The sequence below is a fragment of the Lampris incognitus genome, chromosome 11, assembly GCF_029633865.1.
Source record: "Lampris incognitus isolate fLamInc1 chromosome 11, fLamInc1.hap2, whole genome shotgun sequence".
NCBI classification, from domain to species: Eukaryota; Metazoa; Chordata; class Actinopteri; order Lampriformes; family Lampridae; genus Lampris; species Lampris incognitus.
The window spans coordinates 10,682,222-10,810,222 of record NC_079221.1 but is presented as its reverse complement, the minus strand read 5'-3'; the positions used below and the strand labels follow the sequence as shown (position 1 = coordinate 10,810,222).

Below are 128,001 nucleotides of genomic sequence, written 5' to 3'. Positions count from 1 at the left end.
GGGTGACAGGCGGGGAGACACCCTGGACAGGCCGCCAGGCCATCACAGGGCCCCCACAAATATACACACACACACACACACACACACACACACACACACACACACACACACACACACACACACACACACACACACACACACACACACGTTCATTCCTCGGGACAATTTAGTACGGCCAATTCACCTGATTTACATGTCTTTGGACTGTGGGAGGAAACCGGAGCCCCCAGAGGAAACCCACACAGACACGGAGAGAACATGCAAAGTCCACACAGAGGATGACCCGGGATGACCCACCAAGGTTGGACTACCCACCAAGGTTGGAACCCAGGACCTTCTTGCTGTGAGGCGACCGCGCTAACCACTGCACCACCGTGCCGCCACTTTGTACATTTGACCCCAAGAATTTAAACTCATACGCCTTTGTCACCTGTACTCCTTGCAATCCTCACGATTTTGCTGTCCTCCCTCTCATTCATGCATATGTATTCCATCTTGCTACTACTGACTTTCATTCCTTTTCTCTCCAGTGCATACCTCCACCTCTCCAGGCTCTCCTCAACCTATACCCTACTCTCGCTACAGATCACAATGTTATCCGTGAACATCATAGTCTGCAGAGACTCGTGCCTGATCTTGTCCATCAACCTGTCCATCACCACTGCAAACAAGAAAGGGCTCAGAACCAGTCCTTGATGTAATCCCAACCGCACACCTCACAACTGTCACACTGCCCTCATACATATCCTGCACCACTCCTACATACTTCTCTGCCACTCCAGACTTCCTCATGCAATACCACACCTCCTCTCCTGGCATCCTGTTATATGCTTTCTCTAAATTCACAAAGACACAATGTAACTCCTTCTGACTTCGCTATACTTCTCCATCAACATTCTCAAAGCAAACATCACATCTGTGGTGCTCTTTCGCGGCATGAAACCATACTGCTGCTCGCTGATCATCACCTCTCCTCTTAACCTAGCTTCCTCTACTCATTCCCATATCTTCATGCTGTGGCTGATCAACTTTATACCTCTGTATATTTCCATCTCTATCGTTTTTTTTTTCCTCCCCTTTTTCACCCCAATTGTATCCGGCCAATTTCTGAGCCATCCTGGTCGCTGCTCCACCCTCTCTGTCGACCCAGGGAGGGCTGCAGACTACCACATGTCTCCTCCAATACATGTGGGGTTGCCATCCACTTCTTTTCACCTGACAGTGAGGAGTTTTGCTAGGGGGAATAGCGTGTGAGAGGATCACGCTATTCCCCCCAGTTCCCCCACTCCTGAATAGGTGCCCTGACTGACCAGAGGAGGCACTAGTGCAGCGACCAGGACACATACCCACATCTGGCTTCCCACCTGCAGACATGGCCAATTGTGTCTGTAGGGACACCCAACCAAGCCGGAGGTAACACAGGGATTCGGACCAGCAATCCCCGTGTTGGTAGGCAACACGCTACCCGGACACGCCCTTCCATCACTATGCTTGATCGCCCTAACCTGCTACACATCCTTCCCAGCTTGGTCCCTCTGTTTAGCCAATCAGTCTTCTTCTTCTTTCAGCTTTTTCCCTGTTTTTCAGGGGTCGCCACAGCAGATTTTACAGTTTCCATCAAGACCCTGTGAAGGCACAGCACCAATGCTGGCCATTGTTAATGCGGGCCTCGACCAATCCGGTATGGTCTTGTCAATCTGCATACTGATTTGGCAAAATTTTACGTTGGATGCCCTTCCTGACACAACCACTAACCTTGTGGACAGGGACACAGGTAAAGCGCTGGGTGCCATCCCAGTATTCATTTAATATGCCTTTCGCCATATTAAATAGTATGGTGCCGACCACGGTGATTTCAAGTCCTTTTCTCCTTCCTTTGTGTCCAACCTCTCATACAACTCACCAGACACCTTTTCCTTTGCCTTCGCCACCTCTCACTTTGCTTTACGCCACATTTCCTGTCTACCGTCTTCATCTCTCTATCCCACTTCTTCCTTGCCAACCAAGGAACCAACCAGGACCACGGCCCTGCCTGGAGCTGTGCTCTAAGAGGAAACACTGAGGGCAGTCTGACAGGACGCGGAAAGGAGCAGGCTAAGCTAACTGCGAGCCCATGTAGATTGGCAGTTCTGATAACACATAGGACGGTCTGTTGGCAGCCTTGCCTAGCATTGACTGTGTTTTTAGTGTCGTCATCATTTGGAGTGCGGGGAGGTGTGATGAAGGTGTCTGGCTGGGAGAGCTAGAGTTGGATCGACTGGGGGAGGCTGGTCTGCTGCTTCTGATGGGCCCAGGGACCACGGCCCTGCTGGAGCTGCACCCAAGGAGGAAACACTGAGGGTGGTCTGACAGGACGCAGAAGCGGGGCATGCTAAGCTAACTGCTAGCCCATGCAGCCCAGCAGTTCCAACAATTCGTTCTGTTGGGCAGTGGTTTTTTCTGTAGTTTGATATATGTATTCTTGTAATTTTTGGATATGTGTTTTTGTCTTTGTGTCGCACTGCTGTGGGCTGGGGGAAATTTCATTTCATTGCGTTCATGAAATGACAAATAAAGTGTTCCTGATTCCCGATAACTGAATAAATGTTGTGTCCAAATGAACTGATTGAACTTTCTGTGATTTTTTTTACCTGGATTATTGAGCATGCATAAAGACAGTTATGGACATGCACTTTAAATGCCTGCCTGGACTGTTGGACTGTGATGATGTCTATGATGGCTGGCACAGATGATCTTGGACTATTGTTATTTTTGTTTATCTGATGTCATATGTTCTGTGCTGTACCACAAATTGCCTCTTGGAGGACATTAAAGTTTTCTAAGTCTAAACCGTATACCCAGATGTGAGCGGACAACCTGCAGCACGCCATACAGTCCTCTCCACATGACTGACTGTCTACGTCCCACCTTCCCTCCCGAAACCTCTGCTTCCACCTGTGGTGGCACCCAACAGTACTGTTCTGTCCACTGGCTCCCTCCACTGGTCTCATCTGTCATTGACCCTCTCACCGGGAGTTTTCCCCATACAGACTATGATGATGATTTATTTTGAACATGTAAATAGATTTCAATAGTCTTTTTATGTTTATTTTTGAATGAACGGTGGCGCAGTGGTTAGCACGGCCGCCTCACAGCAAGAAGGTTCTGGGTTCGAGCCCCAAGGTAGTCCAACCTTGGGGGTTGTCCTCTGTGTGGAGTTTGCATGTTCTCCCCGTGTCTGCATGGGTTTCCTCCTGCAGTGCAAAGACATGTATAGGTCAGGTGAATCGGCCGTACTAAATTGCCCCTAGGTATGAATATGTGTGTGTGTGTGTTTGTGTGTGTGGGCCCTGAGTGATGGCCTGGTGGCCTGTCCAGGGTGTCTCCCCGCCTGTCGCCCAATGACTGCTGGGATAGGCTCAAGTATCTCCGCGACCCTGAGAGCAGGATAAGCGGTTCATATAATGGATGGAATGGATGGATGTCTTAGAGACACAGTACTGCTGATAACGACGCTGACGGGAGAAAAGAGTGGACTGGTGAAACCTTCTTAAATCACAAAACCATTAACAGGGGCGGCACGGTAGTGCAGTGGTTAGCGTGGTCGCCTCACATTGAGAAGGTCCTGGGTTCGAGCTCCAGGGTAGTCCAACCTTGGGGGTCGTCCTCTGTATAGCTCCCTCCAGTAATCGACATGAGGCACGAGATCATGGTTAAAAAAACGCGGCTTTATTCCTACATTGGACCAACCTGTGAGAACTCGTAGGCTGCTTACTACTTAAGAGGGGCTAAATCTTGCTTGCTTCGCTCAAGATCTTGCCATTGTTATTTTGGCGCTCTTTGCATTTTGCTTGCAAGGTGTTTGCTTTCATTAATTACGTGTGGAACACTGGGGCGTCAGAAATTAGTTCCGCCTCTAGGACTACTATATATTACAGGTAGGAAACCAAAAAATATCCCAAAATGTGCCAAACTAGAAACTTAACTAACAATATGAGGCAGTTACACTCTGTGAGGAGTTTGCATGTTTTCCCCGTGTCTGTGTGGGTTTCCTCCCACAGTCCAAAGACATGCAGGTCCTTATGGCTCTTTCTTGCAGTATACATAATGGTTGTAGGTTGGTTTTATATGTGTTACCCCATACCTCCACAGTTATTCAGATATGGTAAAATAAATGAACAATACAGAATGTGCACTGGTTTATGATCCAGAATGTGACTTGCTTTTCCCATGACTGCAATGCTCCTTGCCAGCTTTGCTCGCACATATGTTATGTGAGGTTTCCAGCAGATTTTGTGGTCTAGTATCACACCTAGGAATTTATTTTTATATACCCTTTCTGGTTTGATATTGTCAATCACTACTTTTACGTTGTTTATTCTATAATTTCCAAGCAACATAAACTTTGTTTTGTCCAGATTTAAGGATAATTTGTTTTTGTCAAACCACTGTTTAAATTTTTCCATTTATATTGTGATCACCTCCAAAAGCTGCTGTAAATTCTCACCAGACCAAAATATATTCATGTATTAACTAACAAATAACCATTTATTAGGTACTGTACCTTTCATCCACATGATGTGTCTAATAATAGAAACAACATCAACTGAATATCTGGAGCAAATATCTGCAATTTACATCCTATTTGCTGTACTCCCGTTGGTTTTAACTCGGCGTTGACACCAAACAATTTTGACCTCCTGAATGTGAGATCTCTTGGTAATAAGTCCTTTATCATTAATGAGTTTATTGTTTCTAATAATCTGGACTTTTTTATGATTACTGAGACATGGCTGTCCCCAGAGGACACTGTTCCCCTGATTGAGGCTCGGCCCCCTGATTTTGCATATTTTCATATTCCCAGTCCCTCTGGTAAATGGGGTTGCCTAGCTGTTTTGTATAAGTTAGGTCTTAAGTGCAATCCTGCTACTTTTGGTAATTTCATCTCCTTTGAGGTTTTTGTTTTTTAATCACTGGCCCTCCCCCTTTACTCTGCATCTTAATTTATAGGCCCCCCTAATTTAGTTAGTTTTATTTCTGAGTTGTCTGACCTTCTATATTGCCATGCCAAAATATGACAGGGTGCTTATTCTTGGTGATTTTAACATTTATGTGTATTGTCCTTCCCATTCCCTGACTTCAATTTTTTTGGATCTTATACACTACTGGGGAGGGGCAGAATGAAGGTGCACTCTTGGGGTCTTGCGGTGTATGGGACATGGGAGCAGCCATTCTAAAGTGCATCTTTTGCCTCTTGCCTCTTCTTTCCCGTCAGTTCTGTTTGGTTCCGATGGACTGTTAAAATTAAAAACCACTCTCGGGGTCGTGCAGTGTATGGGACATGAGAGTTGCCAATAAGAGATCTCTATCTCTCCATTCTTCCATGCCGGCTCCCCACATTTACTTCCCCTTTACTCTGTATCTTAATTTATCCACCCCATCCATTATCCAAACCGCTTATCCTACTCAGGGTTGCGGGGATGCTGGAGCCTATCCCAGCGGTCATTAGGCAGTGGCGGGGAAACAACTTGGACAGGCCGCCAGTCCATCATAGGGCCATCTCAATTTATAGGCCCACTAATTCAGTTAGTTTTATTTCTGAGTTTTCTGACCTTCTATCTACTGTCATGCTAAAATATGACAGGGTGCTTATTCTCGGTGATTTTAATATTCATGTGTATTGTCCCTCCCATTCCCTGACTTCATATTTTTTGGATCTTATAGACTCTTTTAACCTCATTAACCCCCCCCCCTTTTCTCCCCAGTTGCACAATTGCACTTGGCCAGTTACTCCACTCTTCTGAGCTGTCCCGGTCGCTGCTCCACCCCTTCTGCCGATCCGGGGAGGGCTGCAGACTACCACATGCCTCCTCCGATACACTTGGGAGTCGCCAGCCGCTTCTTTTCACCTGACGGTGAGGAGTTCCAACAGGGGGACGTAGCGCATGGGAAGCTCACGCTATTTCCCCCATTTCCCCGTCCTCTGCGAACAGACGCCCCGACCAACCAGAGGGGGCGCCAGTGCAACAACCAGGACACATACCCACATCCGGCTTCCCACCCAGAGAGCCAATTCTGTCTGTAGGGGCGCCCGACCAAGCCGGAGGCAACACGGGGAAATGAACCGGCGATTCTCGTGTTGGTAGGCAATGGAATAGACCACCACGCCACCCAGACGCCATCATTCAATCTGTTAAAGGGGCCACACATTCCAAAGGTCACATTTTAGATCTTGTACTCTCTTCTGGTTTCTCTCTCGAGTGTCTTAATCTGGTGGATATGTAACCTACAAAAAGACTCACTGGTCGATCGACAGTGAATGCTCGGTTACATTGGTGGCAGCGGTGGGATCCGGAAGTGTCCGGAAGCATGCCGATCCTCAAAGGGCGCACTTCCGGGAGAGGGGGACTATTGTAACTTACAAAAAGACTCACTGGCCGACTGCCAGGGGGTCGGCCCCCTTTAAGGAGCCTGAAGACTGTGCGATTTTAGCAATCCTATAAGTTTATTGCAAGCCACACCACGTGATATGGATCTAATAACTTGGGTACGACATCAAGTTTGATGTATGTAGACTGTATGATAACACCTACTAAATCGCAGGCTACAACGCAAGTCCATAAAAACGTCATCAGCGTGCATGCTGCACCAGCGCGCGTAATCAACTACGCCGCTGGTAGAGCAACATGACGCCAAACAGGAATCGAGTCCTTTCAACAGTCGCCGCAGCTCGTTTTGTTGCTCATTTTGTTAGCTCGTTTTAGCGCGTTTTGTTGAATCCATCGCATTTGGGTCACAGATGCTAATAGTCTGTTTGTTTGTGTTTAGTGCCAGCAAGGATTCTGCGTCACATTGATCTGTGCGTCATTTCCTGCTGCGTTTCTATTGGCTGGTTAGTAGACGTCGGTCGTAGCAGCAGTCATATTGTGAGATGGTCATCCTGAATTTCTGAAACTGTCAGACTTTTGTCCCAGGTTATCTTCGGTCGCAAGACCGTAATAACGGCCGTCTCTGAACCTGTCTCACAGTGCGATGCAGGACCACCGTTTTGGAGCCACGACCAAAGATATCGCCATGTTTAGTCATCTTTCGTCTGAGACGCCCAAATCGCGCAGTCTGTTAGCGATGTCGCCTCGTGGTGCAGTACAACTCCGAATCGAATCCCGCAACGGGCGGAAAATATGCTCGATTACAGATATGCTTGTAACTGACCGTAAAGCTGTCGTTTTCTGAGTTTTTACAGCTCGCTATTCCTAGTCACTATCCTAAAACTCGCTCTTGCATTCTCAACGCTGGCTCCGTAGTTAAATTCTGTGACGCTTTTCATTCATCATCCTTTAATCCCTCATCAATCCAGATGCATTGTTAAATTCATTCAATGATCAGTCCTCGACCAAATTGTACCATTTAAAACTAGGAAACAACAATCAAATAACCTCCGCTGGCTGAACGATCACACTCGTGCCACTAGAGCAGTGTTTCTCAACCGGGGGTCCGCGGACCCCTAGTGGTCCGTGGTGTAATTGCAAGGGGTCCGTGAAAATAAAATATCTTGAAAAAAAAGATCCTATGACATTTACAGAAATAGGATTATTTTACTCAAATGTGACTGAGACCTTTATCTACCTGAACTATAAAGGGTAACAGGACTTTTTTCTCTAATTACATCTGTTTCACAAGTGTAATTTATTGTATTTTAATAAGAGATCTCGCTCCCGTTTGCATTGTTAAAAGTTACTGCATAAAAATTCTGTTGTTACATATATCTGAAAGTTACTGAATACATATTCTGTTTTGTTACATATATCTGAAAGTTACTGCATAAGAATTCTGTTTTGTTAACTATATCTAAGTTACAACTGAAAGCTCTTATTTTTGCCCCAAAGAGTGAATAAATGCTATAATGCAATTTAAAATGCAGTTTCTACTGTTTCTACAAATTGCAACCCCCTCCCCCAAGATCAGGTGGAGGGGTCCTCAGGGTAGATCAAAAATACGCAGGGGGTCCAGGACCCCAAAAAGGTTGAGAACCACGGCACTAGAAGACTCTAGATAATCAGAACGACAGTGAAAGGTCAACAGGCACATAACGCCCTTAAAAAACAAACGTTGGAGGAGTTCCAATGTCATGGCGGAGTAAAGACGCGACATCAAGCGCTCCTCACGTATTGCTAATTTAAAAAGACCAAACACTCACGTTTTGTTTATAACAGTTTGGTGTAAAATTTGGCTAACATTTAAGACTGCACGATGACTGGTAAACTACGGTGGCCGACAAGGGCCAAACGCACTGCAGCGGCATAATGCGTCTCAGTTAAGGAAAACAGCTTCAAGTACAGAAACGATTCAAATTCACAAACTCAAACAAAAGTCTAAACGAGGTACAAAAACAGGAACGTGGTGCAAATGAAAAAAACGTGCTGCAAAAAACAAAGACAAATGCAGTGATAAGAGGGCTTTTTAATGCACTATTATAACGGGTGCTTTCTATCGATCTCTAATCATCATCTTATCTTATTAAGCAGGCTAATCTACGTGCAAATATGCAGCCTTGTATCGTCTGGTGTAAAATACAATAAAAAACGTCACGTAATGTGCAGCGTTGTACAGTGATATAAACATAGTATATAAATATAATCAAATAAAAGTCACATTACCGTTCCCGCTGAATGTCGAAACAGTCAGCTGTTGGAGACGGCTGTTCGGTCTCTCTCCATCCCGTGTGTCTTTCCACTGAGCTGTTACGTTGAGAGCGCCCCCTGCAGGTTTGGAGCGTTATGAAGCGTTTTTCTTTTGAAGATCGTTTCTTGGTTTGGATCGTTTCCTTAACTGAGACGCATTATGCCGTTGCAGTGCGTTTGGCCCTTGTCGGCCACCGTAGTAAACCCAGTACGAGAGCAACAAACCCGAGCAAACAAGCGGCCTCGGCTGACGATAACCATACCACACGGCCAGCCACCGACAAAGCTACAAAGCTAATGCTAGCCTGCGCAATTTATCCGTGGCGATGGGAAGGGAATGCTCGACACTATGAGGGGCGAAATCCTTTCTGAGATCCGAAGCACAGTCGCCACATTGCAACCCACAGTCTCCTCTCATGCAGGTTAAATCCAAGAGGTGGGACACGGTTTGAACAATGCCGATAGCAGAGTTGCTACACTGGAGCGCTCCTATGCGGAACCGAAGGCTGAAAACGAGAAGCTTTACGCTCGTTTGGATGATCAGAAAAACAGGTCACGGAGGCAGAATATAAGAGTTGTTGGTCTCAGGGGAAAAAAAACTGAAGGCAGCCATCTCTCCTCCTTTAGGGAATCTTTCCTGGTCTAAGTGTTCGGCACGGACAGCTTCCCTCATAAACCAGAAACTGACCGTGCTCATCACGCCCTCTGACCACCGCAGGCAAACGGGCCCCCGTCCAGCCATGTACACCTGCGTCACTATTGCGCCAAGGAACAGATTCTGCGCCTATCCTGGGAGAGATCGGGGCAGCTGGCAAAGATTAATGCTGCTTTCTTTCAAGTGCATGTCGGATTGATCGGATGATAGTTTTCTCCGAGTGCGGAAGTCGTTCACGCGACTTGCATGCATTCAAGTCGTTTTTGGTCGGAACCCGGGAAGAACAAGACGCCTGCTCTGTTTAGCGTACAGCAAACACATCCAAAGCTGTTCCCAGTACCTTCATGATGTTGAAGAGGACAGGAAACGCATACGGTGATTATTAAACATTTCATCTGGCCAATTATTCCGTTTCTTGATTCTACCACAATTATTTTTTAGCAAACTAACGAAGCTAACTCGTTGACACTGTTGTCACTTTCAGTGGGTTCGGTTCGGTTAACAAGATGCTCCAAACGTTCGTGGTCGAGCGCGGCCAGGTTGAAATAGACAATGACGTCAGAACTCGGCCAGTTCGTGCTGCGTCTAGAATTCCGATGTACCCGACTTGATTATCCGACTTTGTGGGGTGTTCATGTGCTCTTCCAAGTGGGAAGCTCGCATATCCGATAAACCGGACACTACTTTGAAAGCGCCTTAACTTCTACCCGGACCTCAGCACTGACGTAGTGCGGAAGAGAGCTGCGTTCAATCTGGTAAAGAAAACGGCTCGCGAAACCGGCCTGAAATCATCCCTCGCATATCCTGAAACGCTCCGGACAACATTTGAAGCGTCCGAACAAGTCAAGTCGAGTCAATTTTGTTTGTATAGCCCAGTATCACAAATTACAAATTTGCCTCAGTTGGCTTAACAGCAACGTGCGTCTACCTTTGTTGGGGGTAATATCAGCAAGACTCTGGAAACGCCGAGTGGCGCAGGCAGCGAAGCTATGGCCCCGCTGGAGAAATAGCCGGCTGCCTGTCCTTTGAAGTGCAGACGGTCGGTCACAATATGCGCACGGGTAATAATAAAAATCATTTACTCGTGATCATATAGAAAATAATTTATAAATTGTGCCTATTTGCTATGTCAGACTGTCGCCAATAATAGATCCAGTGTCGGCGCTACGGGAGGGGGCATTGGTCGGTCCCCGCCAAATGAAAGTTGTGCCCCCCCCGCCAATTACCCAGTGATGATGTGAAAATTAGTACTTAAACATCATGTAAAAAATAAAATTAATTAATGCACATAGCACATTTAAATGCATAATCAATAATAATAATAATAATCAATTAAAATAAAATGCTTAAATTTCGTGATTGTGGAGGAGCGGGGTTAGCAGGACACCGGATCGGAACATCAGTGTGTGATTTTGTCCATTCAGGTGGTAATTGCGTGACACACAGGAAAAGGATTCTTTAAAAACGTGGCAAAATCGACTGAGCTAGCTAGCTGTAAAATCATGATGGATATAAGAAAATGGCTTTCTCGTGGTCCAAACAACAAGTCTACACCAGCAGAAAGAGAAAGGACAGATGCTGCAACAACACCCGAGAAAACAGTTGGGGCCGAGGCGGTGCAACAAGCGAAGATAGTGCCGTTAACACCTCAGCGGCTACTGTTGGTCAAGTGGAGCCGCTGCCACCGGACCCCCTCCCCCCTCCTCCTCCTCCATTCCCATCGGCTGCTTCTGCTGCTCTGCCGCCGGGACTGTTGCAAGCGCAGGCCCCTGATGATCTTGGCAATGACAAACCAAACCAAGTCATTTCAGAACGTTACCCAGTCCGTTTGTACAAGGGTAAAAGACGCTCGTTTGTTAGTGCACGGTACAAGGACAGAGGCTGGTTGGAGTATAGTGTCAAGGCAGACGCTGCATATTGTTTTCCCTGCCGTCAATTTAGCACTGCCGGGGCATCGGTGGACTCAGCCTTCATGGTCAGGGGTTTTGGAGACTGGAAGCATGCAGTGGAAAAGGTTAAAGGCTTTCACAAACATGCCAACTCTAAGGAGCACCTTAACTGTTACACACTGTGGAAGGAAAGAGAGAGACGAACCAAAAGTAGCAAGGAAATCTCAACACTTTTTAACGCTGACCAGCTTAAAAAAATAGATATTATGTTTCCTCCTTGGTTGATGCTATTGTTTTTCTGGCTTCTTCTTCTGACGGCCCTAATGCTCATGCCCCCCCCCCCCCCCCGTGAAAACCGTAGGCCCGGCCGTCAGATTTGCTCTGGCGCCGACACTGAATAGATCTGTAAGATTTGTTTGAGTCTTTGACAGCCTTTTTCAGTTCACAATTGTAATTCGTGTTTATTATCCATGCCAGACTATTGCCAATGACACGATCCAGTCTTAGATATATGGTTATTCTCAATCGTTCCTATGTTTGGAGGCTGCCACTAAGACCTCGTTTAGACTGGCAGCCCAAATCTGATTTTTGGCAAATCCAGATTGGAATCTGATTTCTTTTATGTAGTCTGAACAGCAAAAATACACATTGGACACTGATCTTTGCAAATCAGATTTGAGCCACATTCGGAGGTGGTTTCATATCTGATTCAAATCTGATTTCTAAAAGTGTGTCTCAGTCTGGACGCTCTAGCCACTCATCGGATTTCCAACTGCCCATTACGTCACTCGCAACACAACACAACACAACACAACACATGCTAACGTCAGATTCTGAGCGCGGAAGTTCAAACCCACATGCAACGAGACGGAAGACGACCTAAAACATGGAGAACAATAGTCCCTGGACAGACGAAGAAAACCCCATCTAGAATAGAATAGAAAGTTTATTTCGCCATATATAACCAGTGCGAATACAGGTACATTGGGATTCTTGTTATCGCTTGTCCTTACATTGTCTTACCAGTTCTACTCAATTCCTTATTTCAGTTCCTAGGTTCACAACTAAACAGTTCATGTTTATGTGACTATGACCGTAATATAGGCGGTGCTAATATTAATATTCAAGTAATATTCACCTTGTTTTAAAGCCACGAATGATGCTTTGCAGGTGTTCGCCCACTGGAAGCCTGAAGTACTCGTTTCGCAGTGCAGACAAAGCGGTACAAACTTCATGCACAATCACGCACACAGTCGCTTTTCCCATGCCATAGAGACGTGCAACGGTTCGGTATCTTGACCCGGTGGCTAGCCAATACAGGGCAACTGCGACCCGCTTCTCCACACATATTGCCCGCCTGAGCCGCATGTCACGTCGTACGAGACTGGGTCGTAAGCGGTCACAGGTCATATCAAATGTTATATCATATCAAATGTTCCCCGGCGCATTCTGAAGTTGGCAAGCCACTTGTCATCGTCAAATGTCCCGAGGACTACATTTTCCCACCAGTCAACACTTTTCGGGTTGCCCCACACCTCGCGCTGCCTAGCGAAGCCTACCGTGACTGCAGCACGGAATATTGTGGTATATACCAGCCTCATCCATCGCTGATATTGTCTGGTGCGACGGAGGAGTTCTGCACCGCGACTTGACAGTGCCTGAAGGGTGAGAGGACATATCTCCATGGTGTTTTGTTGTTGTCTGTCTGCACAGAAGTCGCCAGCATATTACGTCATACAATACACGTACAATACAGCAACCAATCTGATGAGGCAGATTCCTGTTTCTAAGGATTAAATTTACCTACACGTAGAGATAGATAAGTCCAATCTTGATAGCAGTTTGACGGTGGAAGAGGTTCGGGAAGCCATCAAGTGTATGCAGTCAGGGAAAACACCTGGGCCAGACGGGTTCCCAGTGGAATTTTTTTAAGAAGTTCTCAAATGAACTCTCCCCATTACCCCTGAAAATGTATAATCAATCCCTCAGATGGTCAGCTACCACAAACGCTGAGACAAGCTTTAATATATCTCATCCCCCCAAAAGATAGATCCTCTGCGCCATGAATCCTATCATCCAATCAGTCTCCTTAATGCGGATTTTAAAATTCTTGCAAAATGTTTAGCCAAGCGCTTTGAAGGGTTCTCCCAGCCCTTATTTTACCTGATCAATCAGGATTTATTCAGGGTAGGCACTCCTTCAATAATACTCATAGGCTTTTTGATATAATATACACCCAATCGAAATCTGCTTCACCTGAAGTTGTCGTTGCCTTAAACGCGGAGAAGGCTTTTGAATGGGAATGGAGTTTCCTTTTCGACGCACTTTCAAAATTTGGCTTTGGACTCATCTTTATTTCTTGGGTTAAATTATTATATAACAGCCCCTTAGCATCGGTTCGAACTAACAAGGTACAATCAAGATATTTCCCTCTGTATAGGGGAACAAGACAAGGTTGTCCACTCTCCCCATTGCTTTTTGATTTAGTGATCGAGCCACTTGCAGCTTCCTTACGACAGTGTGGGTCCTTTGAAGGGCTAACCCGAGGTGGTAGGGTACACAGGGTGTCATTGTACGCTGATGACCTTCTCTTATATATCACCGGACCAGCACTGTCTCTTCCCTCTATTCTATCTAGGCTGGAACAATTTGGGAATCTCTCCAGATACAAGTTGAACCTGCAAAAAAGTGAAGTCTTCCCACTGAACCCTGCTGCCCTTTGTATCCCTGCCTCTATGTTCCCCTTCAGGAGAGTGACCTCAAATTTCAAATATTTGGGGATTGTGATTCCTCGCTCCTTTCAGCTTTTACACAAACTAAACTTCTCCCCTTTAATTGACAAATGCAAACAAGATATGGAGCGCTGGCGTACATTACCATTATCAATGGCTGGGTGCATTAGCTTGCTTAAAATAAATTTTGCCCCTAAATTCCTGTATCTTTTTCAGAACATTCCTATGTTCATTTCGAAAAGGTTTAGCTTTCTTGAAGGGATGTTCTCTTAACTTTATCAAGGATGGCAGACAGACCTGGATACGTAAGGACTTCCTACAACGTCCCAAAGCACTGGGAGGGATGGCTATGCCCAATCTTCTTTACTACTACTGGGCTAATAATATCCAGAAGGTTGTCATGCATGTTCAAAGCAGCTCGCTTGAGCACACACCTGAGTGGGTGAAGATAGAATCACAGGACCTTTCTATTCATTCCTTAGTCACTTCCCCATTACCAATGGTAATTGACACACCACACAAAAATCCAGTTACATCTCATATAATCAGAATATGGACTCAAGTTAGGAAAACATTTGGTCTGCAAAAAGCATCCTTAATGACACCCATTATGTCAAACCACCTCTTTACCCCTAATAAGTTAGATATGGCGATTCGAGCATGGCATGGGAATGGAATTCGATTTATAACGGATTTATACTTTGATGGCATATTTGCTTCATTCAATCAATTGATAGAACATTGTTGCCTACCCCACTCCCACTTCTACTGCTATTTACAGATTAGGGATTTTGTTCAGAAGGGTTTCCGTCCTTTCCCTGGGATATCTCCACCAACATCAACAGATACACGTTTAGCCGCAGAGTCTAGTCTCAAGGGCACCATCACAGGGATCTATAATAAACTAGCCACTATAAATCCTCAGCCATTGGTTAGCCTTAGAAACCTCTGGGAGCAGGATCTTGGTACTCCTCTCCCTGGTGATCTGTGGGATGCAGTTTTGGCTCAGGTACACTCTTCCTCTTCATGCAGTAGATTTAGGCTTATTCAGTTTAAGACTGTTCACCGTGTCCCCTTACCAAAGCTAAATTGGCCAAAATTTACCCCAGTATCAACCCCACTTGTGACAGATGTAAACGTGCACCAGCTACCTTGTTGCATATGTTTTGGACATGCTCTGATCTACATACATTTTTGTCAGTAATATTTAAATCCTTAAGCGAAATTTTCAGTACAACTATTGATCCGCATCCTTTAATTGCCATACTTGGTGTGAGACCGGAAGAATGTGACTGGCCATCTAACATGTATAAATTGGTGGCCTTTACTACATTACTCGCTTGGCACTTAATACTCTTAAATTGGAAGAGCTCAAGACACCCATCCCATGTCAGCTGGATCAGGGATAATATGTTTCATCTGAAGTTGGAAAAGATAAAATTTACCTTCAGGGGTAACAGGGACAAGTTCAAGAAAGTCTGGATGCCTTTTCAGACTTAGTTTTGACACTTTAACCAGTATAACAAACTTGACTCGAGTAAAGAATGGCCCAACTACTACTGATCGTAAGCCGAGAACCATGCTGATTATTTTTCTTGAACTTTTTTTTTCTTTCTTCGATTTAGTTGTATGTAATGTCATTATTTCTTTAATCTGTATTTCTCCTTGAGGATTTTGGAATGTCGGGAGGTAGGTGGGGGAAGGTGAGGGGTTTACGGTGTTAAATTATTCAATATGTGACTTGTATATATTAAAATTGTAAATGCCAATAAATATATTTTCAAAAAAACAAAACAAAACAAATGTTAATTTACCAGAAGGCAGTCAAGGATGCGAGATCAGCATACTTCTCTGAACTGATATCTAGAAATAACCACAATCCTAAAGTTCACTTTAGAGTAACTGATTCTGTTATTAATGGTCCCTCCACTTCCTTTTTTAAACCAGATGTTGAGTTGTCTGAAACATTTCTCACTCATTTTGTAAATAAAGCGGAGAATATCCAGTCCCAAATCAAGCCTAGCCCTTGCATTCGTTCCATTCCCCATGTTAATTCTGCCTCTTTTACCCAATTTCAACCAATTACAGTATCAGTGTTAGAGAGTACAGTCTCCAATATGAACTCCTCCTCCTGCATCTTAGACATCACTCCCACTAAGCTGCTCAAGGAGGTATTTTCAACTGTTAGCCCCAATTATTCTGCAAATTCTTAATGATTCTCTGGCCTCTTGTTCTTTTCCAGGCAGTTTTAAGCATGCCTTTGTGCACCCATTGCCGAAGAAACCTAATTTAGATCCCCTGTCCTTAAGTAACTACAGGCCAATCTCCAAATTGTCTCTTTTTTTATCTAGGGTTCTGGAGAGAGTAATTTCAACTCAGTTGGCATCTTTTATGAACACTAATAGTATTTATAAGTTTTCAGTGTGGTTTGAGAGCACTCAGTTCTTGGCCCCCTTCTGTTATCTTTAAACATGCTGCCCCTTGGCCAGGTCATTCACAATCACTAAGTGTTTTACCATTTTTATGCTGATGTCACTCAGTTATACATGCCACTAAAACCCACAGATCCTAGTACCCAGGAAAATCTCAAAACTTGTCTCTGACATTAAATCCTGGATGTCTAAAAATGTTTTTAAATTTAATCATAAGTCTGATGTCATTCTGTTCGGTCCCCCAAATTCCATCAGCCCTTTTGGTACTAATCTTGGTGGTCTGTCAGGTAGTCTTAAGCAGGCTGCTAGGAATCTTGGGGTAATATTTGATGCTAACCTCAGTTTTGATAATCAAATCAGACGTGTTGTTCAGTCATGCTTTCTCCAGCTCAAGTTAATCGCCAAAATTAGGTAATTTTTATCAATTGCTGATCTGCAAAAAGTTGTACATGCTTTTATCTATTCTTGGCTTGACAATTGTAATGCACTTTATTTTGGTACTAGCAAGGGCTCCCTCCACCGTCTACAGTTGGTACAAAACGCTGCTGGTCAGCTCATTACCAGGACAAAGACGCATGACCATATCACTCCTGTACTTGCCTCCCTACACTGGCTCCCTGTTATATTTGGAATTGATTCAAAAAATTTATAGCTCACTTCTAAGGCTTTAAATGGTCTTGCTCCTATGTACATTTCTGATTTATTGACTTGGTACATAACTTCTCGACCATTAAGATCTGCAGATAGAGCCCTGCTAGTTATTCCCAGGTCTCGGTTCGTTACAAACGGTGATTGGGCTTTTGTTGTTAGAGCCCCCACACTACGAAACTCTCTTACTATTGAACTAAGACAAACCAAGTCTCTAGCGTCTTTTAAATCTCATCTTAAAACTTTTCTTTTCAGGAAAGCTTTTACATTTTTTTTCGGACCCCCCCTCCCTTTCTCCTCAATTGTACCCGGCCAATTACCCCACTCTTCCGAGCCGTCCCGGTCGCTGCTCCACCCCCTCTGCCGTTCCGGAGAGGGCTGCAGACTACCACATGCTTCCTCCAACACATGTTGAGTCACCAGCTGCTTCTTTTCACCTGACAGTAAGGAGTTTAACCAGGGAGAGTAGCGCATGGGGGGGATCACGCTATTTCCCCTTCCACCTGAACAGGCGCCCCGAGTGACCAGAGGAGGCGCTAGTGCAGCGACCAGGACACATACCCACATCCGGCTTCCCACCCGCAGACAGGCCATTTGTATCTGTAGGGACGCCCGACCAAGCTGGAGGTAACATGGGGATTCGAACCGGCAGTCCCCATGTTGATAAGCAATGAAATAGACTGCTACGCTACCCAAGCGCCCAGCTTTTAAAAATGTTTGATATTTGTTTTTATTTATTTAAAATGTTTGTGTTTATACTTACTTATTTGGTCTTATTCTTATTTTTGCCTTGTCTGGTTTTATTTCTTTGAAAGCACTTTGTAAGATTGTTTTAGAAAAGTGCTACATAAATAAAGTTATTATCATTCTTATTATTTTATATAATCCCCAAATCAAATAACATGCATGTCTATGGACTGTGGGAGGAAACCTGCAAAAACAGGATGGACATACTGTAAAAACACTACACAGAATACTACTACTACTACCTAAAACGTTAATGACAGGGACATGCACAGACATTTTGAGGGGCAGGGTCTCAAGCCAAGAAAAAGCCCCCCCCCCCATCCTGATGTTGGCACACTACATCATGATACCATTAAATAGTACAGTATGTCTAAACACACACTAATTCACACACACTAATTCACACGCACGAGTGCGTCTAGCGGTTAGCGATGCCTCCTGCGGTGCGGGCGACACGGGTTCGCTTCCCGGCCGCGGCAGTTCCTGTGGTTGCGTTGTCCCCTGAATTCGCTACAATATGCAGCTCTAGCTGCTTTAAGAAATGGAAACGGATGATCCGCTGTGGCGACCCCTAACGGGAGCAGCCGAAAGTAGTAGTAGTAGATGCAGCTCTAGCTGTCTTTGCCTGAAAACAATTGCATAATTTAGCATGATTCGGCGGTCAAACTATCTGAACCGAGAAGAACGAGAGAGAACGCACATTTAACTTAAGTTAATGTTAACTAACGTTAGCGTTATGAAATGCTGAGCTGAGGTAATGTGTAACGTTAATGTCAAGCAAACGTGACAAGCTTGTTATTAGCTAACATGGTAGGAGATTTATATACAGATATATCGCTTTAACAATTGTATTTGTCAGAAATAATTTCCTTAATTTAGTTTGATAAGGACTCACCCTTGACCCTTCGCACACTGCTGTCAGTGCAACAACTGCCTTCGCTCGGTTCGCACGCAGCTAGTGTGACATCACTCATGTGACAATTAGCAGCTGCCTGCTGCCCTTCTCTCCTGTTGTCATTGCCCTATCATCATATTATAATGACAATGGCGATTTAATTTTGGTCTAATAACAGTAATTATAACACTAACAGCAGCAGCAACAACAACAACAAAATAATAATAATAATAATAATAATAATAATAATAATAATAAAACAAATTGGTCCAGAGGGGCACTTCAGGCCAATGAGGGCAAAGGGGCAGTGGCTCGAGCTGCTATAGCTATAATGTCTGCACGTCTATGGTTAATGATATGAGTATGGCTGTTGTTAACATACATATTTTGTTTGACATTAAACCGGTTTTAGACTTTACCTTGCTAAGAGATGAGCCACCACAACAACCCACAATGTGTCTATGGAAATTGAACGTACCTGTGGGTCTTACCTGGGCGTGTCTCCAACATCGCAGTAAGGTGAGGAGACATTTGAAACTTAGACGGCCACCTCCTCTGTATTATTTAAATACCACTGAAGAAACTACCTCCGTGCCTCTCAGGGACGATGGATAGCCGAGTGAAAGAAAGTGTTGATCAACCTCTCGTAACCAACGACGCGAACAAAAGGTAAGAATAATGTTGAAACATGTTCTATTTGATGTTCTGGTTCAATTTCGCTTTATGAATCCTAGCTTTTTACAGAACCGGTCTTTATTGCTTGCTACCTGCTATGTAAAAGTATATTTGGAGGTTAGTTAGGTTAGTCAGGATGAGAGTTTACAATATCTCCTATAAGTGTTAGACTTGTGGGCTCACATTGGGTCACTTGCTAAGTTCGCCGCCTCCGGCACCAGTTTTCACACATCCATCCATTATCCAAACCGCTTATCCTGCTTTCAGGGTTGCGGTGATGCTGGAGTCTATCACAATACCTTTTAAACTGTGCAAAACATCCGGTAAAACAACGCAGCTGAATGTGGCTTTTGCTGTCATACAAACAGACGTGTCATACTCCAGCTTGAATTCTATGATCTTTATACTTGTCCCCTTGTGAAAAGTAATCTGATACTGAAGGATTCAGCTGCGTCATTCGATCTCTAGGCCACAGAAAGTCTGCCTGGTTGCAATCATTGTCATGCCAATCATCAGGGAAAAGAGACAGGAAGAACAGATGAAAGAGGAGAATGACCCTGTTGTTATTGTAATCCTTGTTTCCAAGTTTCTGGTCAACACCATTGGCTATCTATGAGCTCTTTCAAGGCCCAATCCGTGATTTATTTGACCATATAAACCGGAGGTATATTAACATACAGAAATGAAGAGTTGAGTAATAGATACGCACTTTATGTTTTTCTCAACTATCATAGCTATAAATATCAGCCTGTTTTACTCCAGTGTTACAAACATCACCGATGTAAAGAAACATCTTTATGTGTGCTCAATAATCCAGGTAAGAAAATCAAAGAAGGTTGAATCACTTCATCTGGACACAACGTTTACTGACATACGTTTCATCACTTAACTAAGTGACATCTATCCATCCATCCATTATCCGAACCGCTTATCCTGCTCTCAGGGTGGCGGGGATGCTGGAGCCTATCCAGCAGCCATTGGGCGGCAGGGAGGGAGACACCCTGGACAGGCCACCAGCCATCACACAGGACTGACATACGCGCGCGCGCGCGCGCGCACACACACACACACACACACACACACACACACACATTCATACTTAGGGGCAATTTAGTACGGCCGATTCACCTGACCTACATGTCTTTGGACTGTGGGAGGAAACCGGAGCACCTCGAGGAAACCCACACAGACACGAGGTGAACATGCAAACTACACACAAAGAACGACCTGAGACGACCCCCAAGGTTGGACTACCATGGGGCTCGAACCCAGGACCTTCTTGCTGTGAGGCGACAGCACTAACCACTGCGCCGCCGTCTTCGGTCTTAACTGACTGCAGGTATCCCCACCCTTATAAACAATACAGTAAAATACAGTTGCATAACGACCGAAACCAACGATCAGTTTCATATGCAAATATGATGGTGACCATTAACTAGAGTTTCAATGGCCATGTGTACTATTCACAGAGGATTTGGGGATGTTTGCAATCACAGTATTGTAAAATGGGGACAGATGGCACCACCTAGCCATTGGTTCAGATTTGTGGGCGACACCTGGGTTAAAATTAAATCTCAGGACATACCACATTTCCGCAACCACATTAACTCTGTGAACAACCACATTAAGTTCAACAGTGAGGATGTGAAAAATTACAGGTTAGCCTTCTTAGACTGTAAAATTGCAATTAGTGATAGGGACATTTGATTGTTGACGTTTACCGTAAACCAACACATACTGAGTCGTACTTAAGTTTTGACTCTCATCATCCACTGGAGCACAAACTAGGAGTCATCAGGACGCGTACCACCCTGGGAACCATCACCCTCCAGCTGCCCCTGGCTAGCAGCCGAAGCAAGTCCAATGAGCACCGCTACCAAGGAGGCGATCAAGCCCGCCAGTCTGCTCTGTAAAGTTATTGAATCTAATTCCAAGGCAGCAATGTAGTGTTTAAATTCCTTTATTAACTTATTCAGCTTCCATGCTTGGCAATCGCAACTATCTAAAACGATTCTACAGTTTCGGGGTTTTTCTTCTTCTTTCTTTCAACCCACAACCATTTACAATAAAATGAACCAAGAGCGCCCCTCAATGGATAAAATAAAACAACAACATATAAACCATAAACATTACATGCTCCTCCTCACGAACTCAAAAGATCCCTCTGAAGGGAAACAGCTAGCTCACAGCGGTTAGCAAGCTTGTCAGGGTCCCGCAGTGCCAACTTGTAGAGTCAGTTAGCCAGTTAGGTACCACCAGTAGCTAGCTAACTAGCATTACTCAAATAAACACTGTGAAACTCAAAATCACGGAACAAGAAAACGCACAAGGAGGAAGGATGATCCCAATGACCAACGCTGTTTTACACTTGTGGACCTCACAAATATACATTATACTTCGTCTCCACAAAACCAGCGGTGACACAGAGCAGCACAAGAAGTAACCTCTCTCTTCAGCGTGTCGACTCAGACCCCCAGATTTCGCCGTGATTTCGCGGCTACAGTGAATTAACAAATTATGATTGGCTCTTTACAAAATTCAAATAAAAACACGTTAAATGATTGGCTCATCACAAAATTTCACCTCAACAGCGGGAATCTCTACACTACAGAGCATCCTGGTAAATGTAGTAACTGCAGAAACAAGATACAGGACATACAGTTGAAAAAAATTTCTATATAGTGTGCATTAATCGTATTTTACAGGTCCTTACACTCTCCCCCCACCAAATATACAGCATGCCCCCATGCGGACGTAAGCAATAAGGTGAAACAAACAAATTAAACAATCAAAACAACAAACATAGTCTAGTACTCAAAAACTAACTATGGGTGTAATGGCATGCATAGTGCATGGCACAAGTAAAGGCCTATGTGTACAGTTGTTACATGGAGCTTGTGAGTTACACCACCAGGCATGAGAACTATTGTAATTATCAAGGAAATGTGAAGTCTATAAAGTTGCTAGGTGAACCCCACAATGTCGTGATGCTACTACACTGTTCCTACTCTGCACTCCCAGTCTGCCATAAGTCAAGTAGGTTCTGTGAATAATGTTGAACTGCAAAAGTTTATGGCGGCTGTTATATGAGAAGGTAAGTGCCCTCTCACAAAACGATTCCCATTCGTTTTCTGCAAAAGAATAATTTAGGTCTTGCTCCCATTTTATCCTATTGTTTAGGGGTTTAGTCTCTGTGAGGGCCAAGATTCTATTATAAGTTAAGGATAAGATGCCTTTGGGTTGTGTGATACCTTGTAGAATATCATCGATTGGGAGGGGCTTTAGTAAAGTGGAGTTTCCTCCCTGACATGTGCTGATATAGTGTGTTTAATCTGCAAGTATTTGAAGAAATTAGTAGTAGGGAGGTGGAAGGCTCTACATTGCTGTTCAAAGGTCATAACAGTTTTATTCTAATAAAGATCCCCAATTTTTTTAATTCCCCAAATGAATCATATCTTGGTTCTGCCATCTCTAAGTGCATGTGATAAATCAGGGTTAATGTGGAAGGGAGTATTACAGTGGAGTGCAAAGACACTATCAAGACGTGTCTGAATGTCAAACCAAATTCTGGCTGTGTGTTTGATAAATGGGTTACCAGTAACATTTTTCAAGAGTATGATATGACTGGATAAAAGGGATGCCGGCCAATGGCACGGCTGATGTATGGCACTGTTCTATTTGTTTCCAAGGTGGGGGGTAAACTAGATCTGTCTGCCAGAGCCATAATGGCCTGAGCTGAGCTGCCCAGTGATAAAATAAGATAAGATAAGATAAAATAAGATACTTTATTGTCATTGTGTAAGATAAGATACTTTATTTTAATTGTGTACACACAACGAAATTTCGTTTGGTGACTCTCAGACCAGCAACACTAGACAAGGTAAATGATTAAAAAAATAATATAATACAGCTGAAAGTCAGGGAATTTCAATCCTCAATACTGGGGGGTATTATAAAGGGTTTTGATTTTGACTCTAGGGAACTTCCTCTTCCAGATGAATGTTGATATTATCCTTTGTAGATTTTTTAAGAATTTCTTATGTACAGGTATGGGGAGGGACTGAAAAAAGTAAAGAAATTTAGGTAGGACGTTCATCTTACTCACAGTTTACTCGCTTGAGAAAAGAAATCTGCAACTGCATCCATCTGTCCAGGTCATTTTCCACCTTTTTAAGTAGCAAGTCATGGTTTAGGGAGAAATTTTTATCTAATTGGTTAGGGATCTTTAAGCTCAAATATGTTATGAAGTGAGTGTTCCACTGAAAGTGAAAGTTGGTCCTAGAGGTCTTTTCAGCTAAAGAACTAAGGGGCATGGCCACACTTTTTGTGCATTAATCTTATATCTGGTAATCACACCATAGTTAAGCAAGAGATCCGTGAGGGCAGGCATGGATGAAGCTAAGTCGGAAAGAAACAAAATTATTTCATCCGCATACAGAGAGATGACATGTTTCTCACCCCCCAATATGACCCCAGGGATAGAGTTGTGCGACCTCACTGCAATAGCAAGAGGTTCCATTGCTAGCGCGACGAGTAGGGGGGAGAGGGGGCAACCCTGTCTGGTGCCGTGTGAGAGGGGGGAAAAGGTGGCGATATAACAGCACTGGTCTGTATTCTGGCAGAAGGGTTAAGATACAGCATGCGTATCAACCTTAGTATATATGGGCCGAAATTCATTCTGCGAAGGACCGCAAAGAGAAAGTGCCACTCTATATGGTCAAAAGCCTTCTCTGCATCTAGTGAGATAGCTATGATCAGTTTTTCCATGGATTTGGCACAGTGCAGTATGTTAAGGAATCTCCTTACGTTGTCTATTAAGGAATGATTCTGTATGAATCCAGTCTGGTCTGTACTCATGAGTGCAGGAATTACTCTCACAAACTGAGTGGCTATAATTTTGGTTAATATTTTTATTCAGATGACACAAAAGTGAGATTGGCCTATATGATTTGCACAGATTAGGGGCCTTCCCTGATTGCGGTAAAACTATAATAAGGGCCTGCTCCAGGGATTCAGGTAACCGGTTATTTACTATGGAATGATTGAACATGTCTAGAAGAGGGTCTATTAATTTATTGGCAAATGTTTTGAAGAAATCTCTATTTAGAATCAATCAGGCCCTGGAGCTTTACCCGAGGGCAATTGCGCCATAGCGTCTAATACCTATTGTTTGGTTATCTCACGATCGAGATCTCCTTTCATTGTTTCTAATAGTTTAGGGATATCTAGATTGTCCAGACATATCCTGTGTCTTCTCACCCTGCGAGGAGTAAAGAGATTTGTAGAAGTCTAAGCTTTGATTTATGAGCATTGGGTTGCGGACCAACTCCCAACCATCACACCGCTTAATGGCCGGAATACATCTAGCCGCTTCCTTCCTTCTTATCTGCCATGCTAATAATTTCCCTGCTTTATTGCCTTGTTCATAATAGTGTTGTTTGAACCAAGCCATCGCGTTCTCCACCTCCCGTGTAGTAACAGCATTGCATTCCGCCTTTTTGATAATCAACTGATCTAAAGTTGCTTGTGATTGTGACTGAAAGTGTTGCTTTTCAAGTTCTTTGATGTCCTCTAAAGAGTTTAGATTGGATTGATATTGGGTTTTTTTGCCAGGAAGAGTAACTAATTATGATACCTCTTATATAAGCTTTGAGGGCCTCCCAAATGATAGACGGAGAAGCAGAATTTTTGTTTGACGTTAAGTACCAGTCCAAGTGTTCATTAATTATTTTGATGAAGGCCCTGTCATTGACTACGTGGTTGGGGAATCTCCAGCGTTTGGAGTTTGTATGGGGGTCCTTAATAGCCATCTGAAGCAAAAGGGGCGCATGGTCTGAGTGTGTTGGCTAAATATTCACAGGATGAGACAAGGTGGATTTTTGCGATGTGAATAAAGAAGGTATCAGTCCTAGAGTAGATGTTGTGCATATGCAAGTAGAAGCTATATTCACGTTGAGATTTATGTCCTTCCCGCCAAATATCGACTAAAGATGGGTCTAAAAGTTATTTTTCCAAGGGCTTTAGCTGCTGAAGTTAAACGTCTAGGAGTGGAGGAGGACCTGTCCATAATGGGGTCTATTACCAGATTGAGATCGCCACCAATTATAAGCTCTGAGGGGGTGCATGATACTTTAAGGAAGAGATTCACATAGAACTTAGGGATCGTCTTGGTTTGGGCCATAGATGTTAAGCAGTGATCAGTTGATCTCCAATATGCCCCCTGACTAAAATATATATGCCCTCCCTATCCTTCTCAACCTGTTCTGCTTGGAAGGGAACCCCCTTTCTTATCAGAATACCCCCCCCTTGCAAGAGAAGTAAAAGAGGGATAAAATATTTGGCCTTGCCATTGTCTCCCCAATTTGCAATGCTCTATGCCATTTAGGGGAGACTCTTGTATATAAACCACATCAATTTTATGCCTTCTAAGGAAGCAGAGGATTTTACGTCGCTTGGTTTAGTCCGTTAGTGTTCCATCTTAAACACTGTTATGGCTGCGCACATGTGGTTGTTATGGATACAGTTGGTAGATCACAGCAACTAAAATTGTAGCATAACTGAAAACATGATTTGGCTGTGCCATGAGGGGTAGCTTGAGTAAAAAAAGAAGGAATGAAAATAAATAAAAAAAACAAATAAGTACAAGAATATTGGTGAGTCAAGTTCGAATAAAAGAACTGCCCTGTCCGCTACCCATCCTCTCCCCCTCAAAACCCACCCACCCCATAAGAACGAAAACTGGCCTGTTTCTTCCCATTGTCATGCGTAGTAACAACATACACTACCCTAGCAGGTGAAACCAAGCTGCCTAAACTAAATCAGAGTATTTATTAACCAAGTAGGGATAACTCAACAACCAAGCAACAACAAAGGAACAGCCAATTAAGAAACACTTACAATGCGTCCATGATGCCCAAAGGACATACACTCACCAGCCACTTTATTAGGCACACCTGTCCAACTGCTCGTTAACGCAAATTTCTAATCAGCCAATCACATGGCAGCAACTCAATGCATTTAGGCATGTAGACATGGTCAAGACGATCTGCTGCAGTTCAAACCGAGCATCAGAATGGGGAAGAAAGGTGATTTAAGTGACTTTGAACATGGCATGGTTGTTGGTGCCAGACGGGCTGGTCTGAGTATTTCAGAAACTGCTGATCTACTGGGATTTTCACGCACAACCATCTCTAGGGTTTACAGAGAATGGTCCGAAAAAGAGAAAATATCCAGTGAGCGGCAGTTCTGTGGGCGAAAATGCCTTGTTGATGCCAGAGGTCAGAGGAGAACGGCCAGACTGGTTCGAGCTGATAGAAAGGCAACAGTAACTCAAATAACCACTCATTACAACCAAGGTATGCAGAAGAGCATCTCTGAACGCACAACACGTCGAACCTTGAGGCAGATGGGCTACAGCAGCAGAAGACCACACCGGGTGCCACTCCTGTCAGCTAAGAACAGGAAACTGAGGCTACAATTCGCACAGGCTCACCAAAATTGGACAATAGAAGATTGGAAAAACGTTGCCTGGTCTGATGAGTCTCGATTTCTGCTGTGACATTCGGATGGTAGGGTCAGAATTTGGCGTCAACAACATGAAAGCATGGATCCATCCTGCCTTGTATCAACGGTTCAGGCTGGTGGTGGTGGTGTAATGGTGTGGGGGATATTTTCTTGGCACACTTAGGGCCCCTTAGTACCAACTGAGCATCGTGTCAACGCCACAGCCTACCTGAGTATTGTTGCTGACCATGTCCATCCATTTATGACCACAGTGTTCCCATCTTCTGATGGCTAATTCCAGCAGGACAACGTGCCACGTCATAAAGCTCGAATCATCTCAGACTGGTTTCTTGAGCATGACAATGAGTTCACTGTACTCAAATGGCCTCCACAGTCACCAGATCTCAATCCAATAGAGCACCTTTGGGATGTGGTGGACCGGGAGACTCGCATCATGGATGTGCAGCCGACAATTTTCCGCAACTGCGTGATGCTATCATGTCAATATGGACCAAACTCTCTGAGGAATGTTTCCAGTACCTGTTGAATCTATGTCACGAAGGATTAAGGCAGCTCTGAAGGCAAAAGGGGGTCCAACCCGGTACTAGCAAGGTGTACCTAATAAAGTGGCCAGTGAGTGTATGTGAACGGTCATTTTCCTGATCACAAGGAGTCAGTGACAATCATGGTATCAAGCCAGCACTTCCAGATGGCGTCTCCCCAAGTAATGCTCTGCCGGCACCGGAGAGGAAAAGGTGCGTCTGCCCTCCGGTAGATCTATGACCAGGTCAGTGGAATGAAGTAGTCTGAAGGAAATGTTCTTGTGCAGTTTTTTCTTCATCCGTGTGAAGGCCTTCCTTTTTTTGTAGAGAACAGTGGACATATCTCTGAATATCATAAGGTATTTTCGTCACGTCTGTAAAGCGAAGCAGACGGATCACTAGGGCCCGAGGTAGGCCGCCTCCATCGGGACGCCGCTGGAGTGGGCGGTGAGCCCGCTCTATCTCAATTGAGTCCCCGGTCTCTAGGCCTAGTATTTTCCGGAGCCATTCTTGTAGGAAGACGACTGCGTTTTCCCCCTCAACTCCTTCTGGAAAGCCAACCAGCCTTAAATTTTGCCTTCTTGCCCTGTTTTCCAAATCATCGAGCATTTCTTTAGCTCGTTAATTTCTCCATCTGTCTTTTTTTTTTTGTAGTCATCGAGGTCTTGGTGTACGAAGTTGAGACTTCCGGTGTAGCTCCTGCTTGTCTTTGATCTCTTCAACACGTTGCCCCTGGGCGCGACTATCGCTGATAAGTGTTTCCACCGACTCCGATATAACATACAACTTGTGGTCCAACAAGGTCTGAATTTTGTTAATCGCTTTGTCCATTTCCTCAAGAAACCACGTCGATGGGGCTTCGGCATTAGCTTTGGTCGGGCTAATGCTAGTGTAAACTACTAATAAGACACGTTAGTCCCTAGCTAACGAATCTGACCCTTTAGCCGAGCGGTTAGCGATGTCGCCTTGTGGTGCAGTACATCCCGTATCGAATCCCGCACGGGGCAAGAAAATAACCGGTTACACTAACGCTAGCCATCCACGGGGTGTTTGTCTTTCTTCCTTTGTCGCTGCTTCAGCTTTTTTTCGGGGACATATCCAATCTAATGGTGTTGAGTTGCGATGAAAGGCGGCAGACGTTGTTTCGGTACTTGCGTTGCACGGAAAGGGGCTCAAATAAAGGAATTAGAATAGGAGCTGGTTTCACTGCGTCCGCCCTCTACGCCGCCATCTTCTTTTCCCCTCCCCCCGCGCAAATCCTTGATAGGGAGGAACTCTGGGTCGAACGGGGAGTCGAAGAGGCCATCTAGTCCATGGGCCAAGACCCAAAATATGACATACCGGTACCATCTTGGTGGGCAAATTCTAGTTGTGATTTTTTTTGTTATCCCCATACATCCCTAGTTTAGGTTTTGATATGATAGACCTCCCAGACTGGTAGCTTTTTAATGGTTCTCACCTCATGAAGTAAACCACCCCCTAAAGTAAGCTGCATGTTTGCCGCTGGTGCATATCCTGGTTTAGGCTCATGGTCAAGACACTTTTCAATGTTTTATAAGATTGTGTTTGGTATCATTTTAAAGGGTGTTTTCTAAGCTTTCATTCAAGCCCACTGGTGAAGCCGTCTGATAAACATATAGGTCACTACAGCTCTTCAAACCATCAAAAACACACATTTTTGTACAATTTTCTCCTAAACTATACAATTTATTTAAGCCCTGTGGTATCAGGGAACATCAGAGACACAAAAGACAGAAGATTACCCACAGCACTCCAAGGATTCAGGAAATGTATACTATACCCATACAATTTCATTGTTAGATGTGATTTCAGGCCTAAAATAAGAGGGATGACTTTGGCCAAAATGAGGTGATAACCACGAAAGAGCTACCAGTCTGAGAGGTCTATCATATCAAAACATAAACTGGGGATGTATAGGTATACAAAAATCACAACTAGAATCTGCCCACCCAGATGGTACCAATATCCGGTCTGGCCCATGGACTAATCTATGTTAAGAGGGAATGAGTTTCCCTGAACCGATTCCCCAACCCTTTGTGAATCGTACACATGGCCATTGTAACTCTAGTTAATGGTCGCGCCCATATTTGTGCATGAAACTGGTCGTTGGTTTCGGTCGTTATGCAACTGTGTTGTTTATAAGGGTGCCTGCAGTCAGTTTAGACTGAAGAGGTCACTTACATGAGTGATGAAACATGTCTGTCAATAAACGTTGTGTCCAGATGAACTGATTCAACCTTCTTTGATGGAAAGAAACCTTTAACATTATGAGAAAGCATTAGAAACACATATTTAATCATTGTTTAGCGTTAGTCCTCATATTAACAGACCTGTCAATCAATTTGGGAGTGACAGCAGCTTCCAATCCTGTGTTTTGTGTTTTGGTAGCAGAGCAACCGGTTAGTTTACATTTGGGTTAAGGATTGTAGCTTTAAGCTCCATGTGGCCTTTTACTGACAGAATTGACCCATATGGATTTGAGAGACCTCATGATTTTGAAAACTACGAGGAGATGATGGATGAGTATGCAGCCGTCCTCAACAGAAGGTCCATGAGATGGTCCAAACTCCTACATGGGCAAACTCATGTGGAAAAGAACTTGAAAGGTTAGAAACACACACACACACACGCACGCACGCACACACACACACACACACACACACACACACACACACACACACACACACACACACAAAGCTAGAAAGAGTACTGAATATCCCTATTAAAGTAAAAGTACTGCTACTTTAGTGATAATTTACTGGAGTACAAGTAACATTGTTAATGAAGAAAATAACTCAAATAAGAGTAAAATGGGTTTCTTAGTGAAAACGTCCTTGAGTAATAACTTTGTGAGGTACTTTTGTTCTTTTCATGTCTATAACCAAAAAAAAAAGAAAAGGAAACGTTCTTTAGATAACATAGCCCTAACCTGGACAAACACACTGGATGAACTGTCGTGGAAATTGCCTGCAAACACTCAAGACTGTTGGAGTAGTGGCTGCCCGGGTGGTGTGGCAGTCTACCCCACTGCCTACCAACACGGGGATTGGCGGTTCGAATCCCCCTGTTACCTCCGGCTTGGTCGGGCGTCCCTACAGACACAATTGGCCATGTCTGCAGGTGGGAAGCCGGATGTGGGTGTGTGTGCTGGTGGCTGCACCAGCGCCTCCTCTGGTCGGTCGGGGCGCCTGTTCAGGGGGGAGGGGGAACTGGGGGGAATAGCGTGATCCTCCCACGTGCTACGTCCCCCTGGTGAAACTCCTCACTGTCAGGTGAAAAGAAGTGGCTGGCGACTCCGCATGTATGGGAGGAGGCACGTGGTAGTCTGCAGCCCTCCCTGGATCAGCAGAGGGGATAGAGCAGCGACCGGGACGGCTCGGAAGAGTGGGGTAATTGGCCGGCTACAGTTGGGGCGAAAAGGGGCTGGGGAGACTCTTGGAATAACACACAAAACATTGACAGGTTGAGGATTAAAATATATCGTATACAGTATGTTGGAGAGAGACCATACATGCGGGTAATGCAGCTGCATAGGGCCTGCATGCATGGACCCCCCTCTTTATCTCACCACTATCGTATCAAAGATCCCGACTTGAGCACTGAGTCTACGGTATATGGTATGTTCAAAAGTGTACAAAGTGTGCCCACGTGTAATTATGCACATGTGCACTACTGGGTAGCAAAAGCCACACAGAAGAGCTGGCTAGCGGGTGAAGTGTCAAGACTTTGCACAGCGAAAAGCCCAGAGAGTGTTCCTATGATGTAAGGGGGACTTATTCATTGTTTTGTTTTTTTGGGGGGGAGGGGGGATTCCCCCCCCTCTTTCTCCCCAGTTGTACCTGTGCAATTACCCCACTCTTCCAAGCCACCCCGGTTGCTGAACAGGCGCCCCGACTGACCAAGTACAATTGGCGAGAAAAAGGGGGAAAACCCCCCCCCGAAACTTCCTCAAACAAATTCCTTATTTAGCCATTAATAATCACTTTCTAATAGATCCCACTTTTTTCCTCTGTATTTAAGTTACCCCCTCTTTGCCCTTTTCGTTAATTATGAAAATGGAAATAGCAAAGTAGAATACTTTATTATACATCAACTCAAATTAAAATCACTATGATTTTACTGTACACAAAAAAGTACCGTTGAGGGGAACAATGTACTCTAGTACTTTAACAAGAGTAGCTGTAATTCGTTTGTTTCCACCTCTACACACACACACACACACACACACAAGGGAGAGACAGACAGACAGACAGACAGACAGACAGACAGACAGACAGACAGACAGACAGACAGGAAGGGGGAGTTTTTGGTGCCTATCTGATGTCATGCTAAAATGTGTTGTGCAAGTGAAGCGGTACGTGCGTAAAGGCGTACCCGGTGAGCATCGAGCCAGGGTCTGGCTGGCCACCAGCGGCGCCCAGGAGCACCTGGAGAGGAACCCAGGTTACTACCAGTCGCTGCTGGCCGTGCAGCATGACGCCACGCTGGAGCGGACCATTCACACAGGTCAGCCCCCCCCCCCCCCCGCTGGCCTCGGCTTTCTCTACTGCAGCCACTCTTCAGTTCACTTGGAATGGAGGAAGGGCCACATAAAGCTGACTAGATCCCAAGCTAAAAAAAAAACCCAAACAAACAAGCACAGCTTTCTCGCCATTACAGCGACCGTCTCAGAAGAATTTAGTACACACACACACACGTATTTCCCTCCATGTGAGCATTATGTAAGCGCCACTTTTGTTCCTGCACATGTGCATGTTTTTAACACATTCCACTGCTGTTATCATTAAACTCTGCTCGCTTGCACTTCTTGCTAATTTGCATAATGTTTGTTGCACATCCTCCCCGGCTGTTATCTCAGTGAAGGGGCGGGGGGGGGGGGGGCGCTGCGTTATTCCTAGGGGACGACACGTTTGCTGAGTTTTCTGTTTGTACTCGTGTTTTGAATGGATCTCTTGGATTCAAACGTCCCCACAACAAGGACACGCGGTGTCATGGCACTACTGCGGATGTGGGCCACTTCAGGCAGTGACGCGGCACTGGCGGCCTTCTTCTGGCCCTGACAAAATGGATGTGAGCCTGAAGTGGCCCACATGTGTAACAGCAAATATGGCCCAAATATGCCAAATCAAACGTGGGCCTTTTTTGGCAAAGATGTGGTGCTCTCAGCAACATGTGATCTGGATGTGACCCTGAAGTGGCCCCGTGTGGTAAATGGAGAGTATGGCCCAAGTATCACAAAACAAATAGGGGCCACCTTTGGTAAATATTTGGCACATGCGGCATTGCTATGGCTCGGTTCTGGCCCAGATCTGGCAAACAGTAGCGGACCTGTATGTGTTCATCAGAGTTGTAAGCAGCTTGTAGTCGGAGGGAAACATGGTATGGTCCATCCGAGGGGGGACTCGCAGGAGGCTGAATCAAACACAGACTTGTTCATTTTTATTTTGTGCTGGAAATTGTTAAATGTTTTGTCCCCATTTTTGTTTTGGATTTCCCTCTGGAGCTTCGCTGAACACATGTTAACTTTACAGGCCTGCTTGATCTGTTTTAGAAACGGACTACTCCGGCGTGAGTGAGTGAATAAGTAAATGAATAGGTGAACAACAGAATGAGGGAGGGATCTAATAGGTGGATAAGTGAGTGACTGGATACACTAATAAAGGAATGAGTGAGGGATCTAATAGGTGGATAAGTGAGTGACTGGATACACTAATAAAGGAATGAGTGAGGGATCTAATAGGTGGATAAGTGAGTGACTGGATACACTAATAAAGGAATGAGTGAGCGGAATAAATGAATGAGTGAATAAGTAAAAAAGAATGAGTGACTGATTTAAGTGAATAAATGAGTGAAAGAATAAATGAATAAGTGAGTGAGTGAGTGAATGAGCAAGTAAGTGAATAAGTGGACAAGTGAGTGAGTGAGTGAATATGCGAGTGAGTGGACAAGTGAGTGGCTGAGCAAGTGAATAAGTGAGTGAGTGGACAAGTGAGTGGCTGAGCGAGTGAATAAGTGAATGAGTGAGTGAGAGAGCGAGTGAACAAATGTCTTTGCAGGTCTGTGAGTTGCTTTGCATCTGAAAAGGTTCCTCCGTCTTTCTTGGCAGACATGCACAGGACCTTCCCTGACAACGTGCTGTTTAAGGACACCACAGAGCCATGCTTACAGAAGCCTCTGTACAACGTGCTGCTGGCCTACGGACACCACAATAAGGCGGTGGGGTATTGTCAGGTAATGAACACATGCCGGACCCCTCTGCATTCAACAAAACCTCTTTCTGTCAGAAGAATGGGGCAAGCTGGGTTCTTTTCATACTTACCAGACCATCTGCGTCCCATTCAGCAAGCTGCCGGCACATTTGGTTTATCCCCGGCTCTGATAAGTCTTCCAGCTACTGAAGCTTAAATGTTTTTTCACTAATCAAACCTCATACGGACCAAATGAGACAGACTGAAAGCAAAAACAAATCAGTTGTATGACTTTGTGTAAGATTATAGATTGGACAAGACGTTTCTAACTTCACATTAGTACACTGGTCAGACAGTTGCCCTTGCCGTATCTTCAGTTAAGCCCTCCCCCCTTTCTGAAAAATATGGTTTAGGTGTAAAGATAGTACGCCCATGAAATCATGTCCCTGTTTGTGTGTCTGTAATTCTGTAGCGTATGTCAGACACCCATCATCTATACCTGCCTTACACAATTCGAGGGTTGCAAGGACATGGGATCTATCCCATAATGCATTGGATAGAAAGCAGAGAGACATGCTGGACAAGGATGTCTCTTCTCTTCCATTGCAGAACCCGCACACACAATCACTCACACATGCAGGCAATTTGTGTCACAGGGAAAAAATGTTGAAGTTTCCGAAGGAGACTTAAAATATAAAGCACTGAAAACACCACACAGAAGAGCTGGGATCAAACCCAGGATCCTGCTGTTAATGAGGCTACAGCGATAGCCACTAAACTACCATTACACCTCTTTGCCAGACACTTTTGAGCTTGTGGAAAAATTACGCATAGCACTGTTTGTGCACACATCCATTCCCTATTTCCTTAGACACACACACAGCCTTCTGCACACCAGCAGCCACTGACAGGTGACGCAGGTGCAGGTCATCCAGACAGGTCACCTGCGTCACTCTCTGATCTCTCTCTAAGGGCATGAACTTCATCGCTGGTTATCTTGTGATCATCACAAAGGATGAAGAGAAAGCCTTCTGGCTGATGGACGCCTTGCTGGGCAGAATACTCTCAGGTAGGCATTGCGTCGCTTTCATTTCCTGCATATTCTCACCAGCTCATGCACTCTTACAAACACAAGGTTGAACTCGTGTGATTGCTGGATGTGGTAGACTACTACAGCCCAGCCATGTTGGGGCTGAAGACCGACCAGGAGGTTCTCAGCGAGCTGGTGAGGGCCAAAGCGCCTGCGGTGGGCCAGCTCATGGACCAGTACCCCGGCATTTGGACCCTGGTGGTTTCACGCTGGTTTATCTGCCTCTACATTGACATACTCCCCGTAGAGGTGAGGAGAAGGGGGAGGTGTTGTCTGATAATCATGCCGGCAATGCTCACAATGATGCTTAAACCTTCGATGCTTAAGTCCACGATGCTCGAATAAATTGTTGCCACACAGCCAAATGTATAACCACACCCGCCTTTCAGACAGTACTACGGCTCTGGGACTGTCTTTTCTACGAGGGCTCCAAGGTCCTTTTCCGTGTGGCTTTAACTTTGATCTGCCACCACCAGCCGGTCATCCTGAGGAGCCGCTCTCTGTCCGATGTCTGTGAGTGTTTCAAGCAGATCAGCCGTGGAGCCTTCACCCTGGACTGCCACTCCTTCATGCAGGTGAGACTGCCAGGTGAAGAGAGAAAATAATGATAATCTGGAAACCTACAGGTCTCCTTTATCAAACCTGCTCAACTTCGGAGAGGGGGGCAAATGTGACAAAACACCATTCAACAAATATAGCCCCCCCCCGCACGCGCGCACACGCACTGTGTTGTGTGTGCTGCATTATAAAATGCAGTGTGTGTGTGAAGTGCAACAATACATACAAACTATTTAGCACTCCACAAACCCCAAAGCCTTAAAAACTCCTGACGTGTGTAAGCTATATAATTGCCTGAACTGCTGAACCTCTCTTTATTTTATTTTGTTTTTTTATTCTTTTCTTTCGTTTTGTATTTTATTTACCTCATAACCCCTGGCATATATGTCTGTATATATTGGTTTTGATTGATTGATGTTGATTAATGTTGCAATTTATAAATAAAATGTGTTAAAACACACACGCACACACACACACACACACACACGCACACACATGCACACACACGCACACACACACACACTGCTCTACTTCCGCTTTCCGTCCCGTAAGCCCCTCCCTCCGGCCCAGCTTTAGGCGTGTGCCCGGGTTTGCGCTGTCAAAATTCGTATGCGTATAAAAAGTGTTTTTTTATCTCTATTTTTTTAATCTTATTTCCTCCATCATCGTTATTGTGAGGGATTGCTTTTCTAACGTGTGACGTGTTTATTAAGATCGCTATTTCCAAAGTGCCGCGCTGTCCTGCGCACGCGCGCGACATGATTGACATTGCGTTAGGGACGCTCCTTAGCGGTGATTGGTTGTTTCATTGGCTTGTTAGCGAATCAAAATACAGCTCCAGCAGCGGCCAGAGGGACATTTATCTGATGGCCACCTGTCGGTATAGCGTGAACATTTCACCAAATTATTACAAAATGGAGTTAAAAAAGAAAGTTACCTCCCACAGCTGTGATTGTTGAACCCTCCTTTGTGTGACGACAATCTCAAAACTTACACAAACTTGTTTTTTTTTTATTAACAGAAAATATTTACGGAACCCGGAAGTCTGTCCATGGCAACTATCGGTAAACTGAGAGAGGCGTGCAGACAACGCATCACGGCAGAGGAGCCTGGCCGACCCTGAGGTCCAGTATTTGCTGTAATACTACTATGCTGTCATAGACTTGTACAAGTACGGACCATCCGTCATAATGAGAGAGTACCGTACCGATGGCAACACGAAACCCTGCCACAGCCCAAAGTACACACTAACAGCCGCTTATACACGTTCGTTGTGTTTCATATCGCATCCTACCAGTTTTATTTCAGAGCTGTCCAGAAGCACCTCTTCACAGTGACCTACTGATCAAACAAGGGCGAATCAGTTCATCTGGATACGACGTTTAGTGACAGATACGTTTCACCACTCAACTATGTGACATCTTCAGTACAAACTGACGGCAGGTATCCCCCACCCTTATCAACAATACCGTTGCATAACGACCGAAACCAGCGACCAGTCTACACCCGTCTACAGGCCAGTGGCCACTCTGTCAAGGATGAGGATGTGCACATCTTTGATAGGGAGGAAGGCTGGTTTGAACGGGGAGTCAAAGAGGCTATCTGCGTTAAGAGGGAACGAACCGGGTGGTTGGGTTGGGTTGGGGGGGCTAAAAGTACATCAGTTGCCATCTTACAATGCTGTGATTGCAAACATTATCAAATCCTCTGTGAACAGTACACATGGCCATTTAACTCTAGTTAATGGTCACACCCACATATGCATATGAAACTGGTCCTTGGTTTTGGTCGTTATGCAGCTGTATCCTTTATAAGGGTGGGGATACCTGCAGTCAGTTTAGACTGAAGAGGTCACATAGATGATGAAACCTATCTGTCAATAAACGTGTATCCAGATGTACCGATTCAACCTTCTTTGTTTTTCTTACCTGGATTACTGAGCACTCAAGTAACCTCCTGAACTTTCTCTGTAGTTTGTGATTGTATTGCACTTTTTGTCACGAGTCACAGTTGGCTTCAAATTTGTTAGTGACCCCATACACAAGTCAGAAAACTTTTCTGAGCCAAGAGATTACAACACATGAAAAGTATTACTATAACTATGTGTGGGGTCTTAGTGGATAAATAAAGTATTGTTCCACAAGGGTAGAGAACAGCTACAACTATGTACAAGTGCACAAGAGTGCATGCCTGCGCTTGTAAAAAAAAGAATGGGAACCATTACCTGAAGAATGGTATAGTAATTTAAAACCTAAATTTGTGCATTAGTTTCCACTACTGCAACCCCAGACTCAAATAGCATCAACTCCCTACCCATGAAACGATTCAGGCCAACCCAAAGGTGAAGTTTGACCACTGACCATTTTCAAATTTGCCTGGTTAAAATATGCAGACTCAACCATTATGGATGAACTGATGATTTGTATTTTATTCAGATACCTGAAGACATTTCAAACACTGAATAAAAAAACAAAAAAAAAGTGTTTCAGTTCAAGAACGTTATTACTCGAACCAACCTCCCACTTTAAGGTGTGTTGCAAACTTCAAACTAACTCCTGTTCCAAACATCAGAGGTCAGATACCTTCAGGAGGGCCGGATCAGAGCACTGCTCACCATCATGAGTAGCCTTGAAGCCCCCCCCCCTACTCTTCTGAGCCGTCCCGGTCACTGCTCCACCCCTCTGCCGATCCGGGGAGGGCTGCAGACTACCACATGCCTCCTCCGATACATGTGGAGTCACCAGCCACTTCTTTTCACCTGCCAGTGAGGAGTTTCACCAGGGGGGGACATAGCGTGTAGGAGGATCACACTATTCCCCCGACCCCCCCCCCCCCAAACAGGGACCTCAGCGAACCAGGGGAGGTGCTAGTGCACTGACCAGGACACATACCCACAGCCGGCTTCCCACCCGGAGACACGGCCAATTGTGTCTGTAGGGACACCCAACCAAGCCAGAGGTATAACGGGGAGTCAAACCGCCGATCCCCGTGTTGGTAGGCAACAAAATAGACCGCTACATTAGCCGGGCGCCCCAGTAGCCTTGAAGTTTGTGTTCACCTACTGAAGCGCTACATTTGTTAAATTCTTCATATTGTGAGATACCCAGAAACCAGAGGCTTCGGGGTGCAGATGAGACATACCATACCGTGTTTGGGGAAAAGATACGCAACGACTTTGTGTCCGATGTATTTTGGACAAAGCATCATATGAAACACTTCATCTGAAATATCCTGAGCCTTGAAGGGTTTCAGGTGAGGGAAAACTGCAAAACAGGTTTAACTGATGGACTCTTCAGACAAACCAAACTCGAACAAAGCCTAGTTCTTCAACTTTTATTGACCTTTCCTTTAGAAAACAATTCAAACATTCCATTAAAACACTATCAATTCGCTATGAGAGTATTAACAATTCTAGATGAGGGAGAAATGGTTAACTTTCTTTTTTTTTTTTTTTTTTTTGCTTTCCCCTTTCGCTTGAAAACAATACATGTTAACATAATTACCACAGTACCGATTGGCTAAGTGAGACAAAACAAAGATAATGTCCCCAACATGGCAGCACGCACAGCGTCAAAGGGTGAATATATATACATAAAAATCCCATCCATGTCACGGCTGAGAAGGCACAGATGCAAACTGGCCCAGGCATTTCAGCCTTCTAAAATAGTTTAAATGGACCTCAATCTTAATCTGTCCGTACCCTTTTCCCTTATGTAGTGAAAATCCCAAGTGGATTCAAACCACCCAGTGAACTGGAATAAAAGTAATTCATTACGTTACTTCTGGAAGGAAGATCACAGCAGACGGGGGGGAACACTGGGAACGTTCACTCCGTTGCGATGACATCCAGAGCAATTTTACGAACCGACAGCAATGTGGTTTTTAGTTTCTACCAACAACTCCCAAATGTGTTTCTATGGCCTCAGCAGTATGCAACAGTGTGACGGGCAAAACACCAATAGTTCAGTTCAGCTCAACTGGTCTGCGGGGGTAAATCACATCGATATTTTTTAATTTGACATTTCAGTCTACAGAGAGGCCAAAACCTGAAGGCCATTTCTGAGGGAAAAGCACGGTATCACTATTCCCACTGGGGAAAAAAAAACAAACATCCAAATCCGTCTGAAGTACTACAGGGACTGCTCCCACCTACTTGATAGCGGCTGAGGGTCAGTGCTCGGCGATTGCTGTGGTATGCTTCCCTGCAGCTCCCTGCACTCAGCCTACACGTAGAGTTGAATTATAAGACGTCAATAAGGTTTGACAGCTTTACTGTCTCAGGGGGGGCTGAGTTGAGCAGCACACTAAGCACATTCCCTTTACACTGAAGTAACAACAGCTCCTTTATGAAAAGACCACTAAAATGGCAAAAAAAAAAAGGATAAAAACAGCTACAGTGACAATTCTTGGACAATCCCTCATTTCCCTTGTCAGAAATCAATAAATAGAACACATGATTCAAGGCTCTTAACACACTGCAGAGCAAGCGAAGATTATGGAGCATGTGACCTATAGGTTTTATCAGTACGCCAGCCAATATCCAATCTCTGCTTTACATGGTGCTTTTTCCTCTCTCCACAACAATCCCTCCAAGTCATTCATACAAAAGAGCAGTTCAATCCAGAAAGCGCATGTCAACCTCAAAAAAAACTCCACAAGGTAGTATTTAACTTTTGAGAGCGTTCATGATAAAGGCAAAGGAAGAAAGGGGTGGGGGTGGGGGGTGGCAGCAAAAAGGATTTTTGTGATTAGGGGGCAGGACTGAGGGATTGGGAGGCGTGGGGGAGTGTGTCAGTCTTGTAAAATAGTGGTTAATTGCATGGGTGGGATAACGCTCTCTGGCATCTGGTGGCCATCTGACAAACCACCTCAGATGGTCTGGTAGCCGGCATGGCTCCTCTTCCTGCCGATGAGGTACGCCACCAGCACGATGAGGACCAGGCCAGCCAAAGCTGCTCCTACTATGATGGGGATCAACATGTCATCTTCATCTAGCTGACATTCCTCAGCTGACAGAGGGAGATGGACAGATGTGAGGGGAGACATAGTGGTCAGGGTACAGGAGGGGGAATGATCCAAAAAAAAGAGAGAGAAAGTCCAATGAGTTAATTAATTCAATGGAAACTGATCATTCACAAAATGTCTCCAAGTCCTGCCTCCCTTAAATACTGCAGGCATGTCAAACAAACTCTCAAGATGCTGCTACGGTAGCACTGACTGCTGGATCGTCATGACTCTGCAAATAGTCCATTACACCCAGTTAACTCACCCGTTATACCAAAAGTCTATACCTGCTCCAAACTGATCTCCGGTGAGGCCGAACGGCTGCACCTGCAGCTGGAAGGTGTTGATGGACAAACTCTCAACCACATCCAGGGTCTGTTCCTCACGACACATGTATGAGCGACCCAGGGTGCCGTGCAGGTATTCCAGACTGTTGTTCTCGGCTAAGAAGGGCTCTGATGGACAGGAAGAAGAAAAAAAAAGGAATGGTGTGTTGACTGAGTAGGACAAATGAGTGCCTTTCAAGAAATAAAATCAGAACAAGAAAGAAGACTGGCAAATTTAGATTTTTTTGATTTACAGAAGATCAGGAAAATAGAGAAGAGGAAGGATGGTGGTAAAAGCGAGGATTACATCGCTGTTTTCCCAACTACAAAAGCTGCACACTTGACAGATTGAGACCATCAAAGAGGTTGGATGCATCATCAAGTTCATTGTTCCTGGGTTACAGAGTAGCTGGCATGACAGGGGATGGGGTTAGGACGTGCACTCACTGCTCATGTCTGGCCAGAGTGCTGACAGAGATACGCCACTCAGGTGGTACTTGTCGGATGTAGAGTTCTGTGGAGAAGGAATTGATAATTACACCCAAATTCAAACACAAGGCAGCCGTGCCAACAACCTATAGCTGTTCCTTTTATGTCCCTTAGCTGCCATCTACTGGTCATTTGAGGTTAATAAAGACAAAAAGGAGAGGCTGACTCCGAGAGTGGTTTGACATGCAACAAATGACCATACAACATACAACCAGGGGTACATCCTTTACATTTCTGATGGGGGTCGGTGTCAGTTACCAGTAAGAAGGAAAAGGTGAGGTTGGTCTTGTCGCCATCTACGGTCAGCAGCAGGGAGGCTTTGTCTGTGTCACAGGATCCGGTGCTTTTAGTAACGTTGGGCTGAAGATTCACAACATCCAGGACAGTCTGTATACACAAAGTGAAACCATTAAACGAGTCAAAGAGATGCATGCATGTACCTTTATTTACAGAACAGCTATTTGGACAATGGGAATGCATTAATTGTGTTTCTCTTTTGGTATTGGGTGAAATGAGCACGCAGTTTTACTATTCATCCATCCATCCATTATCCAAGCTGCTTATCCTGAGTATGGTCACGGGATGCTGGAGCCTATCCCAGCAGCCATTGGGCGGCAGGTGGGGAGACACCCTGGACAGGCTGCCAGTCCATCACAGGGCGGACAGATTCACACCGATGGACAATTTTAGTACAGCCGAGTCACCTGACCTACATGTCTTTGGACTGTGGGAGGAAACCCACGCAGACACGGGGAGACCATGCAAACTCCACAGAGGACGACCCGGGATGACCCCCAAGGTTGGACAACCCAAGGGTTCGATCCCAGGACCTTCTTGCTGTGAGGTGACTGCGCTAACCACAGCGCCACCGCACAATAACAGAGGTTTAACAAACATTCTTCACGAAACTAAAAAGGAACGATTACTCTCTATGAAAGTGTTTGTGTCACTTTTTAAAATCAAAACTGAGGTTTTTGTCTATACAGACAAACTATAGCATGAATATAAATATACAAGTTCCTCACAGTCACTTTCACAACCAACACAACAGAGCTAAAAAGTGCCCGCTGTTCATTCCCGATCGGTGCCAAATCCGCCGCTTGTTTGGCATTTTGTGCCTTCTGAAGACATAGCCGAGTAAAACACAAACACACACAGCCAACAGGGTACACCGTGGCACAGTTCAGCATTTTGCAGAACGGGTTAGGTTAGATTTAGTATTCATGTTTATTAATATTTCTATATTTTTATTAATGCTTGTCATACATGGTATTTTTTTCCTCATCCTGCTGCTTAACGCGGTTGTGTCTTTCCAGGCCCTGCTTAGCCTCAGTCGCACAATACACCATGCCTCTCCGGCACCGTGAATCTACGACTGGTGGTTTTTAACATGGCAAAAATACCAGCAGTATGGACCTATTTCACAGTTTCTGATAAGGGAAACAAACTGAATGTTTTTTGAAAGCTATTTTCACTGAAACGGCTTGACAATGGGGCCAACGCTGACAGTTACACAAAGCTTAAAATGAAAAAGATTTGAAACTTGTCTCTTATCAACAAAGCTCATTGTTGCCGCAGAATCAACCAGCAAAGCTCAAACCATGACAGTAATGTTCAGTACTTCACATTAATCTTTCTTATGCCTATGCCAGTAGATCACTGTAGACGGCTGGCTGGTCTGTCGTGTGCTCTTGGAAACTCTGGGCCCCGTCAGAACCACAGGTCTGCTTTGTGTGTGTGCATGTGTGCGTTGAGCACCTTATTCTGAGAGGCCGAGTTGAAGGAGATGTTGAGCTGTAGGCCCATGCGTGCCATCAGACAGATAGTCCCGTTGTTGTTGACGGTGTAGTTGCCTCTTTCTGGTCTACCCGGAGCCTTGTGAGGTGGGGCAGAGGTTGAGGGGGCACCGGTGGGCGGAGCATCTGCAGCTACACTTTGGTGCAAGGTGACAGCTGTTGGGACATTAGAAAAGACGCTGAGTGAACGGGGTTATGGCTTCACATGGCGGTGCCAAATGTAGCTCCACTGCAAGACGGATGAAGTCTACTCCCAATTCACAATACACTGTAAAAACCCAAAGAGGGAAATCTACATCACATTTACTGGACAGGTTTAAGTTCACATGTTTCAAAGGAGGGCAGGCACCAACACACAAGCTACCATGTACTAGTCCAACTTTTGCATGGACAAACTCGCGCCAAGTCAGGTGTTAAAACTGGATTTAAAACACTTATGACTTGTGGATCACATGAAACTCTCTATAGTGTGTTTTTCAAGCCATAAATCATTTAACTCTCAGCAGAATGAAGGCAATATACTGCTGCCATCTCACAAACAATTATGCCCTTTATCTTCTACAGTTTCAGATTATGATCACTTATCAAGTGTTGGGAGCTTCATGATACATGACACATTTGAAATGTGTCATGAAACTGAATTTCTTTTTTTAATGTCATTCTGGAAACCATCATGAAGCGGCCTCCTTGTTAGCCATTCCCTATACCAGCATACCTCCCAATTAACAGTCTGGTTACACATAACTAATGCCAGACCTAGCCACACATCAACACATTTTTCTGCACCTCATGCTATGCCAGAAATTATGCCAGTCTATGAAAACAGATGAAAAATTAATATATTTCAGATCTGTGAATACTGATCATGAAACTTGTATTTCCAAGGACTTTTTATAGTTCAGAAAAAGTGAAGGTACAGCAAATGAACCAGTTTGACATTTTCTTTAGAAATCATTTGTACCATGACGCAGCACTACTGCCACTGCTCCTATAAGCATCATGACGATGTAAAAGTCTCCAGAGTACGGCATTAAAACTCAGGCCTGATGCTTAATATGATTGTTTTTTCATAAATAAATACTTAAAGCATAAAGTGTGACTGATTTACGCACTTAAGGGCACAGCATCCATCCATAGGCAGTTTCTTGGACCAAATATTAGGCAACTATAAACAGCACAAAGGCTACAGTGTACAACTCTGAAAATCTCGTGTCGAGAGCTTAAGACTGTTTGAGATTGCCCCCGAAGAATCCCTGAATTCTTAACAACACTGACATGGTGAAGTACATCCTCTAATTGTACACAAGACAAATTGTAAAGAAAACACATGCAAGACTCCCACACTTATCCATTTGAGGAACACTATGTGATGTCATGATGTCCTCATGGGACTTGGTCAGTTTTATGTAGCCACAGATCAGGTCACAAGGGGCAAGGTCCTAATACGCACTACTGTCTTGCAAAATCATTTACAATAGATATGTTGCCTTTTTAGGTGACAATTTCAATTACCAACAGGTCGATAAACATCGTAACCATCTTCAGTGATGAGCAGTAAAGTTGGGATTTTAAAAACATGACAGAGCTGCTTGACTACACCAGTAAGATAGCAATTATTTTCATAGCTGGTAAGACGTCCGAGTCCGTCTGCGGGTGGCAATCGTAGTCAGTGTTACTATGCAATGACCAAGTTTTCCTGAGATTAACCATCATGAAAGCGGTTACACGGAATCACAAACACTAAAGCGCCATATACACTGACCAGCCAAACCATTAAACCCCCCCCCGCCTAATATTGTGTTGCTTCCCCTCATGCTGCCATAGCAGCTCTGACCCGTCAAGGCATGGACTCCACAAGACCTTTGAAAGTGTCCTCTGGTATCTGGCACCCAGACGTTAGCAGCAGATCCTTTAAGTCCTGTAAATTGTGAGGTGGGGCCTCCATGGATCGGACTTCTTTTTACAGCACATCCCACACATGCGCGATCAGACTGAGATCTGAGGAATTCGGAGGCCAAGGCAACACCTTGAACTCCTTGTCATGTTCCTCAAACCATTCCTGAACAATGTGTGCAGTGTGGTAGGGTGCATCATCCTGCTGAAAGAGGCCACTGCCATCAGGGAATACCAATACCATAAAGGAGTGTAGCTGGTCTGCAACAATGTTTAGGTAGGTGGTAAATGTCAAAGCAACATCCACATGAATGCCAGGACCCAAGGTTTCCCAGCAGAACATTGCCCAGAGCATCACTGTCACCCCTGGTTTGCCTTCTTTCCATAGTGCATCCTGGTGCCATCTCTTCCCCAGCTAAACAAAGCACACACACCCAACCGTCCACATGATGTAAAAGAAAATGTGGTTCATCAGACCAGGCCACCTTCTTAATAAAGTATATCAAAATCAAGTCAAAATTTTAGAGGTGCTCTGACCCAGTTGTCTAGCCATCACAATTTGGACCTTGTCAAAGTTGCTCAGATCCTTACACTTGCCCATTTTACCTGCTTCCAACATATCAACTTCAAAAACTGACTATTTACTTGCTGCCTTATATATCCCACCCCTTGACAGATGCCACTGTAACGAGATAATGTCATTCACTTACCTGTCAGTGGTTTTAATGTTTTGGCTGATCAGTTTATAACAAAAAGAAACAGTTTTGCAATATGTAATGTATGGGAACAATGGAGTGATCATTTCATGCTCTTGAATAGCTGAGTGCCACACAGTGCTAATGTCAACAGCGACTCTGCTGCCACTCCCCCTTTTTTCTCCCCAATTGTACCCAGCCAATTTCCCCACTCTTCCGAGCCATCCCAGTCGCTGCTCCACCCCCTCTGCCAATCCGGGGAGGGCTGCAGACTACCACATGCCTCCTCCGATACATGTGGAGTCGCCAGCCGCTTCTTTTCACCTGACAGTGAGAAGTTTCGCCAGGGGGACGTAGCGCGTGGTAGGATCACGCTATTCCCCCCAGTTCCCCTTCCCCCCTAAACAGGCGCCCTGACCGACCACAGGAGGTGCTACTGCAGCGACCAGGGGCCTCATGTATCAATTGTTACTATGGGCAAATTTGTGCGTACACACCCATGTAATTTTTTAGCCTTCAATTGTCTGACAGTCAGAAGCAAAGCATGATGGTTATTTGTAATTCCTTTCTCCTAATATCTATTGTCTACCTCTTGCAATGAGCAACCACCCAGGCCTGCAAAGACATCAGTGTTAGCCAATCAGTGTCTAAAATTCAGGGTTTACCCAGGTTCTATACTGGTCTCTGAGACAAACTTCGGGGCTAAAGAATCCCATGGGTGTTTAAGAACAAATTTGCCCATAGTAACGATTGATACATGAGGCCCCAGGACACATACCCACATCCGGCTTCCCACCTGCAGACACAGCCAATTGTGTCTGTAGGGATGCCTGACCATGCCGGAGGCAACACTGGGATTCGAACCGGCGATCCGTATGTTGGTAGGCAACATCTTTCCTTTCTTAAGACCTGCAGTTCATTTAAGCAACGATAATGTGACATTAATCTAACTAGGCAAAGGAATCTTAATTTTAATGTCAATTCCTCTAGTTTGATGAGTATTTAGCTACAATTATATGTTCTCATTTGCCAGATGCTTTAATCCAAAATTGAATGTTTACGGGCATTATACAGCACAACATGGAGACCATATTATAGTAGTGCTCTATGTAGTTGTACTACCCTGCTGTATAGTAATCATATAGATTATGAAATAGTAGTAGTAGTGCAATTGCTAAATAGTGATCATATAGTAATTCTCTTTGTAGTAATACATTTGCTCGATAGTAATCATGTCATAGTTGTAATATATCTAGTACATTTGCAACATAATACTATATGAAATAGTAATAGTAGTGCATTTTCTAAATATTAAAGTATTATGAAGACATAGTTGCAGTACAAGAGTACATACAAGTAATGCTGAATGCAATTAAAGCAAGTTTGCATTAGAGCAAGAGGTGAACAGGAGAATCAAATTACAAAGAAGATTTCAACATATCAGCACAACAGAATCAAATGAGCATAAAATGTCATGTGCGGGTAGGAAGAGGGCATACAAATGCACATATATTCAAAGTGTTTAAGTATGGGCACAATGGTAATGCCCAACAGCCATTGTAATACTGGATGATTCATATTTTGCTCAGAGGCAATTTGAGGATTAAGGTAGGCCTGGAATTAGAACATTTTAGGCCGTCCTTGAATAGAGTAATCGGGTCTGCAGCTGTGACGGAGACCGGGAGCGATTCCACCATTTTGGGGCCAGATGAGAGAAAAGTGTAAATTCATGAGCTTGTGAGTTTTGATGAGTGAACATATAATAGCCTACCAGAGATAAAACAAAGATGATCAGCAGGAGTGTACACGTAGTACGTGGTTGGAGATAACGTTAAGTCTGTACAGTTACTCGAATTAAAAAAACAACAGCAAGGTTCTGAACTTTACATGTGTCAGCAATAGGGAGCCAATGCAGCGCAAGCTAGCCGACTGTAAACTAGCTAGCCGAGGGAAAAGGCACTACGTAACGCTGATTGATAAGTAATAAAGTAGGACACCTGCTAGTAACATAAATCGATAACTAATACAAAACTAAGCTGACAGCTAACGCTTACACACTAACCTAGCTTAAATTATATCGTATGCTAATACACTCGCTACCGAGCTAACGTTAACTGTGGTTGCGTTGGGTGAGGCTAGCCGAGGTAGCTAGCGCTAGCTCGTACGCGACCTCTGATTAGACATTTTTTTAAAAAAAATGTTTGGTCATCTGCGAACGACGTTGAAACCATACTAACCCGATAGCACAACGAGTAGTAATCCGAGGGACCAGGACCGGATACCGCCGTACAGGGTCATGTTTGTTTTCAGCCTCCTTGGATTTTTTTAAATTGCGTTGCGAGTCAACGCAACACAGCCCGAGTCGAGTTAGCTAGCTGTTGTTATGCTAGGCTACTGCAGCATCAGCCAAACCAAGCGCGCACTTAGGTAGCACGAGACTCCCCAGCTGTCATCCAACCGAACGGTCCCTCCGGTGGCGAAGACAACGGAACGCGTGAGTATTGTTCTCCTCAACGGCAGCAGCTGCTCCACATCACCCGCGGCGAGCTCCGTCCGCGGCACAACACCCTTCACCGACACCGCGCGGCGAGAAAAGACCACTCGCAAATCATGTGACCGAGGCTTTAAAACGCCCAGATGAGTCACGTGGTTCGTTACGGCTGCACTTTCCCCTCATGGCCTGAATGATGATTTCCCCGAGGGCTCCCTTTTGATTATATGTTAAACGCGAACGCTGAATGGGGGTTTTATATTAAACATTTGACGTCGATTCCCACCGAAGAAAACGGATTCGTTTGCAGAGGTGGCCGAGTCACGAGCCCCAGAGAACATCTGCCTGGCCAGATGTGTCTGTATGGTTGTCTTGTTGCTGTTTTTTTTTCTTCTTCGTTTATCATTATCTGCTTTTTTATCTCTGCACTTTCACGCCACGTAAAGCGCACCGCATCGCATTTCAGTGCACATACAGTTGTAATTTGTGTGAGTAAAGTTGGATTGGTACGGTTTATTTTTTTGCTGACGAGCCAAAACACGAAGATAGAAAATGAACATGCCATGCGTGCCATGTTAGTATTAAACAAGGAGGGGGGGGGGTGCAAGGCTGCATGACAGCTCTTACTGGCTGCAGAGTAACTGCCAGGTTAGTATTGGAAGTCTAATTAGGAAGGTCTTATTAAGGCCATGCCCCTGTGCAGCTTCGCACAGATGACACTGCATACTTCACACGTCAGTGTCAAAAATGCATGCTGCTGTACAGCAGCCGTCTTTGGAACATGCTGAACACAGAGATACTGGACGACCACCCCCAGACACGAGTCAAATCAGCCCCAGGCTACACTATTGGAAGACTATTCACACGTCACTGATTAACCGGCTGAAAACAAGGACACAAGCACAAACGTTTTACCCCTTACCCCCCCCCCACCCCACCCCCACGTAATCTCCGAGTTATTCAGTATTTACAGACTGCTTGAAGACTTTTGTCATCGTTTTGTTTACATTCGCAGCTTGTTTTTCAAATTACAGAGGCTGTATTTTGTAGATTTGTGTGAAAACAAGTTCACGTTTTGTTATTTTTTTTACCTTCGTACGAGGAGGTAAATAAAGTATATTCTTACCAGATGACTTCATCTAAAATCTAAAAGCATCTTGAATGCAAAATGTGAGTCATAGTAGTTAACCTGGTGCCTGGTTTTACTGCCACATTACTGTTTTAAGTCTTTTTTTTAAATCATTTTATAAAGCCATTGTAAATGCAGGACATTATAATCACCAGTTTATGTTATTGTATTGCATTGTTGTGTACTGTATGTTGTGTATATAATGTATGAATTCACGTGTACTCTGTAGTCTATGTAGGTCTGTAGTGGGGGGGTTTGGGGGGGGCAGTGTGTCCTTGTGTCAAGGCCGAGAGAGCCAGAGCACCAGAATTTCATGGTATTCTAAATATATATGAAGAACACAGAAGGAAAATCAGCAGCCAGGCTACAGGTGGGGTGTTTCAACACACATTTTATACTAAACGTCAGTGAGACACCCGCATGGCAGGTTGCAGACTGCTCTGAAGGATGGAAAGAGATGAACCACGAGAGTCAGTCCATTGGCAGGCAGTGCATCGGTGTTGACTGCAGCCACTTCCTGTGATCAGAGAGAAGGGGGGCACGGCAGAATAAGTTAAAGAGAGGGAACGTTGAGATAAGCCTGGTGTTCAGCTCGAGACAAAGAGAGGAACCTTGCTTCTTGACAAAAAGGAGAGACAAGAGATGGCAATATCGAGAGGTGAGTGTCTTCTCTATCTGTTCTGTCGCTTCTGTCTTCTTCAGGTAAGTGCAGCAGAGCCAAAAAAGTCTTCTTTAACAAAATAGAAAACAAAACAAAAAGGTGATGTGTTTCTATTCAAGCAAATAATTACAATAATAAGATAATTTGAACCATCATATTGCAGTGAAGGCCTTTTTAATTGAAGGTTAAGCTTGATTTTGTAGTGGTTTGCCATGTTTAATTGGTCTACATCGTATAGGATGTATTTGTTTTTTCAATGGTTATCTGCTTGATATAATTCCACCATGTGTTGCCCAAATCACCATTGTGAAAAACACTTTTGAATCACTGTCATTGTTAGATGCAATCAACAGTGTACAGAATTAACAATCTACATCTCATTTTTTATAGTGGTTTTTTTTGCATGATGGGTTGCTGACTTCCCCGTTACTGTAAATATGTGTGGCTGTGCTGCAAAAAAAAAAAGATTTGTACATGGTTATTTTTTTTAATCTTTAATTAATGTTCAATTTCACATTTGTGTCTTTAACAACAAGTCACTCTGTCCTCGACACTGACTTGTTTAACTGCTGTACATTTGGATATCATACGTGGCTCAAATTCAAACCACATCTGCATTTTACTTTTCCAGAGTACAGGAAACGTACAGATGATATGCAATCAATTAAAAAAAAAAAAACTTTTTTCTTCTGCAAAAAAAGAAAAGAAACAACACAGTATTTACTTGGGGTGTTGTGTCACAAGTCTGTTCTATCTAACTGAAAGGGAAGGTGTCAGACACTGAAAGTGCAGCATTTATAGCACGCAGAGACAAATGATCCAGGAAGGAGGCCGAACCCTTTATCTCCTTTTCGCATGAATATTTCATTTTACCACCAACCTCGTGTATTTTTAGATTGCAGGTTAAACATTTGAACGATCTTTTCAAATTTCAGCAAAAATCAACATCAAATCTGTTTTTCAGCTGCATTCGTGATGAAAAATTTTAAGAAAAAGATCAATAAAATGACTTCACGGGCCGAACGCTGAGGGAAGGCTTCAAGCAACGCGTCACAAATAAGATAAAAAGGAAAAAACGGATTGCGTCACAAATAAGATTAAAATAAATAAATAGATTGCACCTCTGAGTAAAGTTATCCGGTAAACTAAATGGCTGTTTATATATATATATATATATATATATATATATATATATATATATATATATTATTTTTTTTACACATAAATAGGAATAAAATTGTCGATGAATATGCTTTGTCAGAATAACCAATGAATGACACATGTTTCTGTAATTTGCATGAACTGTTTACAAAAGATAACAAGTCTGACAACACGTTTTTTCTTTTCCTTTCTGAGTTTGGGCTGACTTGCCCAGCGCGGGCCGGCTGGAGTTTTCCCTCAACTCCTTGTCGATGACTGTGTGTTGATCGTGGTGATGAATAGAGTTCCTACATGCACATCACATGAAGAGATGTGTGTGTGTTTCTGGCTTGCTGAGAACAGGGTTGAGGGGGTTTATTCTTTCAGCTATGCTTACACCAATCAATGTCTGACATGTCTGTCTGGTGCACATGCGGCGCGCACAAATGTCGACGTTCTTCGCAATGCTCACTAAGGAAAACTACCATTTCCATTAGTTAAAGGGGAAAAAAGTCTACAAACGCAATTGTAGACCTTCACAAATACGAGCTCTCTATGACGGCTTCTGGTAGAACGATGACCTGACAGGCGGCAACCAAGGCCTGAGAGAATAAAGTGGGTAAAAAAGACACGACCCCTGGCCACCATGGACGCTGGCATGAAATCTGATGTACTAATGGCGTCTAGTTTGGTTGAAACTTGGTTTTTACATCCCCGTCTTCTCTAAGAGGAGCCTCGGTATGGACGGACACTCTGCTTCTGTTTAGATGTGAACCTGCTGGCGACGACGGTCGTTCAGACGGCACACAACATGAAAACGCTGCTCCGCTTTTAACGAGGGGCCTCGATGCGTGCCATCAAAATACGCACCCAGTACACACTGTAACTGTGGATCCTGCCATCAAAATACACACCGTGTACACGCGGAAACTGTGGATCCTGCTGTCAAAATACGCACCCAGTACACACTGAAACTGTGGATCCTGCCATCAACATACACACCGTGTACACGCGGAAACTGTGGATCCTGCTGTCAAAATACGCACCCAGTACACACTGAAACTGTGGATCCTGCCATCAACATACACACCGTGTACACGCGGAAACTGTGGATCCTGCCATCAAAATACACACCGTGTACACGCGGAAACTGTGGATCCTGCTGTCAAAATACGCACCCAGTACACACTGAAACTGTGGATCCTGCCATCAAAATACACACCGTGTACACGCGGAAACTGTGGATCCTGCTGTCAAAATACGCACCCAGTACACACTGAAACTGTGGATCCTGCCATCAAAATACACACCGTGTACACGCTGAAACCGTGGATCCAAGTCTTTTTCTCTGGCCTTTCCCTCTGCACCCACGTTATTATCTTAACCATCATGACGCTTATTTAAGCCGCCTGCTCCTCTTCAGCAACAAGCGAGCGTGCAACAGGTGAAATCAAGTTAAAGTTGTTGCCTCTCATTCACCTAGTCAGCCTAAAGCAAGGAGAGGTCTAAATGTGCGGTATACATGACATGTGCGGTATACATGTGTGGTATGCATGTGTGGTATATATGTATGGTATACATGTGTGGTATACATGTGTAGTATACATGTTTAGTATATATGTATGGTATACATGTGTAGTATATATGTGCGGTATACATGTGTAGTATACATGTGCGGTATACATGTGTGGTATACATGTGTAGTATGTATGTATGGTATACATGTGCGGAGCCGGGTTTAACTTGTGACCATGTGCCGACCTGTAAATGTTACTGAAAGAGTTTCTGAAATCTTTCTGTGAGGACGAACCGCCGAGTGGCCATGTTGTCACACCACGGCTTCCGGTCCAACCGTAGACGGGTGAACGGAAGCACACCTAAATGTCACAAAGCCCCCCCTCCTCTGTGACAGGAAGACATTTGTCTAAGAGCAGGAGGCTCGGGTTGACATTTCCTGTTTAGTTCGGACTCTTTTAAGCCTCGACTGTGGGGTCTTAAAACGCTTTTTCCGTTGTGCGATGGCGACAGGTGTACTCTTAGCTCCGCCCCTTCCGGTTCTAAGAGTACACCGGTCGCCATCTTACAAAGCTGTGATTGCAACTGTTCCCAAATCCTCGGTGAATAGTACACATGGCCATTGTAACTCTAGTTAATGGTTACGGCAATCTGCATATGAAACCGGTCGTTGGTTTCGGTCATAGGGGTGGGCATACCTGCAGTCAGCGGAGACTGAAGAGGTCACTTAGATCAGTGTTTCTCAACCGGGGGTCCGCGGACCCCTAGTGGTCCGTGGTGTAATTGCAAGGGGTCCGTGAAAATAAAATATCTTTAAAAAAAAGATCCTATGACATTTATAGAAATAGGATTATTTTACGCAAATGTGACTGAGACCTTTATCTACCTGAACTATAAAGGGTAACAGGACTTTTTTCTCTAATTACATCTGTTTCACAAGTGTAATTTATTGTATTTTAATAAGAGATCTCGCTCCCGTTTGCATTGTTAAAAGTTACTGCATAAAAATTTTGTTGTTACATATATCTGAAAGTTACTGAATACATATTCTGTTTTGTTACATATATCTGAAAGTTACTGAATACATATTCTGTTTTGTTACATATATCTGAAAGTTACTGCATAAGAATTCTGTTTTGTTAACTATATCTAAGTTACAACTGAAAGCTCGCATGTTTGCCCCAAAGAGTGAATAAATGCTATAATGCAACTTAAAATGCAGTTTCTACTGTTTCTATCAAATTGCAACCCCCCTCCCCCAAGATCAGGTGGAGGGGTCCTCAGGGTAGATCAAAAATACGCAGGGGGTCCAGGACCCCAAAAAGGTTGAGAACCACTGACTTAGATGAGTGATGAAACATATCTGTCAATAAACGTTGTGTCCAGATGAACTGATTCAACTTTCTGGGATTTCCTTACCTGGATTATTGAGCATGCATAAAGACATATTACCAGAACCACAATCCCAAAACACATCTGGCCTCATATCGCCACGTCCATATTAGGTCCATGTGTACTTATTCTGACGTAGCTCAACAAATGGGCGTACACAGGTCGATATGAACATGCCACCTAGCCCCTCTGTATCCTTCTGTGTATGTGCAGAAACCCTTTTCCATTGTTCCGCCTGCTACATCCTGGACGGGATCCTGACCCTTTACTGCATCATGGCCACTATGTTGTACTTCAGACTGCGGGTGAGTTATCGTAAATAAAGGTTATTATATATCTTGGCAAGAAACGAAATGTAGAGCGTGTTTGTTAAAAAGAAAGCCACATTTTCTCTCCCGTTTTGCACTGCTTACGTCTTTCTTTCTCTGTATGCAGTTCTCCCGTTTGGCGGCCCAGCCAGCTGAGTGTTACTCCACAAGTGCAGTAAGTCTGCGTCTCACATCCGACACCGTGTTGGGCTGCATCTGATTCTACTGACACACACTCGGTTAATCCTGCAGATAGATGTGTTTTCTCACTGATGGTCCGGGCTAAGGACTGGGCCAGACAGATAAATCAAGGTGTATGATCGTGTATTGTGCGAGCGTGTGTGTGTGTGTGTGTGTGTGTGTGTGTGTGTGTGTGTGTGTGTGTGTGTGTGTGTGTGTGTGTGTGTGTGTACATTACAGTTGCAAACACGTGACCTCATCTCTGTTTGTGCCTTTCTCATATAGAACAACACTCAGGGAGCTGGTCAGGACATCCAGTACCAGGTGAGATGGACCACAGCCGAGGCTTGGTGTCAGCAACAAGTCATTCCCACACAAGGGCGTAGGGGAGAGTTTTATATTGGGGGGGGGGACAACACCCTGTAGGGGGGCCCGGGGGCATGCCCCCCTGGAATTTTTTTTAAAAAACGGTTTCAAACTGCCATTTTACAACAGTTTTCAGCAAAGAAAAACATGTTTCATGGCCATATGATAAGGCCTCCCCCGGAAGATCATTATTATTATTAGCTTTCATTTCTGCAGCTAAATTATCAATTTTTAAGCTATTTGAGACCAAAACGTAAAGCCTAGACATCTGTACATCGTTGAGGCCAATCATGGTAGTTGGTTAACACATTATGAAGTTACCAAACTACCAAAACACAGTACTCTGAAGTGAATGTAAACGCTATATGAAACTCTGTATTCACAATAAGGTTAATGTGACCCCCTCCGTATTAACGTTACAACCTTTAGAATTTATATCACAACGTCTCTGTTAGCTGAAGCTAGCCTTCCCGCTCATTGACTAGCATTGACAGGAGTTAGCAAAAATACTACCACTACTGTACATATTGTAGCGAATTCGGGGGGGCAACCACGGGAACTGCCGCGGCCGGGACGCGAACCCGTGTCTCCCACACCGCAAGAGGCAACGTTGACCAGTTTAGTCGAGCGGTCAGCGGTGTCTCCCGCGGTGCGGGCGATACGGGTTCGCGTCCCGGCCGCGACAGTTCCTATGGAGGCCCCCCCCCTCGAATGCGCTGCGATATGTTTCAACCTGCAGTTAACGACATGTTCATCTTTTAAAAATGGTTAAGTACACTTTCTTTGTGAGGGAATTTACAAACTTGTGCGTGATGATGACTACAGGACGACCGACCGTTGCCGCCTTGAAAAGTAGTGAGCGCCACTGCCGCGTCGCCGCAGTCACTTGTCAGCCGGCCGCCGCCAGTACCAAACACGTGGGGAGGAGGAGGGGGGATTTTTTATTGTTGTTGTTAATAACATGCTTTTACATATCGTGGGATGAGGATAATGTAAACTCCTAATAACACACGTTAGTCCCTAACTAAGCGGTCTGACCCTTTAGCCGAGCGGTTAGTGACGTCGCCTTGTGGTGCAGTACACTTCGTATCGAATCCCGCACCGGGCAAGAAAATAACCGGTTACAATAACATGAATGCTGGCACATACAGAGAGTATATGTCCAATATATATGCATATATCTAGCAGTGGATATTCTTGTTTATTGGGGGGGGGCTTTTTCGCCCCCTCACATTGAGGGGACTTGCCCCCCTCCCCCCGGTTCCGATGCCCTTGTTCCCACATCATGTGATCTTGCTGCGTTCACGTATTTTCCGCATTTACAGACAAAATAAGGCGAAGTGGGCCCTCGGGTGGCACGGCAGACTCAAACGCCGGCATCCCATTATTGAGGTTGATGGTTCGAATGCCAACATAGTGGGGGAAGGATGGCCTTGTAGTTAAACCAGGTGTGATCTCGGTCCTTCTGTCAATAAGCGTCTTTAATGCTCATATGTTCTGTAGGAAGTTGCTACAGAGCTATCTGCTCCGGGGGGGGGGGTATCTGTGACCCCTGTGGAGGTTCAAAACTGAAGCGAACTTCCCTGCAGGGGTGGAAAAAGGTCATAAAGGTCATTACCCGCTTCTGTAAGTGTTGGAAAAACAGGAATAGGAAATGCTTTGTCTCATCAACTATGGAGTCCCTTCAATGCCTTTAGCTAGGCACCTGGTGAAGGTGAGGATGATCTAGCATCACCACTCTGTGATGACTATTCCTTCACACCTTGGCTGGTGTTTTCATGATGCCTGTAATTGTGCCATGCATGGGTTGTATTGCTGTTTTAAATGACTACGCACTGTGAAGCAAATTGGCCCGTAAAAACATTAACGAGTTATTGCCTCTAAGGCAGTTATGACTGATCCCAGGATGGGAATCACACGCAACACACCGACACAGAGCGTGAATGTCAGGGTATAAAGCCAGCTTTCTTTTGTTTTGACCATGCCCTTTCTCCTACCATTATAGAGCTTGAAGCTGCAATCCTAAAGATTTACACACAAAGATATGTCCTTGATATATTCTTTTGAAAATCACGAGCACTTTTGTAATTGCTTTTTTTTGATGGTTGCTGTCTGGAAGGACTTTTCCATGGGTAATGATAGGATGCATGACATTTTACTTCTTAATCATAGTGGGAAGGTGGCAAAGAGTTTGAAGATGTTGGATGGCTGGGTGGATGGTTGGATGGATAGATGATAGATAGGGTAGTTGGATGGATAGATGAATGGATCAGTGGGTGGTTGTATGGCTGGATAGATGGATAGGTGGGTGGTTGTATGGATGGATAGATGGTTGGATGGGTGGTTGTATGGATGGATAGATGGCTGGATAGATGGATGGCTGGATAGATAGGTGGGTGGTTGGATGGATAGATGGCTGGATAGGTGGGTGGTTGGATAGATGGATGGCTGGATAGATGGATGGATAGGTGGGTGGTTGGATAGATGGATGGCTGGATAGATAGGTGGGTGGTTGGATGGATAGATGGCTGGATAGATGGATGGCTGGATAGATGGATAGGTGGGTGGTTGGATGGATAGATGGGTGGTTGGATGAATGGATAGGTGGGTGGTTGGATGGATTGACAGATGGATAGATAGGTGGGTGGGTGAATGAATAGATAGGTAGGTGGTTGGATGGATAGGTGGGTGGATGGGTGGTTGGTTGGATATATACTTTATTAATCCCCCTGGTGGAAATTGTAGTGTTACTGCAGCCAGATAAGCAAAATAGATACAATGATCACCACACAGGAGAGAATAGCATGAACAGAAATGAGAAGAGGAAACTGTGAGGATGGCTGACCTGTGAAGAGTTAACACAAGTGTCCAGTAGACATGACAGAACTAGACCTTTAGCGACAGACAGAACATCACTATGTAAAACTCGGCTTCAGACATGTTCTGTTGTTTGGCGGTGGGGATGATGGTGATCGACAACACTGCTGCTGGTAGCTCAGTTTCACATCCACCTCTGAGACGTGAAGTCCCCACAGAACCGTCAGTAAGTTAAACCAAGATGGCTCTCTTCACAGTTGTGTCTTTACATCTGAACTGTCCTTTCCCTCCATCCAGTCTCTCCTGCCAGCGGGCAGACGTGTGGACGCCTATGAATGTCTGACCCCAAATGACTCAACACCAGCTTGGTCTCAGCGACAATGAACCCCCCCCCCCCCCTCCCGGACCCCTCTGGAGGTTTCCTTCTTCATCAGTCTTGGCTTCGATACCGTCATGGAGTTCTTCCTCCGGCTCTTCACGCTACACATAATGTCCTGCATGCTACACACTGCACAGCGCTCTGCTTTCCTCTCCACCCTTCCATCTGTCCACCTCCTCAAGTGAAGCATGCTGCACTGAAATGTACAAAACACCGCCTTCAGAAATAAAACCTGATCAGTGTGACGGCGCAGATCCCAATAAAAGACAGCAGACATGTCAAAACACTTGGAAAATGGTTTAATGATGTTTACAACAAAAGAGAACTGTACAGTTTACAGTAAAAGATTATCTTTATATGTGTATAAAAACAAAACAAATAAAACAAAAAAAACAAAAACAAAAATACAGCAGACAAATGCATCAAAATCTACTATGTATCCTGATTCACATACTTAGATTTCTACACAATCTTTTCAGTTCTACGCCTCTTGTGACAAGGAGGCTTCTTGTAGTCAGACCGGAGGAGCCCCCCCCTCCTGAGCGTCTGGTGAGCAGTGTTGTAGTCCATAGTGGGACCCAGTCCTCTTTTTCAAGTCACGACGACAGTGTGGGTCCTAGAGTTTTCTTTGTGAGACAGTTAATTCAGAGTCGACTGCAGAATCAGAAAGTTAGGAGCAGAAGGACACATTCCTTTAGTTTAGCCCAAGCCTCCGGGTGAGAGCAATACATGTCTTACAGAATGCTTTAATGAGATACACAAACAGAAGTCATATGTACATGTTTACCTTTTTTTTCTTCCCATTTTTGTTTTGTTTTTTGCTTTTTTTTTGTGCTTTTTTTGTTTTTTTGTTTTTTGCTATTCTCATTCTCGTGTTTTGAACCATGGTCACTTGGGCCGTGAACTGATATCACATACATTGACACACCCAAAACATACAAAAATACTATATCTTTAGCCTATCAAGAGTAAGACAGTTTCTGCAATTAGTTCCATGCTTGTAACAGAAAAAAAAATAATAATAATAGGAATACATCAAAACAAACAAACAGGAAGTTTAAACAGACTTTTTTTTTCTCCACTTAGTTTTCTCAGAAATATACCAAAATATACATCTAAGCTTTGGAATTACCGAGGCTAGGACTAAAGCCAGTGCTGGGTTTGTCTCTTAATACACAAGCTGCAGGGTGAGAGAGAGAGAGCGAGAGAGAGAGCAAGAGAGAGAGAGAGCGAGAGAGAGAGCAACAGGAAAGAGAGTTATCTTTGGTATCTGCATTTGTCAAAAGTTAAATATTTGGATTTTTGCTTTGGGATAGCGCTTGTGAGATCTGACAACCTCACTTTGAAGAGAGCATTACACAAAGTGTCACTGGAGCCCATTGGCCGGAGGTCTGAGCCAGCGAGACACAGTCCACGCAGAGTGAAGGACCATGATGCATAGTGTCACGGCTGTCTGAGGAGAAGCAGAAGACGTTAAAAAGAGATAGAGCAAGGAGAGAAAACGCAGCGGGCGAGGCAGTGAGTCCTAGACGCCACCTGACATGATGTGGCACATAACACCCCGCCCCCTCAACCCCCGTGTTATGGGGAGGGGGGGGGACTAACTACAGTGTACACTAGATGAGGAGGCATAACAGACGGACGCATTGTTTGTTTACGCAAGAGGCGAGAACGAAGCAGTTTCATGACAGTCCCAGAGAAGGAGGAGGAAAGCTGTACTCCTAGCCATAGTACCGGAGACGGACAGACATTGAGTCCTGAGCATTGACAGTGTGCACAGGATTAACCCTCAGTGTGTATTAACAAACATCACCCAGCTACCACCGGATTGGTTCGTTTTCATGTCCGTCGAGAGAAGCCCACTTGAGCCCTGCCAAACCCTACCCATCCCAACCCCACAGGCACTGATACCTTTGCATTGACAGGTCAAGTGTTTCCATAGCACACATACACATGCAAAAAAAAGAAAAGAAAAGAAGAAGGTTAAAAACCCTCTGCCATACAGGTGTATCAAGAACTCCCGCTGCTCGGTGGCGAGCGTGCACTTGGCTGTTTTTGGTGGGACTCTGTGTTGGGCGGTGGGGCGGGGGTGGTGAGGGATGGTGTAGTTCGTATACAATCACTTGAATTCTTTGGTTAATGTCGTTACCACAGGAAAAGAGCGTGAGAAAAGAGCTGTGACAGAACACTATCACGGGGAGGCGACACATACCAGTACCCTCTGGGCGGGGTGGGGGGTGGGGTGGGGTGGGGCAAACAATGAGGGATTGTCCAATTATAGATATGCTGTAATGAAAGCCACTTTATTTGACTTATTCTTACAACGAATTTGTGAATCTACATTTAAGCCATCCTATTGTATAGGAGCAGTGGGCAGCTGCAGCACCCGGGGACCAACTCCAGTTCTTCTTTCCGCTGCCTTGCTCAGGGGCACAGGCAGGAGTAATGACCCTAACATGCATGTTTTTTTGATGGTGGGAGGAAACCGGAGCACCCGGAGGAAACCCACGCAGACACGGGGAGAACATGCAAACTCCACACAGAAAGGACCTGGGACGGCCTGGGGTTCGAACCCAGGACCTTCTTGCTGTGAGGCAACAGTGCTGACCACTGGGCCACTGTGCCGCCCCTTTGCATGTCAATTAAACGACAGTTTTTCTTCACGAGATGAAGCCGGAGCATCTTCTCGAAAGGGGATCCCTCTTCTACTGAGGGAGAAACTAAATGATAAAATGAAAAATGGAAATCTACTGTTATCTTTAGAGTTTACAATGAAACCCTATGAAACGGGTGTTGCGTGTCATGGGCACACTGAAGTGTAACACGCAGGAAGAGGAAATAGCAAAATAAATTAGCAGACATTCACGAGTACTGGTATGTGCACTTCCTTTCCCGCTGGTGGCGGCGTTTGACACAACCCTCAACTTAAAACAGGCGAGTGGGCTTCTCGAGCAAGACAAGACCTCTATGTGTTTTGTTTTGGTTTTTTATGAAGTTTTTTTTTTAATATAGTTTTTTTTTCCATTTATTTATTTCTAAAGTAGATTAATAAAGCAAGTTTCACTCAGTCCCGAGTTAGAAATGAGGTATACAACAGCTCCGTAGCCTTACTGGTGCCCCGCACTCCCAATGCCACCCACATTAAAACCAATGTGATGGATCACCCACCCGACGAACAGATGCAGGACCGGATCCGCAAGAGCGCCAGAGAAACTCGGGATCCTCAACCGAAAAGAGCCATGGAAGCTCATTAAATGCCGAAACAGATCGTTCTTCCTAAAACAAACCGGCGAAAAGGTCAAAAGCGGATTTCCACGTGGAGGAAAACCACTGTGACGGGAGTAGCTGCAGATCCTCTGAACGGGTAGAACCACCGAAACACCAAAGGCTGCCCTGGCAGAGAACCGCTCGGATGATTTTTTCTTTTTTTTTCTTTTCTTTTTTTTAAGTTAATCAGTAGAAGAAACCACTCAAACACAACAAAAACAAAAAACTCTCATTTTGCTGTCATTTTTAAATCATTCTGACCAAGCATATTTTCCAGGTCTAGGGGGGAAAAAAGCACCATAATGGTTTGCAGACTGCCCTTCCTGTTCTCTTTCTTTAACTCACGCAAAAAGACACGCACACACGCACACACGCGCGCGCGCACGCACACGCACACGCACACACACACACACACACACACACACACACACACACCTGCTGGAATTGAGTTATTAGTAAAGCTTTTCTTACAGGTATCCTCAACCCGTCCGAGTCACACCTAAAGTAATAGGTAGCAACATGTAATCATGCCGAACAGCACTTGACAAAATGCCCAAAGCACACTGCACCCCTGTTCCGTCTAGAACAGTGCACCCCTGTTCCGTCTAGAACAGTGCATCACTGTTCCGTCTAGAACAGTGCACCAGGTGAGCTCAATACCGTGAGAGGAGCCTCTCTCGCTCTCGCACACGTGCGCAACAACAATGCTACAATGCTCTTGTCTTCTACACAACAATAAGGCATAAATGATAATGTTAATCTTTTTTTTGTCAAACTAAGAAAGCCAGTGATCTTGCCCTCTCACACAATACAAAACAATTAAAGGCATAAAGTAATATATATATATGTTTTAAAAAAAATGATTGTTAAAGACAGCACAGCAAATCAAGTTTACAATAAATCAAACAAAGATTAAGATCAGATACTCCGGCGTCTTTGTTTTCCTATCGACCACAGGACCCGTCAGGAGCACCTGAACAAGCCCCTCCTATTTCAAAGACCACGCCCCACACATTGACAGACACAGGTGTCAGCGAATCACGCACCACGGAGGCGTGGCCAAGATTCATTCGGTTCTATTTAACGATTTTTCCTTTCTTCTTTTTTTTTTTGGTCTTGACAGCTCTCAAAAACCGCTATTTCGCAATGATAAAAAAGGAAGAATTGGGGGGGAGATTTTCGAGTATAAGTAAGATAAAACACTACATTCAGTCTTGATAACATACGGGTTCAAATATAAAATATGAATATCTTACATGTGTTGTTTATATATCTATATATATTTATATGTATAGAATTAAGAAAAGATATTTTCTCTAATTCTTAAGTCGTTCCTCAGATAAATATTTCAGTAACATCCCATGGTGCTGATAGCTCCCGGCTCACCTTGCTAGCGCGTGTTTCAACCCTTAGGTAACTACAAACGGCGCCGAGTCCTCAGGCCGGCCGTGACCTCCAGGACCGGAGAGACCAGCAAAGTGGGCAGCAAGACGCCCGCCTAGCTGCGAAGAGAAAGGCTATCACTTTGGCAAGAAGGATCACAAAATAATATCTAAACCTGGAAATACCCCATAAATAGTAGTACTAGAAAAAAAAAAAGCAGTAGTAGTTAGGTTGTCCTTTATCTTGTATGTTCATCACTATTCGTTTTGAAATGGCAAGCCAGACAGAACTTGTACATTCTAGACAGATAGATATTTTTTTTTCTAATAGTGAACCTTTGTGTTTAAGTGCTGCTGAGGTATATTCAGTCAAAAGTAACAACAAGAGGACGAAGTACAAAAAAAAAAAAAAAGGATTACGTGGACAAATTTCGCTGTTTACAGTCTCTCGTAAAAGAACAGCGACGGTTAATTCGTCTGTGACTTTGGAAGTAGAAGAACCATGCTACTTTTTTTCCGGTGTGGTCATTTAGCAGGGGAGGGGAGGTGAATGGGTAACACTTGGTCTATTCTGCTTAGCCAAACAGGTCAGCTACGGCAACTTGGCAGGTCCAAAAAGAGTTCATAGCCTGAATTGGGCAACGGCATATTCTTCTTGCATCCCGCTGACAATTCAAAGAAGTGGCGGCAATCTTAAATGACACATGCAGGTTTGTACGCAATCTGACCCCCAGCTCAAACGGTCGAACCGTCTTCCAGTGGGGGGGGGGGGTCGTCTAAACTGCAAAGCCTGAATCTCGCAGGTGTGTGGTCGTAAAGCTACAGGAAGTCACGCAGGCCTCTGGACAGCTCACCTCTATGGGAAGCTTAAAGCAGCAGGTTGTTAAAGCTATGTTTCTGTGATCCTTATCGAGCAGCAGCAAATCAGGAATGAATAATGTATTGACAGAGGCGTGGGTGGGAGGAAAGCGTTTGTCGGTGGCGTGTAAAGAAGCGATATTGTGAACGGCAACTTGTGTGCTCAAGCAGGCACAGCAGCGAGTGAGAAAACCACTTTGGTTCAAGCTTCTGTTTTATGGCTGAATATTAGTAGAAAACCAACAAAACAAAAAAAATTCAACAAGACAGGTCTCACCTAGGCTTTGTTATAGGTCAACGATGCTACCAAACCGGCCAAACGAAGGATCAAAACATGGACCATCAACTGAAGTGGACAAAACTTTGCAGAAAAAACAAACAGGTTAAAGATTTAAAGGGTCAGGACCCTAGAGATATACACCACTACCCATCAATCACAGCTAAACTGTCTTAACTACAGGAAAGAAAACTACCCTTTCACACCCCGACCTGCCGACCCCATCCTTTTTGGTCACTTGTGCCGCCAATCAAAAGCTGAGCTACTATAACTTCGATAACACAATAAAAAGAAGACTCTTCTTTGGAAAATGATCATCAAAATATTGCATTTCAATATTTCCTTGATGATGAGAGAGCTTTTGTATTCATAAATATATTGACTAGGCTAAGCTACACTGGCAATGTACAGCAATTGTTTTAAACAAATATTTTTGGTATATCTTGAAATAAGCCAGTCAAAGGACTGCTGACAACAAATGGACGTAGAAAAAAAAAATTTTTTTTAACTCTTCCAAAAATATGGGCAGACTGCAGCTCATCAATCCAGTTTTTTTTTTTGTTTTTTTTTTTTTTGGTACAGATACTGTGCACAAGTAGATACGACGGTACTCCTAAAAACAGACAAAACAATCCCATCTACCCAACGCCAACATTCAGTTGGTAAGATGACTGGGCCCAAAAGAAAGGAGAGAACGACCAGCGGTAGCGTCTGTCTGGGGTCGCGGAGAACAACCTTTACAGACACATGGCAACTCCTGACATCTCTCCCACGACTATCACCATTCCTTTAAAAACAAAAAACACACAAAAAAAATGTTACACAAAAAAAAAAACAAAAAAAAAACAACAAAAGAACAACCCACCCTCAGTCGAACGCGGGACTGCACAACCAGCAGCTCCTTTTAAAGCTCTCAATGTTGATTTCAGTCATCTATCAGTGTCTATGGTCCGTGCCTAGACATCATTTCGATTTTTTTTTTACATTTTTTTTTACAAAAGCTCTGTGGCCAGTTCGCCACTTCTGCAAAATGTTTTAACTCAGTGTTTCCCGACAGAGAGGGCCGGAGAGACACATCTGGTCCCTCGGGCCCTTAAAGCAATGATAACCATTATATCGGCCACTTATTACTTGTTTTAAAGCCTTATAACCACGATTAAAAATTGATATAAGAGTTAAATCTTAACTTTTGAAAGTGTCAAAAAGTTTAGTCAGTAAAGAAAAGAGAACAGAAGAATTTCAAAAGTAGAATTGATATGATTTGTGTGAAGCCCTATCCAACAGAACCCAAAAGAGATCATTCATTTCAGACAGGGATGGAAACACAAATCCCTATTAGTGATGATGAATAATGAGGAATTAGTAGTTATTCTGTTTGGTGAGGAAAACAACCCCAAAAAAGAAAAAAGAAAAAAAGAAAAGAAAAAGGAGTTCTTTTTGGTTACAAGTACTTCAGAGGAAAATGAAGGAGACTATGTACACAAAATGTGAAAGAGGAAAAACAGCCAGGGTTCACATGGAGTGTCAGGCACAACAGAGCCCGTCTCACTTCTGTGTGAAAACATGACCAAAAAGGAAAAGTAAAAATATAAACTAGGAAAGTCAACCCCACCCTCTTGAGGTGAGGATTTTTTTTGGTGGCAGCAAAAAGGATTAAATAATGAGAAATGAAACAGGGAAAGGGGAGAGAGGCATGTGTATATGTATATGCAAGTGTGTGTGCGAAGCCAATAACCTACATCACACGACCTCCCTACATCCCTATACTGTGTGCTAACAGTTTAGTGCACAATACAAGAAACAGGTGGTGATGTGAGACGTGGCCTGGGCAGCCTCACTGAGCCTTGGAGGCAGTGGTAATGGTGGAGGCCGACACGGGAACGGCTGCCGTGGTGACCTGATGGGCGTCAGCAGTGACCTGCAGAGTCCCCGCCCCCGCCGCACCAGCGGACACCAGGCTGACAGGGTTGCTGGTGAGCAGCGACAGGTTCTGAGGGTTCAGGAACAACGGTGCAGTCACCAGATTGGGTGTGTTACCAGCAGAGGTGTTGGCAAACAGCAGGTTACCACCGTCCAAGGGGGTGATGGGGAGTGCACCGCCTGATGCGAGAGCTGGAGGAGGAAGAGGACGGTTAACAGCAGACAGCACTCTGGAGGATGGAAGGCATCTAGACGGCTTGCTAGCAATACGAGTCAGCTCATACATATATGAAGGTGTCATGTGACTAAATCTATCACATGTATGTGATACATGTGATAGATAGTCTCATGTAACTAACCCTCCATATATGAAAGCGTCATGTGACTAAATATCACGTGCATGTCATACTACAAAATATCGCACATGTAATCGAGTGTCATGTTACAAAATATCCCACATGCATGCAAAAGAGTCATGTTAATAAATATTTCAAAGGATCAAAGTGTCACATTATTAAATATCTCATTTATAAAAGTGTTATAACTAAATCCATGTTATCATGTTTGTGTATTAGCTACAACTAAAAAATGCAGGTGAGTGTTAATTGTGCATCGCATTACTACACACCTTGGATGGTGGCCAGTGTGCTGTTGCTCATGAGGGCAGGACTCAGAGCACTGCTTAGCCCACCAGGGGTCAGACTCAGCAGGGCTCCCCTGAACACAAAGACAAAATCAGGCCAAGAACAAGCAGATAAACGAGAAGGACTTCCGTTCACTTGAGGGAATTACACAAAGTGAGACGACCACTGAAGACTGTCGGAAATTGCCCCTGAACTCACCCTGGAGTGAACTGAGAGGAGGCCATTAACCCTGGGCTCAGCCCCGCTGCGGCAGCCATGGCAGCAAAGCTGGCACTGGTAGGTAACTGGGCAGCATTTTGCAGGGCAGCAGAAAGTCCTGGAGACGCCACCATCACCTGGCCCGTACCCAAGGTGGCGGCCAGAGAGGTCGGGGCCTGGGTGACTATGGTTTGCTCGTGGATGGCAGCTTTGCTGTCCTCTGCAGCTGTGGACTGAATGATTGAGGGGGAGGAGCTTAAAGACGGTGAGCTTGTTGCCGCAGTAACCAAGGGCGTGGTCGAGATGACAGATGCTGTGTTTGTCCCTCCAACGGTGGTGCCTTTGGGAGGACGGAACATGTAGACAATATGTTACATTTCAGGAATATTTAACTTTAAACTCATCTCATGACTTGTGATTATACAGACACATTCGTTCAGCCACACACAGACCTGTGAAAGACAGGTTGGAGACGCTGGTGCTGGTCAGAGGCATCGCTGGGTTTACAGTCAAAGTGGTGGGTGTGTTAATGGTTGGACTGGTCACAAGGCTTGCTGTGCTAGCCACCTGGACATGGGGAGAAGAGGGAGAATTTAGTCATACATGAAAACACGGTTTTTTTTACTTTCAATGTCCAGTGTTTATAGTACAACTACTTAGCAATGGTAACTTCTGGAAAACGTTGCCCTTATCTTTAAAATCTGCACGTAATGACAATCTTCAGCTGAAAAATAAAATTGTAGTGATTCATATATCATGTCACAAAGGTCCAAATAAGAGATGTTCTTTAACAATTACGCCAACTACAGCTGGTCCTGGAACTGCCAAAGAGTCAAACTTGGTTCTCAGTGCCAACATTACAAAACCCTTTACATTATGCACTGGTGGTAATGTGTATGTATATGTGTGTGTATGTATGCATGTGTGTGTGTGTGTGTGTGTGTGTGCGTGTGTGTGCCTGTGTGTGTGTGTATACCATGTTTTTCTATCCTAATTAGGATAGAAAAACCAGAAACCACCTACCTTGTGGGGCCATTTTATGGGGCCCCACAAGTAAAAGGGTCTATTTTAGGGTTAGGACTTGGTTTTAGGGTTAACGTTAGAATTAGGGTTAGGTTAAGGTTAGGGTAAGGGTTAGAGTTAGGCATGTAGTTTGTGGGGTTAAGGTTAGGGTTAAGGGCTAGGAAATGAATGTAGTCAATGAGGGGGCCCCACAAGTATAGGTTTGCGAGTGTGTGTGTGTGTGTGTGTGTGTGTGTGTGTGTGTGTGTGTGTGTGTGTGTGTGTGTGTGTGTGTGCTTGCATGTTTGGTGCACTTTTCTGGGTACCTACCAGGGGACTATTGGGGGTGAAGATGGTTTTGATAGGGGTACTGCCTCCCCCAACACCGCCACTGCTGGGGGGGTTTATCCTCTTTTCTTTCTGCCGGCGATTGCAGAACCAGACCCGAATCACCTCCTTCTCCATGTTGAGCTGGTCGGCGATCATGGTGATCTCCTCAGAGGTAGGTTTTTGGTTCTGCTTGAAGAGGGCAAAGAAGCCAGAGATTCCCTTTCAGCTTTGGGTTGCCAACTAAACACAAGACAATTCCACTTTCTATGAAGATCTACCTCTTAATAAACCTAACAAGTGCCCCTGTGGTAGTGATAAAATCTATTGGCTCTATTTAAATGATCTATAGTGCATGGCCGAAAGCACATGGCGCAAGTGCATTCAGGGCATGTCCAAATCCACTTTTTTTAGCTAAACGGCATAAAATCTGGGTGCAAAGTAAGGCACAAGGCACAGAGGAGTTGTACTTAAGTCTCTTTTTAATACATCACGTGTGTGTTTTGGGCATAACATGAATTAAACCAATTACAGTCACCTCCCATTCCCTTTAAAAGTCAGATGCGCTTGCACCTCGGCACATGGCTATTTTAATGGCAGATTCGGCAAGTTGGAGAAACAAACGGTTTTTTTTTGCTGAGGAAATGGATCTGCTCAAGCGTGACGTGAAAGCGCGCGAGCAGACCGTCTACGGGAGCGGCAGGAATCCAAAGCTCGGATTCCATTTTGACACGTTTTTTAAAGATTGTGATGTAATCGTTCATGTTGTAATGTTTTAAGTTGTAATTTTGCGTGTTTGTGTGCTACTGTGTGTGTGTGTGTGTGTGACAAGCAGAGTGTACACGTGTTGTGCACCCACCTACATAGATACGTCTTACTATCTGAATAATGCACCTTTTAAATAGCAGGAAAATTCTGGGCCATTGACTTTAGACTAGCTTTTTGTTGGTCAATCATGCAATCGCCTTCTACTGCCTCAAGATAGCAACGCGCCAACAACTGGGCTGACCACACGTCATTTTAAGACCAACACGCTCATGGGCACTGAGATGGGTGCAAATACATTTGTTATTTAAACAACATGGGGGCTGGGCGGGAAAATGACAACTGTGTGGGTCGGAAACTAGAAATGACACTCGCGTTGTGCCTGGTGTAAGATAGGGCCCATTGTTTTGGAAATGGAATAAAATAACCGAACATCAAGGATTCTCGAGCCAAAAACATTTTTGTTTAGGAGTTTTAAAACACAAACCTAGGCCTACATTAAACGCCTCATGCCTTGTTTCATTTCTACTTAACTGTCCTTGAGCCAGAAAATGAGATCTCTGCCACCTTGAGAGGCATGACTGTAGCTGACATCAGCCCCATGGCTTTCCCATACAGGGAGAATGATCTCTTATTATTATTATCATTATTATTATTAATGTTATCATTATTACCTCTAGAATGGGAGTCACTCACCTCCAGAAAGCTCTTTTCTAAGGCCACGCGGATGTTGGTCTCAATACTGGTCCTCTTCTTCCGACGTCGGTTGAGCCCATCCATACCCAGGCCAGGGGAGCCCAGGGCACTAGGGCTGGATAGGGCCTGGTCAGACGTCAGGTTCTCTGCACAAACAGCACCGACACAAGGGAAGGGGAGAGAGGTAAAGACAAGGTGCTCTGCTACCCCATGCCCCTGACACAACACCATACATGAAGAGGTGACAAACACAGTTGGACCGTTTGTATAAATGTCTCTCCAACTCCCACCTCCCTTAACCACTGTTGCCATTTCCAATACATTTTCATCTCTTTACTGATCTGGCTTATCTATCATATGCTGCATCAAAGCTGGTTTGCAAAACTTTCAGTGAGTTGCCGTAGCTAAATGTCAGAGGAAGCAGAGACAATTGCCTAGCATTGATTGATGAACCGTTGTGTCAATCATTATATTGTCAACAAGTCAACTGGAACAGAAGTACATATATGAACAAACAGCTGTGTGGGTGGGCTCAGGGACAAACCTGCATCGTTGAGCCACTTCTCCAGCAGTGGCTTGAGTTTGCACATATTTTTAAAGCTCAGGTTCAAGGCCTCAAAGCGAGAGATGGTCGTCTGGCTGAAGTCATTCCCATACAGCTTCCCCATCGCCAGGCCAACATCCCCCTGGTGGGGACAGACAAAAAGGGAGCGACAGAAAGACAGAAACATAGAGACAGCATCAGAGAGACAGAGAGAGGGAGAAGAAAGGGGCTGGTAAATATGAGTCAGACAGGTGCAAACTATGAGGTCCTTGGACCTTGGAATCCATTCCTTTTCTCTGGCTCCATAAGCAAACACACACACACACATGCACACGCTCATGCGCACGCACGCACACACACACACACACAAATACATACCTGTGTAAAGCCCAGTTTAATACGTCTCTGTTTGAAGGTTTTGGCAAACTGCTCCAGTTCCTCCAGGTCACTGGGCTCCTCTAAGGTGGGGGTATCCAGCTGGTTGGGTGGTGTCTGACTGTGGGGCAGAGACTGGATTGGTGTGGCTGCTATCGTGCGCGTTGGAGTTGCAGGCTGCAAGTAGAAACAAAATGATTTGTACTTACAAAAAAATATTTCAAACACATTCTGTTCAGTCCCATGCGGCCTTTGTGGTCTTACAAGATCCAGCTTAACTAAAAAGCTATTTAAAAGCAGAAGTTCAAATGCAATATGTTCTCTGTCAAAATTATGAACTAACAAACTACTACTGCTGGCCAGTAGTAGTCAAGGCAACAATAAACATGTCATGCCCCACAAGTGAGACAGTGAGAGATAATGGCCGTAGAATGTGCAAAAACACAAAATAAATTCGCATGAAATATGAGTGGACACAGCTTAATGCACCATGAGGCAAAATATTCAGATGGAGGAAATGCACGTGAACCAAATTTTAAGACCCAAGCTACAATGGTGAGAAAGTTGTTTGTTCAAAGTTGGAAATATTTTTGGCCTACAGGGAGCGCCATATCAGGCCAATCGCTGTTATTTTAAAAAAAAATGCTGGAGCACAGGCCTTGCGCCCAATGCGTGCTGGAACAGACTCCAGCATCCCCTGCGACCCTGACCAGGGTAAAGTTGGTAAAGATAATGGATGGCTGAATGGACCGGTGTCGGGACGCAGCATTCTCACAAATTTCGCCAAAATCAGACCTGCAGTGTCTCAGAAATGGCGTGATGTGGACAGATAGAAGAATAAAAACAAACCAATGGAGACCAGTCTAGTGGTCACAGACTGTGGAGGACAATAACAGAACTTACTGTATACCACTTATCTAAAAACACAGTTAGGAACTGAGTATTCACAAGTGGTTAGGATAAGAAAAATAGACAAACTAAAAAGAATGAACAAAATGGAAAAAACTTACATAAAAAGTCAGTAAAAGTGTAAGAAGTGATTAACAGCTAATGACGCGAGGCTTTCAAAAACAAGTTATGCTGCGTGGTTCACTGATGTACATCCCATTCTAACACCGCCTCAGATGAAAGGCACACTGGAAACCAGTGACGAGTCACTCTGAGCTCTGGCAGCATAATTGAAACTTTTTTCCACTATTTCAAAGAGGAGCTGCACACATCATTACCAACCTGAGTGGCGAGGGTAATGCTGGGTTGACTCGGCAGGAGGTTGGCTTGGCTTTGAGGTAGTTGAGTTAGAAGACTCGGGGCTTGCAAGAGGCCTACATAGTGAAAAGTAGTCAGGAAGAGAATAACAAAAGAAAGAAGACAAGAGTAATGGTTAAGATGTCTTGTGGACTACGTGAAAGCAGATGAAAGTAGATAATTTAGCAGAAGCTTTGGAGAGTTGTGAAATAGCAGTGCAGTGATAGGTGTTGGTAAGAAACAACGAACCCTGCAGGGGGCAGTACATACTCTGCTGGCCCTGTGGTGTCTGTGAGATGATGAACTGAGCAGGTTGCAGTGGTGTGGCAATGGGGTGGCCGGGCTGCACCAGAACAAATTGGGGCAGACTCAAATTCTGCTGCTGAAACTGTTGCAGCTGCTGCAGAAGAAGCAAGAAAATTGAGAATATAGCATGTCTAAGTCATTAGAACCAGTATATCAAAAGAATATTTCACTAGTATATCAGTGTTATATCACTAGAATATATCACAAGAATATATCACTGGTATGTAGGAATATATCAGTATTATGTTACTACAATATTTCTAGAATATATCACCACTATTTCATTAGACACATGAAACGGAGGTAAGTTCTGAAGAGGAACTATGTATATCAGGACATTTACAAGTAAAATTTGAGCCTTTTTAAAGACACTATCCTAAAGATTTACATGCAAACAAACAAGGCTTTCTGATCATTTCACTTTCACTGGTGCTTTTAAGAGGATAGCTATTCCACTAATAGCCAAATTTTGAATGGACTCATCATTGCACGTTTTAATGGTTTCTGTTCTGTCTGGAAACGGATGATCTGCTGTGGCGACCCCTAACAGGAGAACAACCTCATAAAGGATTACTAGTACAACATCAGTAAGTAAAAGTCAAGTTCAACCATGTGTTTTTTGGTTTAACGGTGGGACAGTGCTGACACGAAAGTGCTGGTGACTTTGTTTCATTTTCAAATTGACCTCTGGGATTTGGACACTCTGACACCAGTGCGTTGCAACTATCAGACCTTGTTAATGAAAGCTGAAAACACATTTTTGCAGGGAGCAGAGGAGAAATCCAAAGCTCTCTTCGCTTTCATGGGTTAATGCACTTTAACAATGCACTAACATGCTGTGGCGCAAAGCAGGCCTTCTCCATGCCTCAGTAACTGCAGGCAGAATATCAGATACACTGAATGACAGGTGTGATGACTAAAAAGACACTGCATTTGACAGGCTGAGATTTGTAGCCCTGAAAAACTTGTAGTTCTGTCAACAGTTAGTTAGTATACCATTTACACATCTGAGATCCAACGTAGCCAACATACAAAACATTAGAGGAACGCAATCAGTAGAGAGCAGACCTCCGCCAGGCGGACGTAGCTCCCCTTCTCCGGTGTTCAAACTTAGAGACAAACTACCCCTTTTTTCACCGACCGGAAGAAGAGTAGGGTACATGCACGAAGGGACAGAAAAAACAGTGTTTTTCCTGCCATTAAAAGACTTTTGCACAGCGTCCAAGTCAATTGAACGGGAAATGTGGAAAAAAGTTTTTAATATGCAGTGCCCAAGCTAAAAACGCTACCTAATAAAAACGTTTTGCCTGTCAGTTTGTGGATGTGCAGGCTGCTAGGCGGACCCTCGCATGAAAGTCACCAAGTCTAATATGAATTGACGGATCAGGCTATCATAATTTCCAAGCCCTTATTAAATGACTTCAAATGTGTTTAACCGCTGTGGTTTTCATGATGTAGAATGAATGAAGGCGAACGGCTGCTCTGCTGATTGACTTTCATTCATAAAACAACGGTAAGAAAATCAATGAAGGTTGAATCAGTTCATGCGGACGCAACGTTTATTGACAGATACTCAACTAGGTGACATCTTCAGTGTAAACTGACTGCACATCCTTGATAGGGAGGAACGCTGGTTTGAACGGGGAGTCGAAGTCCATCTATGTGAAGAGGGAACGACCATCCCTGAACCGGCGGGGCTAAGAGTACATCTGTTGCCATCTTACAATGCTGTGATAGCAACCATTCCTCAATCCTCTGTGAATAGTGCACATGGCCTTTGCAACTCTAGTTAATGGTCTCACCCATATTTGCATATGAAACTGGTCGTTGGTTTCGGTCGTTATACATCTGTTGCCATCTTACAATGCTGTGATGGCGAACATTCCCTAGTCCTCTGTAAACAGTACACATGGCCTTTGAAGCTCCAGTTAATGGTCACACCCATATTTGCATATGAAACTGGTCGTTAGTTTTGATTGTTATGCAACTGTATTGTTTAAAAGGGGTGGGGACACTTGCAGTCAGTTTAGACTGAAGATGTCACTCAGTTGAGTGATGAAACGAATCTGTCAATAAATGTATCCAGATGAACTGAATCAACCTTCTTTGATGACCTCTTCGGTCTAAAGTGACTGCAGGTATCCCCACCCTTATAAACAATACAGTTGTTGAAACCAATGACCAGCTTCATATCCAAATACGGGGGTGACCATTAACTAGAGTTTCAATGGCCATGTGTACCATTCGCAGAGGATTTGGGAATGTTTGCAATCACAGCATTGTAAGATAGCGACAGATGTACTCTAGGCAGTTCAGAGATGGTTGTTTGCTCTTAACATAGATGGCCTCTTTGACTCCCCATTCAAACCAGTGTTCCTCCCTGTCAAGGATGTGCACATCCTCATTCTTAAAAAGAGTGGCCACTGGCCTGTAGTTGGGTGTAGACTGCCAAGTCCTGGCCTGACGCGTTAGCTCTCCTGCGTTGTGCCATCCTCTTGGCCAGCGTCTGTTTAGTTTCCACAATGTACAAGTCACGGCAATCCTCCTGGCACTTAACAGTGTACACTATATTGCTTGGTTTGTGCCCGGGGATCCGATCCTTGGGGTGGACCAACTTCTGGCGCAGCGCGTTTTGGGGTTTGAAAGCAACCGAGAAACATTCTCAAACTCTCTGTGAATGGTACACATGGCCACTGAAACGTTAATTAATGGACACGCCCATATTTGCATATAAAACTGGTCGTTGATTTTGGTTGTTAGGCACTGTCTGTGAATGTTCTCATTCATCCAGGTCATGGTTATCCAAAGGAGTTGAATCAAGTGCAACTGGACTTGATTCAATGTTAGGCACTGTGTTGTTTATAAGGGTGGGGATACCTGCAGTCAGTTTAGACTGAAGGGGTCACTTAGATGAGTATCCAGTGAACTGATTCAACCTTCTTTGATTTTATTACCTGGATTATTGAGCACGCATAAAGACACGTGGTAAGAAAACATAGCTCAGCCATGGGAAATGTTTTACTGCAGCTACTGATATGACTGACAGCTGTGACTGATTAATCCTACTCTTGAAACTGTACTTGTACAGCAGAGTTTTATCATTGGAGACCATGGCACTTCCGCATGGTGGCGAGGTGAATAAGGCGAATTATTTTTTGGTTTATCCAAGTGTTTCTCCAGTTCTCCTGTGCTGAGATCAGCAGGGAATAATGTGCTGGCTAGTGAAATACGACCGCCTTCTTGTTTACTTTCAAGACTCATACCTGAATACATAGTTTTGGTCTTGACACTACCACTGCCCGATCTGACTCAACCGTAGATGTGAGTCACGCATGCGCACATTTGACTCAGAGCAGACAGCAATGGAAAGCAGTGTTGGTCGAGCGAGCTACAGAGTGAATGAAGAGTGCAAGCAGCGATAGCAAGAACAAGCATTTTTTGAAGGTTTTTAATCACCGCAACCACGAAAGGTTCCTCAACATACACTCATAACTGTGCAGAAATTTTTTTTAGGCTGACAGGTGCAACAGTGGAGGGTAAACGAGGACGTGGCATATAGACAACTGAGAGGAATGGACAGGACACTCTATGGCTGATATTTTCAATGCCATAAGAGACGGGCAGATCGGGCAACATCATCAGGCAGGCAGCGCGATCAGCTAACGCCCACAAGGACGACGCTGGATGAGTGAGTGAGTGGTGCAACAGTTTGTAAGATTATTCGCGGACAGACATATACACATGCACACATGTGCAACCAAATGCATAATTCCCTCCAGGCTACCGCCTGGCGGAGATAATAAAAATGTCCGCCAGCTTTATGTCACATGTTAGTGCATTTTTAAGATATAGTGGTCCATGAAATAGAGTTGTTTTTGTTTTTTTTTAAAGAGAAGAGAACCTTGGATTTGTCTTTTCTCTTCCACTATAGACTCAGACTTCCAATCAGCAGCTTTCCAAAAGAAGAGGTTTGGCAGTGTTCCTCCTATGATTGGCGTGACATTTTTTGCAACTTGAAATAAAAATGAACACAACTTAGTCACAAAGACCTACAGCATCAACTCCCATATTTTTGTAATGTGTGTGTGTGTGTGGTGTTAGTTAGTGTAGATAGCGGGACCGAAACCTAAAGCACTTATGATCCTAATTCTTTTTGGAGGTGGTAGGTATTGTCTCAGAGAGTAAGGGAAAAAATCCCAGAAAATTAAAATTATGCATAATTATGCATAAATACGCAAAAAATGAATTTTTCTAAAAATGGCTAAAAACCACTTTTCTCGGCATTTCAGATGATTCTGAGCATCTTTGATTTTTTCACCTATATAAACTTTTTTTTTCTGGGACTTAGAAATGTTTTGACATTATGCAAAATGTGCATTTTTGCAAAAATGCACTTATGATCCTAATTTTTTTTGGAGGTGGTAGGTATTGTTCCAGAGAGGACCAGAAAAATAGCAGAAAATTAAAATAATTATACATAATTATGCAAAATATGCATTTTCTAAAAATGGCTAAAAACCACTTTTCTCGGCATTTCAGATGATTCTGAGCATTTGAGGAGAGGGAGTTGGAGTGGGGGGGGTTTAGGGGCAGGGGGAAGGCAGTTAGTTGGCAGGATGAAGAGGAGGGAGATTTAGATGGGTGGATAACCAAACCGCTACCTTGTAGCGGGGTTCTTCTAGTATTCCTATATTCTTACTGGGCTGGTTTTTCTCTGGAAAAACATTAGCACTGTAAAATTGCAAAACTTTGACAATCACTATAACTGGCCAAGTAAGATGCTGTATTCACAACTAAGGTCTTGAGTTAATTTAAGAAATTTTAAATTAGAGAGTGTGAGAGAGAGAGAGAGAGAGAGTGATAGAAGTCCAAAGTGAGTGAGTATGTGTGTGTCTCTTACAGGGGCGATCTGAATGGGCTGTGACAGGGGCAACTGGGTTATTGGGGTGGCTGCAGAGGCGGAGATGCTGGCCCCTGTGGTGCTGTTCTGCTGGCTGGCTGAATGCTGCACGGCTGCCAGGAGCTGGGCCTGGGCCTGCTGGATCAACAGCTGCTGCTGTGCTGGCGTCAGTGTCAACTAAAGAAGGGTAGGGAGAGAGGTCAGGAGACAGGAGGTGTAAGAGGCAGCAAGGCATGAGAAAGAGGCTAAAACTTGCTGGCATATTTCATTGTCGTTTTTAGAGGTGGACACAGACTGCGAGTCCAGGAGACAGGTGAATGGAGAACAGACTGGTGACCAAGCCAGGCTCAAGTGCACATGAACATGTCGATGTCATTTACAAAACTCAAGTCCACATGCATGACACGTGTTCACTCCCGTGTGGCACAAGAAGACGGATATTCAGACTTCTCTTGAAAAACATGGGCTCAACTGTAAATGGCCGTAGATGGAAGAGCACAGACATGGAATCCAGGCAATGTTCATGAGGTTGGCCTAACTATGAGTGCACCAAGCTGCGGCTATGTCCAAAATGCTTCTTCCACCTCTGCTATGAAAGAATTTGGACATAGCCTCACCACCATTGGGAGAGATAGGCAAATATTTACGAGAAAACAACCCCAGCCACTGAATCTGGGCCAGAATTCATTTTACAGACAGGATTTTAACCCAGAATTATTGGTGTTGAGATCTGATCCCAGATGAGTGGCTGGGGCCCAGTTCTAGCTGATTTCAAGCAGGCAACATGCCACTTACTCCAGCTATCTGTCCCCCGGCCAACATTAGCTGGGTTTGAGGCAGCACACTCTGCTGGACGGAGGTCGGAAGAGCACTCGAGTCTTCCGACTTTGACTAGTGAGGACAAAGCAAAGAGGGGAACTTGAAGACAAGCATACCAGAGACTTGACTAATCCATTCAGGATAAGCGAGGCTTTTAACTGCACCAAGCTGTGTACTTAATTGTGTCTCATAGTCTTTTTTTTACATGAAAAAGTTTTTATCAAAGTTAATAAAAATAATGGGATGGAACATTCAATTAACAGTACCACTGTAAACAGAAAAAGCATACAGGCCTAGAAATGCAAAAAAACAGAATATATATGTGACACCTGAACCGGATTCTCAGAATGGAGCTTTCATCTCTGACTGGGGAGAGAATTTGAATTAAAAAGCGAGTGAGAAAGTGGGTGTTTAAAATGTACTGCAGCCTTCAGAGACAGGGGAAGTAGAGGGAGGGGGAAGTTGAGATACTAATTAAAATAACTGTTATGCAGTGCATGTAAATTCTGCATAGATTTGCATATTCTCTGCCATCTGTTTCCGAGCAACCGCAGAGCAGCTAATTAGCATACAGGGTTGATTAATCTGCCTTGTTGCCTGGCGACGCCAGGAGAGCCTGGCTCATTTAAATAAACTCTTTTTTGCTTGTGCACATCAGCATGCCTCTATTCAAACTTCGTACCTCATCTGTATTGTAATAAGAGTCGAACGACACTCAACACCTGAAATGACTAACGGCCAACATAACAGAAATACTATGACAGAAAAAAAGCCTTTCAAGGTAGGCTGTGTAACTCCTGTTTAGCCACTCTTCTGGTCACGGTTAAGAACATGCTCAAGACACAAAGAAACAGGAAAGCAACATTCCGTGTGCAACAAACTTGAGTTTTCTGTACTGTTGTGTGAGTATTTGCACGAGTTACCTGTTGGAGGAGGGCTTGTGCATGTGCACTAGTGATTGCACTTGTGGTTGGCACCGTCAGCCTCTGGCAGTCCAGTCCATTTGTTTGGACTCCTAGGAGACAGAAAAAAAAAAAAACAGTAAGCTCATGAAAGATGCTGCCAGAGAAACCCAAAGACACACACCGTTTAGATCTGAGATCCTGGGGACTTTTCCCTCGCTTACAGACTAAGTTTAAGTTTTTAATGTGTCCAGTGCAACCAATTTCATATGGTGACAGAGGAGTTGGCTAGGATCTCGTGCAGTGTGACTCTCAGCAGGGGGAATGCACTTTTAGGCAGAAAATATATGAAAGACTACATGGTACATAATGCAGTCATCACACCAATTATAAAGACCACTTAGAATTTTAACGTGCAAGATTTGAAAACACTGAAAGTAAGTATTAAATAGGTACCGAGATCACACTTCAGTGTATGGCTGCATAAATATGATTACGTACATGTTGGTGAATTTGATTTGTGCATCGTAATGATTAAATATTAACATGGGCCTTTATGAATATTCACTTCATACATCAATAATAACCTTATACGTCATTACACAATACAGATGATCTCTAATGCAAATCTGTGCATATAATCTACAGTGCTCGCTCTCAAATTTAATGATTCACATCAGAGAATGGCTCAAATGCCAAGACATCACAAAACAGTGCGATAGTCATTAGGCACAAATAAGGGAGCCAATGGCTGTACGGGATTCAAGATCTCAAACGGCAAAAGGACCGCACACATGAGGGCTGGATTGCTGCCATCTCTTTATTTTCAAAATGACTAAATGAAAGGGGAGTCAACAGTGTGCACAGCTTCTTAAGGCAGTGCTGTAACCTTACTGCAAGCTATGAATTTGAAACCTGTTGAATCAACCTATAAGACCCTGGCTACAAATTCTGATCCAGAAAAAGGGGCAGAGGATGAGGATGAGTGGCCACAGGTCACTCACCTGTTTTTCCGTTGCCAGTCTCCATTGCACATTTAGTAGTTTCTGACTGATTACTCATTTTGGAATCTGGAAGGGGCAAAAGATGAAGTCAGTAAAAAACCCTTACCCAGTGACAGTACAAGAACAGTGCTTCATCAAATCCTTGCACTTACCCGTTCATCACCAGGCTAAAATATATTACCATCACTGTGTTTCACAACACAGTGTTCCAGTTACAAGCACAAATGCCAGATGCCGAAGATGCACAACACGGCCAAGCAGAATCCAAAATCAACACTCACCGGTTGCTTCACAGTCAACGACAACAGAGCAATGAACGAGGTCCGTCTTATGGGAAGACCATGCTAAATAAATGTTGCTGTATGAATACAATTAACTCTTTATTCATACGTGATGTTTAAACAGAGGATGTATTCAAGTAGCTGAATACAGGATAAACTCCAGCTAAACTACAACCAGAACCTACAACTCACCCATTCCGGCTCCACCTGTGTTCTCCAGCATGGTGGCAAAAGCTATCAAAGGAAAAGTGTCGGTGCCGGACAAACCCACAGACAATGGGTCCGGCCCTCCGTCCCTCCTCCCACTCCTGCCTCTGTTCACTCTCCGCTGGTCAGACAGCCAAGTCAGAGACAACTAGAGCTACACTGTGGTACTGTCCGACACACGCTCCACTGAACAACACTGGGAAATGCACACTGGGAAAGCAAACAGGGTTCGGGGCAAACAGCTCTCCTTGCCTCGCTCTTACTCTTCTCTTTTTCCTCACCCTCTAACAGTCCCCACTTTGCTCTCTCTCTCTCTCTCTCTCCCTCTTGTGCCAAGATTGTCACGACTTCTGAAAAAAGTTCTCTCTCTTCCTCTCTTGCTGGAATGAAACAAATGACAAGTGCAGCTGGCAGCCTCCTCCAGCACCCCCCCTACACACACACATACACTATAATGAAGCATAATCAGTATTCAGCTGATTAAAGCTGTATGCAAATCGGGCCCAGTCTCGTTAGCGATGCAAGGCTTTGAAGTCCTGCGAGCGACGCATTTCACACCGGGCTCTGAAAGCTTTCTGCATAATTTAAACCCCTATAAATATTTATCAGCTCATTAGCATATTAATTGGATGGCTTTTGGAGGACGATAAAAAAAAAAACAGGGGAATAAGGAGGACACAGAGGGGGGAAAAGTGCTCAAACCAGAACCCGGCACAGCAGAGAGATGGGAGGCACAAGACCAATTATTGCATGAGAGCGCGGCAAAAAGTAATTAGCTAAAAGCAGGTAAAGTATTGAGGATATCCCAGAATGCATTGCAAGGCCTGTCGGCAGCGGTCCGGGTGTGTTCGCAAAGGAAGGATGGCGCTAATAGAAGGTCTGAGACTGTTCATCCAGAGTACTTCCAGGATGTCATGGAAACAAGGCCTAACTATTAATGGGGGTGGGGGTGAGAAGTTAGTGTGGGGGCTTCACTCAATCGGAAATAAATAACTCCACTTTTAATCCACCAAGAGCCTGTCATTACTGCTGAACCCCCATGGCTAAGGCATTCCACTGTGAGCCACAACAGAGAGTGGGCGGTGGGTTATTGCTGGCTATGTTTATGAAGTGTTTGGAGATTAGCATATTTAGATTAACTTTAAATTCCATTAGTATTTCATTTCCCAGCCTCTTAAAATTCATTTCAAAACATGCTCTGACAGTTAATGTCACGCGGAAACAAGCCTGCAATCGTGGCCTGCAGATGTCCAATAAATGCAGATTAGAATGGCTGGACTGGAGTGTTTTTCTACACACAGGTCTGCAGAAATAAGCAGGCTTACTGTCTTTCCACCAAAAACAAAACGAAATACAGAAATGTTAAGAAACATAAACACACCTGGGGAAAAACTTGAGGAATTCCTAGACTAAGCGGAGGCCAGATAAATGGCATCTGCAGCGTAGTTGACCAAAGCAAACAATGGCAAGAGGACACAGAGGGGTTGACACTGCACACACGCAAAACCAACATTGCCAGAGATTTGTTAATGTTAACAGTGGTGTGTTGTAAGATAATCAACCAAAGACCAATGAGATTAGAATAACACTATGCCACTCAACACCCCCCTCTTCTATCAAATGACCTGCCCCTCAAACCAGCAAATTTGTCAGCGTACCTCAGAGGTTGAACTCTAGCCTACTGCTGACCAGGATGACCAATGTGGTGAAATCAGATCAGACATAAATACAACATTAGCAAAGATTGCCCCGAGGCAAATGTGGAAAGTGCCATCCCTAAAGAAAAGCCTTTAAAGAACTTAAGGAAGCGAGCCATCTTTCTGAGCTTTGAAAAAATAAAATAAATAAATCACAGAATATGAAGTCTATTCTTTCAAGCAACATGAAAACAAAAGGAAGGCCATATCAGAGCACGGCAGTATCAGCAAAGTGTGTCAACAAACTGAGTAGTTTGCAAAACTTCACTGAGGAACAATGCATTATACAACTGTCTTGTGTGGAGAATCTTAAAGAGGTAGCTCATTAGAGCGGTAACATGGATGGGCTGGTTGAATACAGCAAGAGCTTGTAATGTGGGGAGAGAGATTCAACATGAGAGACGGTGCAAAAATTAATTAACACCACAATCCGCTCAACTGGCCATATCCCCCGACTTAAAACCGGGGACATGGGTTTTCCCCCTGATGTCAGCCCCCGATTTGGCTATCTAGACAACTTTTCCAAATCTGGATCAGTCTAAGCAGGTCTGAGCACTAAGGAGATTTTGGGAGGGTCTTGATGAAGGGTCGGAAAGGATTATCTTTCAGAGCGATGGAGCGGACCTAAAAATCTCCAACAACCTGGTTCGGATGCATAATCATCTGCGATGCCCATTTAATTTCAAGCATGTCCGGTAGTTAGCCCGGGCAATAACTCAGATCCGTTTAAGCGCAGGCGGCACCTAAAAAGGTCCAGGCAGAATTAGAGAATGGAAACCCTTGTCACATTATCAAATGACCGCATTTTTTGTTATAACAGGAAAGTTTCCGTTAAGACCAGGCCATTTAATGTGAAATGGGCCTTCAGTTCCACCACCTGTTTTGGATATCAAAGATTTTCCAGTATGCTTCCAGCTTTGACAGCATTCCCCGTAACCCCGAAAAACACTTATTTATTCATGTAGGCATACGTTCAGCAGATTAAAATTTCAGCGGCATCAAATTGTCACTGGCTAAAAAGTCACTGATCTCATACAAATCCCGCTTCTTGTAATGATGAGATGTGTATTAACTACTTCTGTGTAGATATCCAAATTATGTGTAACTATACGACGCAGTCCTGCTATGGACACAAATTTCTTAGAATTCAGTCGATAAAGTATTATTGTGCCGTACATGAACATTCTGCATCCACATGGTAGAGCCACTGTACTAGCATATTTTTGCAAAACAATTTTGAGGACAACTCATTGGATTGTTAATGATGCTGACCCTGAAACATTTCATCTGACACAAGCTCTTGTTCTTAGTGTTCATGGCATTTGTGACAATTGTGGCTTTGAGGCAGACTTTACCCCGCTGGCATTGTAATGGGGCATTCTTACTTTGCACTACCTCCCAAATGGTCTCTCAACTCCACCTCAGTCCACCATAAACAAGTGGTTTAACTTTCTGAGCATCAACCAGCCACATTAGTTATGATTCCCTTTCCCCGCTCTTGACAGAGTTTGTCTGACTGGTGCCTTGATGTAGGCCTACTCAATAATTTGAGATGCCATGTTGTGAATCTATTACGGGGAGTGATGCATTATTCATGACAACTGTGTTTACATTAATGAATATTCATGGTGGAACTCCAAGGATGGAATGAGGGTGGAACTGTAAAACTGATTAAATGAGGAAAGTAGCCTGAGTGTGAAGATGACAGAATTGTTTCTCTCCTGTTCTGTAAGAAGCCTTGGTCAATAAATCAATCATTTTTTTAAGAGGCCATTTTCACACAGTGTATGCGATTGCCCATAATATCCCTAGGAACAAACAAGTAGTAGGCTGTCCATACAGCCACATTAACCAGATCATCAACAACAATGCCATTGCACAACTTATATACTTTAGACAAGTACCTCATGCATTAATGCAACAAACTCCTGAAATGGAAATTCTTCTGTCTTGGTTTGCCTCATAAATAAAGAGAGCAATTTTCAGCCCGTGGGGCCGACGCATTTGACCTGTATGAAACATAATCAATGACCGTTTAAAACCCAATTTCATTGAGGAAAAAAAAAGAAGAAAGTAGATCTTGTGTTTTGAAACTGAATCTATTTAACAAACAAATAATTAAGGTGAAGAATTTCCAATTTCACTGTTTGCCACACTAATATTTTGAGACAACTATCTGATTCCAATACCAGCAACAATAGACAATCCTATTATTAATTATTATTATTATTATTATTCTCCTGTAAATTAAGACTTGGGGGGGGCTACATCCCAATTAACATCCGGGAACAAATTAGCCACTTTCAAATATTTAAAACATGCCGTCTCACAGGTTGATTCATCCTGCCTATTTTCGCCACCAATGCTGTCCCTTTGCACTAATTTACAGCATACTTCAGCGTCAGTAATGACAGGAGTTTAATGAGTGGAAAACCCTCTCTCTGCACCACTGCAAAGACAACAATGGCAGCAAACAAAGCCCAACTTAGGGAGATTCCCCCCTTTGACTCAAACGTGTAAAACATCTACATAAAAAAAAAACGGTTGGGTCGGCAAGCCCCGTCTTGCCCAATCATTCAACAATGTGAGTGTGAATGCCCTGCCTGTTGTTTTCTGGCCCTCCGGAAGCGGGCCTCCCCACCCCTCCTAGCCCCCCCCGGGGAGGGGGGCAATGAACAGGTATTACCGCTGGGCTGTCCAGCATTTTGTCTCTCAGCCAACAAAAAAAATCCGACACCTTCAGTTATGAATATTTCGAAAAAATATTCAAAATTATTTGATCAGTGTGAAGTGCAACGCCCCCATCAAGATTAATTATTCTTGTCCATGAGCTCACCCCCCCCAAAAACAAATCTCACAACTCCTATTATCAGAGCCAAGTGGGAGCCCACGTAAAACTTCTTTCTCCAAACTGGGAATGTCTTAATTGAAAAGAAAAGCGAAGGTTAGGACACACACACACACCAAAAACAAAGACAAAGGGAAACATCATGAAAGTCACGCTGACGCCACATATAGCTGACGGGGGGGGGGGGGGGTACAACAAAAGTCACCTAACGCCAGCAAGCCACGGACCACCGCCACTCAAACCCGGCGGGGGGTAACGAGTCCGGCACGCAAGATAAACCCGAGTTTCATACATCCGTTATAACGCGAGGCTGGAATCTGCAAAAACCCCCCCCCCAAGTCGTTACTCAACTTTTTACACCAACATTTAATTACTCATTAATGAGAAGCCCAACTCCACACACACACACACAAAAATTAATAATAAAAACAGCTGAGATAAGGAAATACCAACGGACCGAATCAAAACTTTATTTTTCAAAGCACATGCGGAATATTCAAAGGCGTGCACAGGAGGAAAACAAACAAAAAGGCGCACGGATTAAAAAGAAGGCAACGATGATGATATAAACATGCTGAACTCCGCATTCTGGTTCTGGGGGGGGAGGCCCGCATGAATAACACAACAGGGCTGCACCGAGCAGCACAAAAGGGCTGAAGAGAAGGGGGGGAGAGAGGGAGGGAGAGGGGAGAGAAAACGCAGGGCTATAAAAAAATCCAGCTAAATCCCACGGCAATAAATACACTCTCGCTTTATCTCACAGCCAGATTAGCTACTCCTCTCTTCTTCTTCTTCGTCTTCGTCTTCTTCTTCGTCTTCTTTCGCTCCCCCCCGAGTCGGAGGGGGGAAAGAAAGCGGCGCGGCCGTCGGCGCCGCTCGCCGTAAATGAATATGCAAACCTGCCTTAAACGCGATCCCTGCCGCTGTGCGCATCAACGCACAAAGCCGACCTGCCCCGGGCTTTAGCAGCCCGGCTAACGCTAGCTTCCCCCCGGACCGCTCCGATCCAACCCCCCCCCCCGAACCGGGCTCCGCCGAGGCGCGTTCAGTGCGCGATATAAGCGCCCGAGTCACGTCGGCGATTACTAATAAAATATGCTAAACTGTATTTGTCGGCGGAGGTATGAATATGTAGCGGCGTGCGGAGGTCGAACCACACAAAGGGAGGCATGTTTTTCCTCGTAATTCGCCGTCGCACTGCAATAGCCCGTTTCCTCCTCTGTGTCAAATTACAGCTGGCTCGCGAGCGGACTAAAATAAACCCGGGCGCCGGCTCCTGTCGTCCGACGACCCAAATCTCGCTCTTTGTGCCGAGCGTTTTGGGGTTTGTGAGTAACGGAGTTTGAATATAAGTATGAATATGTAAAATGCCGTAATGATTACCTGGTCCTGAACTCTCATCTTGACTCGCTGCTCCTCCGTCCGCCATTTTGAATATTTAAACCAAAAATCCCAGCCCTGTGCTCGCACACACACACACACACACACACACACACACACACACACACACACACACACACACACACACACACACACAGAGACACACGCGCACGCACGCACACACACGCCCACACGCGTACGCACACGTGCACGGTCCGCAGACGAGGGTGAAGTTTGGGTTTAAATTGTATGGTAATTTAACATGTTAATACGCTGTGGGTTATACTCCACCTAAAGTCACGTTTTTTGCATTAAACCAGGGGCTACGGTGCCAGTGGGGGTAAGAATAACACCACAGAATCTCTTCCGTCAGTGTAATTTCATAACTTTAGGCTGCTGCGCCACATAATTTGACAGTTTTTTACATCTTGGTTTACGTTGCGGCCCGTGTGTGTTTCAGGAGCAACCCACCATGCAAATTCCTTGTTTGATCAAACTTTATTGGCATAATGAAATAGATTCATTTTCTCCCCTGACCACGAAAATGTACTAGGCCCATTTGACAATTTCACCATTTAAATACCCTATGATATGCAAAGAATTATCTCATTTTTTCCTCCCTTGCGTTTGATGTAGACGTCGATAATTGATCTGTGGATAATTTAAGCCGACTTTGGTGTTGCCCATACTGATGCAAGATACAGCGATGAACCAAAACATTGTGACCACTCACAAGTACACCGAATAACGCTGATCATCTCCAAACAAGGGCCCATGTCAAGGTCTGGGTAGATTAGATGGTAAGTGAACAGTCAGTAAGTGAACAATCAGTTCTCGTAGTCAATGTGTTGGAAGCAGGAGAAATGGACAAGTAGTAAAGACATGAGCGAATTTAACAAGGGCCAAATTGTTATGGCCAGACAACTGGGTCAGAGCAACCTGAAATGGTCAGCAGTGGTGAGTACCTCCCGACAGTGGTCCGAGGAGGGACAAACCACAAACCGAGGACAGGGTGTTGGGCGCCCAAGGCTCATCGATGGGCGAAGGCAACAAACCCGTCTGGTCTGAAACAACAGAAGGTCTACTGTGACACAAGTCACAGAAAACTTGAATGACGGTTACAGGAGGAAATGTGTCACAACACAGTGCATTGCACCCTGATGCGTATGGGCATCTGACCCCTGCCCATGGTGACCCCTGTAACACTGTTGAGAGCGCCAACAATGGTCACGCGAGTGTCAGAACTGGACCTTGGAGCAGTGGAAGAAGGTCGCCTGGTCCGATGAGTCCCGTTTTAATCTTAGGTCACGTGGATGGCCGTGTACGTGTGTGCCGTTTACCTGGGAAAGTGATGGCACCAAGATGCATTGTGGGAAGACGACAAGCTGGTGAAGCGTGGAGGGCGTGTGGTGCTCTGGGCAATATTCTGCTGGGAAACCCAGGGTCCGGCCATTCATGTGGACGTCAATTTGATACGTGTCACCTACATAAACATTGTTGTAGACCAGGTACATCCCTTCATGGCAATGGTATTCCCTGATAGCAGTGGCCTCTTTCAGCAGGCTCACACTGCACATATTGTTTGGGAATGGTTTGAGGAACATATAGTGTTAGAGGTGTTGCCCTGGTCTCCAAATTATCCAGATCTCAATCCTATTGAGCGTCTGTGGGATGTTCTGGACCGACAGCTTGGATCCACGGCAGCTCCCCCTCACAATTTACAGGCCTTGAAGGATCTTCTGGTAATGTTTTGGTGTCAGATACCACAGGACACCTTCAGGGGTCTTGTGGAGTCCATGATTCGGAGGGTCAGCACTGTTCTGGTGGCACACAGAACCAACAGCATATTGGGCAGGTGGTCATAATGTTTTGGCTCTTCAGTGCACATGTGCACGGTCAATAATAGCAATTATCCAATTATATCTGCGTAGAAACATTATTGAGGCTGTACTTTTGACCAGTGCCTAAACGGGTGTGTGGGTAAGTTAACGACGTTATGAAATGAGTTTTTACACAAAAAGTGGTTTAAATTGTTTTTATTTGGGCTGTAAGGGAATTGGGGACAGTATTACAACAACAAAACTAGTAGCAATGTTTAGTAAAATATTGCTATTCTGTTGTATCTATTGGTCTCACGATCATGACACATCCTCCATTTCAAACCACAGATATTAGCAAATAACCTGATAATATCTACTGTATTGACAGCCCAGTTCATTACACAAGTGATCGATTTCCATTGCTGAACACTTTTAGATGATCCGTAGTTTAAGCCTGTAATAGGATGAACACCATGCATGCATGCATGTCCTTAGCATGTGTTATTCCACCGTGTCTGGACTCAAGCCCCAACCTGCACTATGAAACGGTAATCAAGGACATCATCAGTATTTTAACACCAAATTATTTGTTGGACGTTTCAGGAAATCTCATCTCCCTCTCCAGTTTCAGAGGAACTTAAAATACAGGTTGATCAAGGGTCACTGAAATGATGCAATCACGTTTATGGAGTTTTCATGTAGGCGAGACAGTTTAAATTGGTAAACAAACCGAGGGGCAGCGTCACTCTCGCGATGCTGCGCGTTGTGCTACAACTTCTGTCCAACACTGCGACCTGCTGGCCAAGTTGAGCACGACAACAGATAGTGGCGAATTGACATCAGCTACTGTAGACGTTAGGTTAAAATCAGTTACACACACACGCACATACACACATACACACCATGTCCCCCTATAATTGTGGGGACCCCTCATTGACTAAAGAAGAAAGCCACTTTATTTTGTCATTGTACAGTTGTTCAGTTACAATGAATGTGTCTTCTGCATTTAAGCCCTCCTCTATTGTACAGGAGCAGTGGGCAGCCGCAGCACCCGGGGACCAACTCCAGTTCTTCTTTCCATTGCCTTGCTCAGGGGCACAGACAGGAGTATCAACCCTAACGTGCATGTCTTTTTGATGGTGGGAGGAAACCGGAGCACCCGGAGGAAACCCACGCAGACACGGGGAGAACATGCAAACGCCACACAGAAAGGACCTGGGACGGCTTTGGGGTTCGAACCCAGGACCTTCTTGCTGTGAGTTAACAGTGCTAACCGCTGGGCCACGGTGCTGCCCCCCAACTACATCCACTCCCTAGCCCTTAATCCTAGCCTTAACCATCACAACTCCTTAACCCTAACCTTAACCTAATCCCAATTCTAACCTTAACCCTAAAACCAAGTCCTAACCCTAAAATAGACCCCTTATCTCATGGGGACCCAGAAAATGTCCCCACGTGGTAGGTGGTTTAGGGTTTTTCTAACATACTGGGGATCAATTATCCCCATTAGGATAGAAAAACCTGGCACACACACACAGTCAGACTGTCAGTGGTTTTGGTAAGAGAATCACTAAATCGTCTTTGTTGCATTATTTTATTTTCTTCAATACGTTTCATTTCATCTATTCTTACCTACTCCCAAGGTCCACAAAACTTTGGGAGTTGATATAGATCTGTCTGTCTGTCTGTCTGTCATGTAGCTCTATCTGTCTCCATTTATCCCTACGAGGTGAGCTTAATCAAAGAAATAATGACTGAGTCTCTGATTGGCTTGTGTGGCGACATGTGACCCACCCGTGGTAATTTATAACCTGGAAGAGATGGTTCAGCTACACCTGCCAGCCCTCCGTGAAGGTTAAGGCGGTCTCCCTCTCTGCGCCTGCTAACTTCTCCCGTCCCTTTCTGAAGGTTCGCCCTCATCATCTCTCATCAGCAATGAAAGAAGAGGGGATTATTTCAACAAAGCTGTTTTTCACACTTACAGGTAGGTTTGTGCTCAAGATCTTTCTCGGTTCTCAAAAACTGCCACCACACCTTTTTTTTCCCCCCTTTCTATCCCTCCAAGTTAATCATTGATTCATTATTGTACCTGCTGCCACTTTCCCGGAAGAGGGCTAGGCGTTTACCTAATGCGGACGTGCTGGTGGAAATATCCATTTGGCTTTCTTGTCAGGGATTACATTGTGTGTCAGTGGTAAGAGTACAGTAAGAGTCCGCCAGAAAAGGAAATGTCCCCTTTTTGCAACCCACCGACACGGCATACAGCTGGAGTTACAGCATTCAAAACTACAGATAACCTGCTGAGATCGGGCCACAGTTGCTTCACCATAACTCTGTGTGTGTCTTTGTGTTGTTTTCAGCTCTGTCCTGCTGCAGAGGCTTGCAGGTCTCTGTTCCACAGCAGGAATATGAGGTTGCAAGAGGACAGGACGTCACCTTGACATGTTCGTTTGTCCCGGCCAGCCCCGACTTCAGTAACCTGGTCCTCACATGGGAGGCTCTGACTGTCAACGAGGACCCAGTGGTCAGACATTTACCTCTTAAAATGACTACAGAGTAATGGGAGTTTAAGGGATGTGGGTAGGGAGAGTACAAAACACACGGCTTAAGGTGTCGGAAGGCGACGTCTTAGGAGAATGACTCACACAAAGTCAGGCGATGATTAACATCTCCTGTGTTGGGTTTTTGACAAAACTTGTAAATGCCCAGGTAAAGCTCTTACCAGCTCACATTCAGGCCAAAATGTCCATAGATACACAGTTGAAATGCGTTCATAGCAGCGGTATAATGGTGTCACACTGTGTGATATGCAGCAGTGCTACACACACACACACACACGCACACACACACGCACACTTGTCTAATACAGCACAAATATGCTGGTCTTATGCTTTCCTTCAGTTTATAACACCTGAATATAGTGATTATTACTTTTCAGCTAGTTTCGGCATTGGAATATCAAAGGTCATCCTCGCATGCAGGAAGTAATAAACCGGGTGGGGTCATGTCCTTATTTGGAAGAGCGCTATTTTCATAGCATATCCAGTCTAATGACAACTAAAAGAGTAGGTTGCGTGGCTTCATTCGATGTGTAATAGCTGTATTTTTGTCAGTAGCTGTGTTTTGAATGTGCTGATTGACACTGGGACTCAGGTACTGGTTTCTCCAAGAGGAAGATCTAGGCTACAGACGCATGCCGAGTGTGCAGATAACCGACGGTAACCATGTTCCCGCAGCAAACGCCCTACCAGCACCATCTTATTATAGCAGCACCAGATTTGCAATTCGGCAACAGGTTTCACATCACTGCTGCAAAGTCAAGGGAGGGGCCTTTTGTTGTTGTTGTTGTTGTTGTTGTTGTTGTTGTCATGCTTCATAGCGTAGCAACAAATCATGCATGTGTTTACAAGCTTTGGTGCAAAAGCATATCGCAAAAGACCTACGTTCACAAATGGGGCAAAGTAAAGTTGCTATACTTATATATGCGTGCCGTAAAGTGGTCCTTATAGTTCTTTGGGGGGGGGGGTTCCCCCATTTTCCTCCCCAATTGTACTTGGCCTATTTTCCGAGCCGTCCCGGTCGCTGCTCCACCCCCTCTGCCGATCCGGGGAGGGCTGCAGACTACCACATGCCTCCTCCCATACACGTGGAGTCGCCAGCTGCTTCTTTTCCCCTGACAGTGAGGAGTTTCCCCAGGGGGGACGTAGCGCCCCGGCCGACCAGAGGAGGCGCTAGTGCAGCGACCAGGACACATACCCACATCCGGCTCCCCACCCGCAGACACGACCACCAATCGTGTCTGTAGGGACGCCCGACCAAGCCGGAGGTAACACGGGGATTCGAACCGTTGCCTACCAACACAGGGGTCATGTTGGTAGGCAGCGGAATAGACCACCACCCTTCCCGGGGGCCCATTCCTGGGATGGTTTAGGTAATAACATGACACTGATTAAGCTGCTGAATAAAAAGGGGCGTCTTTGCAACGTGTTTTGTTTGTCCATGTCTTTGTAGAGACTCGTGGCCACCTACTTCCTCAACAGTCCGGCAGACATTGCTCCTCAATATGAAGGCAAGGCATCTTTGACTGTGGACGTCAACAGGGGAGAGAGCAGCCTGGTCCTGAGACAGGTCACGCAGCAGGACAGCCGTAGTTATGAGTGCAGGGTCTTGATCCCCAACGACAACGAGGGAACCACGTTCGCAGTCACCTCCCTTTTGGTCCTGGGTGAGAGTTAAACACTTTTTTCCCAACTCCTCCAGTGGGATTTAGTGTCTGTGAAACTCCATTTAATGACGCACCCTTAACTCTCTGTCGCAGTGGAGATGGCAGATCAGCACACCGACACAGTGTTTGTTGCAAATTCTTTATAAAACTAACAGTCGACGCCGATGCAGATGAGAATTAACTGAACTTGTTCTGCTCCAGTGGCCCCCTCCACGCCCGTCTGCCAGATCCAGGGCACAGCAGAGTATTGGCATGACATTACACTTACCTGTGTGTCTGAGGAGGGATCTCCAACACCTACCTACAAATGGACGCCGTACAGTTTCCAGGGCATCCGCAGACCACTTCCACCCCGGGCCACTGAAAGTAGGAACCACTTGTATGTGTTGTCAGTCTGAGCCAGGCTTGTGTGCAGGCCGCCTCACAAGTTCAGTTTCCTCCCTCAGACGGTGTGTGTTGTAGACTGCCGTCAAGGGGGGAAATGCATTTTATTACTCTATCGTAAGTTTTAAGCCTAACTGTGTTCTTGTTATAGAGGGCGGAGCTCTGTCGCTCGTCAATATTTCAATGGAGACGTCTGGATACTACATCTGCACGTCAACCAATCGAATTGGCTCAGCCAGTTACAACTTAACCTTATCCGTCATGCCCCGTGAGTGTTAGACATGTTTGTCTTTACTAAGGGGGGGGGGCATATGTTGTTCCTGTATGAGCTGTATGGGAACTGGAGTATGGAAATTATAATCATCATCATCATCATCATCATCATCATCATCATCTCTTTGCCCTCCACCATCTAACCTGGACTTGGATGTTGTTCCTCTCTCCCTAGCCAACATGAACATGGGGTCCACTGCAGGCATCATCGGGGGGGTTTTAGCAGGTATCCTCGTCCTGGCGGTTGTTATCTACTGCTGCTGCCGGAAGAGAGCCAACAAAGCCAAACATGCTCGAGAGTACGTATATGTGTGTTTCTCTGTGAGGCGAAGGTGTGGATGACGTCGACACCGCTGGTGGATAACAGATGTGTGTGGCTGTAGTCACATTCATTTGTCCAGTCTCAACAGCCCTTGTTACATAGTTTCTCTCTTTTCTTTCTTTCCTGTCTGTTAATGGAGCTTTTCGCACACCCGAGAGGGCAAATAGCTGCGTAGCGGTGGAGGAGACCGTGGCTCGATAACAATGGAGCCAAAAAGCTCCCACACGCTATCTTCTTCACTTGGGAACACAAAAACGATTAAACATCTTAACGTGATGCTTGCTTGATCTGCACATATCGAGGCCAACACATTGATTGGCGGGCCTCCAGGTGGCGTAGCGCTCTATTCCGTTGCCTACCAACACGGGGATCGCCGGATCGAATCCCCACGTTATGTCCGGCTTGGTCGGGCGTCCCTACAGACACAATTGGCCGTGTCTGCGGGTGGGAAGCCAGATGTGGGTATGTGTCCTGGTCGCTGCACTAGCGCCTCCTCTGGTCGAGGGGGGAATAGCGTGATTCTCCCACGCGCTACGTCCCCCTGGAGAAAGTCCTCACTGTCAGGTGAAAGAAGCGGCTGGAGACCCCACATGTATCGGGGAGGGGGAGGTATGTGGTAGTCTGCAGCCCTCCCCGGATCGGCAGAGGGGGTGGAGCAGCGACCCCCCCCCCAAAAAAACCACTGTTTAGTAAGAATTAATTGTACAAGTGAAGAAGACTGTCTGTGTGAACTTAGTCATTTTGAAAAACATGAACATTTAATAATCTTGACTTTTTGTTGTTGTTGTTGTTGCAAATCTCTGCCGTGCCTTGATAAGATGACAGTGTAAAGGAACGTGTGTTGAAGACGTCAGTTTAAATCCTTGTCTTGTGAACAGGTCCTGTGGGCGTTTTTGACCCCTGTCCGTCTTTTCAGGTCCCCGGAAACAGTCGAGTATCATGACAAAGCCCCAGGTGAGGCTGAAAACCAGTACTGGGATGACAAGTCAAAGGTCCAGTCTCTGCCTGCTGTTGAACTGCAGAACCTGAGCCAAGAGAAAGATGCCCCTCAACAAAGCAAATACAGAGAAAACGGGGACGGGCCTGCTGGATATGAGGATGGCCAACATGGTTATGATATCCGTAAAGAGAGGCATGAGGGCCAGGGCAGTGACGTTGACCAACGGCGTGGGAGTCGCGATCGCCTTGACGACAGTGGTCGCTACGGTGGGAGTCGCGACCGTCTTGACGACCGTGGTCGCTACGGTGGGAGCCGCGATCACCTTGACAACAGTGGTCGCTACGGTGGGAGCCGCGATCACCTTGACAACAGTGGCCGCTACGGTGGGAGCCGCGATCACCTTGACAACAGTGGTCGCTATGGTGGGAGCCGCGATCACCTTGACAACAGTGGTCGCTACGGTGGGAGTCGCGATCGCCTTGACGACCGTGGTCGCTACAGCGGGAGTCGTGAACGCCTTGATGTGTAATTGACATGATTGCTGTGTCAGTCATGGCAGTCGTGACCTCACTTTGGTGAGAGCCATGATCATTAGTTTGGTAGGGTAACCGAAATTAATGTGACTAAGCTTGTCATGTTACTGAATGTGGCATGGGATATCCCAAGTGTCACTTAGTGCTGCATTGCAAAAAGTTCGTGGTAGCCTATATGTCGACATCAAGTGTCACCAAAACACTGCTTTAAAAAGCAGCCATCTCAAGGCTATGCAGAGGAGTGTTGGGCCTGTGCAGAGCAAATCAAGATTACCCATAATTCCAATCAGGTGACAGCCACACTAAAATAACCCAGTATACCTTCCAAACTTGAGCTGAACCTTACTGGTAACCACACAGTACTAACATTAAACCAGTTCATCTTGGCTTAAATTGGAAAGTCAAATCATCTTTAGTATCATGTCTCTTTGTGTCAAAGGTTTCAACTGCCACATAAGGTTTATGTAGTAACAATAAAATGTCATCTGAATATATGATTAGTTAATATGAACAGTAATAGCCTCCTGCCATGTCTGGTGGATGAAATGTCAACCCTCGTCAAATGTGGCCTAAGCAGTCAGAGAAAACCCCAAAATCTGAATTTACCACCGAAAGTTTGCCTCCAAAGATAGACGGCGTGATATCAACATGCTCGTCACTGAACTCGGGTCTTCAGTGTTTTATCAGCCTGAACGGGCCTACTGCTTTCACAGGTTCACTCGTGTTTTCAGTCATATCGGTTTATTATTTTGGGCATAGAGTCCAATTTTTGTGGCTGTGGCTGAAATTCCACAATTATATTTCTTTTATCTCTAGCGAAGAAATCACTACAAACTACCACTGCAGTCCCAATTAAATTCAAATTGTCTCTACACTTTGGAATTAATTCTGACCACCCCCAGAAGGTCAAAAAGTGGACGAGGTCTCAGGGTGTTTGCATTTTATTTTACGAGCAATTGTATTCAAACAGCTATTGCAGCCGGCTTTATTTTGCCATTGTTCTCTTTTGGTTAAAGCTACAGTGCCATTGTCACTGAAATGTATGGCCCAGATTATGTTTGCCCATTAAATACTATGGTAAACTAAACCGGGCAATGCTGAGTTAACCAAACTGGGCCTGGGCCGCCTGCAAGTCAGCTAGGTTTGGGTTAAGTCTCTTCTTTGATATCTTTATTATAGATTTTTGATATTCTTTGATAGTGATGACATCTTTTGCAAGATAAATCTTTGTCTACTGAATGTGTTTTGTTGTTGTTGTATGTTTGTGTGTGTGTTGTTTGGAGAGAAGGCCCTGTTGCTAATCAGTGCTTGAATACAATGTTGATGATTTTATAAAGTGTTGTCGTTCCATAATGAATTTGAATTTAAATAAAAGTAAACATTTTCTTAAATCCTCTTTAAAAATGGAGTGAGACGTCTTTTTCCCCCTTTTTTTTGCAAATAGGAAAACTTCACTTGGCCAGATATCAAATTTACACTTGGCCATTAATCAGAAGGGGGGAAAGCATAATAAATCCTTAAAGTAGCTTGTAAAAAGATAAAGAATTTGGCTTTTGGAGCCTTAAAATTCCTCATGACTGCGAAATCTGACCTGATTTTATTAACCCCCCCCCCCCACCTCGTTATGAAACAGGTGATGCCAGCCGTTGTAGAAAGTTTAAGTTAACACATTGTGGCGTTCATCTTTATTTTGGCTGCGACTTCAAATAATGCGCTCCGACGCCTCTCCAATTCAGAAACCGAAAAAGAGGAGAAAAAACCCGGTGGAGTTTAAACGAGCCAACGAAGCGTCGGGGTTTTGGTCCGAACTCCCCCCCCCCCGCGCGTGTGAAATGGTACGGTCCCGTTAGCCTGGCTGCCCGTCCCGTTTCCTGAGCGGTCGCACAAGAGAGGGGACCGGAATAATCATCATGCGGATTTATCAGTCGTTGCTGAAAAACGGACCATAACATGAACTTTTACCGCTTTTCCGTTTTGATCGGGGCACTGGGTGAGTTTTACAGTCTGGAATTTAAACTTTATCCCCCTTGCGGGAGAAAAAAAAAGGGCGGACATGCAACAGGTTGGTTGACCCTAAACTCACATACTAACCCATGCCAAGTATGTACAGCCGCATCCGCGACCCGTCCGTAAAGTAGTAAAGCAGATCTGTTGCCGTCTTCTCACTGCCGAGGGGGACCGCTTGAGAGACGCTATGTGCTCCGTGTCCAGTAGCAATGCGGACTAACTAACTAACACCTGCGGCGGGTCCCAGGCGGCCAGTGGCGCGCAGCCATTGCTCGTCTGAACTAACGGGAATTTTGAGATTATAGAGCAAGCGAACCTTGTCGGTACTGTAACGCGGGCTCGCGGGTCCGACCCTGTAGTCGAGCGGTCAGCGAGGTCTCCTGCGGTGCGGGCGGTACGGGTTCGCTTCCCGGCCGCGGGAGCTCCTGCGGTTGCGTTGTCCCCCCCCCCCCCCGAATTCGCTACAGTACGATTCCTCCCAAACCCCCCTCACAGGGTCCCAGGAGTGGCGGCGGTTCCCGGCGACGGCAGGTCTCACGAGGCAAGGTGAAGGAATGCGTAACAATGGGAAAGTTAAGCTCAGGAAATTTGACAGTTTTATGCAGGAAACACGGGGCGTCCCGCTGCAGAGGTATCAGACAACACTGACTGAAGAACCCCCCCCTCCCCCTCCCCCAGTCTGGATTTATTCCAGTGCAGTCTGCGTTTATGGAGAAGGCGACAGGGTCGTTTTGATGTAGCCTACAAAGGTGGTGGAGATGTAATGTCCTGTTTATACCACTGATGCGTCCCACCTGTCATAAGACACGACATAACCAACAGCGTTATAGATATCTTGGGTGAGTCATGGGTGATGGAAGTTTAGCGGATGCGAGGCTTACTTAGGTGATGCATCAAGTGACTCCAATTGTGTTGCACTATTTTAAAAATGTAACCATTTCTTGGTGATTTTGCTTAGAACCTATAGAAAAAGAAGAGCAAAACACGTCAGTTGACCAAGCAGTGCTCATCCCAGCAAGTTGAATATACTCCTAGTTTCAATAGCTTTTGAGTTTTGAGGATGCTCTTGGCGGCAAGAGTTCAGTGCAGTTCACCTTCCTTAGTGGTGTTTAGTAAGTAGGTTAATCAGATTGACGATATCAAAATTCTTTAGTTGTAGTTCTGTTGTCGTGGAAACTAAATAGCGCGTTGTTCCACATCATCTGCGGTTCCGCTCACCCTGGGCCGTGTAACGGTTCTGTTTAAATCTCGAAGAGTTAATTGGCTGGTAACACCCAGCCGGACGGGGCGAGGTAATCTCATTGGTTTGGAGTCTCTCGCCTCTCCCCCAACCCCCCTCCCCCCTCTAAACTCTCCTATAATGGGGACGGGGAGATTTTCTGCAGCCTTAACAATGGGGCTGGCCCACGGATGAAAAGACAAAGGGAAGAGCCGAGCTGTCCCGTGGGAGGAATGCAGGAGCCCCGGCCAGCCCATAAATCTAAGCTGCTACTCCTTAAAACCCTCACACACCGACCAGCCCACACGGCCAACCTCATCTTCAGCAGCAGACCTGGACAAAAACGCCATTGCACCACTTTTAAGTAGGTCAGTATTCAGGCAAATGGAGTTGAGAAAACTGAGAAACTTGGAGGATATTAAAAGAGTTATGAAAATTTTAAGAAAAGGCATGCGATCCTACTGGACACCTGCTGTACAGTGAAGATATCACGTGGCAAAGTCATAGTAGCTACACGTTACACGAGCTCCTAAACCGTGATGTGATGTGGCGTCTCCGAAGTTTGGCGCAGCAGGACAGCAGAAGAGAGTGGCTCTTATCGAAAGAGGGCCGAAGGAAACGTAGAAAATGGGTCATGTTAGATGACTGCGATACACCCGCCTCGAGTGTATATTTGTCAGATTGGACCAAAGGAAAGAAAATGGTGGGCTTGCCTTTGTTCTGACTTCCGCTCTTCTGGGAAATATTTAGAGTTAAGTTCTTGCCCCACCCAACCCTAACATGACTGGATGAACACAGCAGAATCCCTGCTTCCCCTTATGATGACAGCCCCCTACCTCTCCCAACATACTCACAGGAGCGTCCACCCACGCACAATGGAATTTCACCTTAATGACCCCGGTACTGTGCAAGAGCCCCTCCGCCCCCCCCCCCCCACACACACACACTTCCCTGTTCCTGTGTATGCTCCCGTGTGTTTCGATATTGTGCAAGTAATCTGCTCTGTAACCTCCTATGCATTAATCAGCCAGCCACACACACACACACACCCACGCACACACACACACACACACACACACACACACACACACATAGGAAAGAGATTCAGCTTCTTTTCGTTGATCGAGTTGTCACCACTCATTATGCTTTTTTAATTGGCACTTTTGGCCACGCCGAGTCAAAAAACCATGCCGCAGAGCGTCCGCTATTCTGTTGCCTACCAACACAGGCGGTTCGAACCCCCGTGTTACCTCCGGCTTAGTCAGGCGTCCCAACTTGGCCGTGTCTGCGGGTGGGAAGCCTGATGTGGGTATGTGTCCTGGTCGCTGCACTGGCACCTCCTCTGGTCGGTCGGGGCGCCTGTTCGGGGGGGAGGGGGAACTGGGGGGGGGAATAGCGTGATCCTCCAATGCGCTACGTCCCCCTGGTGAAACTCCTCACTGTCAGGGGAAAAGAAGCAGCTGGTGACTCCACATGTATCGCAGGAGGCATTTGGTAGTCTGAAGCCTTCCCCGGATCGGCAGAGGGGGTGGAGCAGCAACTAGGACAGCTTGGAAGAGTGGGGTAATTGGCCGGTTACAACTGGGGAGAAAAAGGGGGGGGGGGGACCAGGCTGTGTTGACTTGCATTTCCATTGCCAGTTTAAATGTTCCGAGTAATGCCAAGTCGGGCCCGAGATGGACTATCTCCAGAGTTGGGCCAAAGCGCGCCATATCCGCCTCCAGGCGGGTTGTGGTGATGTCAGATGGGCTTCGTCAGATGGGCTTCACCTCTTCCAGATCCAGTTCGTCATCCCGTCTCCATTTTTTAAGCGATAAGTGGTAGATGCCAAGCAGAATGGTAACAACAGCCTGAAAATCCATGACAAGTAGCAGGCTACCACCAACCGCTGCACAGTGCATTAGTAAAGAGGGTGACAGGCACTCCATCCGTTAAAGACACACCTTCAAGCAGTAGCCCTGTTGTAATGAAGATGCAGATCCCAGCCGTGCTGGGCTGATGCACCGAGTCAAGCCAAGCCAGCACATGGGTATGGAAAAGGCCCAATATTGTGCCCTCCATCTTCTACCGTCTTCTGTCTACTATCTTTCCATTCCTACCGCTCTCTTTGTCGTCTTTTTTTCTGCTGTCCGACACAGAGATTAACGGAAGGAATTCAAGAGCAAAAACAACCCCTGAGTGTGAATGTGCCTGGCTTCACAGTGGCCGGCACGGTGGCCCAGTGGTTAGCGCTGTCACCTCACAGCAAGATGGTCCTGGGTTCATCCCAGGTTGTCCTCTGTGTGGAGTTTGCATGTTCTCCCCGTGTCTGTGGTGGATTTTCTCCGGGTGCTCCAGTTTCCCCCCACCATCAAAAAGACATGCATGTTAGGGTTAATGCCCCTGACTGAGGCAATGGCAATGGCCCACTGCCCCTAGCTACACAGCTAGGATGGGTTAAATGCAGAGAGGAATTTCCCCACGGGGCTTAATATCAGAATCAGAATACTTTATTCATCCCCGAGGGGAAATTGGGTAATATAGTATATATATAATATAAAATATATAATATATAATGTATAATAATATGGTATATTATGATATAATATAAATTGATTTTGATATACTATATTATATATTACTATATTATTATATTATACTATCTTATTTTATATTATGTAACATAATATAATATCGTGTAATATAGTAATATATAATATAGTATATCAAAATTAAAAAAAAACAACCTATTGACAGAAGCGCGTCTCTAGTGTGAATCAGAAAGAAAAATAGCAGAAGGCCTGTCAGCGAGTTTGACAGTGTGTGTTTGTGAGTTGTACTATACATGTGGACTTCATCATTGTGAGCATTAATGTTGATGCTGTTTGTTTTTACCGTACATTTTTATTTCTGTGTTGCATTCACGTAGGCCAGTGAATATTCTAACGTTATTTTCAGAAGTCTTACATGTGGCATAGTTGATAAATGCATTTTGCCTTTCTCCCCCCAACTCTGTCAAATTGTGGAATTTTGCTTTTGTCTTATGCAGCTGTAGCTACTTCTTCTTACCATTTACTTTCACTTTTTCCCCAACATTTTTGTGAATTTGACATGTGTGTGTGTGCATGTGTGTGTGTCAGTCTGTGTTTGCAGTGGCGTGGACGTCACGATGCGGGACAAGCACCGGTTCGCCATGCTCTTCCAGTCAGTGGTTCTCCCATGTCAGTACCACACCTCGTCCAAAACCACCCCGGTGGTTCAGTGGTGGTACAAGTCTTACTGCCGCGACCGCACGCAGGACGCCTTCAAATTCCCAGAGAGCCTGGCGGTCCAGGCGTCCGACCTTGGCACCAAGTCCCACCTGGAGTGTTCAGACAGCAGCCGGACGGTTCGGATCGTGGCCTCGGGTCAGGGACCTTCCATGACGCTGGCCGAACACTACAAGGGCAGAGACATCACCATTATGAACAGTAACGTTATATTCTTTTCCTCCTCTTCCAGGTTTTGAGTTGTATACCGTTGCAGTGCTCCACAAAGAATATCCCATTCGCCACGAAGGTCATTCTCGCTTGAAAAAAATCCCTCCCGATGCTTGGCCCTCTGAGTCATCCCTGAGTCATGTAGATTTCCTGTTCTCGAAATAGTCCTCTTTTGTTTTTGCCCCACAATTGAGTGGCCGCAACGCACCTGTCAGCACAATTTGCTCATATTCATGCGTACACACCGATGACATCACACTCCTTATCAACGCCGAACACCTGACCGATCTGTCAGTCATTAACCTGAAGTCATTAATCACTGTAAAAAGTAAAGACATGCATGCTGAATTGAGCCTGATAGCTGATGGTGTACTTTGTCTAATATTTCACGGTGACCCGGTATCTGCACACCAAAGTAAACAGTCTCCTCCTGTGACGTGATACCAGTCACTTGGTGGAAAGCATCAAATTTTAGCGTATGTTACAGATTTCATTTTCAAAACACGCGCTGCTTTTAGGCTCACCTGTTAATTTTACTCGGAGCGCTGTGCATTTTTTATAGTATTTCTAGTGTATTCAAGTATTGATAATGGTAAACACTTAAAGAGTGTTTAGATGGTGTCTGGGTGGCGTAGCGTTCTATTCCGTTGCCTACCAACACGGGGATCGCCGGTTCGAATCCCCGTGTGACCTCCGGCTTGGTCGAGCGTCCCTACAGACACAATTGGCTGTGTCTGCGGGTGGGAAGCCGGATGTGGGTATGTGCCCTGGTCACTGCACTAGCGCCTCCTCTGGTCGGTCGGGGCACCTGTTTGAGGGGAGGGAACTGGGGGGGAATAGCGTGATCCTCCCACGCGCTATGTCCCCCTGGTAAAACTCCTCACTGTCAGGTGAAAAGAAGCGGCTGGCGACCCCACGTGTATCGGAGGAGGCGTGTGGTAGTCAGCAGCCCTCCCCAAATCGGCAGAGGGGGTGGAGCAGCGACTGGGATGGCTCGGCTCGGGGTAATTGGCCAGATACAATTGGGGAGAAAAAGGGAGGGGGGAATTTAAATTAAAAAAAAAGACTTTTTAGATACTCGTAATAGCCCAGAGCTGCTAAAAAGGTGCTATATGTGACCAAACATGAGTCCTGACTTCTGCTGTTCAGTGATGTGAATTACAAGTCAAAGCAAGAAAGACAAACTAACTCAAATCAAAAGACGTTGGAGACACAAAACATGCCGACATCAAACAACAACAAAACTCAAAGTCAGCGGGTATTTGAGTCATTTGCATGGTTTCAATCAGTACCATTTAGCAACCCCTGCTAATACTTATGAGTCATGTTCTACTTCAGGAAAGCTGAACTATTACACACAGCATCTTGAAGGTCGTTACCACCGCACACATGAAAAGCTCTCCCTCACAAAGTCATCCATCAACCTTTTATGTCTTTTTTTTATGCTAGAAATAGATTGTATCTTTTCAAATTTGATATTTTGTTCTACTCCAATGCTACTGTAGTGTATCAGATTTAATCCAAAAATACGTGCTAGAAGGTTCTTGCTGCACTAGGATGGGAGGCTGCAGTTCAGATGAACACCATTCAGGGCACTGACACTCATTAACGCTGTATTTTATTCATAATGGCAAGCCGGAATTTCTGGGGGGTGGTTAGAGTCCCTCTCCCCTTTTCTCCCCAATTGTACTTGGCCAAATATCCCCATTCCACCCCGCTGCTCCACCCCCTTTGCCGCTCCGGGGAGGGCTGCAGACTACCACATGCCTCCTCTGATACACGTGGAATCGCCAGCCACTTCTTTTCACCTGACAGCGAGGGGTTTCACCAGGGGGACGTAGTGCATGGGAGGATCACGCTATTCCCCCCAGTTTCCCTCCCCCCCTGAACGGGCGCCCCAACTGACCACAGGAGGCGCTAATGCAGCGACCAGGACACATACCCACATGCCCCACTCGCAGACACGGCCAACTGTGTCTGTAGGAACACCCGACCAAGCTGGAGGTAACAAAGGGATTCGAACTGGTGATCCCCGTGTTGGTAGGCAACGGAATAGACTGCTATGCTACCCAGATGCCCCTGAATTTCTGGTTTCTGATGAGGAAAAAAATACAATAGAACAGGCCTTGAAATTTGCTGAGAATCGTTCTGTGACATCATATTAACATGGCGGTATACACCGTCAACGTTATTGAGCTGTAAAGTGTTCTTTGTTGGTCCAAGTTCATCAAATGGAAAACATAAAACTTGGCGGTTGTAAACCTCCGACTTCTCCAGACGAACTGAATGCGGTGTGAGCGGATGGTCAGCTGCCTGCTCCAGAGTCATTTCACCTCTCACCTTTCACCTCTTACATGTGACCCTGTCTCTGGTTTCCCACCATGTAGAGGCGGACCTGCGGATTGGGGAGCTCCAGTGGGGGGACAGTGGAGTTTACTTCTGTAAAGTTGTCATCGCCGATGACCTGGAGGGGAAGAACGAGGGCCAGGTGGAGTTACTCGTGCTGGGTAGGTTCATTCTACATTCCTGTTAACACAGTTTGTTCTACATGCTGCATGCCAAGACCTGATTTTTTTTGGGGCTTACATGAGAAGATGTTGTTTCGTGTTTACGGTGTGAAGTTTCTCTCGATATTTTGCCTGTAAGGTTTCAGAAACGCTGTTTCTTGACGTTTGCAGTTCCAAGTGTCTGTGGAACAGCTTCTGTGGAGAGAGCCAAATGGTCCTTTGGCTCTCTACATGGTCTGGATCCCTGTAAGAGAGCATCTGTTCTTAGAGCGCTGAAATAGCCTCGGCCATACCTTTCTTTTGAGGCAGCACTACTTAATTAGCTATAAGGTCCATGTAGTCCAAACAGACAGGCTGCTTCTGAGTCATAGGCTTAGTTGCAGGATAGTGGGTTTGTGCATGAGTGTGTGTATGTGTGTGTAAGTATGTGTGTGTATGTATGTTATATTTACTCAGTAAGCGTTGTCTTGTGTTGCTTAATGACTGTAGAAGTGGGGGCGTCCGGGTAGTGTAGCGGTCTATTCCGTTGCCTACCAACACGGGGATCGCTGGTTCGAATCCCCGTGTTACCTCTGGCTTGGTCGGGCGTCCCTACAGGCACATTTGGCCATGTCTGGGGGCGGGAAGCCGGATGTGGGTATGCATCCTGGTCGCTGCACTAGCGTCTCCTCTGGTGGGTCGGGGCGCCTGTTCCGGGGGAGGGGGAACTGGGGGGAATAGCGTGATCCTCCCACGCGCTACGTCCCCCCTGGCAAAACTCCTCACTATCAGGTGAAAAGAAGCGGCTGGCAACTCCACATCTATCAGAGGAAGCATGTGGGAGTCTGCAGCCCTCCCCAGATCGGCAGAGGGGGTGGAGCAGCGACCGAGATGGCTTGGAAAATAGGGTAAGTACAATTGGGGAGAAAATCTAAAAGATTGTAGAAGGCTGCCAAGAACTTGCATGGCCAGGTATTTTGAAGCGTTTTGTGCTACACTGTTAGCATAAGCCGTAGCCTCACAGCCATTTAGCGAGGGGTTTGTGGTCGGACAATTGTTGTCAAAACCGCGAGACGCTTGTTAAGCTTGTTACTACGGCAACGCTCCATCTTTTGTGAAGGGAACCTTAAGTATGTTAAGGGTCGCCGACAGACACAAGAGTGTACTCAGCTAGCCTTCCATGACATGAAGCCTAAACGCACGGTGATATGCAAGTTCCCCAAAATAATGGCCCTCCTGTGCAAGTTTGAATCACCAACTGTGTAAAGTGACGATGAAGCAAGCTGATGTGTAAGTCCCTCATCCCCTCCTCGCTAATCCGATAATAATCAGCTCACACAGGGGTGAGGAGGGTGGGGAGGTAAAACTTAAAGAGTATCAAAGCTGGCTGGGTTTTTACCAGGACGTTTCCTCCCTTTCTCACACTGTCACTAGATAAGGGGGGCGATACGCGGCTTCTGACGCATCCTAAATTGTCCAACGGGGCTCAAACGATTGCCCCGCGCTTTGAGCTTCTCAACTAATAGGACAGACCGGGTCTTTCTTCAGATCCCCTTCGTTCCCCCATTTTTCTCTTCCTTCATCCCTTCCTCATAGAAACTCATTATCCATATCCCCCGTCCTCCTCCTCGCCCTTTAAATTTCTCCTTCCATCCCTCCTTATCAACCTCCCTCCCTCACAGGGGCGCATAACTTCGCCTCTCTCAGGTTACTTAGAGTTACTCAGCTTCAAGGTATTCAGATGAGTGTGCCGGGCCACGCTCACACACACACACACACACACACACACTCACACACAAGTTAGCTGGCTCCATCAGCTCAGCCTGGAGTCTGACAGTGGGTATTTGGTCTACTGCGGTAGGCAGATGGATTCAGAGAGTGAGCTTTACTTTAATAACAGTCCCTGAATACCTCTCACAAACAAACACAGACCGGGGGGCGTCCGGGTAGCGTGGTGGTCTATTCCGTTGCCTACCAACACGGGGGATCGCCGGCTCAAATCCCCATGTTACCTCCGGCTTGGTCAGGCCTCCCTACAGACACAATTGGCCATGTCTGCGGGTGGGAAGCCGGATGTTGGTGTGTGTCCTGGTCGCTGCACTAGCGCCACCTCTGGTTGGTCGGGGCACCTGTTCGAGGGGGAGGAGAGAACTGGGGGGGAATAGCGTGATCCTCCCATGCGCTACATACCCCTGGCGAAACTCCTCACTGTCAGGTGAAAAGAAGCGGTTGGTGACTCCACATGTATCAGAGGAGACATGAGGTAGTCTGCAGCCCTCCCCGGATCGGCAGAGGGGGTGGAGCAGCGAGCGGGACGGCTCGAAGGGTGGGGTACTTGGCCAAGTACAGTTGAGGAGAAAAAGGGGAAAAACCCCAAATAAAAAAATACAGACTGAAAACACACAACGACGACACCTGTAGTTTACCAAGACCTACTGGACTGAAGAACGTTCCTCGTCCAGTTCCACCTCAATCCTTAATGGTCTCTCCTGGCGCTCTGTAGCTGATATGAATCATCTCACTCTACGAGTGGTGTCAGGTATTCACGAGTGGGCCCTTACTCAAACACCATTATTATACCACTGGGCCCTGCTTGCTCCTCAACTGACATTTTATGCTCTTATGGAAATGAATTTCCCCCATACTGAAATGTGACAAGGTAAATCTAGTTTGTGCTCCGATTCTTATATTCAACACTAGCTATTAATTATATTCAACACCAGTTATTAATTATATATTATATTCAACACCAGCTATTAATTATATTCAACACCAGTTATTAATAATATTTAACACCAGTTATTACTTATATATTATATTCAACACCAGCTATTAATTATATTCAACACCAGTTATTAATTATTTATTATATTCAACACCAGTTATTAATTATATTTAACAACAGTTATTAATTATATATTATATTCAACACCAGCTATTAATTATATTCAACACCAGTTATTAATTATATATTATATTCAACACCAGCTATTAATTATCTTCAACACCAGTTATTAATTATATATTATATTCAACACCAGCTATTAATTATCTTCAACACCAGTTATTAATTATATATTATATTCTACACCAGTTATTAATTATATTCAACACCAGTTATTAATGCTGTGTGTCACTTTGGATAAGAGCGCCTGCTAAATGAGATTAATGTAAATGGAAAATTCAGTGTTCAGACATCAACACACCTGTTACAGACCAACAGAATGACTTTTTCCCCTGCGGCCACTTTGTTTTAGTTCTTACTAACTTCTCTCTCTCTCTCTCTCTCTCTCTCTCTCTCTCTCTCTCTCTCTCTCTCTCTCTCTCTCTCTCTCTCTCTCTCTCTCTCTCTCTCTCTGCCAATATTTCTGACAATAAGTACAAAAGAGGCATTGTTACCGTGTCGATAGGAGTTGCATATGACCTTGTTCCGACGAGCTCAAAGCGTAAATTTCTGTCCCAGAATCCTCTGGTGCTCTGTGCGCCCCAGTTTCCCAAGCCCCTCTGCGCTCCCACACTCCCACATACTCACAACCACCGGTTTCAGTGCCACTCTCTCTCTCTCTTGTGTGTGTGTGTGTGTGTGTGTGTGCGTGTATTCAGTGTATTCAGTGAGGCACATGATTCATGAGCCACACACATCACAGAAATGAACACCCCCCCCCCCCCCCCCCGCTAGAATCAGTCTTTAAGAGAGATAGGTCTAGCCTTTTGAACCCTGACCCTGAGCTTCTGAGGCTCCAGTTTTGGTCCATCGAAGGGCTGTTCTTGGAAACCCTCGGTGTCGTCACAGTTTTCGCGGCATGAACTCTGGCCGGCAAGCCACTTTTGTACGAGATCAAACTAAAACAAACCTCTCGGAGTGTGTTTGGGTAAAATCGGAGATAAGGGGCAGGGCTTTCTGCGGCTTTTTGAGTGAATCGGGGGCAGCGAAGGGGAGGATAAATAAGCTAACGCTACACAAACAGTGGATTTTTGTGCCGTGGTGTGTCATGGCTTGACACGATAGAACTCTGTTTGATGCAGTGTGTGTATTTCCATACGATGCGTCAGAAAGTCATACAACACACACGTATGTGTGTCGGTCAGGAGTGCTGATGAACCAGCTTTACCTCCGGAGCCGGCCTGAGTCTAGTCCTGACTGCTCTTCTATTTCATATTAAATTTTCATTACATAAATAATTACACTATTTTCCGAGCCTTGCCGGTCGCTGCTCCACCCCCTCTGCCGATCCGGGGAGGGCTGCAGACTACCACGTACCTCCTCCCATACATGTGGAGTCGCCAGCTGCTTCTTTTCACCTGACGGTGAGGAGTTTCACCGGGGGGACGTAGCACATAGGAGGATCACGCTGTGCCCCCCAGTTCCCCCTCCCCCCCGAACAGGTGCCCTGACCAACCAGAGGAGGCGCTAGTGCAGTGACCAGGACGCATACCCACACCTGGCTTCCCTCCTGCAGACACAGCCAGTTGTGTCCGCAGGGACGTTCAACCAAGCCGGAGGTAACACGGGGATCTGAACCGGCGATCCCTGTGTTGGTAGGCAATGGAATAGACCGCCACGCCACCCGGAGGCCCAAATATTGATAATTCTCTGCTCGCTTTTTTTGTGCTCGTCCTCCTCTCGCTTTCTTGCACCTCTTCTAACCTGTATTTCAAAGCTTATTTTGATAAATTTTACGATATTCTTCACCTTAAGACTGAATTTAACAGAGCGTCGTATCCTTTCCGAAGTCAAATTCCGTGTATGTGCAAACCTACATGGCCAGTAGACATGGTTCTGATTCTGACTTAACCTCCAACAAAATGAATCAAGTTAATACAGTTATATAATGGCAGATGAAAAGTCTGAATATCTTCCACTTGGACGGTTGCTAAAGTTTAGGCGGCCCACTTAAGTGATAGATGGCATGTATACAGCATATATTATATCTCTCTTTTGTCCTTGTTTAGGTTTTATTTTTAGCACGGCACACTTGGTTATTTGTCTATAAATCATTCAGGTTTTTTTTTTTTTTTGAATGATGTTCTTTGTGATGAGAGGTGGATGGATGTACGAGCTGGTCTCTCTGGTCCCTCGGTCGATTGCATGAGCCATTAATCTGCTGCTCTGAAGCCAGATTTGCTATTATGCTTCATCTTTTACTCTTCCTCCTTCCTCTGCTGGCCCTCATCTCTGCTCTTCCTCTCTCTGCAGGTAGGACAGGTGAGCGGGACGATCTCCTACCTGAGTTTGATGTGGAGATTATGCCAGGTATGGCGCCACCTGTGACTCCCAACACCCCGCTGGCACCCTTGAGCTTTTGGCTTACGCCGCCGGCTTCACTTTCTCACTGCAATCACAATTCTGTCTGACTAACAAACGCTGACACAACGCTCAGTGTCTTTGAAACCACGGTCTTGATTGTGTTTAACTTCCTGACTCTTGCTGTTGGACCGGTGCACATCCCAGAGCTCCATTCAAAATGGACCCCAAACCAAAAAAAACCTGGTTGAACCTGAGTTTTACTTATTTATGTTGTGCTATCTGTTGGTGAAGGTCTTCTACCGGCTTGTTCTGTCATATCTGCTTGTTAGACACAACCTCACATCTTCAGACCCCTCAAACCACAACCTTCCTTCCACATTTGAATGCTATGGTGAAGCCGTAAATCACCATATCTTAAAATGTGCAGCCATAAAAAGGTTCATGATTTAGATATACATGGATTAGAAGTTGTATTAAACACGCCTGCGATTAGAAAGCACCGTAAATGTAATTTCCTTGCATGTAAGTGCTGAGGACTGCATCATTAAGCTCTCAGTGTAAAACCGCCTCACAAACGTCAAGCTTAGATTAGCATAAAAATGGCCCGGCTGACCCAGGACAGAATCTGGCCTGAACCTTCTCTCCTCTGTCTCCTCCAACGTCAGACACGAACATCCATCCATCCATCCATCCATCCATCCATCCAGCCGTCCCTTATCCAAACCGCTTATCCTGCTCTCAGGGTTGCGGGGATGCTGCAGCCTATCTCAGCAGTCATTGGGCAGCAAGTGGGGAGACACCCTGGACAGGCCACCAGGCCATCACAGGGCCGGTGTACTCACCGAAGCCCCGCCAGTCGCTTGTGGGGGTGTTGACCAGTTTTTCCCTCCCTTCTTAATTTTTGTTTCGGCATAGTTAAATCGTCGCTGATGGCGCGTCTGTGTGAAAACAATATGCGCTACCTTCCCACAGTTCATAACCGTCACATCCAGCTGCCCTGTAAACCACAGCTTCCCTCGAAATCAGATCCTCAGAGGGTGTGTGTTCATTTGGTGGTGATGGTATGGCGGGGTAGATATGTGTGTGTGGGGGGGGGGGTTATTTGCGGCACACCCCAAAGGAAGTTTGCCATTAGCGTCTGGATGCCTAAGAGATCAGACGCCGGATAACGGTGAGATACATTTCTTATCCAGATGGGCAGAGTTTCTCAAAACTTATCTATTTTTAGCCATCTGTGGGGGTTAGGAGACCAAAAAAGACCTGCTGGTGTTGTTTTAAGCATCGTACCAGAGGGTTTTTTTTTCCCAGCTGGAGAGGCCGTCATGTAGGAATAGCTCCCCTGCCGTCAGGACCGGGCTGAAATACAGCAAAGCTGATTTAAGCCGTCTGTAAAACATACATGTTAAACACCGACCAGCTCGTGTTGTGTTGATTTGCAATAACAGACAGAAAGTACAGCCACAAAGCGGTGATGGGTGGGTCCGAGCACTGAGCGCAGTGCACTTCAGTACGTAAGCCGAGTGAAAACTCCTGAACGTGTCTCAGGTGTCAGGCCGGTATCTCAACGCGTTCATGGCTTATTGCAAAATTTTGGAAAATTAGCTATTTTGATAAAAAATTGATTGGCAAACCAGTTTTTAGATCAAAACTGTATGGAATATCAAAAATCCAAAAATATAACCTTTTCCCGGCTTGGTCCAGCGATGCCCTTTACCGAATTTGGTGACAATTGCTCAAAATTTGTAGGAGGAGTAGAGAAAAAACAGATTTGGACAAAATTTCAATGGCAAAAAACCTAAAATCTATCAGAAGGCAGTCGTCGAGGGCGTCCGGGTAGCGTAGTGGTCTGTTCTGTTGCCAACCAACACAGGGATCGCCAGTTCGAATCCCCGTGTTGCCTCCGGCTTGGTCAGGCATCCCTACAGACACAATTGACCGTGTCTGCGGGTGTGAAGCCGGATGTGGGTATGTGTCCTGGTCGTGCACTAGCGCCTCCTCTGGTTGGTCGGGGTGCTTGTTTGGGGGGGAGGGGGAACTGGGCGAATAGCGTGATCCTCCCACGTGCTACATCCCCCTGACGAAACTCCTCACTGTCAGGTGAAAAGAAGCGGCTGGCGACTCCACATGTATGGGAGGAGGCATGTGGTAGTCTGGAGCCCTCCCCGGATCGGCAGAGGGGGTGGAGCAGCGACCGGGATGTCTTGGAAGAGTGGGGTAATTGGCCAAGTACAGTTGGGGAGAGAAAGGGGGGGGGCAGTCTTTGACTTAATATGACCTTCAGAAGAAAGTGAAAATATTCCACATGCATAAATTGCCACAAGGTAGGCAAGTTTGAATTGGACACCTTGGGACTTGAACAGCGACCTTTGTATGACCCAGAGAAGTTGACTTAGTGACTGCACCAGCGGGGAGACAGAGCTCACCACACACCTTCTTACAAGTCAAGTCAAGTCGATTTTATTTGTGTAACCCAATATCATGGATTACAAAGTTGAGGCAGCGACATCCCAGTTACCAGACCGGGGTATTTTTGTCTGTTTATGCATAAAACATTCACGACAGTTGAAGTGTTGGTGATACAATTCTGAAAGAAATCACACACACACCATTCTGCTGCTTCCGGGTGTATTGTGAAATGCTTTGGTGAAGTTTGATCAGACATGTGGCAAAACGGAAAATGTTGTGCACACAGTAGTAATGACAGGAAGACACCGCGTGTGACTGCAGACTCGTCGTTGGACATGTGTGAGCACCCTTTGAGACGTGTGATGTGGAGCATCTGCACAATCTGTCTGTCGGTTTGGTCGCATCTGAATGAAGACGTGTGGAGATGTAGATGTTAATTGACTTTAAATATTTTGGAAAATATAAAGTGACGGACTTCTGAATTGACTATAGGTTGCAGTGAGGCAAACGTCTGTCACACGTCAGTGGACGTGCTGATAAATTCTCAGCTCTGTAGGACGTGAGAGTGATTTTTTTCTTCTTTTTTTGAAATTTGGAATTTGTTAAAATAAGCCACGCCCACTTTAATCAATCATTACCAAACTTTATGCATCGACTGAGATCATGCAAGCTGAATTTCGTATGAATCCATGCGGCTGATTATGAGATATACACTTTTGGCATTTGTGGCGCCCCCTATAGGTTAAGTGCAATGCACGAGTGAAAACGTCTGAACATGCGTCTCAAATTTCAGGTTGATATCTCAAGGCGTTCATGAGTTATTGCAAATGAGTTAAAATGAGCTATTTTGATAGGATGTGATTGGCTTGTATGATGAAACTCTCTGGAATATCAAAAATCCCAAAAATTAACTTCTCCCCGCTTGGTTCAGAGATGCTCTGTACCATGTTTAGTGAAAATGGCTCAACATTTGCAGGAGTTCCTACAGATATTGAAAATCTGTATTTTCGCTGACAGATTTGGTCAAAACTCAAAATGGCGGAAAACCTTTCAAGGCTCGGTTGGGTGTGGCTTCTGCCTCTAGTCTCGTCTGGACCCATATAACCCAGGAAAGAAAAAGAGAATTTTGTCTCTGAGACTTACGATTCAAAAGTTATAGGCCAAAATGTAAAGTTCATTTTCATAGCGCCACCATTTGGCCAGTCAGTATATTTTTTCGTCTGAGTAGTGGGTGAGATTATTATGCAGCTATCACGCTTTCTGAGACCCAGATACTTTGAAGGGCAGGAGAAGAAGAAGAATCCTAACAGATAACAGGGTCTCAGCTGGGACCCCTAAAAAGACACTCTGTAGTGGTGAACAAGAGGTGGACGATGTAGTTGTTGTTATTTATCTCTGTGTGTGTGTGTGTGTGTGTGTGTGTGATTGTGTGTGTCTGTGTCTGAATTCCAGAGTGGGTGTTTGTGGGCTCCGTAGTCCTGGGCAGTGTCCTGTTCCTGTTGCTGGCGGGGATTTGCTGGTGTCAGTGTTGTCCTCACTCCTGCTGCTGCTACGTCCGCTGCTGCTGCTGCCCAGACACCTGCTGCTGCCCACGGCACCGTGAGTCCATCCCACACTTCCTGGACAGCATCCTGTCCCGGAGGAAACAAGCAAAACGGCTAAACAGCTGCGTCTGAGGCGGCCATAAGTCACGCTTCCTCTCACATTCACTTTACATGTGTGCTTTCAGTATTAAAGGTGCAATGTGTAATATTTTGGCTGTCCACAAGCGTAATATGACCAGTAAATGTCATGCACCCCCCCCCCCCACACACACTCAGAAGTTGTTCACAAACACATCACGTGTTTGCAATAATCTCTTCAGTAATCTGAGTTTACAGGACTCATTTGATGGTCGAATTACAGATCAGAAGCTATGTTGTCATCCATCATCATTATCCGAGCCGCTTATCCCAGTCGGGGTCGCGGTATGCTGGAGCCTATCCCAGCAGTCACTGGGCGGCAGGCGGGGAGACACCCTGGACAGGCCGCTAGGCATCACATGGCCGACACATGGTCCTTCCCATGTGCCAATTCCAACATAATAAGGAAACAAACACTTAGGCAGGCAGGGACATCCGTCCTCAGACCGCCATACATTATTTACATAAGTATATCCGGCCCTTTTCCAGGCTGATCTCTCTGTCGTACCAGCACCTGAATAGCAAAATGGAAAAAGTGAAAATACAACCTGAAATTTTGTGTGCTTCCAAAATTCTGTTTGAGACTTTTTGGAAAAGGTCTTTTTTTTTGTGGCTTTTTCTCCCCAATTGTATCCGGCCAATTACCCCACTCTTCCAAGCCATCCCAGTCGCTGCACCACCCCCCTCTGCTGCTTCAGGGAGGGCTGCAGACTACCACATGCCTCCTCCGATACATGTGGGGTCACCAGCCGCTTCTTTTCACCTGACAGTGAGGGGTTTCACCAGGGGGACATAGCGTGTGGGAGGATCACGCTATTTCCCCCAGCCCCCTACCCCCCTCCCGAGCAGGCGCCCCGGCCGACCAGAGGAGGTGCTAGTGTAGCAGCGACCAGGACACATACCCACATCTGGCTTCCCACCCACATACATGGCCAATTGTGTCTGTAGGGACGCCCGACCAAGCAGGCGGAATAGACCGCCATGCCACCCAGACCCCCGGAAAATGTCTCTTATGGGTTTTTTTTTTTGGTTTTTTTCACCTGTCAGATTTCTGCATTCAAAACACAGGAGCTGAACTTTCTGGGTTGTTTTCATTGAGGTGTGACAGCCTAAGAGATTTGGATCAGCAGACTTCAGGAAACTACACAGCGATCACAGCAGAGCATCGCTCCGTTCACTTTGATCGCTTTTCTACCCGGCAGATGTTAGAAAACGGGCTGTGTATCCACCACCTCTCTCTCTGAATTTGTCTCGCTTGCTTTGATTTGTTGTTATTCATATCACTGAACAGTTGAGGTCAGGATCCGAGTAGAATTGCACGTCACACCTTTAACTCACGAGCGATCAGACTCTATCGAAAGTTTCATTCATGTTTATTCTCTATTTAGTATATGAAGCCGGGAAGATCGCCAAGAGTGGCCAGCCTGCTCAGGTTCCTATGTACCCCTACTACATTCCCGGGGTCCCCACCATGGTCCCCTTGGCCCCTCAGTCCCACGTGGAACCCAAGGTCACTTCTATCCCTTCAATGGAGAATAACCTGGCCGGGGGTGAGTGTCATTCAGATATGTGATAAAGGCCAAGTAAACTTCGGGGTATGGTGGGATAACAACCTGTCATGAATCCTCTTGGCATCGGTGAGATAAAACCAACCCTCATTTCATTCTTGATCCTCCATTTGTCCCTAACATGACTTCACTGGAGACATGTGTGCTGACAGCATGTCTGTGTGCATGCCTGCATGTGTAAATACATACGTGATGGTGTTGGTCTGTGTATGGTTGTTGGTTTTTGCTCTGTATAAACGTGCTGTTACTCACCAGTGTGCCTGTGTGTGACTTTGCATGTATATGTCCCTGTGTGTGTGTGTGTGTGTGTGTGCCCTCACTTGCGTGCATGTCCACAGTGCGCAGTGGGTATCGCCTGCAGGCCAATCAAGGCCAAGAGTCAATGAAAGTTGTGTACTACGTAGAGAAGGAGCTGGCTCAGCTTCCCTCGGCCAAGATGGCTGCCGTCCAACGTAAGCCTGTCCAGAGTAGGCCCCTGTGCAGTCTGTGTGGCCGTGTGTGAGGCTGTTTGTGTTTTGTGTTAAACTGAACTGTCCTGTGCTTTGTGTCCGAGGTTTATGTCAGTCGTCTTGTGCTGATTAGCATCAGCAGTGTCATTGTTCTGGCTAACTTCACATCTCATACCTCCAGACACTAACACTGGGAAAATCAGTATGTGGTCACTTTAAAGGTTTGCTCATTTGTGCACTTGTATACTTTTACCAAAAATTACTGTAGCATAGCGGTCTATTCCGCTGCCTACCAACATGGGGATCGCCGGTTCGAATCCCCCGTGTTACCTCTGGCTTGGTCGAGCATCCCTACAGACACAATTGGCAGTGTCTGCGGCTGGGAAGCCGGATGTGGGTATGTGTCCTGGTTGCTGCACTAGTGCCTCCTCTGGTCGGTCGGGGCGCCTGTTCGAGGGGGAGGGGGCAACTCTGGGGGGAATAGTGTGATCCTCCCACGCGCTACGTTTCCCCGGCGAAACTCCTCACTGTCAGGTGAAAAGAAGTGGCTGGCGACTCCACATGTATCGGAGGAGGCATGTGGTGGTCTGCAGCCCTCCCTGGATCGGCAGAGTGGGTGGAGCAGTGACCGGGATGGCTGAGAGAGCGGGGTGATTGGTCAGGTACAACTGGGGAGAAAAAGTGGGGAAAATAAAAAAAAAATACTCGTTTGGTGAAAATATATCAAAGTAGTTGTTCTATGTTTTGTTTTATTTTTTCAAAATACAAAATTTTCAGTGGCAATATAATCACTGCAAATATAGACTGCAAATAGTGTGCTTATGTTTCACATTTTGTATGTTACCTATGTCTGCTACATGTTTAGAATACTTTGTGCTAGTGGTGTTTAGGGTTAGTACAATGTTCTGCTGTTATTTGTCGTAAGCAAATCATTATGCACATTAGTAAACAGTAATTGCTGTAAAATCAAACCAGAACTCTCTAATGTACAGTTCCGATACTGTGTATGTCAAGTTTAAAAATGGTGGCACGGTGGCGCAGTGGTTAGCGCGGTCGCCTCACAGCAAGAAGGTCCTGGGGTCGAGCCCCGGGCTAGTCCAACCTTGGAGGTCATCCCGGGTCATCCTCTGTGTGGAGTTTGCATGTTCTCACCGTGTTTGTGTGGGTTTCCTCCGGGTGCTCTGGTTTCCTCCCACAGTCCAAAGACATGCAGGTCAGGTGAATAGGCCGTACTAAATTGTCCCTAGGTATGAATGTGTGCGTGTGTGTGTGTTGGCCCTGTGATGGCCTGGCGGCCTGTCCAGGGTGTCTCCCCGCCTGCCGCCCAATGACTGCTGGGATAGGCTCCTGCATCCCCGTGACCTTGAGAGCAGGATAAGCGGTTTGGTTAATGGATGGATGGATGGATATTGTATACATCAAGTTTAAAAAGATGACGACATCCACCTGGGAGATGTTAGTTTTCTTATACAGGTCTGTTAAATCTTACCAGACTATTTTAGGGAGGGTGGTTGCGTTTTCCAGGAGTCTAATCAGCCAAACACTGATGAACAAACTCTTTTTATTAACTTCATTTGAAAACAGTAACGGTCTCCATCACTGACATGTCTGTCCGTACAGCCAGCAGCCTATCAGAGCTGAGCTCTCTTCACGAAGGCGGGACTACAGATTTCAGGAACACCTATCAAACTGTCCAGATGAAGGCGCTCCCACCCATATTGGATGTTGATGACCAATCAGTGCTCAGAGCAGCTCCGCCCACACAGGGACGCCGACACAGACAGGACAGAGGCAATTTTTCAGATGATGAACTCCAACACAGGTACAAATCTACTAGGAAGATTAATGTATTAGTGTATTGGCGCAGACAGAGTAGTTCAGGGATGAGTGGGTTTTTTTTTTGTAAACCCACCTGGAAATGAGCTCGTTCTCAGGTCATTTTGGCTTTGTCTCTATGGGCAAAATGAATAGGGTTTACATGCATGAAATAAGGGAAACACAAGCGTAAAAGATATGGGCTGTTTTGCTTTGTGAGATAATCCTGTGTTCACCGGTGTTATCGATTTTCAGTTTTACAAAAGGAGATTCTGTTTGAAGTATGACACAAAAAGTTGGGATGAATATCTGAGAAAGAGATTAACTGTAAAGAGAACATACAGAGGGAATGGCAGACATAATCTGTCCCCAGTTGTCCCTTCATCCCACCCCTTCATCTTGTCCCATCACTCCCCAATCTCCTCGTTTCATCCCATCCCACCCATCCGCCCCCAGTCACTCTTACCACTGAGGGGGAGGATTAAATAAAGAATAATAATAATAATAACACATTTTAATTGTATAGTGCTTTTCAAGGTACACAAAGATGCTTTACATAAAATAAGATAAACATAAAAGCAACACACCAAAACATATAACACACAATAATCATACATTAAAAGCAATTCTATAAAGGCCAATTTTGATGAATGATTTGAACGTGGACAGATCGGTACAGTCACTGATGTGTTTGGGGGTAGCGTTCTAGAGGGAGGGGCCAGCTATAGAGGAGGCTCTGTTTCCTCAGTTCCGGCACTTGGTCCTGTGTGGTGGAGACAGGATGTTGGCATCGGTGGAGCAAAGACTGCGGGAAGGAGTATGGTAGCGGAACAGGTCAGTGAGGTAGGAGGGGGTCTGGTTATGTAGGGCTTTGTGAATGAGGAGAAAGACTTTGTGTTGGATCCGTTGTGGGACAGGGAGCCAGTGGGGGTTCTGGAGGACAGGGGTGATGTGGTCACGCAAGTGGGAGTGGGTGAGCAGGCGAGCAGCAGAGTTCTGGATCTACTAGAGTTTGTTTCGGACTTTGGATGATGAGCTGTAGAGAATGCCACTGCAGTAGTCCGTTCTGGATGTGATGAAGGCATGGATCAAAGTTTCAACAGCAGAGAAGGAGAGTGATGGGTGGAGACAAGCTATGTTTTGTTTTGTTTTGTTTTTTGGTGGAATAAAGCAGTTCTGGTGATTTGATTGATGAGGTGTTCAAAGGAGAGGTTGTTGCCAAAAATGATTCTGAGGTTATGGATGTGTGGGGAGGGAGACAGAGTGGAGTTATCAATGGTAAGGCAGAAGTTGTGAGTGGTTTTGGTAAGGGATTTGGGACTGATGATGATCATGTCAGATTTACCACCATTTAGTTTGAGGAGGTTGACTTGCATCCATGATTTAATTTCAGTGAGACAATTGGTCACACTGGAGTAGGTTGTAGTGGTGATAGATTTAGTGGAGATGTAGAGCTGGATGTCATCAGCGTAGCAGTTGAGATGGAGACCATGATGACATATGATGTTATCAAGGGGAAGCTTGTAAAGGATGAAGAAGGGAGGACCAAGCACAGAACCCTGGGGAATGCCTTGGAACAGAGAAGCGGTGAAGGAGGTGCAATTATTGATGCTGAAGAACTGTTGTCTGTTTGTGAGATATGACTTTAGCCTGGAGAGGGAAGTACTGGTGATGTTGAGGTAGGATTTAAGGCAGGAGAGAAGAATGGTGCGGTTGATGGTGTTGAAAGCTGCAGTTAGGTCGAGGAGGATGAGAGTCTGTGGAGAGGAGGAGGTCGTTGATGACTTTGAAAGCTAGTTCTGTGTTGGGCTGTGAGCGGATACCAGATTGAAATGGCTCGAACAGGTCGTTGGAGATGAGGTGAGCTTTGAGTTGGGAGGTGACAACACGTTCCAGTATTTTTGACAGAAAGGGGAGAATGGAGATGGGCCGGAAGATGCTCATTATGTCAGGGTTCAGTCCAAGTTTTTTGAGGATGGGGGTGACAGCAGCCAGTTTAAAAGCGTATGGGGGACTGAGCCAGAGCTGAAGGAGGAGTTAACGATTTCTGTGATTAGTGAGGAGATAGCTGGAAGACAGTCAAGTCAAGTCAGAGTTCATTTAAAGTGGGGACACAAGAGAACTTTTACAGGGGCTGGGTGGTAAGGGGGCAGAGGGGGGGAGGTTGGAGAGTAAGTATTATTTTTAAAAAGGGAAGAGGTTATGGGAGTACCTCTGCTACGTTAACTCAACTTATTGCTGTTTTCTTCTCAAAATATTCTATAGAAAAGGAGCCCCAAATTTTCAGAAATTTTGTACATAACATCCAGCTTCAAAAAAATGCATGGTGCCCTTAATCCTTCCACTGAATTCAGGTGGATAGTTGTTTCCAGGAGAGGAGAATAAAAAAACGTCCTGCTAATCCAGAGAAATCTGAAAACGCCGTTTTCATGTCAAAAACTGATCAGTTTTCCATCCATACCAACATTTTCCGATTGTTTTTGAAATGTTCGCAGTTGAAATACCAAAACAATAGATAAATGCTTAAGTCTCTTATATTCAGCATTTGCAGGCCACTTGAGCTGGAAGCTTTACCTGAGATCACATGACAATCATACATCAGCAAAAAACGCAGCACAGATTTTGCCATCCACACTACAACGCAAGATTGGCGTTTTCACACTCATCCACTTTGGAGAAAGTTTTCAAAAAGTTGCCCTGTGATGGCCTGGCAGCCTGTCCAGGGTGTCTCCCCCGCCTGCCGCCCAATGACTGCTGGGATAGGCTCCAGTATCCTTGCGACTCTGAGAGCAGGATAACGGTTCAGATAATGGATGGATGGATGTTTTAAGTGGTCAAAAATGCCTGCCCTAGTGTGGATGGATGGCCGAAGCAAAGGAAAAGAGAAATGATTTAAATTTATCTGTGTTAAGTAAGGACATGGCAAAAGTTGTCTTGCAATTGGAGAAGTAAGTACTGTGACCCTGTGGGTGTTTTGTGAGAAAATCTTCACAAATTAACACCTTCTTAACAAGTCTTGAGGCCTAAGTAAGGTTAATATGAGGGAAAAGCAAAACACTAGGCTGATCAGTAAATGATGACCCTAAGTGACAGTTGGCCTTTTGTTAGCAGCTTGCTTGTCTATGTACTTGTTCATGTTATGTGGGTATATAAGCAGTGCATAGTTAATGTCTGTGCTGAGTTGCCTCTTTTTATCTGCCATAGGTGGAACCCTCACTCAGAACACCTGCAGAGAAGGACGCTGAACAGCAGGGGGCGCACAGGCTCTCTGGACGAGCTGGAGGAATTTGCCCGGTGCTATGAACCCCGCGCTCGACGTGGTGAGCCACGCGACCGAGCCTACGACCACAACTACCGGGACAACAGTCCCCCCCGACGGTTCTACGAGGACGAAGACGAAGGCTGGCATCGGCGAAGCCCCTCCCCTCTGCCACAGAAAAGACGGGGCACGTGGGACAGTGACCGGCCCTCTCGACTGTCCCACCGCCAGCCGCAGGCGGGGAGGAACTATGACGACGCCTTCCTCAATGGCATACTGGAGAGCAAGACGAGAGGGCGGGGAGGGGGCAGAGGTGCTGGGAAGGCCGACGAGGACAGCGACACGCCCTCCAAGGGAAGTTCACGAGGAAAGGGCAGCGACCACTACAACAGCAGGTCGCCCAGCAACCGTCCTGAAGAAGACGACCCTCTGCCGCCATACTCTGAGCTGGAGGCGGAGAGGTACCGCAGGGCCGACCGGGACGCCGAACGTTACCGCACGGTAGAACCGCCGAGTTCTGAGTGCTACAGGACCGTTGACCCGGCCATGAGGCCCTTCTGCTACAGCCGCCCACCTCAGAACCTGTCCCAAACCCTACAGGGGGGCCGAGAGGACCGAGACAGGAGCCGAAACATGGTGAGTTACTTATAGAAAGGAAAAGGACATCTTTCCTCTTCAGCGCTTTGGTAGAGGAGCCTGCATAGATATATATACAGAATCCTGTAAATAATCAATGACCATTTTCAAATTGTTGCCAAATCTGATGTACAGTTGTCTTTAGCCTACTGTATCTTAAGAAAGAATTTAATGTGCATATACGATTGATTTATTCTGTCTTACACTGAGTCATTAATATTTAACATGATTTCAAGAGGACAACCATTTTATTAGGGATGCACTGATCTCACGTTTTCATTGCTGATACCGATTCAGAGTACGAATCTTTTTAGACCGTTAGCTTGGGGGTCAGCGGACAAAATAATGGCGATAGAATCGGTTTTTAGTCTTGCGGTAAAATCTCAAATACAGATACTCCGTTTTAGCCCGGTCCCTATAGCCAATCACAGTATCAGTGCATCCCTACATTTATGCTAAAATAATCACCAATGAACAACGGCAAGCAAAAATTACATAGCTGCGTTAACACGCTACATTAAAACGCAGGTGATGCGGCTAAGCATGGGCTACTAACTGTACTGCAAATGCTTAACTTGGGTCTAACTAATGGGAAATGTGCACGGTGGAATCGGTAACGCACACACACTACTAACCGAGCTTGAACCGCATGATTTCTGTGAACTGAAACCCAAGCCGAACCGCTCTAAACCCGCAGCTTGACTTGAGGATGTCTAACGTGTGGCCCTGGTGCCTTTCCTTAACAGAGCGCCGCACTGAGCAGAGGTTCTCTCAATGTGTGAGGCGGCAGAAAAAGAGAAAACTCGAGCCTCGCCCCAAAAAGCACCGCCGGCTTTGAGAGTTTGGCCCCACTCTTTAAAAAGCATCTTAACACTAACCCTTCAAACAGCTGTGGCGCCGTCTCACTGAAATAACAGCATGGAAACGTCTGCGGATGGAAAATCCCGAGAGAATGGACAGCACATGATGCGAGCTGGTGTTTTGTCGAAGTCCGTGTGTATTTTCACGATAGTCGACTATGAAAGAGTAATTGTTCAAGTGTGTGTCTTGATTATGGTTGTATGTGAGACTGGACCTTAGTTGTTAAGTGAGAGGACTTGTCTTCCTGTGCCAAAACGTTTTGTATCTGTGAAGGTTGTTCTGCCGAGGGGCGTCCGGGTAGCGTAGCGGGTCTATTCCGTTGCCTACTGACACAGGGATCGCCGGTTCGAATCCCTGTGTTACCTCCGGCTTGGCCGGGCGTCCCTACAGACACAACTGGCTGTGTCTGCGGGTGGGAATCCGGATGTGGGTGTGTGTCCTGGTCGCTGCACTAGCACCTCCTCTTGTCGGTCGGGGCGCCTGTTCGAGGGGGAGGAGGGGGGACAGGGGGGAATAGCGTGATACTGCCACGTGCTACGACCCCCCGGCGAAACTCCTCACTGTCAGGTGAAAAGAAACGGCTGGCGACCACATGTGTCGGAGGAGACGTGGTAGTAGTCTGCAGCCCTCCCCGGATCGGCAGAGGGGGTGGAGCAGCGACCGGAAGAGTGGGGTAGTTAGCCAGGTACATTGGGAGAAAAAAAAGGGGGGGTTGTTCTGCCAGTGTCAGGACCGTGTATGTGTAGTGTTTGCCTTGTGTTGTGGAACACTACACAGACCGAGCCCGCCACCCTCGAAATGTTTTTTCACTCCATCCTCCAAAACTCTCACTGAACATGTGGTAAACTCAGGTTCACTTTGTGTGTGTGTGTGTGTGTGTGTGTGTGGTGTGAGGGTGTGTTTCTGCCCATTGTGGAAGACATTGTAATAATTGCATGTGTGTAGGTATGTATGCATACTGTATATCTATGTACTGTACTTTGAATTGGATTTGAATTGCACTGATGAACAATCTGAGCCCATGGTTACAGAACAGGCCTTCGGGCTACATGATGGGCTTGGACACTGTGCCATATCATTTATTTGCATTTCAATTGTTTTGACATGAGTGATTTTTTTTATATATATCTATATCTATATAAAACACATATTGTCATGGCTCAGAAGTGGATCTCTTTGTGTAGTTACTACATCTGATAATGTGTGTGATAATTTCTGTGTGCCCTGGATAAAGAGCACGGTTCTTTATCGTCTCTTATCAAAAAACACACAGCTAAATAAATACACGCTTAAGTGCTGCTCCCAACCTTCAGCTACAGTCCAGTCCAGTTACACACCTTCTGTCATTCACAGCGTGTGTTTGACTTCACAACTTGGAGAGAAAATGTCTTAATAACGATATATATATATATATATATATATATATATATATATATATATATATATATAGCGTTTTCCCCTCACAACCGTCAATGGCGTTGTGAGTGCTCGACTAATGAGGAGCGGAATATCAACACGGATACAGGAAAAGAAAAAAAAAGTTTTTTTCCTGTATCCGTGTTGATATATATATATATATATATATATATATATATATATATATACACACACACAGCACAAACAGGCTCTAACCAGAGTAGAAAAAGAAGTGGGAGGCCGCGTTGCACAACTGAGCAAGAAGATAAGTACATTAGAGTCTCTAGTTTGAGAAACAGACGCCTCACAGGTCCCCAACTGGCATCTTCATTAAATAGTACCTGTTAGAGCCTGTTTGTGCTGTCCTCTGAAGGGAGTAGTACACACCGGTGTAGGAAATCTTCAATTTCTTAGCAATTTCTCGCATGGAATAGCCTTCATTTCTAAGAACAAGAATAGACTGTCGAGTTTCAGATGAAAGTTCTCTTTTTCTGGCCATTTTGAGCGTTTAATTGATCCCACAAATGTGATGCTCCAGAAACTCAATCTGCTCAAAGAAGTGCCCATCCAACCAATCCAACTTGTGGGAGCTGCTTCTGGAAGCGTGGGGTGCAATTTCTCCAGATTACCTCAACAAATTAACAGCTAGAATGCCAAAGGTCTGCAATGCTGTAATTGCTGCAAATGGAGGATTCTTTGACGAAAGCAAAGTTTGATGTAAAAAAAATCTTATTTCAAATACAAATCATTATTTCTAACCTTGTCAGTGTCTTGACTCTATTTTCTATTCATTTCACAACATATGGTGGTGAATAAGTGTGACTTTTCATGGAAAACACGAAATTGTTTGGGTGATCCCAAACTTTTGAACGGTAGTGTACATACATACATACATACATATACTGGGGGTTTTTCTCGGAAACCATCAATGGTGTTGATAAAAGTGCTTAACAAATGTGGAGCAGAATAGAGATCTAATCTTAAAAAATATATATGTATATATATATATATATATATATATATACATATACACTACCGTTCAAAAGTTTGGGATCACATTGAAATGTCCATATTTTTGAAGGAAAAGCACTGTACTTTTCAATGAAGATAACTTTAAACTAGTCTTAACTTTAAAGAAATACACTCTATACATTGCTAATGTGGTAAATGACTATTCTAGCTGCAAATGTCTGGTTTTTGGTGCAATATCTACATAGGTGTATAGAGGCCCATTTCAAGCAACTATCACTCCAGTGTTCTAATGGTACAATGTGTTTGCTCATTGGCTCAGAAGGCTAATTGATGATTAGAAAACCCTTGTGCAATCATGTTCACACATCTGAAAACAGTTTAGCTCGTTACAGAAGCTACAAAACTGACCTTCCTTTGAGCAGATTGAGTTTCTGGAGCATCACATTTGTGGGGTCAATTAAACGCTCAAAATGGCCAGAAAAAGAGAACTTTCATCTGAAACTCGACAGTCTATTCTTGTTCTTAGAAATGAAGGCTATTCCATGTGAGAAATTGCTAAGAAATTGAAGATTTCCTACACCGGTGTGTACTACTCCCTTCAGAGGACAGCACAAACAGGCTCTAACCAGAGTAGAAAAAGAAGTGGGAGGCCGCGTTGCACAACTGAGCAAGAAGATAAGTACATTAGAGTCTCTAGTTTGAGAAACAGACGCCTCACAGGTCCCCAACTGGCATCTTCATTAAATAGTACCCGCAAAACACCAGGGTCAACATCTACAGTGAAGAGGCGGCTGCGGGATTCTGGGCTTCAGGGCAGAGTGGCAAAGAAAAAGCCATATCTGAGACTGACCAATAAAAGAAAAAGATTAAGATGGGCAAAAGAACACAGACATTGGACAGAGGAAGACTGGAAAAAAGTGTTGTGGACGGATGAATCCAAGTTTGAGGTGTTTGGATCACAAAGAAGAACGTTTGTGAGACGCAGAACAAATGAAAAGATGCTGGAAGAATGCCTGACGCCATCTGTTAAGCATGGTGGAGGTAATGTGATGGTCTGGGGTTGCTTTGGTGCTGGTAAGGTGGGAGATTTGTACAGGGTAAAAGGGATTCTGAATAAGGAAGGCTATCACTCCATTTTGCAACGCCATGCCATACCCAGTGGACAGCGCTTGATTGGAGCCAATTTCATCCTACAACAGGACAATGACCCTAAACACACCTCCAAATTGTGCAAGAACTATTTAGAGCAGAAGCAGGCAGCTGGTATTCTATCGGTAATGGAGTGGCCAGCGCAGTCACCAGATCTGAACCCCATTGAGCTGTTGTGGGAGCAGCTTGACCGTATGGTACGCAAGAAGTGCCCATCCAACCAATCCAACTTGTGGGAGCTGCTTCTGGAAGCGTGGGGTGCAATTTCTCCAGATTACCTCAACAAATTAACAGCTAGAATGCCAAAGGTCTGCAATGCTGTAATTGCTGCAAATGGAGGATTCTTTGACGAAAGCAAAGTTTGATGTAAAAAAAATCTTATTTCAAATACAAATCATTATTTCTAACCTTGTCAATGTCTTGACTCTATTTTCTATTCATTTCACAACATATGGTGGTGAATAAGTGTGACTTTTCATGGAAAACACAAAATTGTTTGGGTGATCCCAAACTTTTGAACGGTAGTGTATATATATATATAGAGAGAGAGAGAGAGAGAGAGAGAGAGAGCTATAGATATATAGATATAAGGATATAAGATGGATATAAGTAAGAGAAACTATAATCAAAAAGAGTAGTCATTAGAAAAAAGAACACAGTTACAATCAACACAACACAGTGGAACATTCGAATCCACATTTGAATAGAACAAAATAAAACAAAAGTTGGAGGAAATAAAATCAAAGTACGTTTATTTCCCTGCTATAGGGCACACAGTCAAAGACAACAGGAGACAGGAAATGAATGAAAATGATGTGTCCTTCCCAGACTGACATCACAATACCAGGAAGGAAACTCGCATAGCTTTCAAATAAAGCTGCGGCCAGGGACAAACGGGACGGTGGCTCCATTCATTTATGGGGCATTTTTAACCAAATTTCAAGTAGCCGCACTTCAGTTTGTCAAGAGGCGCACTCATTCAGTCTGGACAGGCGAGTTTTGTATAAACTGTACAAAAGGCCTTTGCATTCAGTGGGGGGATGAAAACAACCACACACACACACACACACACACACACACAAAGAACTCGAACACTCATCCGTCACCACTCATCATGGGAATGAACCGTAAATTGAGTCCGCCGGAGGGAATGAAATAGGTCTGCAGTTATCCCTTTATCCCTGAAGGCCGATCTGCATCCTCTTACGCTCAGTCCACCTTCAAATTCCTCAGGACTCACTTCAGAACCTCTGAATACTGACTCCATTTTCTACACTGACTGCCGAGAGGGAAAACAACTTCGCTACCGGCCCGCCTGTATCGCACCAAGCTGTCCGAGTAATCAAACTACAAGATTATTATATTTTATCTTCTTTTATTTTTTAGCTTTTATTTGACAGGACAGAGGAGATAGACAGGAAACACAGGGTAAAGAGAGGAAGAGAAGACATGCACCGGGGGACCCATGGCCGGATTTGAACCTGCAGTCAGGCCACTTAACGGACTGAGACACCAGGACAATTGAGGATTAGGATTTATGGAAAAGAAAAAGAAGATATTCATAGAAAAAATCCACTGTCACCCATCGAAACTGCGAACAGCCACTTCAACAGCCACTTAATCTGCTGTTTATCGATTGGTTCTCTCTTTCAGTTTAATCCGTTTCATTTGGACTCACATCATTCTCTTTTCTTTTGCTTTGGTGTATTTTTCACTGTGGGAAGCACGGTGGCGCAGTGGTTAGCGCGGTCGCCTCACAGCAAGAAGATCCTGGGTTCGAGCCCCCGGGGGTAGTCCAACCTTGGGGGGTCGTCCCGGGTCGTCCTCTGTGAGGAGTTTGCATGTTCTCCCTGTGTCTGTGTGGATTTCCTCCGGGTGCTCCGGTTTCCTCCAACAGTCCAAAGACACATAGGTCAGCGGAATCGGCCGTACTAAATTGCCCCTAGATGTGAATGTGTGTGTGTGTGTGTGATGGCCTGGCGGCCTGTCCAGGGTGTCTCCCCACCTGCCGCCCAATGACTGCTGGGATAGGCTCCAGCATCCCCACGACCCTGAGAGCAGGATAAGCGGCTCGGATAATGGATGGATGGATGGATATTTTTCACTGTATTAAGCTTTGTTTTTCTTTGTTGATGCTTTCTGTCTGTTTTCTTCTCTACCTCCTTTTCTTCTGTGCCCTTTCACTCCATGTAAAGCAGGTTACATTGCATTGTAATGAATGAACTGGGCTTTTTATGCGTGCTCAATAATCCAGGTAAGAAAATCAAAGAAGGCTGAATCAGTTCGTCTGGACACAATGTTTCTTGACGGAAACATGTCATCACTTATCTGAGTGACCTCTTCAGTCTCAACTGACTGCAGGTGCCCCCGCCCTTATAAACAATACAGTGGCACAACGACTGAAACCAACCACCATCTTCATATGCAAATATGGGCGTGACCATTAAGCACAGGTTTGATGGCCATGCGTACTATTCACAGAGGATTTGGGAATGTTTGCATGAGGGACATCATTACGGAGGGGGATGAAACGATGGTCCCTAATGATGTACGTCTCTCTTCACTTGCGGTCCTGTTGATAAAGCAATGGAGGTAATCCTTATGAAATTACAAAACGACCCCACTCTTAGCAATAGGACCACCCTTAACGCTGACCAAGTGTGTCTGCTCCTGAAGCTGTGTCTTCAGTCCACACACTTCATATACAGGGGGCAGTACTATAGGCAGAGAGAGGCATGGGTGTGCTATGGGTTCCCGTTTCACCTGTAGTGGCCAACTTGTTTATATGGAGGAAGTGGAAAAGAGAGCTCCGATGTCCTATCCAGGGACACCACCTAGCCATTGGTTCAGATTTGTGGATGACACCTGGGTTAAAATTAAATCTCAGGATTTAGCACATTTCACCGACCACATTAACTCTGTGGACAACCACATCAAGTTCACCGGGGAGGATGTGAAACATGACAGGTTAGCCTTCTTAGACTGTAAAATTGCAATTGGTGATGGGCAAACCAACACAGACTGATCAGTACTTAAGCTTTGACTCTCCTCATCCACTGGAGCACAAACTAGGAGTCATCGGGACGCTGTACCACCGAGCTGACAACATCCCCACCGACACAGCGGCTGGGGAAGGGGAGAAATCCCACATTAAACAGGCCTTGGGTAAGTGTAGTTATCCTAACTGGGTGTCTGTCAAAGCCAAGAAGACAC

At 45.2% G+C, this 128,001-nt stretch overlaps 5 protein-coding genes across 7 annotated transcripts; 3 read left to right on the top strand and 2 right to left on the bottom strand.

Moving 5' to 3' along the window:
• The first annotated feature begins 19,265 nt into the window (after positions 1 to 19,265).
• Positions 19,266 to 36,485, top strand: LOC130121030 (growth hormone-regulated TBC protein 1-A-like). Its single transcript, XM_056289866.1, has 8 exons — positions 19,266 to 19,327; positions 29,860 to 30,005; positions 31,747 to 31,905; positions 33,506 to 33,630; positions 34,560 to 34,656; positions 34,754 to 34,926; positions 35,067 to 35,252; positions 36,257 to 36,485. The coding sequence occupies exons 1-8, from the start codon at positions 19,266 to 19,268 to the stop codon at positions 36,356 to 36,358; spliced, it is 1,050 nt and encodes a 349-aa protein (XP_056145841.1). The 3' UTR covers positions 36,359 to 36,485.
• Positions 36,486 to 38,554: 2,069 nt separating this feature from the next.
• Positions 38,555 to 48,017, bottom strand: lamp1b (lysosomal associated membrane protein 1b). The gene is made up of 6 exons (XM_056289383.1): positions 47,676 to 48,017; positions 42,813 to 43,006; positions 41,313 to 41,441; positions 41,013 to 41,079; positions 40,527 to 40,694; positions 38,555 to 40,244 (listed from the first exon to the last, which is right to left on the bottom strand). Exons 1-6 carry the CDS (start codon positions 47,734 to 47,736, stop codon positions 40,105 to 40,107), a joined length of 759 nt encoding a protein of 252 aa, XP_056145358.1. The 5' UTR covers positions 47,737 to 48,017; the 3' UTR covers positions 38,555 to 40,104.
• A 17,371-nt stretch (positions 48,018 to 65,388) lies between these two features.
• pou2f1b (POU class 2 homeobox 1b) lies at positions 65,389 to 85,709 on the bottom strand. The gene is made up of 15 exons (XM_056289372.1): positions 85,664 to 85,709; positions 79,248 to 79,313; positions 78,265 to 78,356; positions 77,318 to 77,413; positions 76,523 to 76,699; positions 71,587 to 71,716; positions 71,302 to 71,393; positions 70,075 to 70,248; positions 69,702 to 69,838; positions 69,153 to 69,312; positions 67,695 to 67,883; positions 66,815 to 66,929; positions 66,363 to 66,702; positions 66,149 to 66,237; positions 65,389 to 65,712 (listed from the first exon to the last, which is right to left on the bottom strand). The coding sequence occupies exons 1-15, from the start codon at positions 85,707 to 85,709 to the stop codon at positions 65,435 to 65,437; spliced, it is 2,181 nt and encodes a 726-aa protein (XP_056145347.1). The 3' UTR covers positions 65,389 to 65,434.
• Positions 85,710 to 89,330: 3,621 nt separating this feature from the next.
• Positions 89,331 to 95,550, top strand: LOC130120692 (cell surface A33 antigen-like). Its single transcript, XM_056289379.1, has 7 exons — positions 89,331 to 89,464; positions 89,841 to 90,004; positions 91,492 to 91,705; positions 91,907 to 92,071; positions 92,241 to 92,357; positions 92,538 to 92,661; positions 93,601 to 95,550. The coding sequence occupies exons 1-7, from the start codon at positions 89,416 to 89,418 to the stop codon at positions 94,151 to 94,153; spliced, it is 1,386 nt and encodes a 461-aa protein (XP_056145354.1). The 5' UTR covers positions 89,331 to 89,415; the 3' UTR covers positions 94,154 to 95,550.
• A 464-nt stretch (positions 95,551 to 96,014) lies between these two features.
• LOC130120690 (immunoglobulin-like domain-containing receptor 2) lies at positions 96,015 to 121,768 on the top strand. 3 transcript variants are annotated; one of them, XM_056289373.1, is made up of 10 exons: positions 96,015 to 96,147; positions 100,503 to 100,832; positions 103,229 to 103,352; positions 108,529 to 108,581; positions 112,434 to 112,580; positions 114,052 to 114,213; positions 114,570 to 114,683; positions 116,301 to 116,502; positions 119,700 to 120,390; positions 121,137 to 121,768. In XM_056289373.1, exons 1-10 carry the CDS (start codon positions 96,108 to 96,110, stop codon positions 121,170 to 121,172), a joined length of 1,899 nt encoding a protein of 632 aa, XP_056145348.1. In that variant the 5' UTR covers positions 96,015 to 96,107; the 3' UTR covers positions 121,173 to 121,768. The 3 variants fall into 3 exon arrangements, with proteins under 3 accessions (XP_056145348.1, XP_056145349.1, XP_056145351.1); XM_056289374.1 differs by lacking the exon at positions 108,529 to 108,581 and having other exon boundaries at positions 103,229 to 103,348; XM_056289376.1 differs by lacking the exon at positions 114,570 to 114,683.
• Positions 121,769 to 128,001: the final 6,233 nt, after the last annotated feature.

Excerpts from the sequence above, each read along its gene's own strand:
- LOC130120692 (XM_056289379.1), top strand. The coding sequence starts at position 89,416 with ATGAAAGAAGAGGGGATTATTTCAACAAAGCTGTTTTTCACACTTACA. Across the intron at positions 90,005-91,491 it reads CTGTCAACGAGGACCCAGTG|AGACTCGTGGCCACCTACTT; the intron begins GTCAGACATTTA and ends ATGTCTTTGTAG. Across the intron at positions 92,662-93,600 it reads AAAGCCAAACATGCTCGAGA|GTCCCCGGAAACAGTCGAGT; the intron begins GTACGTATATGT and ends CCGTCTTTTCAG.
- LOC130121030 (XM_056289866.1), top strand. The coding sequence starts at position 19,266 with ATGGATAGCCGAGTGAAAGAAAGTGTTGATCAACCTCTCGTAACCAAC. Across the intron at positions 34,657-34,753 it reads GCTGGGCAGAATACTCTCAG|ACTACTACAGCCCAGCCATG; the intron begins GTAGGCATTGCG and ends TGGATGTGGTAG. Across the intron at positions 35,253-36,256 it reads ACTGCCACTCCTTCATGCAG|AAAATATTTACGGAACCCGG; the intron begins GTGAGACTGCCA and ends TTTTATTAACAG.
- pou2f1b (XM_056289372.1), bottom strand. The coding sequence starts at position 85,709 with ATGGCGGACGGAGGAGCAGCGAGTCAAGATGAGAGTTCAGGACCAG. Across the intron at positions 69,839-70,074 it reads TTAAACTGGGCTTTACACAG|GGGGATGTTGGCCTGGCGAT; the intron begins GTATGTATTTGT and ends TGTCCCCACCAG. Across the intron at positions 66,238-66,362 it reads TCCTCTCAGTTCACTCCAGG|GGGAGCCCTGCTGAGTCTGA; the intron begins GTGAGTTCAGGG and ends CTTTGTGTTCAG.
- lamp1b (XM_056289383.1), bottom strand. The coding sequence starts at position 47,736 with ATGACCCTGTACGGCGGTATCCGGTCCTGGTCCCTCGGATTACTACTC. Across the intron at positions 41,442-42,812 it reads ACTCGGCCTCTCAGAATAAG|ACTGTCCTGGATGTTGTGAA; the intron begins GTGCTCAACGCA and ends TTGTGTATACAG. Across the intron at positions 40,695-41,012 it reads ACTCTGGCCAGACATGAGCA|AGCCCTTCTTAGCCGAGAAC; the intron begins GTGAGTGCACGT and ends CCTGTCCATCAG.
- LOC130120690 (XM_056289373.1), top strand. The coding sequence starts at position 96,108 with ATGAACTTTTACCGCTTTTCCGTTTTGATCGGGGCACTGG. Across the intron at positions 96,148-100,502 it reads CGTTTTGATCGGGGCACTGG|TCTGTGTTTGCAGTGGCGTG; the intron begins GTGAGTTTTACA and ends TGTGTGTGTCAG. Across the intron at positions 108,582-112,433 it reads TGATGTGGAGATTATGCCAG|AGTGGGTGTTTGTGGGCTCC; the intron begins GTATGGCGCCAC and ends TCTGAATTCCAG.